Here is a 144,179-nt window from a genome sequence, read left to right on the forward strand (position 1 = left end):
CACACACCACACTACAAGAAGAGAAGGGAGGTGGGGAGAAATGGGTCCTTTTCGAGGCTGATCTTGTCCCAGATCTGAGTAACTCCAGCCTTTCCTTACAAGTCTGTCCAAAGAGTGCCCTTTGCTGTGTGCCTACCCTAAACCCATCGCCTCAATTAAACCTTCTCTAACTCTCCAACATACAGCAATCTCTCTGGCTCCCCTACCAACCACCATACCACTTACTGACCATACATGCATTGGTACTAAGTACTGACCACTTTGCCACAAACTGCTATGGCTGAGTTGCTATGCATTTTCCTATTTAACAATAGAAGCAAGCTTTCACTTTCCTCCCCAACCAGATTGAAAGGTCAGGGATTATATTGTGTACTTCTGTAATATGCCCTTTATACTTTTGCAGCATTAAGCACAGTGCTGTTTGTGATTAAGGTATCAAGAATCAGGGCCAGGCATGGCGGCTCCTGCCTGTAATCTCAATGTTTTGGGAGGCTGAGGTGGGCAAATTACTTGAGGTGAGGAGTTAGAGACCAGCCTGGGCAACATAGTGACACCCCATCTCTTTCAAAAAACTGTTTAAATCACTGGGTGTGGAGCCACACACCTGTAGTCCTATTTACTCAGGAGGCTGAGGCAGGAGGATCTCTGGAGCCCAGAAGTTCAAGGCTACAGGGAACTGTGATCGTGATCAAGGCTACATTCCAGAAGGGGTGACAGAGAGAGATCTTGTGTCAAAAAAAAAAAAAAAAGAAAATAGAGAATCAATCAACAGATGAATAAATAGATCAAGTCTGGCTCATTCATGGAAAGACTCAGTATAAAGGAATCTACTAAATAGACACAGGTAAGGCTTCCTACAGGAATCAACTTCTCTTGACCCGAAAACCCCAGAGTATCTGTGGCAGATCTTCACTTTACCCTCAACCAAATGACATTTGATAGACAGGATCAGATGCTGGAAAATATGAGCCTCCATGGTCCTGCATCATACGCTATCTATCTATGTCCTCTTATGTCTACACTTAGTTCATAATCTGCAATGCTATCCCCAGAGCTCCTAGGGTTATGTTTAGTACCACGGCTACTAGTCCCTATTAGGTTTAAATGGGATTGAGATGTAGGTTAAGTTGTAGTGAAGTGTCTGTTGTTTCAGAGAAAGAGTTTGGCCTCTGTGCATTTGACAAGTATGAGTGCATCCCCTTTCCTGTGATATTGGAATCAATGTAGAATATTCACAGCTACTACCACATTTAAGGAAAGATATTATAAGCCGTTAGGGCTTCCAGGACAATCAAGATATGTCTCGACTCTCAAAAGAGATTGCAGTCTAGAACGTGTATTCAGCAAAGTGTCAGTTCACCAAACAGTAGGAGTTCAGAAAAGGGAGTAAACATGTCAAAGGAAAAGGAACTTGAGTTGAGCACCAGTGTATCCATGGGATTTAGTCAGTGAAAGAGGTCAGTTAGTGTGAGGTCATTCTAGGCTAAGGAAACTAAGAAAGCCAAGTATAAAGGCAGAAATGTGCCAAACTCTTTAAAAAACAGTGTGAAAATCAATCATTTGCAAAAAGATAAGTAAATGGATGGTTATTCACATAACAAGACTCACAGTAGCAGTCTCTTTAACAAAATTTGAAACCTATTACTACAGTCGTTTTAGAGGGTTGTTGGAAATCTACAGTTGTTTTAGGGAATTATTGGAAATCGGCACTGCATCTTTTAGGATTGCAGTATGAAGCTGCTTGTGAGGCTGCATTCATTGCTGAGAGCTGGAACAGTGCTTCTCGAATCTTAATACAAATATGAGTCATCCGGGGATTGTGTTAACATGCAAATTCTGATTCAATAGATAAGGGAGGTAGGTCCTGAAATTCTATATTTCTAACTAGCTCCTGACTGACATGGATGCTACTGGCCCATGAACCACAGTTTTAGCAGCAAAGTGCTAGAACATCTTTCACTTTGTTGAAGAAATTCCTATCTACCATTACAGATATTTCATTAAACATTGTAGATGAGAGAATCCTTTGAAGAAAAGATTATATGTTGCAAAATGTATAAAAGAATAACTGTAATCAACTTTATCCCCTATATTAGTTCATACAGGGGCTGCTCACCATCAAATGTGTATTTCAGTCAGCACAACAATGTAGGACTTTTATGGCCTATAATAGGGATCAGCAATCTACTGCCTATGGGCTAAATCCAAGCCCCCAATTGTTTTTTTTTTTTGAGACGGAGTCTCGCTCTGTCGCCCAGGCTGGGGTGCAGTGGCGCAATCTCGGCTCACTGCAAGCTCCGCCTCCCAGGTTCACGCCATTCTCCTGCCTCAGCCTCTCCGAGTAGCTGGGACTACAGGCGCCCGCCACCACGCCCGGCTAATTTTTTTGTATTTTTTTAGTAGAGGCGGGGTTTCACCGTGGTCTCGATCTCCTGACCTCGTGATCCGCCCGCCTCGGCCTCCCAAAGTGCTGGGATTACAAGCGTGAGCCACCGCGCCCGGCCTGTTTTTATAAATAAAGCTTTATTGGAATACAGATACACCCATTCATTCACACATTGTCTATGGTAACCTTTATGCTACAATGTCAGAGTTAATTCATTGCCACAGAGAGCACATGGCCCTCAAAATCTAAATTATTTGCTATCTGGCCCTTTTTTCTGTAACGTTTGCTGACTCCTGGGCCTGTAAGATTGAGGACATGATTTCTGAATGTCTTACTAGCTATGAATTTACACACTTAGCTGCCCTTTAAGCTTTCTGCCCTGAAATCCAAATGTTCACTTTCTGCCCTGAAATCCAAATGTCTAGGACAGTGTTTAGAAGAAATATAAAGTCCCCCCAAATTATCTTGTCCAGAAAATCCCTACATCATCTGGCTAGTTGGAGAGATCATAGGAGATCTGAACCAAGAGGGCTTATATAAAACTCTTGGCAAATGCAAAACACTTTCAGCACATTTATATCCTTGGTGTTGGGTGTGATCTGTGAACGAATGGTGTGCTGGTTCAGAAGTAAATTCAAGCAAAGGCAACGTTAAACTGCAGGTATGTGGTTGTTTTCACCCATCCTGGAACCCAGATCAGAGTCTGGGGTCTGACCCATCTTACTTGATAAAAAGCTAATCCTTTTGAGAATCCTTGTTTCAGTGTCTATTCCAATCTTGTCATAGAATTATGAGAGCTTCAAAAACACAGGAAGTAAATCTCTGCTAACTACCTGGGGAATTTAAACTGTCCCAGAAAACAGGCATTTTCCTGGATACTCTTCTAACCTGTTCCATTGGCCTGGATTGGTAGATCATGAAGATCAAAAGGAAATTAGGAAGGATGCATGTGAAGGAGTGACAAGGGCAAAAGTAAGGTGCCCTTAAAAGTTTGGCATGAGGAAAGTAGAGGCCTCCTGAGAATTAAACTATAAAATCACCAGAAATGAATCATACTAAAAATATGAGAAGTCATGTTAAAGATTCAGAAAAGCACTTCCAGGCCTGTAAGACTTGACATTAATCCAGATGAAATTATTTGTGCATTTAAAGGGGGGAAAATGTGCCTGGCAACAGAAGAACTGCTCAGCAACAGAAGCCTAGAGTGGAGAGGAAGATTTGAGAGTTAATATTTGTGGTACCCTTCTTTGCCCAAACCAGAGAAGAGGATGCTCAGGACTTGCCCCTTTGGGGATTTTGTCCTTCCTTTCTCCCTAACCTCTCTCCTTCTCTTCCCTCTCCAAAACTCCTCTTTCCCTTTCACCCATTCCCCTCTCTCCACCCCCTTTTCTCTCTCTCATCTTCCCTTTTTCCTTTGCACAAATATGTATGTAATATATATTCTGCATTAGGCCCTGTGCTGTACGGTCTGGGAATATAATGTGGAAAAAAAATGGACATGATCTCCACTCTCAGGAAGCTCAGAAATCCAGTGGAGGAAGCAGGCATTAATCAAATAACGGTACATAGAAATGCATAATCGCTCTAAGTAATGCATGAGGTAAATGCTATAAAGCAGTAGCACAATGCAACCTTAGGGTCTTTGGCCTTGCTATTTCTCTTATCTAGAATCTGCTTTTCCTAGATACCCTTAAGGCTATCTCCTTACTTCCTTCAGGCCTCTGCTCAAACATCATTTATCAGTGGAACCTTCCCTGATAACCCTGTATGTAAAACAGCAACTTCCTCCTTCCTCACATCTCTTGTGCCATTTACATTTTCTCCATCATATTTATTACTTTCAGATATTACATATATGTATATATTTCATATTTTCTTTTGGTGGTTGTCCTTTTTTGTATGGCTCTGTTCATGGAAGGAAGGAATGTTAGCTTCATGAGAACACGGACTTTGCTCTGTTATATTACTAGTATCCACAGTAGACACAGATACATGTTTATAAAAAACATGAATAAAAATATATCTGATCTGAAAGTGTTATTACTCATTTGTTAAAAGAGTAATAGGAGTTAACTAGGATAAGGAAGAGGAAAGCCACTGTAGGAAGAGAGGAGCAGGTCAGACCTTGGAGACTAAAAGCAAACCATGAAGCTAGAGGGAAGATGAGGCAAAATCATGTCAGACTTTATGGAACAAGTTATTTTTTCCACTTTTATTTTAAGAGCAGTTCAAAACCATGGAAGGTCTTAAACTGAGAGATGACATGTTCAGATTTTCATTTTTTAAATGTCATCCTGGCTACCAATTGGATGGTGGATCAGAGGTATCAGAAAAACGCCATAAAGCATTTGAATCATACAGCAAACTTCCCTTTCTCTGATTCCATGCTCACTAAACTCTTAACTGATTTGAATTTGGCTTTCTGAAATTTGACAAAGAGAGACCATGACATGTGCTTTCGAATGTACATGAAGGATACGTGAGTCAATAGAAAGCAGTAAATGCATATTCTGTGTTTCCTGTCAGTCTCTTCAAACTCAGGTTCTGTGAGACTCTCCTGTGAGATAGATCCTGCCTCTGTGAGCTCACATGCCAGGTTTCTAAAGCAGTAAAGCTGAGGGTCAGCCCTTAGGTCTCACCCACAAGGCTAAATTAACTGTCCATCTTGCAGTGCCTCGGCAGCCCTCCAGAGAGCCCGCCCTGATAAATCCCCAAACTCAAACCTTGCTGTCCACTCAAGTCTTTGGGCTACTAAGCAGAAAATCACTGTTTAATTCTGAAACAGGCTTTTGAGGGCTTACGTGAAATTCTGAACCAATGCAAAACCCATCTTAGCTGGTGGCTGACCTCAAAGAATGAGCAGTTATGCACAAGGAAATGCAGTGGTTTGACAACTCTGAATTTTGGGGGAGCAACTCCAAATGGACATCTATAAAGATCATTATTTGAAGTGATAACAAGGTAATAAATAAGGCATTTGTTTGAAAGCAAATAAAACTACTCACTTTGAGGTTCTGCTGAACTCATTTGGAAAGAAATTTGCCTGCTGAAAATGTGAAACGCAGCCAATGAACCAACCATACCCATTAAAGGACTAAAAGGGACTTCCAAACAATGAAGTACAAATGAAACTTCTGAAAAGTCAACAGCTTGTTCCCTTAATACAACCCCATTCCACCAGGTTTTTTTCTACCTAGGCATCTGAAGAGCCCAGCCATCACACAGCTTCCCAGATGCCCCCACACCCACTCCAAATATCGCTCTAAAACCAAATTTTTCCAGGTTGGCAGTATAACCACATGTTCTCCTATACAAAGTAAATAAAACAACATTATTTCCACATATCATCCTTGACATTTACTTCTGTGCTTTTTTTTTTTTTTTTTTTTTTTGACTTCTAGTTTCTAAAGAAAACGTCATTTCCTCCAGGATTCAGTGTTAAGGACAAAAAACCAAATGCTACATGTTCTCACTCATAGGTGGGAATTGAACAATGAGAACACTTGGATACAGAAAGGGGAACATCACACACCGGGGCCTGTTGTGGGGTGGGGGTGGGGGGGAGGGATAGCATTAGGAGATATACCTAATGTAAATGACGAGTTAATGGGTGCAGCACACCAACATGGCACATGTATACATATGTAACAAACCTGCATGTTGTGCACATGTACCCTAGAACTTAAAGTATAAAAAATAAAAATAAAAAAAGACATTAATTCTACTCCCAGCTTTGTTACTAACTAGCTATGAGACCTTGAAAAGGATCTGAGCTATAGTACATGACATTTATTTGTTTATTCATTCAACAGCCTTTGATATTTTACACAATGCCAGGCCCCATGCTATGTTCTTAAGAAATAAGGTGAACAAGAGAAATCCTTTTATAAGCTGTTCCAAGTTCCTTGGGGACAAAAAAAGCATTGCAACAACAGCAACACGCTGTTGCAGAAATATGCACAGAGTATTAAGTGGGCTTAGAGGACAATGCAACTCTGCCCAAGGGAAGCTGGAAATCCATCCAAGAGGAAGTGACAGCTGAATTAAGATTTAAAAGAAGAGTTGGAGTTCACCAGGGAAGTGGGGCGGGCCTCCTCTGGGGATGGAGGATATTCCAAGCAAAGGCATAGCATGAGCAATGACACTGAAGTAAGAAAACAAACGTTTTTTTGAAGGAAACTGCAAATCTTCAAGAGAACCAAGGGTGCTATGAGTTGTGCAGGATAAGAATGAACAGAAGATAAGGGATAGGGCATTGCGCCTGATACTGCCAGGCCTCTGACCGTATCCACTCAGTACTCATTGTTCCCATACATGCTGACTGCGCTTTCTGCCAGCACCAGTGAATCTTTTCCAGAGTGCTTTCTCTGATCTCAGGAGCATCTTCTTCCTATTCACAAGGTGGACTGAAGTACTGAGGTGTTGGAGCCACACATCAATGATGAATGGTGGTTGATAAATACTCAACAGGCTCAGCCTCTGAGACAGTTTCTACATAGTGCCCTATAACTCCCAGTGTGCTCATAAGCACACATATTAGCTTTCTTCCCTTCCCTGTCTCACTTCTCCACTTGCCTAACATAGCTTCCTAGGGTCACTCCCTGATATGGTTTGGCTGTGTCTCCACCCAAATCTCATCTTGAATTCTAGTTCCCATAATCCCCATGTGTCATGGGAGGGACCCAGTGGGAGGTAATGGAATCATGGAGGCAGTTACCCTCATGCTGTTCTTATGATAGCAAGTGAGTTCTCGCGAGACCTGATGGTTTTAAAAGGGACTTTCCTCCCTTTTGCTTGGCACGTCTCCTTCCTGCCACCATGTGAAGAAGGATGTGTTTGCTTCCTCTTTCACCATGATTGTAAGCTTTCTGAGGCCTCCCCAGCCATGCTGAAGTATGAGTCAATTAAACCTTTTTCCTTTATAAATTACCCAGTCTTGGATATGTCTTTATCAGCAGTATGAGAATGGACTAATACACTCCCCAAATAAATAAATAACTTGCACTGAAATCTTTGTCTTACTTTGGAGTTTCCATTAAAGATTTCAGTACAAGTAATTTATCTGGCATGTGTACAGCATGTGCTGCATCACAATTACTAAGATGTTCATCTCCTGAGGGGTGGGATGAAATGCGGGTAGAAGGCTTAGGCATTAGCTCTAGGATTTTAAAGATAGGAATGCAATATTAAGCATAAAAATGGTGAAGTTGTTTGTGTTGTTTTAATGGCAACAGAACACTTGAAAGTACAATGACAGATCAGCCAACTACCAACTCAGGGCCTAATGTGAAAGGTGGCGCGACTGCATGGCAGCATGAAATGAGACTTAATTTCCTGCAGCCTGAAGGCCGACTATGGCTGAAAATAACACCCAAAGTCTGATTGTAAAAATGACAGAGTTAAAAAGGAGGCTAAATTCACAGCTCTGGCAAGACCCTTATGTGAGAGTTCAGGTCTTAAAGGGAAGGAGTGAGTTCTTGAGAACAGGAGTGAGAATATTTGGTGAATCTGCTTGAGAACATTCAAACCTCAGATTCCGCTCACCCTTCTGGGCTAGCAGAAGAGGCTGCTTCCACATGGATAAAGAAGAGCATCCCTCCATGGTCTGGAAACCATGCAAAGTCCTTCATTTGAGACAGATCCATTGTAAGATAATCTTGGCTTCTTCAGGATCTGCCCTTATCTTCCCTCATCGTTTTGAGAAGAGTGAAAAATACATTTGACTAATTAGAAAATTTATTGTTAATTAACTTTTAGCATATGTGTGGTTCTCACTGTATACATTTAAAAGAACTCATACTTTTAAGTGTTTTATGTGAACTCACTGAATTTTAAAATAGATTTCATTATAAAGATTTATGCCTCTGTGTTTTACTTATTTTGCAAAGGTAGAAAAGGGACAAAGATAAACACAGTCTTAATAAGTTTATTTTTCAAATAGGGTAGTGCAATTATGTCAAATATATAGAACTTTCAATCACTGCAGAAAATACTTTTGGATAGCAGTGGCTCTAGACATATAGGATATATAGGACCAAGTCACAGCATGGCCCAAGCAGAGACTTATTGAAATGGGAAACAAGACCAAAATGGCAACCATGATCCTTGAGCCACAGGAATCTAAGGTGACTGCTAATAGACCATGCATGTGCCAAAGGCAAGGTAGATGGGCAGCTAACAAGAATAAAGCTTAACTCATATAGCAAAAATATAAAGACAAAAATATGACTCTCAAAACTCAATAATAACTTTCAAAATAAACCAATAAAACAGTGTACAAAACATGTGAACAGATGCCTTGCCATGAAAGAAACCCAGATGGCAAATAAGCACTTGAAAAGATGATCAACATAATTAGTCATTAGGGAATGCAAATTAAAACCACAAAGAGATACCACCACACACTTACTAAAATAGCTAAAATTAAAAAGACTGATCATACAAAATGTTGGAGAGGATGTGATGGAACTGGAACTCTCATAGAACAACCACTTTAGAAAAAAACTGGTGGTTTTTTTTTCTTTTTTTATTATTATTATTATACTTTAAGTTTAGGGTACATGTGCACAATGTGCAGGTTTGTTACACATGTATCCATGTGCCATGTTGGTGTGCTGCACCCACTAACTCGTCATTTAGCATTAGGTGTATCTCCTAATGCTGTCCTCCCCCTTCCTTCCACCCCTCAACAGTCCCCAGAGTGTGATGTTCCCCTTCCTGTGTCCATGTGTTCTCATTGTTCAATTCCCACCTATGAGTGAGAACATGCGGTGCTTGGTTTTTTGTCCTTGCGATAGTTTACTGAGAATGATGGTTTCCAGTTTCATCCACGTCCCTACAAAGGACATGAACTCATCATTTTTTATGGCTGCATAGTATTCCATGGTGTATATGTGCCACATTTTCTTAATCCAGCCTATCATTGTTGGACATTTGGATTGGTTCCAAGTCTTTGCTATTGTGAATAGTGCCGCTATAAACATACGTGTGCATGTGACTTTATAGCAGCACGATTTATAGTCCTTTGGGTATATATCCTGTAATGGGATGGCTGGGTCAAATGGTATTTCTAGTTCTAGATCCCTGAGGAATCGCCACACTGACTTCCACAATGGTTGAACTAGTTTACTGTCCCACCAGCAGTGTAAAAGTGTTCCTATTTCTCCACATCCTCTCCAGCACCTGTTGTTTCCTGACTTTTTAATGATGGCCATTCTAACTGGTGTGAGATGGTATCTCATTGTGGTTTTGATTTGCATTTCTCTGATGGCCAGTGATGATGAGCATTTTTTCATGTGTTTTTTGGCTGCATAAGTGTCTTCTTTTGAGAAGTGTCTGTTCATGTCCTTCGCCCACTTTTTGACGGGGTTGTTTGGTTTTTTCTTGTAAATTTGTTTGAGTTCATTGTAGATTCTGGATATTAGCCCTTTGTCAGATGAGTAGGTTGCAAAAATTTTCTCCCTTCCTTACACCTTATACAAAAATTAATTCAAGATGGATTAAAGACTTACATGTTAGACCTAAAACCATAAAAACCCTAGAAGAAAACCTAGGCAATACCATTCAGGACATAGGCATGGGCAAGGACTTCATGTCTAAAACACCAAAAGCAATGGCAACAAAAGCCAAAATTGACAAATGGGATCTAATTAAACTAAAGAGCTTCTGCACAGCAAAAGAAACTACCATCAGAGTGAACAGGCAACCTACAAAAAAACCTGGTGGTTTTTTAAAAAGTTAAGACACACTTCTCATGTCATGCATCCATACACTCCTAGGTGCTTACTAAAGAGAAAAGAAAGTATATGTCTATAAAAAAAACTTGTATATGCATTTTTAAAGCAGCTTTATTCATGAAAGCCAAAAACTGGAAACAGTCTATATGTCCATCAACAGGTGAATGGATAAACAAAGCATAGTATATCCTTATAGTGAAATATACAGGCAAATGAATAAACAAAGCATGTTATATCCTTATAGTGAAATAGCAATGAAAAGGAGTACATTATAAGCAATACACAACATAGATGACTTTCAAAATGATTACACTGAGTAAAAGAAATGGGGCTATGTCTACCCTCACACAAAGAGCAGAATTGCTTTTGCTTGCTACAAAAGCAGTAACTCCCCAAGCTCAGTGTTCCTCAACCATGTTGCAAACCTATCGTGTGTGCAGCATCTACTCAGGCCTCTCCACATCATTCCTGTATGATTTTGACCAGTGGTAGTGGCAGGGATAGAGGCTATGCATGGACACAACAGCATGATTTCCCACTCACCAAGGCCAATGTAGTAATCTCCACTGTCAAATATTTAACTTGTTGGCTAATGCCAACAGGTTGGGATACCAAAACTGAGCCCTTGATATAGTACCATTCCTCAAGGAAACCAACCAGCCATTTGTTGGTAAGTCAATGATATCAGTCTCCACTCTAAAAGGGTAGTTAATCATCCTGAAATTGATAATGTATTCTGTTTATGAATTTTCCTTCTCTACCTGTAATATCTTGGTCAGCACCACTATTTAATGGTCCAGAGAATGTCTATTTACTGAGAACCCATATAATATCCCCTCAGACAAATGACTCACTTTAAGACAAAGGAGATGTGAAATGGGCATGTGATGATGAGACTAACTTTTCCTACCAATACTGCATTATCTGGAAGCTGCTGGCCTGATAGAATGTTGGAATGGCCTCTAGAGATGTAGTTAATACACCAGCTTAGGGATTAACCTTGCAGAATTGGAGTGCTGTTCTTCAAGATACAGTATATGGTTCTAACAAATGGTCATTATGTAGTGCTCTGTTTCTAACAGAATACCAAAATCTGGGAACTCAATGGTGAAACAACTACTTCCAGTGATCTGCTAAGGTAATTTGTGCTTCTCATTTCCACAACTTCAGATTCTACTGGTCTCCATGGGGAGGCACTTTTGCCAGCAGACAGTAAAGGTCCTTCTAATCCTAAAGCTATACCTGCTGCCTGATCATTTGGGGCTTTCTATTGACAGGAACAACTGGAAGTTTCTACATTGTCAGCAGTAGCTAATCCTAGGAAGCATGAGAAGGTTAATGCTATGGAGTTAGAGTAGTAGAGAGAATTGTATGGAACTTAGGGAATTCACTGGGGCATCTCTTGCTATTTCCAGACTGTTGATAAACGTGAACCATCAATTCCAGAAGCAACAGACTGACTAGGGCCAGTAATAAGGAAGCTGACCCTCTCAGGCATAAAAGTCTGCATTACTCAATAGCCCAAGCAACCTAGAAAAGCAGAAGTTTTGGCTGAGGATGAGGGAAATCTAGATGGATGGTAGAGGAAGGAGACGGTAAGTATCAATAGTGGCTTCAGGACCATCCACAGCAGTGGGTACTGTAACTTATGCCACTAAATCTCTTTTTATTTTTTCTTCCTAGAAATTGTAATAATCCACTATAATGAAGAACCAGTAAGGGAACCGAATAAACTTAATATGGGGCACTAGTAGATATCAGAGGGCAAAGGAAGAGTCCATCTGGTGGGCTAGTAGATATTAGAGGGGAAAGGAAGCAATTCCACCTGGTCTCCCAGGACCCCCCTCAGCCTTGAGCACAATTGCCTTGCAGCAGGAAGCTTCTCATTGATCAATCTTATGTTATCTTCCTTCCCCTCCTTCTCTCATTTTCCCACTAGATGAGGAATGCGAAAGAGTATATGAGGAAAGTTGAACTGGATGATTTCCACATTCACTTTTATTCTAAAGTTCTATACTTTGAAAACCAAATCTGAGACTCAACCCCTTTGAGATGTTTCCCTTCATGAGCCCCATATCAAATTGAGCACATCTTAGTTCTTCTGCTTCTCAGTACTGGCAGTTTGGATGACAACTTTAATTCAGATTTACTTCACTTTCCAGTTGTGGAGTCCCAGTGTGGTCTCCACAACTAGATGCCAAGTCAAACCATATCATCTAAAGTAGTTAGTTTCTAAGTATTTTACCCTCAAAGTAATAATAATAACTTCACCCAAGTACTCACAACAACCTTGTGAAGTAGGTTCTATTATTATTGTTCCTATTCTGTAGAAACATGAACTAAGACTTGGGGATATTAAGTTATTTCCCCAAGGGCACTCGGCTCGTAAGTGGAAGCATCAGGCTTTGAACTCAGACACTCTGCCTTCTTAACCATTATCCTCTGCCACTTCTCAAGGACTATTTTTAATCATGTTTTTCCTTTATGGAAATCTTTTTTGAAACATTTGTCTGTATAAACTAATTATATATGAATTACCAAATTTTATTAAATAATAAATTCATTTTCTTTTTTAATTAACCAAAGATGTATAGAATTTCCAACCATAAACTTGAACAAGCTAGTATAATAACTATAATATAATCTCTATAACAGCTATTTGTTGAATGAATGAATGAATGAATTAAAAAGCTTAGCTTATGTAATTCCAGCGAAAGTTAAATACACTTGATATTTAAGTTAGCCTCTGCAGCTTGGATGGGAGTATTTTCATGTTAAGTTACTCCAGATATAAAATATCAAAAACAAATTCAACAAACTTCATTGTCACCTGCTGGACTCTAAGTGGTCTAAGGATTCCAAATGTTTCCTTATCTGCTGAACTCTTTCTGAAGGGGTTTGGAGAAGAAGTGGCTGTTTTAGTTTTGTTTTGTTTTGTTTTGTGTTTTTGATCTTTTTTTTCTATTGGAAAGCCTCAAGACTCCTTTGCAAAACAAAAACCTGATTCCTCAGGAATGTTTGAGCTACAGTGGTAAAGAATAGAGCACTCAATCTCATTTGGACTACTCCTGATATACTGATTTCTCTGGTTTCACACTTGTCCCCATATGTCACAGTTATAATTATCACTTAAAAGTACAAATCAGATCCTAGCACTCTCCTACACAAAACCCTTATGGGGCTGCCAATGTTTACGTTAAATTAAATCTCAACTTTTTACCATGGCCTATAAGACTCCATAAGACCTATTTTCCAAGAAAAATACTATATGTTTCTTTTTTTCCCTTGGAAAACTGAACAATCCCCAGAAAATCTGTGAAATTTGGTGTATCTTCCTATTGAAATGTGTCGCTCAACATTCAATCATCTGATAGTAGTCCACCAATCCATTCTCAGACACAGAACTTTCAACTGGTCTCTTGGTGCCTCACACTTGAGTGGGAACTGACAGCTAAGGATCAGCAGGTGTGTTAGGAAGGCTTCCAACATGGAAGAAAAAGACTCAAACAGGCAAACAAACAGAAACAAATCCATACTTAATAGCCTCACAATTAACAAAGGATAATGAAATTTTTTTGCATCCAAATAAGAAGATTCCATGAAAATAAATAAACAAGTAGCAAAGAAGAAATCACTCCTGGTAATTTAAAGTAGCCAAACTAAAACACTCAATAGGAGGTTTAGAAGAAGGCATCAAGGAAATCTCTAGGAAAGTACACAAAAGGACCAAGAGAAAATAGGAAAGAAGAAAGAAAAACAGGAAAGGAGAAATAGAGGGTCAAACAGGAAGTTTAACATCTCTCTAGTGTGAGTAGCAGAGAGACTAAAAATACACAGAAGTGATAAATTTATCAGAGAAAGGATATAGCAAAATTCTCCAGAACCGAAAAGGAAATCTCCAGAAATAAATGGAAAGGAGGGCTATAAAAGAGGTAAATCTTTATCTACCTCAACACGGGCAGTTAATAACTAATGTCTAAAGTTAACAAGCCAAGAAACAGCAGTATAAGCATGTTATTTAGAAACTCGGAGGTAAATACCCAAATCATTAAGTATGAGGGTCGAAATGAATCCCTCTGAGAAGAGAATCTGGAGGATAAGGTAGAATAGGGAAGAGTAAGCAAAGGAGTGCTATTTATATGTATATATAAAAAATCATATGTACTCTTTGGTATCTTAAAATATGCACATGTATTACTTTGACTAAAATATAAAAATAAAGCTACAGTACATAAACTATGCAATAAATATTTTTTTCCAAGGCATGGTTTTTGTCCTGGAAATTTTGGCCTTTTGGCAGCACCTTTCAGGAATATTTTCCTCACCGTATTCCTTTCAAACTGATGTGCTTAACGTTATTTGTGATATCGTCCTGATGTGAGTTTTATGGAAGTGATCTGAGGACCATGCTTTGGGAAACTGGTCTATTCCAAAGGATTCCCTGCAATTGCAAGCATTACAGCTCAGCTAGGGGTACTGCAAGGCAATTTAAGGAAAAAACAAACAAAATAAAAAACAAAATAGTTAAGTGTGACTTTAGTCTTTTTCTTTGTCCTATATCTTCTATGTCAATTGTGGAATTCGTTGTGATTATCAGAAGTGCTGGCTGAGTTTTCAGGCCCCGGGGTACCCTCATTTCTCCTATCTATTCCTTATAGATATGGCTCACAGCATCCAACACAGTGGTTTGCCCAGTATTAATAACTAAGAAGGTACCTAATAGTTAGGGAAAGAAGAAAGAGACAGGAAGAATGGGATAGAAAAAAGATATGCAGGACAGAATCAATTTTTTATACCTGAAATGCTGTACAATGAACAATAATAATTCGTTAGTTGGTGGTTGGCTCCGCATATAGAATGTAATTTAATTGTTTTGGCTTTTATAATAAAAGACTTTCAATCTGTAGTTATTGTACATCTAAGCCAATGACCAGCACAAGATGTAGAAAGAAAAATATCATAAGCATTGACTAATGTCCATAAGTACTTTCAATTTTCCTCTGGGATACAAAGTTGACACACATGAAACAAACAAGCGTGTAGCTATTACGTGATGTGATTTGGGCAGGGAGTACAAAATAACTCATTGCCTCTCAAACAGACCAGAAATTATTACTTGAGTAATAAAACATGTATGCTACCTATATGGTAGCACTTTTCATGTATTCTTTTACATACTATGCATAACTGCTTCATAAGTAATTATTATTACTGCCTCCACATTAAGAAAGACTTAGAGGAATTACGTATGTCGGATTCACACAGCCAGGGTGGTGATGGAATTTTAACTGATTCCGGACTTAGGTCAGCTCACTTATTGTTCTAAAGAGCAGATAATACACGGAAGGTGCAGAAGAGAGGGAAAGCCATCAAAAGTGAGAAAAGAGAATCTGAGCTGGGATGGGTACAGGAAGATGCACCCCAGAGTCAGTGCTGAGAAACAACTGACTGGGAGGGAGCCTGGACTCAGGCATTTACAGGCTTTGGAGCCAGACAGAGTGAGATAAAAATGACAGCTCTGTATGTTACGGACTGTACGAAAGAGCAGGAAAGGTCTCCAGCCTCTGTTTCCTCGCCTATAAAATGGGATAACTGCTTCTAAGGTTTGTTGTGAGATTTCAACGACACAACTTCTATTTTTAAAGAGTATCTCTCATAAATTCTTATTTCTCTTTTTTTTTCTGATTGCAGCAGAGTATGATCGATGGTAGAAAATAGTGGTGGGTTGTTGGTCACAAACACTATCATTCAAAACAATCACCTGCACAAAAGCAGAGCTGTACATTCTTCACTGGATTTTGACAGGTTCCTCGGTTGTTTTATTTTGACCAGCTCAAGTCAGTCCAAACAGTTCGTGCAGTTCTAGGAAACAAGCTGAGTTTGGCCTGTGCATTTTGGCATCCTGAACCACAGGATCATTGGGGGGAGGGGGAGAGGAGGGAGGATGGAAAAGTACCCGGCAGTGCCTCCTGAATCCAACTTCCTGCTGGCGAAATCCACCTCTCGCTGACTCTGAGTCACCAACAGCATGCCTTCCCTCCCCTGCGGCCCATCCGCCCATTAGGCCCGGCAGCTCCCCTCCTATGCTGACTTCCCTCACTCGCTCCCACACGTGTGCTCAAGGTGGAGGCAACCCTAATGAGGAAACACGAGGCAGCTGCTGTGGCAGGCGTTTCTTCCTTGGCCAGCAAAAGGAGGCCTGCAGCAGCCTCCCCTGCAGGGCCTGCTGGCCCACTGCCTTGCAGGTCACCCCTCAAACCCAGTCTCCCCTCAGCCCTGTAACCTGGAGCTTGCCCCTAGGATGGGGAACCACAGGAATTCTAGGCTGGGATCATAGACCCCAAAGGCACCAGAGCAGCCTCCGTGGTGAGGAGAAACCCTTAGACACTTGCTCTTGGGACTTTTCTCATGTATTAACACACTGGGAGACCTGAATGCAGTGTGATATGATGAGCATCAGGAAGACGTTTCCTGCAAACTCTTCTTGAAGCTACTGTCCCTCAGCCTGATATCAACATTCTCTATAATCTGCCTTTTCAGTCCAGTTTCCAAAATGGCCCTCTGCTCTAGCACAGCATTCATTATGAACTTGACTAATCTATCATGACTGCCCTCCAGCACTTGATAGAAACACAGACAGCAAGATTCTGATTCAGTAGATTGGGGTGAGGCTCAGGGATTCTGTGTATAAGAAAGACCTTAGATGATTCTCCTGATCCAGCAATATGGGGAGACGGCACTGGCCCAATGGTTTTCAGTGTTCAGGATAGGCAGTCCTAAGGCTCAGTCGAGGTGCCTCGATGGTCACTTTAGAAGAGGGTAGCAGTTGAAGCAAGGGGAGCTCAGAATCTCAAAAATCCTCCCTGTCATGGGTTGAACTGACAGGTTGAATCAAAATATATGTTGAGTTCTAACCCCAGATTGCTGCGAATGTAATGTTATTTGGAAAGAGTTATTGCAGATGTTATTTGTTAAGATTAGGTCATATAGAATTAGAGTGTACTCTAAATTCAATATGACTGGTGTCCTAATAAAAGGAGGAAGTAGGAGATTTGGATGCAGATACACACAGAGGCACAAGAAAGAAGGCCATGTGAAGATGGAACAGAGATTGGAATCAGATTGCCACAAGCCAAGGAGCACCAAGAATTACTGGAAGTCACCAGAGACTGGGAGAAGTAAGGAAGCGTTCTTCTCCAGAGCCCTCAGAAGGAACATGGCCTGATTAACACCTTGATTTCATACACAGCCTCCAAAACTATGAGAGGACAAATTTATATTGTATTAAGCCACCAAGTTTGTGGTAATTTCTTATGGCAGCCCTAGGACATTAATACATTCCCTCTGGTTGTCTTCTATCACACACAAACACACACATGCACACACTCACACACAGATGTACATTTACCCCTCACACACCCTTTAATTAGAGCAGCTTTGTTATTTTGATTTATGTTATATTTTGGAGTTCAGCATAACCTTTCATTTGACGAAGGAAAAAAAGGCATTTTATTACTAATCAAAATTTGAAAATCTATCACTTTAGCCAGACTGAACCATGACCTATTCCCCAGGCATAACCTGAAGTTTTTTGATGCTATAATTGTACTCACAGCATTCTGTATATCTGGGCACTTTACCTACTTTTCTCCTGTTAAAATATCTAACCATGAAGCTCAGCTTCAACATGATCTCCTTCACTAAGTCACTCCTGATATCCCTGCAATTACATGTGACTTCTTTGACTTTTGAATTCCAACTGAATTTTGGATCTTCTCTCAGAGTATCTATCTTATTCAACATTGTACTCTAGCTGCATGGGAAATGTCTTGGTCTCCATCTTGACTGCATCTTGGGTTCTGTGTTTTATCCATTTTTGTATCCTGTTCCCCACTCTGACCCAGTGCTTTCTAGAGTATCTTTCACAGTGCAACTGTTATTCAGTGATCATTTAATCAATAGAAGCTTGTGGGAAAATTTCACAAAAGGCCCTATTCATTTGGATTACTTGTGTTGTGTAGGTGTGATTATAATCACATGATAAAATAAAACTTTTGCAATGTTTCTTAACTGGATATGAATTTCAAATTCCCAAGCACATTTTTCCCCCCAAAATATGCCTAGCCCTCAGAAAGTTTCCTTAGGCCATATTCTTTGCTAAGAGATGGCTTGTTTTATCTTACTTTAAAAATGTATATTTGATTTCATCCTAATAATCCAGGACAATGGGTTCTTACCACAGAAATCATGCAAGTAATAAAAAATGTTAATCCAAAAAATGATAAGATTGCAGTTGAATTTCATAATATGTTTATTATAGTTTGATATACACTAAACTCAACTTTCTTAGTCCACTTTCATACTGCTATAAAAAAATACTTGAAACTGAGTACTTTATTTAAAAAGAGGTTTAATTGACTCAGTTCTGCATGGCTGGGAAGGCCTCAGGAAACTTACAGTCATGGCAGAAGGCAAAGGGGAAGCAAGGCAAGTCTTACATGGTGGCAGGAGAGAGAGGGTGCAGGGGAAACTGCCACTTTAAAACCATCAAATCTTGTGAGAACTCCCTCAGAAAATCTGAGAACTCCCTCATTATGAGAACAGCATGGGAGAAATCACGCCCACCAGGTCCCTCCCTCAACACACTGAGATTACAATTTGAGATGAGATTTGGGTGGGGACCCAAAGCCAAACCATTTCATCAGTCAACCAGAATCTAGCTTACTAGAGTTTTTAATATGACATATTTGCTTCTTATATTTAGGAGACAAGAGTCTGATGATCATAAAAGATACTCTCTTAGGGTTCTTATGTTAGCTTCCAGAATGTGTTTCTGTTTCAACCTGCAGTCATCTCAATCTGTTTCAGGTTCAATGGCTATCTTTAATGTTCCTTGAATGTTACAAAGCAGGGTCCTCATCTTAATCATCTTTAAGATATCCACACCTACCATAAAACCTGCTATACTGCAATTGCTGAATGAAAATCTATTAAATGGATAAAGAAGGCTTATTAATCCAAAGAAATCTTGCAGCATAGCAAGATTTTCAAGCATCCATTAGAAAGGCAGAAAATGAAATTTGGACATTTGTGAAGCAAGATAAATAATTAAACAAATAATCAGACAATATAACTGTCCGGAATCCCACAAGCTTCAGATATCTGATTATTTCAGATTTTCTGTTACCTAAAGATAAAGAAGGAAACTCCAAAAGGCCTCCCTATGTGGAGAACACTGTTTTACACCAGCATGCTACATAAAGAAAAAGAGGTCTATTCTGGTCAGTTGGCTGACAGCACTATTTTTCAGGTATCAACAATATTCTGTATTTAGTCATCAAATGATCTCCATCAGGTTACCACGTCCTGGTGCTATTCTATTTTCATAAGTGTTCTTTCGTCACCAACACAGTTTCATCCTTCTTAATATTTCCAATGGCATCACTGCACTCCACTAACGTAAAAAAACAAGCAATCTAAAAATTACCCTCTGCTGTTTCCCACTCATCCACAGAGAGTGAAGTTGCCATTTATGGACACTTGCTGTTGCCATGTTTTTCAGAAAGTTTGCCATTCCACAAGCTGTTTTTAGCCCCCATACCCACGACACTTCTACAGGCATTTAGTATTTCTTTATCTGATGCTTTTCCAAGGCAATACCTCCGCCTCCTCATTGAATCATGCGGGCTGTCTCTTAATCAAATGATATTTTTTGAAGTGTTTCCTCACTGGAACCCACAAGGTTGTTTCTCATATTTTCCCCCACACCTGCTTTGTATACTAACCTAGGGAGAACTACTTACGTGGTTTATTGTCTTTTTTGGAACAGAAACACGATAGTTGTCATTTTCCTATTCTCCACAATCTGGCCCAACAGTTGAAAGTGTCTAAAAATATCAACTAATACTTCGTTATTTTCATGCTCTCCAGAAAATAATATATTTTCTCTGTTTGTATCTGGTGTTCTATAAAAGCTTGGCCAGATTCAAAACTCTGTGGTGCCATAAAAGCAGCTTGAAAATTAGTAGAAGAAAGATGGATTTAAATCCCGTTGATCAGAGATGTGACTTTGAGTACAAAGGCATATAAACCTCAATATTCTTGCCCACAAAATGGGGATACAAAGATTTAAATAACAAAGTTGGGTAAGAGTTAAATGAGATAATTGTTCTGCAGTTCACATATCTAACACACTGCCTGACACATATTAGGGAACCAACAGTGTCTCCAAATATAGAAATGTCATAACAGTGGCAAGATGGTAGAGCAGGTACCTGTGCAGAGGATGGCTGTTCACCACCCATGATATCTTAGTGTTAAGATAAAAAGAAATTACTAAAATTATTAATGGAATTCTTCTTAAGATGAAGTAGTTTTTGTTTAAGAAAAAAATATTGATACATCTATTAGAGAGTAGCAGTTGAAACCATTGTATGACAATACAATGGCAGAAAGCAATAAAAACATAGCTTAATGATTCAGCAAGATGAAGGAACTGAAATTTGGAGATGGGAGAAATCAGAGAAGTGAAAACAGAAAAGAGAAAAATGAAGACAGCAGAGCATCATGGTGAGAGGTTAGAGTCTAAGTTAGCCAATGTGTTCAAGGGAATTTTTAAAGAAGAAAAATGGGAAATGTCCAATGATCAACTTTAAGCTACTGTTTTAATGATATGTCATCCTCCTCCATATCCTCAAAGCCTAACTCTTACACAAAGTTCTGGAAGAACATTTCATCACTCAGGTTTTGTCCTGCAGTGGTTATGGACATCAAGCAGTGAAGATAGAATTCTCCTTCTGAGGTAAGATGACAGGGAGAACACGTGTGAGGTGGTGAAATAATCCATTTGTAAGTACAAGAACTTGGATTTGTAGAGAACCATGAGTATATAAGCCCCTGGAAGATTGCAGAAAACTTAGGGAAAGTAAGGTCCTTTCCATAGGACAGGAGAAGGGGGCTCCAGCACTGTTATCCAGACCAGGGTTGGCAAACTTGTCTTCTAAAGGGCCAGCTAGTAAATCACATAGGCTTGTGGGACATATAGTTTCTGTTGCATCTACTCAACTCTACATCATAGCAGGAAAGCAGCCATAGACAATGTGTAAACAATGGAGTGTGATTGTGTGTGAATAAAATTTTATTTACGAAGACAAGCACTTGGCTGGATTTGGTCCATGGACAGTAGTTTGCCATCTGCTGATCTTGACCAGGGTTCAGCAAACTACCTTCTAAAGACCAAGTGTAGTCCCCTGCCTATTTATGGCCCTGTGAGCTACAAAACGTATTTTACTTTTAAAAATGATTACATTAAAATGATTATATAAGTACCTACATAATATCTACTATTTCACTTCTTGCACCAAAAAGCCTAAAATGTTTACTGTCTTGCTCTTTAAGAAAAAGGTTATGCTACAGATTGAATAATTGTATCACCCCAAAATGAATATGTTGAAATCCTAACTCCCAATGTGATTGTGTTAGGAAGTGGGGGCCTTGGGGAGGTAATTAGCTCATAAAGGCTAACCCTCATCATGGGATTAATGCCATTACTGAAGAGGAAGAGGCATAAGATCTTGCTTCCTCTCTCTGTTCTCCATCATGTGAGGATGTGAGAAGACAGCCATCTGCAAACCAGGAAGAGTGGCTTCGCTAGACACATGATTTGCCAGTGCCTTGCTCTTAGACTGATCAACCTCTAGAACTATGAGACACAAATTTATGTTGTTTATAAGCCACCCATCTGTGGTATGGGTATAGTTTGGGCATAGTGTCCTGTACTAAGGCAATTTGCCAACACCTGTTCTTAACCATAAGAGCCAGTTGATACCTGTATTATACTGCTTTTCATACTGCTATAAAGAACTTCCTAAGACTGTAATTTATAAAGGAAAGAGGTTTAATTGACTCACAGTTCAGCATGGCTAAGGGAGCCTCAGGAAACTCACAATCATGGCTGAACGTGGAGGGGACGCAAGGCACCTTATTCACAAGGCAGCAGGAAGAAGTGCCGAGCAAAGGGGGAAGAGCCACTTATAAAACCATCAGATCTCTTGAGAACTCACTCACTATCACGAGAACATCATGGGGGATACAGCCCCATGATTCAGTTACCTCCACCTGGTCTCTCTCTTGACACGTGGGAATTATAGGGATTATAGGGACTACAATTAAGATGAGATTTTGGATGGAGACACAGCCAAACCATATCAACACCTGAGTTCCACGTACATTAGACAAGAATTTCTGTCCCTTTTGTTAAGGCCCAAAGTTGACATCTGAAGGAAAACATGAAGAAAAAATTCTTGTTAACTCTTAAATATTCTCCAAAAGCCATCCCTACATATCAGTAGAAGAGGCCAGTATATACACAGTTACAAAAGCACGTAACCTGGAAGTCTTCATTAACTGTCTCTAGAGCCCTCACTTAAGGATCCACAAAGAACTGTCAGTTACATTTTGAAAATATCTACCCTAATCCAAGTTACTAAAATTATCGTTGATATTATCCTAGTCCATGCTATCATCCACCCCTCACCCAGATAACTACCACAGCCTCCTTCCTATTCTCTTCCTGCTTTTCCTCTCACTCCCACCACCATATAGTCCATAACAGAAGTTGGAGAGGTATTTTTTTAAATTTAAGTTCCGTGTTACCCCTTTACATAAAGTCCTCCAATAATAGTTCCCCTATTTCATTTAGAATAAAAATCTAAACTCTTGAACATGGCCTGCAGCGTCCTGAAAGATCTGTCCCCTATCTGCCTCCCAAACATCAAATGATGTGATCTGAGCCCACTTCACTTGGTTCTTGTCTCCTTTACCTTCTCTCAGTCTCTAAGACTGGGCAAAGCTCTTTTTCAAAACAAGATCTTTGGGCTTTGCTTTTTCCTCTGCCTGAAATAATTTTCTCCTGGATTTTCGCATGGATGACATATTTTCATCATTCAGTTCTCAAATATCACCTCATCAGAGAAGGCTGTCATATCTCTCTAAAGTTGATCCTCTACCCCATTATTCTGCATCCCACACCTTGTTTAATCTCATATAATGAATTTACCTCATTAGTAAGCTCCATGCATACTAGGCATTGCACCTGGCAAAGTGCTCAGTACTCATTAGTAAGCACTCATAAATATGTGCTGAGAAAATGACAGAATGTAACAAAGTTCATATTAATAATCACAAAACAACCCAACATCTTATTGCAATTTGGCGATTCATGAAACCTTTTCAGATCCATTAACTCACTTAATCTCCATGGAACTCTGTGAGGTAGTAATTTTATGATTATTTTATAGATAAGGATAATGAAGCTCTCAGAGGTTGAGTAAATTTTATGAGATCACACGACAATTAAAGGAAGAATCCAGGCATGAAAAACATATTCTCTCACTGTACATTTGCTGCTCTTTCCAAGACAACCACAAGACATCTACTAAGAGTCAAGTACCACTAACATGCTGTGGCTTCAGATGTGGTTCTTTGCAGTTGCAGTTTTGCAAAGCCTAAGGGGTGAGACTCCTCAGGGGTACAAATCCTAGTAGGAGAGATGAAAGTAACTAAGCGCAGTAGAAAGTATTTTGTAAAGAGAGAAATAACTTCTGGGTTTAGGATCATTAGGAAAAATGTATTTGTTTCCTAAGGTTGCCATACCACAAACTAGGTGGTATAAAACAGCAGAAACTTATTCTCTTACACCTCTGGAAGCCAGAAGTCTGAAGTTAGGTGTCAGAAGGGCCATTTTCCCTTTAAGACTCCAGGTGGAGTCCTTCTTTGTGTCTTCCTAGCTTCTGGTAGTGCCCATTAATCCCTGGCCTTCCTTGGAAGGCAATTGTATTACACTGATGTAGGCCTCTGTTTCCACAGTGTTCTATATTTCTATGTTTCTCTTTTTCCTTCCTATAAGGACACCAATCATATTCAATTAGGGCCCATTCTTTTTTTTTTTTTTTTTTTTAATTTTTTTTGAGACGGAGTCTCGCTCTGTCTCCCAGGCTGGAGTGCAGTGGCGCAATCTCGGCTCACTGCAAGCTCCGCCTCCCGGGTTCACGCCATTCTCCTGCCTCAGCCTCTCCGAGTAGCTGGGACTACAGGCGCCCGCCACCACGCCCGGCTAATTTTTTTGTATTTTTTTAGTAGAGGCGGGGTTTCACCGTGGTCTTGATCTCCTGACCTCGTGATCCGCCCGCCTCGGCCTCCCAAAGTGCTGGGATTACAAGCGTGAGCCACCACGCTCGGCCTTAGGGCCCATTCTAATCAAGTATAACCTCATTTTAACCTGATTCCATCCATAAAGGTCCTATTTCCAAATAAGATCACATTCAAGGTACCAGAGGTTAGGACTATGTCTATCTTTTTTGGGAACGCGATTTAACCTGTAACAGAAAGCCTTCCAGGAGAAAGAATAAAGGCAATATTTTGATGGCAATCATTCTTAAAGTGGTATAAAAGAGGATTTTATCAGTTAGGTTTCTGTCAGGAAAAGCTGCATAGTAAACAACCCCCAAATCTCAGTAACATACAAGAAATGTTTTCTTGCTAATGAGGCTGAAGGCTGGCCAGGGTAGCTTTTCCCCAAGTGTCGGGTCAAATTCAAGCCTTCTTTAAGTCTTTCATTATAGAACCAGGGGTCATCTTCTCACAGCGGATGGCCAAAATGCAAGAAACCAAGCAATTCAGGCAAGAACACATAAAGCCTCTGCTTGCCACACCTCTGCTAATGTTCTACTGACCAAAGAAATTCACATGACTTAGCCCAACATTCAATGGAGCCAGGAAGGATACTTTGTCCACTCTAATGAGAGGCATATGGCAAAAGGAATGAAGAGTTGCGAACAATTATCCAATATTTTACAAGGTTTATTACCAACTATCTACTCACTGGGGCTCTGATATTTTCAAGGAGCTCAGACACAGAGACGGGGACTGGGACTTTCTTCTAAAAGCCCTTATGAAGGTCTTACATATGGAGATCTTTATTTATACTGTGTAACAATTACATGTATCAAATATTAATAAAAATGTCCCAGGAATTTATGTATCATGGAAAACTCTCTAGAATTAATGAGAAATTAGTTTCCCCAGGTACTCATGCTCTATGTTTTTGTTTTCACAAATGGCAAAAATGGGACCTGCTTGTATAAATACAAGAAGGCTATTACAGTGACAATGGTCCAAGAGGCCGAAATGAAGAGAAAGATATCTTATGTGAGGTCATTGGGAAGAGAGCAAGCCAAAGAAATAAGAGCCAGTCAAAGCACTTACAAGAATATCGAGAGTCAGAGCTGAGTGAAAATTACAAAAGAATCAAGTCTAAAACAGGGCATGAGGTCAAGTGGAGACTAGTCAGGAAGAGTAAGGGGAGCCCTGGAAATGCCAAAAGTATCGATCTCTCAAGCATCCTTGGCTTCCCCTCAGCGACTGGCACGTGTATGGCCTATTGGCGCATCAAATGAGGTGAAATATAGATGCAGGGTACATGTGTTACATCTGAATACCCAGACTGCAGAGTAACATGCAAAATTAATTTTGTTTTGTTTTGCTGCAAAAACCTGCTCCACTCAGGGAAAGAATGTACTATTGAAAGGTATTGACAGCATAGAGCTACAGTGGGGGAAAATGCCCCATCAGTATGAAGTGAGTCAAAGGGGCCTGAAATGGTTCAGTTAAGACTTTGTATTTAACTAAGTAGAAAGTTATCATGTCCCTATATTGACAGAGGTGCTTCCTAGAGCTAAATGAGTGGAAACCTCTAGGTTTTCTCAGAATATTTTCAGACGAATCAGGAGAATGAAAGTTCTTGAAACTGTGGCATCTGAGAAATGCTGAAGTCCTGGAAGATTTTTTAGCCTTGAGGACCCACAAATATTTAAAGTGTTTTCTGATAGACTGTTCCACATGTTTCCAAAAGGTAGCCCAATGTATGGATACTATATTATCAGTTCAACCTAAGGAATGAGAACTAGTGAGCTTCCAGTAAAGCTTAAAGTGGGGAGGGGCAGGAAAGATGGGGCTCAGGAAGATAATCTGGTCTTGGTCTCATGTTCAAAACTTTTGGCATTATTTCTATATGAGGTTTTGTGTTTAATTGTTGTGTTATCTTCCTAGTGTTTTCTCTGTATGTGTCAAAAAATTAACATAAACATGACAAATGTAAGATAACTCTGACTTGGCATTAAAAACATACTTTATGAACCTAAAACAGAGAAATTACTCAGATCTCTCTCAACCTGTAAGAAGTTTTGATTCCCTGCCACTTGCAGTGTTTGAAAGGGAGAGGACATCTATCTAAAGATGTGGGAATTTATGTACTGGACATAGTATTGTACTAAATGTCTAAGACTCCATTCAATATTGGCATTTTTTAATTCTAACTTATCTCGCCTATATTTTTCTTGTCTGTAAAGGTGGTTGAGAAATTCTTAGCATTTCTCAATGTGGAGTATGAAACAACATTATCTATTCCTGGAATGCTCTTTGTTCTCTCCCCATCTCCAGCCCCGCAACCGCCACTCCCCAACACCTCAGTAAAGTTTAGTAACTCATACTCCTCCTTCTGGTTTTAATTGGGATTTTAGTTCCTCACAGTAAACTAATTTATCGGTTTAGGTTAAGATTTTTGTTAGACACTCAGCTACCTCACTTAAACTCCTTGAGGGGCTGGAATCATTTATCATTTTGCCAATATCTAGTACACAGCATGGTGCCCTGTGAAAAACAGAGGCTCAACAAATAGTTATTAAATGAATAAATGAATTATTTGTAATATTAATAGGTGTCAAATGAGAAATGCTAAATTAACTATTTTTAACAAATAGTTAATTTCTTTTTTTTTTTTTTTTTGAGATAGAGTCTCGCTGTCACCCAGGCTGGAGTGCAGTGGTGTGATCTCAGCTCACTGCAACCTCTGCCTCCCAGGTTCAAGTGATTCTCCTGCCTCAGACTCCTCAGTAGCTGGGATTACAGGCATGTGCCACTACGCCCAGCTAATTTTTGTATTTTCAGTAGAGATGAGGTTTCACCATGTTGCTTGGGCTGGTCTCGAACTCCTGACCTCATCATCCGCCCTCCTCAGCCTCCCAAAGTGCTGGGATTACAGGTGTGAGCCACCTAGCCTGGCCTGTTACTAACCGTTAATAATTATTTCCTACATTAGTGGTATCATAGAATTAAGGAAATTCATTAGTGTACAATGCTTCTCTAATGTGGTTGACTGCAGATTTTTTTTTTTTTTTTTTTTTTTTGAGACGGAGTCTCGCTCTGTCACCAGGCTGGAGTGCAGTGGTGCAATCTCAGCTCACTGCAATCTCTGCCTCCTGGATTCAAGAGATTCTCCTGCCTCAGCCTCTCGAGCAGTTGAGATTACAGGCTTGTGCCACCAAACCCAGCTAATTTTTTTGTATTTTTATAGAGACGGGGTTTCACCACGTTGATTGTGGAATATTTTTAAAAGAGCTTATCCTGGGACTAGCGTTCTGTGGTGTACATTTCAGAAAACACTGGAATAGAACACCACTTCCAAATTTACTAACCTTTGAGTCTATTGGCAAGAATTGGGAAGCAATGTGCTATACATGGAAAGAACAACAAACTATAGCTACTGAGACTTGAATATTTCTCAGCCTGTTTAGTAACTCCAAACAAGTCCTTTAAGCTCTCTGAATCGTGAGTATTTTATCAATAATAGAGGGACAATGATATCTGCCCTGCTTACCTCATAGGACTATTATTAGAGGATAACAGGAAAGTAAAATGTAGAGAGGTCAGATTCTGGTTAAAGATATTAGAATGAACAAAGAGTTTATATTCCCCTCTTCCCAAAAATACACTGAAATGACAGTAAAGTGATCTTTTTAAAAGGGCTAAGCTCACAAAAATAAAAAAAGGAAGAGGAGAATACAGCAACATTTTGGAAGCTGGAAGGCAGATGGATGAGTGATAACTGATTCAACAGATCCTAAAATACTGAAACCTAAAGAGGAAAACAGATAAGTAACTTAATTTGCACTCCTCAGGCCCAGAATATAATTGTAGGAATGAAGTCTTTGAGAAGGCAAGACAGAGAAATCTAGAGCAAAAACAGGATGTGAAGGTCTTCCCACTTGAGGAGAAAACATAGAGGAGGACATTACCCCTCCCATAAAAAGAGAGAGAAAGCGAGAACAAAAAACAAATGTTCCAGAACTGACATATGTTTCCTCATTGAAAGTTCCTACTGGGTGCCCAACACAATGAATAAAAGAGAACTACCACCATGACACATCATCACAAAAGTTCAGAATTCAGCAGATGAAGATAACTGAAAAGCTTTCTGGGGTGGGGATGAGGAGACAGAATCAGAATGGAATTAAACTTCTCAATAGCAACAATTAAGTTAAGAGTTTGCCTCATGTGTTTGACCATATTGCTAATAGAGTTACACTTATGTAGAGGGTTTGATGATGAATTAGTGATTGATATATAGAAAGCAAATCAAAGAAAACCAATAGAATTATTTATCCTGGAAAATAAAATTTTTGAAATAAATGAAATGTAACTATAGAACACCATTATCATTCACCTGCAAAAATGTGTTCACAAATTATGACAGCATAAACATTGAACACAAATAAAACCATAATTTTTATATGCCTATATTCAAAGAATGGTTTATTTTTCTATTGTTTTTATGAAAAAATATCACAAACTTAGCATCTGAAAAAGGTGCACATTTATTCTGTCATATTTCTGTGGGTCAGAAGTTCAGGCAGAGCTTAACTGAGTCCTCTGCTCAGCATCTTACAGGCTGCAATCAAGGTGTCAGCTGGGCTGCATTCCCATCTGGCGACTTGACTGTGGAAGAAGCCACTTCCAAGCTCATTCATATTGTTGACACAATGCATTTGTATTGACTATAGGATTCAGGTTAGCTTTCTTCTTCAAAGCCAGGAAGGGCCTTTGAAGACAAAGAGATGAGTTTTCTAGTAAGACGAAACCTTATGTAATGTAACATAACCAAGGGAGTAACATCACCTCACCTTTGTCATAGTCTTTTGGTTAGAAGCAAGCCCACACTCAAAGGGAAGATATTAAACAAGAATGTAAATACCAAGAGGTGGAGATCATTGAGGCCTCCTTAAAGGCTAAAATACCAAACCCAGTACAATAGGCAACCTCTTCTTTTTCTGATACCCCATAGTTACATGGTCTGGTGGAATTAGAGATTTGGATAGAATCTTAGCTGTCCCATTAAAAAAAAAGCTTCAGTAAATTTACAGAGTTGTGTAACCATTCTCAAAACCCAGTTTTAGAACATTTCCATCATATCAAAAAGATCCCTCATGCCCATTTATAGTTAATTTCTTCTTATTCTCAGTCAACTACTAATGTGCTTTCTGTCTCTATAGATTTTTCCAAGCTCTTCCATTTTTTTGCCATCAAAATGAGCCAGTCCTTCTGCACGTCTTTACTTTTTCTGCTCTAAGTTGCAAGGAGCTAACTCCTGCTGCCTGCATTCTTGAGGTCCCTATATCACCAGCTTCTCAAGCAGCTCTTGAGGTTCTTCCATAAGTCTCCAACTTGCTCTTGACAAGCCCACTGGAGTTTCAGCTTTCCTCAAAGAGCCTTAATCCCTAGCCTCCAAGAACATAGCCTCCTCCCTTTCTGGCCCTGGGGGCAATGGTGTGCTGGAGTTGGCTCTTGCTAACTCATGAGAATCAATTGTGAAGTATTTGGGAATTTTGCAAGCCTGTTGTTAAACCACTGGTAGCTTAAAATTGAACACAGTAAGAGTATTTATATCATGAAAAACACCACAATCAGGATATTTTTGTTTTATTTTTCAGAGAGCTGGTTTATTAGCACACTACTGCTTGGCTTCCAAAACTTGCTAATCTCTGGATTACCTCCTGTTGTATCCAGCTTTCAAGATGTCTCCCAAATATCTTTGTACCCTAATATTCACACCTTTATTATGGGAGGGACTCCTTCCATAATAAATAGGGCTGATTTGTGTAACGATTAGATTATTGCAGAAATAATGACATGTGACTACCCAGGCTAGGTCACAAATAGCCTAATGGCTTCTGCCTTACTCTCACTTGAATCATGTTCTCTTGGGGAAGTTAGCTGATATGTTATGAGTAGATTCAAGCAGCAGTATGGAGAGGTACATGTAGGAAGGAACTGGGGCCTCCAGCAACAAGTCATTTAATTGAGCCAGCTTGGAAGCAGATCCTTTGGCCATGTTCAGCTTTCAAATAACCGCAGTCCAGACTGGCATCTTGACTATAACCTAATGGCAGACTCTGAGCCAGCACCAAACAGCAAAGCTGTCCCTGGATCCTGACCCACAGAAACTCTATGAGACAATGATTATTATTGCTTAAGCCATTAAGTTTTAGTGTAAATTGTTATGCAGCAACAGATAACTAATACAGATTTCAGTACAAAGAATTATGTGCTACCATAACATAAGCCTAAATTATGAAAGTGGCTTTGAAAATGGACAGTAGATGACAGCTGGAGAGAATGTGAGAAAAATGTCGTGAAATCCTGAAGCATCTTTAAGGGTCTACTACTCGAAGACTCTGTGGAGGCTGAAGGTGAGAGCTTATAGCGGAGTGAGGAAATTATTACTAGAACTTGGGGAAGGCGATCCTTGTTATATAATGTCAGGAAGTTTAGAAGCACTGTCCACTTTGATAACATGAGAAATGGGAAACATACCTAATGAATTGGGTGATGTAGCTGAGGAGGTTTCCAGGCAGAGTGTTGAAGGAGATACCTCGTTCTGCCTTTTATAGTAAAATGCAAGCAGAGAGTGAAAAGCTAAAGGAAGGACTGATTAGAAAAGGAGCCAAGAATTGTTGGATTTGAAAATTCTCAGCCTCTCCGGACAATTTATGATACTAAAATTAAGAAATAGCTTCTGGGCAAAGATCAAATCCAGGACACTTTCAGGAAAACAAAAGATGAAGTCAAAGATGTGACTTCAGAAAGATTCAAGCCAGTGCCTCAAAGAACCATTCAATCAACTGAGTTTCTAAGCAGCTGAAGGATGTTGACCCTCAGCAATCTCAGCAGCAGTCCAAGGAAGAGAAAGCCTCATCTCAAAGAAATTTGTGGATATACCTTGTCTCTGTTTAATACCTTAGAAATAATAAACAAACGACATCTTTGCTTCTTGGTCCTATAGCAGTACTTACATCAATTCTGACTCAGTACATTGGCCTAGAGGCTTTGCAATCTCTGAGAGATTTCCATCTCAAAGATAACTGAACATTGCATGCCCTGAGTGAATCCAGTGGGTATCTAGTCCAGAACAAGTCACTGTACCATAAATGTAAACTTTCTTCTCAGACATGCTTTTGGAAATGTGTTTTTAGCTTGTTATGATGGTCTAAATTCACTTGCAGATGAGCTTCAGTTCAACCACTGGCCATTCTTCCCTCAACGGCCCCATTTCCACATTGAAGGAAATGGATCCAGCTAGTATGGCAGAAGAGTCAGTTCCTGACTACCATATTTTTTAATGCACAAACACAAACTAGCATTCACAATTGTTCCCAGAAATGACAAGAATAATGGGATAAAGAGAGAGTGGAAGAGAGACTGCAGATTAGGGGTTCTTGAAAATTTAAAAATAAACTCTCTTCCCCCACATCCCAAATGTCCCTCCCATATACTAGGAGTCCTTGAAAGAATAAATCAGCTTTAATCTAAGAGGAATTAAGTAATTCAGGGCAGTTTGAATTTCAGTGGAATAAGGGAGTTTTCAGAGAATGTACAGTGAGTGTAGGGAGGCATTGTTTTGTCACAGCAAATCATTAGAAAGCATGGAAAATATGCCTCAAATACCAAGATAGAAGGCTATTGCATGCAGGGTCAGTAAATTACCTAAACTGAGTATCTACTGAAGAGCAGATGTCCAAACCTATTACTTCATTAAAATAGCAACTTAACCACCTAGCTATGTATGGAGGGCTCTCTTGTAGATAGTTAAATAAAAATGTCCCATGTGACTAACACAGCTTCTCTGAAAAGAGGGTACCTTGTCCACAGAATACAGAGTTTCACAAACAAAAAATAATTCATAATTATATAAATATATTATGCAGATCTTTAAATTGCCCAAGGATAGGCTCAAATAAGTATGGAGGTCCACAGGTAGTTCATGGAACAAAGGCCATAGTGTAAGACCATGAGAGAGGACACCCCTGTGCTGCTCAGATCATTTTCACAGTCATAAATAACAAATGATACACATTTGGGAAAGCATCCTTACAACATAATCTCATCAATTTTCTACAGATAGTAATAATAGCAATAGTTAACACTTAATGCTGCAATGAACTAAGGTCATGTACCAACTCATTAATTCTCACAACCACACAATAAACTAAGTGTTATAAGGATCCCCAGTTTGCATATAGGAAGAAACTTAGATGTTAAATAACTAGCCGAACATCACATGGCTAGTATTATAAACGGCCAAGCCAAGCAAGGAACTTAATATCATGCTATTAACCGCACCAGACAGGAACTTAAACAAAAGTAAACTCTGAGTAATTAAAAATAAAAATATGAAGCCATTTCTATAAATAAAATTCAGAGCTGTGGCTTGAGAAGGCAGAAACCAGTATGAATTATGAAGAAGAAGATGAGCACTCTATAGCTTTTGTTACTGCTGGATGTAAATTTTAGTTAAGTGCACTGTGTAACTACAAACATATAAATATTTCATTCCAACACACAGATTCATTTATGTATACACAGTTTGCTTTTTTGCCCTCATATATCCTGTGTTCAAAACCATGCCAGACATAAGCATCTTTATATCTGAAATGGATACAATAACTATTGCTTAACTATTACAGTAAAAATAATGCTGCCCAGAGAGGGCAAAACCAAGACAGCAGCTACTTCTTAACAGGATGTTGTTTCAACAAAATTTAGTTTTGTCTCAGAATGTAAAAGCAATGCAATCTAATCTGGTGTGACTGAAATAAAGTACTTAGTGCTCTAAGTTTATTTAACTGAATGTGCTTGGACAACTTACATGAAGCATCTATTCTATTTTTACTGATTATTTCCACTAGTGACACTTGCTAAAGCTGAGCAAGAAATCTAAAAAAGTCTAAGTAAATTCCAGAATGATCTGGTTTTTTGAGCTATCTTCAAAATTCATGACTCTATGATTCTAAGTTGTTGTATCTCTAAAGAAACCTTCTATAAAAGTGAGACTGTTCTTTTAAATATACCTGTCATAGTCTTCAAAATGTACTTTTGTACGTACCTTCCCTGACCCTGAAGATCACACCATTTCCCCTTATAATTGAATGGACAAGGGAGTAATACACATTCTCAAGGAATCACTCTCAAGAGTTTCATTTTACTTCCCAGACCTAACTGCTAGAGACTGGACGATTTGGAAAGTACCTGAAATAACAGTTGAGCATTTTGGAGAAAATTTTGCCATGTGGAAAAGAAACAAACTGCAAAAGTGATTTTTGCCCCATCCATTCTGTTTAAGAAAAATCAACAAAAAAAAAGGATTTGGGGTTGACCTTGTTCTGACAGAATGGTGTGAAAATTTCTTTGTTGGGGGGAGTAATACTGAATGCAGATTTTTGTGAAATATTAAACTTTCAAATAGGACACCCAGAGACTTAATAGACACAGGAAAGCAGGTTTCAATTCCTTTTCTGTAAAATACTATACATATGCTAATGCAAAACTTATACAAATCTAAACATCTAATTATTTTATTCTTTTTTCATAATATGCAACCATTTTTTTAATTTAAACAAGGATAGGCCTTAAAGAGCAGTATATCAGTAGCTGTGGTCCCTTCAAGAGTCACATATTTGTTGCTGTCTTTTGGAGTTAACTCATCCTATCAGAACTAACTGCATTCATGAGTGAATGAATAAAATGAGGAATGTAGAAATTTAGGCAAAACAAGCAAATTAGAAAGCAATGAGTATATTGTTCTCTGTAGCCAAGTTATGGAATCCTTAATTGTCCTTCTACTCTGAAAGTCTGTTGAATAAATACAACAATTTCCTGGCCAGAATTTGATTAGTGACACTGAGTGGTCAGTGTCACTTAGTGACCATTGTTTGGTTGCATATTATATGTCAGGTATTGAGCTAGGTGCTAATATCAACAACAACTGTGAGCTAGTGAACTCTTTAAGGGTAAAACTATAACTGATACAATTTTGTATCCCAAGTGTCTAATACGTTGCTCCAAAATGTTTAATGAAATAAATGAAATAAAAACTTTTCTAAGTTTTAAAACATCTGGTTATAATATTTTTATTGTTTTTTAAACACCAGATGGATGTAGCTTCTTTTACAGATAGGACTTCATAGGACCTTGAATCCTTTGACACAAGAAAGGATAATCTAAAAAGTTGACAAAATTGGCCTCAGTAAGATGTAAACCTCAAGGCATATTAAGATGGATCAAATTCTCTTTTATCTTTCTTAAAACACAAGTGCTTAAAAGAATGTGCCTTCGGAGATTGATAGTAAGATAAGAAAGTCCAGCTCAAGAGGTTGACTCTTGGCACTTCGGGATGCCAAGGCAGGCGGATTGTCTGAGCTCAGGAGTTCAAGACCATCTGGGCAACATGGCGAAACCCTGTCTTTACTAAAATACAAAAAATTAGCTGGGCGTGGTGGCTCACACTTGTAGTCCCAGCTACTCAGGAGGCTGAGGCATGAAAATTGCTTGAACCCAGGAGGCAGAGGCTGCAGTGAGCTGAGATTGCACCATTGCACTCCAGCCTTGGTGACAGAGCGAGACTGTCTCAAAAAAAAAAAAAAAAAAAAAAAAGGTTGACTCTTGGGAGGACATGTAGGATAAGCCCAGTCCTCTGTTGCCTCCCTCCTATGCTCGGGCTCCCATTGGCAGCCTAGATAACAGAGAAACCACTAAAGGAGCCAGGATGCAGTCAAGAGACCCCTGTCTAGAGATGAGGAGATATGGGAGGTATTAAGTGTGAATATTCTATAGACATAGAAAAGAAAAATCAAATGTTTGTGATTTTTAAAAGTGGAAGGAGTGGGGAGGAGCAATTGAAAGAGGTAAGAGGTCTCAACCATGACATTTCTTTGAAATGTGGATTTTTTTGGGGGGGTAGTAAAGCTTTATTGTATAACTACTCACTCTCACTATTGTAAATTACAGTGCAATTTTCTTTTCATCAGGTTGAGTCCCAAAGGGATATAGAATTGAATATACTCATTAAGACATGTGAAATCTGAATTATATAGCATCTTTGCCCTGACTATAGTTATTTATGTATTTAAGATTTACACTCCATTGAACCCAAAATGACTGAAAGCAACTTACTGGCTAATATACAATGTGACTTAAAGAAAACCAGGTATTCCCTTCACCAAGAGCAATTTCAAGGGAAAGATGTTCTTGTGTACTTAAATGAATAGATTGGACAGACGTTCCATTAAATTTCACAAAATTTAGCTCTAAACAGTCTAATAAATTTGACAAAAATGCAAAAAAAAGCCATGAAATCATAGCAGTCTTATTTCCTGTCATAAGGAAGGACTTAAATCCAGGTGCAGTCAAAACTTACCTTGGATTTAGAATCAAGAATTTATTTATCCTAGCAAAAAGGATGCTGTTTAACAACAGCATTATGGGTGCTATCTTTAGCCCCAGGTCTACAAAAAATAGAGAAAGGCTATATTAAGTGGATAATTTTAATATCAAATCTTTATAAAATCATAGAGTACCATAAACTAAAAGTCACCTAGGATATTTCTACAGAATAATATAAATAATATAGTTCAAATAATTTGCTTGACTTAATACAGGGATAGAATATAAAGCCTCCAGTTCCACAGATAATTGACATGTTTATTTAAATGTCAGCTGTCTTTGGAGAGCATTTGGCTGATGCTAAATTTATGATCAGATGCCCTAGTAATTGCCAATAGCATAAACGGTCTATGTTGCTAATTAATGACAATGGTAACTAGCAAAGTAGAACTTTTTTCAGTTTATCAAGCATTTTTTATATCCATTATCACATCTTTTTTATTATAATAACCCTGTAAGACGGGTTCTAGCATTGGTCTTCTTTTAGGGAAAAAAAAGGAAGGAAGGAAGGAAGGAAGGAAGGAAGGAAGGAAGGAAGGAAGGAAGGAAGGAAGGGAGGGAGGAAGGAAAGATCAGAATTGCTAAGGAGCAGGCCAAAATGGTGCACGCAGTAGGAGTAGTCAGAACTCAAACCCACATTTTCTGGCATAAAATTTCATGTCCCTTCCACTAAATATTTTGTCACTTCTAGTTAAATATCAACCCAAAGTAAAATTATCTTATGGAAGAGGTAGCTTTTGTTTGGGGCCTGATAAAAGTTTTATTTCAGCAAGCTTTAGTCAACAACATGAAGGAAGATGGGAAGAGGAAGGAAAGGTGACCTGAAAATACAATTTTCTCAGATGCAGGCCGGATCCTGCCAGCCTTGGTGGCTATTGTAAGAAAAAAAATTGGCCTCTTCACGACCATTTATACTAATTATTAAGAAGCCAGAGTTTGACATCATAGAATACATACCAAAATATTTTCTCAAAATGCCTAGGGGAGATTTAGAAACCATTTTTTTCCTTAAAAAATGTCATCATCATTTTCATAATTCTATAATGTTTTTTATTGCCGTCAAAACATCCCTTCCAAGCACAATTACGAGAAAGTCTGCTTGGGGAAGACATAATTTCCTAACTCTCTTCTATTGGTTGGGGACAAGAAGGTTCCGCCAGGTGAAGAAGTCTCCACTCAGTGTCACTAATCTAATTCTGGCCAGGAAACTGTTGTATTTATTCAGCAGACTTGCAGAGTAGAAGGGCAATTAGGGATTCCATAACTTGGGCTACAGAAAACAATAAACTCATTGCCTTCTAATTTGCTTTTTTGCCTAAATTTATACATTCCTCATTTTATTCATTCACTCATGTATGCTGCTAGTGCTGATAGGATGAGTTAACTCCAAAAGACAGCAACAAATACATGACTCTTGAAGGGACAACAGCTACTGATTTATTGCTCTTTAAGGCCTATCCTTGTTTAAATAAAAAAACCACTTTACTAGTGTCAAAGAACTTAGTCTTCTGAAAAGAGAATGTGCATGCTGGGCATATTAAGCCTATATATTTCAATACTATAAGTGCCAGGGACTTAAGGATTGATTTATTCCTGGGCACAGTGGCTCACACCTGTAATCTCAGTGCTCTGGGAGGCTGAGATGAAAGGATCACTTATTAAGCCCAGGTGTTCAAGACCTGCCTGACCAACATAGTGAGACCTCATCTCTACAAAAAATAAAAAATCAGTAAGTTTAAAATATGTATTTTATATATATTTAATATATATAAATCTATGAATATATATATTATAAAAATAATTTTAATTAATTTATATAAATATATAGAGGGATTTCATATAGATAGATATAAATATGGATTATATAAATATGGATATACCCCCAAAAGAAAGAAGGAAATACATTCTGCTGAGCAGTCCATGGAATAAATACCAAAAATTATAAATAAGTAAATAAATAAATGGATTGATTTATGCATGTTAAATAATGTTGTAATTCCTGAATTAAAGACCATTCTATAGACAAACTAAATTTTTTGACAAGGCAAATAGTAGAATGAGAAAGCCAAATGACCTAAGAAAATGTATAAAAAATGTTCTCCAATAAAATATTGTAGTCCTTGCATATTTCGAGAAAGCTTTAAATAAAGTCATTTAGGATGACTGAGGTTTTCTAGGTGCAAGCCAGTGATATTAACATTATTTTCTCACAGGTTGATGGTGGTGCTATATGAGGCATATGACTTTGGTATTTATCTGAAAGAGAAACCAGTTGATTATCTTGATACTACAGAGTGCCTTAACAATAGGTTAGAAAGAGATTTTATTAGAAGAGACCACTGTAATATTTACAGAACAATCATTTGTCAATCCAATAAATAACTATTGAATGGATGGCCATAATGGATGAGGACCAATGTTAAGTGCTAGGGATACAGCAGTAAATCAGAGGAGTTATTTGCCCTCACTGAGCCTATGGTCTAGAAGGAAAGAGAGACATACACGAATCACAGAGAAACTATATATTTAGAATTGCTCTGGGTATTTTAATGGAAACTTAGAAAGGGGATATTAGCAGATAAGACTTGGAAGACATAAGTCTGGAGGTCTGGGGAATTGAGTGGTCAACACAGGCTTCCTAAGTTCCTTTTAAGGAGAGGCCTGAAACAGTGAGTAGGAGTTAACACAGTAAAGACTACAGGGATGTGTGTGTGTGCCCATGTATGTCAGGGCATGCCTCATGCAGAGGAGGAGATGAGCATTCCAGAAAAGGGGGATAGCAATGTTTAATGACACAGTGGAAAAAAAGAGAGAAAGTCTATGGGGCTGGAGTATTAACTTGGTATCTGAGGGAAGAGAAGGTGGAGAACAGAATATAGAACAGATCCTGCCAGCCTTACAGACTGCTGTAAGAGTAATGGGTATCAACCTAAAAGCAGGAATAAACCTTTTAAGGAGAAAATGAATGTCATCAAATTTGTATTTAAAAACAATTACTCTAGTTGGAGACTGGATTGAGGAAAGCAACAGTGAATACAAAGAGACTAGTTGGATTCTATTGCTGGAACCTGTAAAAAGATTAGAGTTTGGACTGAAGATGTGGGAGTGCAGATGGAGAAAAGTGGATGGACTGTACAGGACCTGGAAACTGATTGCATATGAAGGTGGAAGACTTGTAGGTTTTGCACTAGTGACTCTTTGGAGCTAGGTGCCATTTACTGAGATGGGAAACCCAGCAAGAGACATTCAGGGCCTAAAACAAGTCTTGAAACTAAATTACACATACACACGCACACACACACAAATAAATTATAACTCTGGCAAAGTTATAGGAGGATTGTACGTAAAAACAAGCAATACTTAAATGTAAATCAATATATCAAATTTAAGGGTACTTCAACAACTAGTATTTATAAGCAATTTGCTTTTTAAAGTACTATTCTAATACAAATATTGTTTTAAATTTTCCTAGCACACTTTAGAATGCTCTCATAGTAAAAGAAAATAAGAAAGGGCTTTTAAATCTATATCTCAGACATTGGCTTTCCAGATAAAAGAGACTTGGTCTTGCCCATATTCAACAGGAATGGCAGATGCAATGTGAGAAAGTTCAGGCTGGTTTGTCCCAACGAATATTTTTAATTATCTTGTTACTTTCAGGGATGTAGATCCTAAGACCTTCCACCATTGAATGTAGCATTTAAATTTTAAAACAATGTTACATTAGTAGGTAGTTATCTGACAAAATGACTAGGATCTGGAAAATGGATGTTTGTTGGGGAAGACTCCTAGGTCTTGATCATGAGTAAAAATGACAGTAACTTTATAGAAATTTTACAGTTTCCAGAACACTTACATCTTCATAATCTCATTTGATTACAGTTGGTATATTTCTCACAGGGAAAACATGATGATAAGCTAAAATCCTACAAAATGCAATGAATTTTAGAGCTAAATAACTTATGTGCCCCCTTAAAGCTTAAGAAAAAAACAAGTAAGTTGAAGATAACTTAAAGACGTTCTGCTTGACGCAGTGGAGAGCAAACTTTGCCAAACCAAGAAACGCTTTCTTCCCCAAGAAATAGCCCAAGCCAACATTTATTTAAAAGATTGAAATAGATTAAAAGATGGCACATCTACAGTGACTTATTAAGGGAAACCCAGGATTTTGAGGGCATAGTCCCTAACATTTATGCTGGATGCCAAGGAAGATTAAAAACCTACTCTCCCACAACACAGCTGTTGATGACTCTGTCATCAATAGTTTAGGCTGGATGGACAAAAGGTCTGCTCCAAATTGGCAAGCCTTATGTTCTTATTATGTGTGTTTCATCACTGTGTTCTAGAAGAAGAAAGACCATCACCACCAACCAACATCCTCTCATTCTGGTGTCATCTAAAAATACCTGCAGACAGTATTACCCTGCAATTACCTCACACGCCTGCCCATCAGCCATAGCCACCTCCTACCTCCCGCTCACTAATAGCACAGTCCTGTATCACCTCCTACTCAGCCAAGCAACACTACTGTAGCTGCTTTAGATACACTCATATCTATATATATAGTCTCATATATAAATATATATTCAGACATATACTCATGTGCACGCAAAAAATGCTTTTACAAAAGAAAAAGGGAAAGCTAGTTATGTGAAAGTAGCTGCACTTTGGAAAGTTAGTGTGATACGCCATTTGGAAAATAGTTCCTGTTCTGTCTGGGTGTTCACCCAAATGCCTACAGAAAAACATTTAATTATCTCAGACATGAGCAGTATTTGCTTTTATTAACTCCCGACTCTTGAGCAATTGGAGCCCCCATTTTCTAAGTCCATTGTATCACACCTTATATTTCCCTCTTCCAATATTATATTATGAACTTAATATTTATAATATTATAGTACAATTTTTGAACCAGTCTGGTTCTATTTTAAGAATGTATTTATAGATACTATACTCATCATTCAACAAATATAGATTCTACTGCTACCCGTTTTTACTGTTTTTTCTTTATTATTATTATTTAGTAAATCCCTGAGGTAACGGTGTATCATTTTGAGACAGAAATTAGTGAGATGGAAAGGAATCAGGAGCAGGCACAGGGGAAGGGAAGCAGAAACAGGAATGGGAGAGATTTGTCGCTGATAGCAACAGCTGACAAAACCACTATTAGCATAATCAGAGCAACCATGGCTTACAGCAGGGAGCAGGGAGCCTGTGACTCTCAGCTCAGCTGCACCTAGCAACAAGCCCAAATGAGCACCATGGAGTAGCACCGAGGGCTGTGAGCAGGAACTGAGATCACAGCCAGAGAAGAACTTTGAGGGTGAAAATGGTATCAGCATGCAGGGGAACGTCTCTATGATGGTCCCATCATATAATTTGTAGTGATCATTTGTAGAATGGTGATTGAGCAGACAGTAAAATGGGCACTGTGCAGAGAGGACTAGGCTAATTGTCAGAAACCCGGGACTCAAATCCTGACTCTGACACTAATTAGCTCCGTGTTTTTGAGCAAATCTCTTCAAATAGCTGAGCCTCAGTTTTTCCCATCTGAGCAATAGCTACCTCTGCCATCTGCCCTACAAAGTTACTGTAAACACTTAATTAGAATTGTATGTGAAATGTTCTAGAAAGTATAGCACAGGATATGGCTGTACATTTATGACGGAAAGACTCTCTATTAATCCTGAAAGACTCTGTATTAGTCCATTTTCACGCTGCCTGGGACTGGGTAATTTATAAAGGAAACAGGTTTAATTGACTCACAGTTCAGCATGACTGAGGAGGCCTCCGGAAACTTACAATCATGGCGGAAGGAGAAGTAAACATGTCCTTCACCTGGTGGCAGGAACCAGAAATGTGGAGTGAAGTGGGGGCGAAAACCCCCTTATAAAACCATCAGATCTTGTGAGTACTCACTGTCACGAGGACAGCATGAGGGAACTGCCCCCATAATCTAATCACATCCTAAGTGGTCCCTCCCATGATTCGTGGGGATTATGGGAACTACAATTCAACAGGAGATTTGGGTGGGGGCACAGCCAAACCATATCAGACTCCATCTGGATACCATCCGTATCCCAGACTAAAATAAGTACCTTCCACTGCCCGCAGCTTTTCTCAGTTAATGACACCATGTTACTAGAATGTAAGCTCCACAGGGACAGGTATTTGGAACAATGCCAGGCATATAGGGGGTCCTCAATCAATATGCATTGTATGAATAAATGAATCAACTCAATTGCCCAATAAGGGCATGTTATCTGTGATGTATACTTGTTCTTCATTCTGACACATCTAATAAATCACCTCCAGGTGGCTATAACACCTGGCTTCCTCAGTGAAACACAGTGGTGTGCTAATAAATGCTTAACAACTGACTCTCAGGGAAATATTTCTGGCATTTGCCACTTTTCATGGTGTATATTCCCACTGTGGCTGATTTCAAGCTACCACCATGATTACATGTGGAGTTGGGAAGAGACGCCCCCCATCGACGCTCGTGGGCTGGTGTGAGTCAGCTCCAGCTCACCACAGCCTCCGCTGCTCTCATCCTAGTTAAGATGCTCACCTCTAGCAGCTTGGCTTGACTCCTGGATGTTCCTCATTATACCCACCATCCACACGGCCGTCAGCGTGGTCTTTCAAACACAAACGCCTGATCATGTTGTTTTCCTACTTAAAAAGCCTCTGGCTAACATAATAAATCTCAAATACATAGTATGACAGACAAGAGGCTTCTGAAGGCAGTTTACTGAGCCCCTTCAGTCCCAACCTGGGTGCTAGCCACACCGAACACAGTTCCTGCATTTTTATGTCTCTCTGCTATTGATCATGCTGTTCTCACTTCCAGGAAAGGTACCTCCCTTTCCTCTCCACCTGAGAGACCACCTACCTATTTTACAGGCCCAAATCAAGGAGCACTTCCATATCAAAGCTTTCTCTAATCATTGCAGGTGTTTCCTCTTTACCCCTCACCTATCAGCCCCAGGTAAGATAAATTTCTCCCTTACTTGCATCTTCATATCTTTGTAATCCTACTTCAATGATAACAAGTATCGACTTTTATTATAGTTACTTGCTTATTTCTCTCTCCCTTCTGCTGTTCTATGAGCTCCTCTTAAGCAGGACTTGGTCCTTTATGAACACTCAGCAGGTACTGAAGCACTTGGTTGAGGTCTTTCAATGCTTTGTGACTCAAAGTTCTCTGTAGTTCAGCAGCATCAAGTCCACCTGGGAACTTTTTCAATTCCATGTCTCAGGCCTCACCCAGACATACTAAGGCAGAATTTGCATTTTAAAAAGATAACTTTATGATTAATAGGTGCATTAAACTTTAAAAAGTTCTAGTTTGAAGAAAAATAACTAGGGCCAATTATTGATAAACTTGACAACTAGCCTAAGGTATTAACATCTTTGCAAAATAGAAATCTATTGACAGTCCTTGAAATGAATAAATATCATAGCAAAAATACCATTGATTGATAATCTCTCAGCTTGGTGAAATGATTTAAAACAATAATATTAGAGCAATGGTTCTCAACTGAGGACAATTTCCTCCTCCACCCACCAGAGCATTCAGAGTCAGAGATGGTAGACTAACTCTGTCATTCATTCAAAGGACCAGACAAAAGTGTTTTGAATTAAAATTATTATAATTCTAACAAGCAGTAAAATTTTTCCCTTTCATGTACAAAGATCATTAAATCTATAACCTATTTCTTCTTAGAAACCAATGAAAATGTACTCAAAAATGTGGCATTGAACACGTTATTAATGTCAACTAATATTGACATTACTAATATTCAAAAATTATTGTCATCGAGCATCCACAAGGCTCTACTTGTCTTTTTGTAAAAATAAAATCAAAATTATTCTCAGCTTATTTCAAAACTGTCGTGATAAAGTGTTATTACACTGGTGCAGAAGTGATTGCGGTTTTCCCATTGAAAGTAATGGCAAAATGGCAATCACTTTTGCACCGATGTAGTATCACTTTATGGGAACATAGATCGCCGATTGTGAGACCCATAGAGATCTGAGTCAGCATAAAGGAAGGGGAAGGTTAAAGTCATTTTCTTTTTCTACCCTTCCTTGCCCTAACACACTTGTGCCTCAGTTCCCCGCCTGACAATCCCTACTGAAAGTTTGGGACCAAACAAAAATGATACCTCCTTTCTGTATCTTTCCTTGATTTTTCCAGATAGAATTAGTTTTTCCCTCATCTGGGTCTCACAACACAGAATATATTGTTCTGCATAATACACTACGCATAGTAAACATGTTAGTTATTTATTGACATGTTTATATCTTTCCTAGGACATCATTTTGTTGAAATCAGGGCTGTTTTTTATTCAGTTTATAGCATTAGCACATAGAATAGTGCCTGACTCCCACTAGTACTCAATAAATGCTTGTTAAATTTAATTAGCATAAACTCAGTCCCAGATAATGAGTGTTTTAGGTTGTATTTTTTGCCGCATCTTTTGTTCCTTTCAAATGTATTTCATCTTCTTAAGCTGTTTGTGTTGATGTACACTGTTAAAATGGTTTGATGAGGTATAAATATTATGTTTTTAAACTTAGAATAATATTTTCTAGGTTCATCCACATTGTGGAATGTATCAGTATTTCATTCATTTTTATAGCTGAGGAACATTCCATTGTATGGATATATCACATTTTGTTTATTCAATTATCTGTTAATGGACATTGGGTCATTTCCAGCTTTTCCCTATTGTGAATAGAGTTGCCATGAATATGTACAAATTTTTTTGTTTGAACACCTGATTCCATTTATATGAAATATCCAGAATAGGCAAATCATAGAGACATAAAGCAGATTAGTGGTTTCCAGGGCCTGGGAGTAGGGGAAGGGAGAAATGGGGAGTGACTATTTAATGGGTACAGAGTTTCTATTTGGGATGACAAAGAAGTTCTGGAATAGACAGTGATGTTACTTGTACAACATTATTAATGCCACTGGTATTACACTTTAAAGTTATTAAAATGGTAAATTTAATGTTATATATATTTTACCACAATAAAAATATTTTAAATGATAGGTAGAAAGATAACATAATTGGGCCAGGAGTAAGATTCTTTTGTACATAAAAAACATTCCATCTGCTATTCTGCAATTCATCCAAGTTTGCATTGAGAAACTGAGATGCTGTTGCCAATACTGATCAAACCCTCATCTATTGCTGTGAGTGGTGTCAATGCAACCATCTTTGATAGTAATTTTATAATATATGTCAGCACACATAACAATGTTCATGCCATTTAAACTTGGAATACTTCTAGGGATTTATTTTAAGAAAATATTTCACAAGAACAACATAGCTGTGTGCATAAAAACGTTTATTACAAATATGCCTATATTAATTAAATGTTGGGAGGAAATCTTTGCCAACAGTATAGAGAACTGTTATTTAACACATGCAATATTAGCATAATAAAATACATATGGAAACTATTTAAAGATTTAATGTTAGGTGAAAAGAAGGGAATACTAAGTTGTAACTCAGTATGAATATGACTTATTTAAAATGTATGCAAGGGATTGATTAACATTAGAAAGTTGTATATTAAAATGAAAACTGTAATAGGACTTTTTTTCTTTTAAAAATTTCTTTCCTATTCACTCATTCAAAAAGTTACTCATTCATTCGAAAAAGGAGTTTTGAGCAGCTAGAGTAGGCCAGGCACTGTGATAGGAGTTGTGGCCACCAAGATGAACAAAACAGGTTTTCTGCTCTTATCAGGTTTCCATTCTAACACAGAAGACAGAAGCAAATAATTACAAAAGTAATTATTCAACTGCAATTGTGACAAGTGGTGGGAAGGAGATGTACAATAAGTCTTAAGAATATGCACGTTTTATTTGAAGTCTCTGCTGGGTATTCCGTGGAAATGGTTAGTAATGATTGAATATAAATATCTAGAGGTGAGAAGAGAGGTCAGGATTATCAATATAATTGTGGAATTTATTAGCCTTTTGATGGTAATTTAAGCCACAGGAATTGCCACAACTACCTGCAGAGGAAGTACAGATTGAGAAGGTAAGAAGGTTTAGGAATAAGAGTACAAGGAATTTCAATAAACGGAAGCAGTTTAGTGTAGTTGTCAAAAACAGGGATGCCATAATTATGTTTCCTAAGATCATATCCCCAGCTCTAAGGGTTACATAACTTTCTTGGGTCTCAATTTCATTATCTGTAAAGGTGGGATGACTTCTCATGGGCTGTTAGGAGGATTTGCTGAGATAATGTATATGGGGTGGTTTGACAAGTGCCTGATACATATTAAGCGCTACATAAGTGTTAGCTATGTGAAGGTCAGATATAAGATGAGAATAACCCAAAGGACCCTAGGAAAAAAATAGGCAAGGAAGTAGGAGGAAAGTAACAGGAGAGTAAGGTGAAAAGGAAGTGGAAAAGAGTGTCAAATGTTGTTGAAAGTTTACATAGAATGAGGATTGAAACATCTACATTTCATTATGTTACAGAGATGCTAGTGGAGCAGAGGATATGAGAGCAAGAGTTGTGTAGAATAAGAGAGGAACACTAGTTTGTTGTCTCCTTTTCCTAACAACATAATAATATTGTTGTGATGTTATGATTTTTTAAAGGAGATAGAGGGGAGAGCAAGGGAAAACCTACAGGCAGCCATTGCGGCATCCTACCCCAGTCTTACAGAGGCTCCCACAGCACGGGAGAAATTACTCTTCAGCATGTTCTTTGGGATCAAAACCTTTTTTTCTCTGCCACCAGACCCAAATGTAAAGGCTTAAATATTTCCAATATTGCCTTTAAAGGCCAGCCCCTTAATTGCTGTCCTGACTCTTCCCTGAAGCCCTTACCAATTCCCTTTGTTAGTGTCCAACTGATTGAGTTACAGAGGAGCTGGCCAGATTTATCATCACAATTGCTCTCACTGTAATCACATTTGGACCCAAATCTGACTGGAGTGAAAGTGTGAGTCTTGAGACCCTTTTGCTAATAATGAGGAATGCTTTGGGCATTTCAAGTTTGAAAAAGAAACGCTAACTGTTGACTACCAAAAAGTAAAAGAGGATCCATAACATGACAGTGGTAAAGGTGACTATGATGGTAACAGCAATGGGCAGCCCCCAGGACAATGGCTCTTGGGCCAAAAAGGCTGCTCAAGTGCCCTGGGATGGGCAGCTCAGTAGGGAGAGTCAGGAACTAGTAACAGGCATTTCTGGATCTAGCATTGCCATCAAGAGCACAGGTGATGGCAGGGAACAAAACACTTGCAGATCTGATTAATTAAAAGAGTGTAGCAAATATGGAGTCCAAAAAGGCACTGAGAAACAAAGTCTGATTCAAAGTCTTTAAAAAATGCAATGAAATGGAATGGAAAGGAAAAGGAAGGGGAGGGAAAAGAGGAAAAGGAGGAAAAGGAGAGGAGGGGAAGAAAAAAAGGAAAGGGAAGAAAGAAGAGAAAGAAAAAAGAAGAGAGATGGGGAAGGAAGAGCCGAAGCTAAAAAGGGCTTAGACTGGTAGCTTGAGCAGCAGAGTATTGTTTGTTTATTACTTAATCCGTTTCCTCCTCTGTAAAATAGGGGTGATGTTAATGATTGCTTCAGAGGATTGCTATGGGAGAATTAAATAATGTAGGAAAAGTACCTGGCCCATAGCAGTTGCTCATCAGATGTTGATTTTCTGCCTTCCTCAATGACAAGCATAGCTCCATAAGCTGCCTGGGGATTTTAATGTTGCTATTTTTATTGAGGCAGTCAGGCCTACCTGTTGGGTCAACCCAGAAAGCCAAAATTTTAGTCTTAGAAAAGCTTTAACCCAGATAAGGAATTGGCTCTCCTAGCTTCAAAAAGCCTAATGATCTTCTTGACTCTCTACCCCGAAGCACTCCATTCTTCTTAGCTAAGACTCCTCACCCCCACTCTCAGTTCCATTGTACCACACGCTGGGACCGGGGACAATTCTATCCCTACTTAAAGCCATCTTAAGGATCTCTGGATAAGTAGCTTAGAAGTTCAATGTTAAGTCCTCCTGCTAATGATCGTGCTTTAATTCTGCATCTAGTACTCTTCAACTGTATCCTGGTTTTGCTTATCTTAGCTTTGGTTTTATAAGGTCTTCAATGAACCAGAAGTTCTATTCATTTTCTCAACATCCATACTTTCTACTTAGAGAACCATACAGCCTACAGCCATGGACAACTGATATTCATACCATGTCATCTCTCTTCTTGATCATGGCAACTTGGACCAGAGGCAAACACTTGCCCAAGACCAACTACTCCTATTTCCTCTTCTATGCTTTTTGGTATCTCGACACTAAATGGTTATGACACTTTGAAGAAACCCAAGCAGAAACGTCATGGGCAGCAGAGTCTGCCAACTAGAACATATATGAACCATTTGCTATAACTGAGTAAATAGGAACAATCAATTTAAGAAAAAGGGATAAAAAAATTATCAAGAGAAGAAAAGATGAGCTCCCATATGCATCCAGAAACAGAGCAAGGACAGAGAAGAGAAGGCTGATGGTTTTCCGGGTTTCTTGAGGCTTGGCCGTAATTCCAGCATTTTATTTATGGGCAATTTTCCTATAATTACGCAATGCACTTCCTTGTTCTTATGTTATGTGAATTTATTTCTTTTTTCTGTTTTCCAACAAAGATGCCCAAGACACCAGGGCAAGAGTTCTATATTTGAATCAGTGTCTTGAGGTAGAGTGTTTCCTACCAGACTATCTTAACTCAACCCCCGCCTACCTATAACAGTTTCTGTCCAAAGACAGCCTCTGCTCTGCCGTGGAGATATTTGCATGTGCCCCTAGACCTTTTTGACACGAACTGCCTACTTTCTAAATTTACTACTGTTGTCTGCTGTTTCAGTCATTCTCTTAACAAGGCTATGGATGACACTGGACCACATTTTTTAAATAAAATGGAAACTTCTGAGAGTTTTCAGGATATGGAAAGAAATGATACACACACACACACACACACACACACACACACAGACACGTATTGTGGTTTTTCTGTTAAGGGGGAAATTTTGAGAATTGGAAGAGTGGCTTTTGTTATCATTCTAGCTCTGCTGCATCCAAAATAATGTGATCTTGGACAATCACAACCAGCAAAAATTCAGCCTCTTAAACTTAAAAATCAGGGATAATATTACCCATCCCATAATGTTACTCTAAGGATTAAATGAAAAAATGAATATGAAAGTATTCTGTAAACTATTCAGTGCTATGCAAAAATAAAGAACCACCATTTCCTTTACAGGAAATAAACTTTAAAGGCCTGGACTAAAAGAAGCATCTCAATTTATAATGCTAGTGAACTTAGAAGCTTACATTTGAGAATCCTTTTGTAGATACTTCAAGGGCAGCACATTTACTCTGCAAACAGCAGAGACAACCGTCCTTCCCCTCCCCCAAAATCGATATATTCTATGAACATACCAGCCACTATCTTGCTGTTTAGACAGAGATGAAGAGGAAGGAGAGAAACTGGGCTTTTGTGCTGGTATACCATATTCCTGCACTATACAAATTACATAAAATATGTATAAAGCTTCATTAGACAGCGATTTCTATGACCTATTCATTTATTCACACATTCATTCAATGAAGATATTTATAGGGGCTTAATGTGAGCTCAATACCATCATAGGCATAACAAGGGTAAAGAAGGAAATCCTCCAGTTCTAGCCTTCGGTGAGCTTCTGCTCAAAGTCAGAAAACAGACAAAGTTGCTTTAATTCAGTACTCATTCATCTACTCATCACTCATTCATTCAGTCATTCAATCAACTGGCATCCATTAAGATTCCAATGTGTGCTAAGCTAGGAACAAACTGATTCAGCTAAAGTGATTTTTTGAAGAACATCCCAGTCCCTATCCTTAAGCAGCCAATAATTCTGCCAGGGACACAGGTGAAGAAATAATTTTTTTTCTTTTTTTTCTCTGCTTCTTCCTTTCTTCTCTCCTTTCTTCTGTCTCTCTTCTTCCCCCACCCCCACCTCCTTCTTTATCTTTCTTCCTTTATCTTTTGGCTTCAGTCACTATTTATAGAACTTCTACTATTCAACAAGCACTGGGCTCCGTGTTTGTAATCAGCAAGACAGACAAAGGCAAGCATAGGCTGTGGTAGCCAGCCTCCAAAATGGCCTCCTGGTAGTCACACCCTTGTGTAGTCCCTCCCGGACTGAATAGGAATGATCTGTGCAGCCAATAGCATATTGTGGAAACAATGGTTTGCATCACTTCTATCTTGCTACCTTGAATCCCTCACTCCAGGGGAAGCCAGCTGCTGCTTCATGAGGACACTCAAATAGCCCTAAGGATAGAGCCATGTAGCAAGAAACTTAGGCCTTCATCCAATAACCAGCAATAATTGGCTGGGTATGTGAGTGAGATCCTCTGGAAGCAGATCTTTCAGACCCATGAAACCTTTACAAGAATATAGCCCCAGCTGATATCTTGACTTCAATCTCATGGAAGACTCTGAGCCAGATATACAGAGAAAATGCAGGCATTACATACATAATTGCAAGTACAAATAAGTAGACACATTATGAAAAATGTCATTGTGAAGATAGCAAGGTAGTGCACACATGCAAGTGGGTTACCCAACCTGGCGTAGCCAAATTGGAGACTGTTTCCTGGAATTAAAGAGTTAGTCAAGTAGTGTGACTAGTATATGTAAAGGCAAAGAGTTGTGAGAAAACTTGGAGGAATTCAGTTTATAAAAGTGATCAACATTGTTGAAAGAAAAGAAAATATAACTGTTCTCCAGTCATTAACCAATAAAATCCACACATTATGAACTGGAGTTAAGATATTCAAAACAAACCTTAAGAGAAAGAATGGCTCCTGTACCTGTAACCAGATTAAGAGTATGAACATAGATCAAGAAACAATCATAGGATATTCCCACAGATGAGTAAGCAGTAGTAGTAATAGATCAGTGCCCATCCAAGCCTTGTCTCTCAGAGTAGTAAGGGGAGGAGGCTGTTAGGCAAACGAAAGTACCCTGTCCACCTCAAAGGTGTATTCTAGTAGTGCAGATGGATGAAGTAGGCTATCAGAGCTTGAAGCATAAAGCATATGAGAATTATATACTTATTTATCCTCCTCTGATACTGCACTTACAAAAGGATGATGTGTTTCTATGATCTATCTAGTTCAACAGAGAGTTGTAGATCTCACTGTAACTTAGTAAATTGGCATTCTGGCTTCATAAATCAGGTCATTGTGAGTGTGGGCAGGAATAGCATTGAGATCAGATTTCTGGACCTGCAAGGATGTAGACCAGACTATGCCCTCCTTAGGCACCTGATTCGGTAGAGAGCTGGTCTTTCTTTAAATACATTCTCACTTCATCAGCATACCCTACTTGCTTTTCCAAGCATGTTGGCAAAGAGCATACACTCTGGAGCCAAGACTACTTGGATTTAAATCTAAGTTGTGTGAAATTGGGCAAGTTACTTAATCTTCTTTGCCTCAGTTTGTAAGCCACTTTGTGCCTTGTGTGTAAAATGGTAATTACAGTAGTATAGACCACATAGCGTTGTTCCAAAGATTGAATAGGTTCATAACATACATAAATACCTAATATACTACCAGGTTCCTTCATTATTATTATTTTTCTATCCATACTGCCTACAGTGGAAATTCTGGTAACTGCAAGTAATTCAATTCACTTATAAAGTAACAAATAGGGAAAGTAGGAGACAAAAGATGAGATGCCACATGATGGAGGACCCAAAACTAAGACTCAGATTCTAAGAGAAATTAGGACCATTGAAAGATGATAAACTAAAGATTAACAATAACTGCACACCCTAGAAAGGTCAATGTTTTAGCAGGTGGAGGATGACTTAGAAGGGGTGAAATATTAGAGACAAGGAAACCAATTAGGTGATTGTAGCAAAGTTCTAAGAAATGGCAATGGGAATTGAAAAAAAAAGGGTATGGATTAGAAAGCCATCTATAAAGTAGTGTAAGTAGGACATAGTGATCAATTAGAAATGGGGCTGAGGATAGCACTGTGGCCAAGCTGAGACCATATGCCAGTTACTTGTTCACTTTGTGCCTCAGTTTACTCATATCTAAAATAAGTACACACCTCACAGGATTGTGTATTAAAATTTAATTAAAATGTAGAATGTGAATTATAAGGATACAGACCCCATAAGGTTTTTATGATAAAGTGCTTAGGTTTTTAGATAAAGTGTGTGGCACCATAGTATTGCTATGGGAACAAGTTGTACCTAGGATGCATCTTAGGTTACTGGCTTGAGTGAGTGGGTGGGTGGTAATGTGAATAACTGAAATAGGGGAGAAAAGAATAGGAGTTGGTGTTTCAAGATGAGTTTGAAGTGCTTGGGCTGCCCAAGTACATAGTTTCAGCATACACACACACACACATATATATGTGTGTGTGTGTGTGTCTGTGTGTGTCTGTGGGAGGATGTCTCTGTGTGTCTGTGTATGCATACAGGCCCACATATGCATAATCACTCATGTAACACACGGTGACAAATTTTTTGCATATATCATCTTATTTACAGACAAGGTGGCTATTACTGAAATCGCAATTACTCTCTTCGTTTTACAGATGAATAAATTAAGACTTTGACAAAGCAATATAGCATCAACCTCATACAGTTGTTACAATGATTGAATAAGAGAGTATACATAAAATACTTGCACAATGGCCTGGCACACCATAAGAACTCAAGAAATGTTCATGATTAACACTGTTAGTGTGGTTGTGCTGTTGCTATTGTGATTTCTCAGGGTTAGACAGCTATCGAATCACACAGCTGGGATTCAAACCCAGGACAGACCAACTGCAAAGCAAATGCCCCTAATCACTATTAGTGTTTAAGGCTGTGACCTCTACCATGTAGATGCCTCAGAAATAGGTAGTATAAAGAATACAGGCTGGGTGTGGCAGCTCACACCTGTAATCCCAGCACTTTGGGAGGCCAAGGTGGGCGGATCACGAGGTCAGGAGAGCAAGACCATCCTGGCTAACATGGTGAAATCCCATCTCTACTAAAAATATACACACACACAGAAAAATTAGCCAGACATGGTGGTACTTGCCTGTAGTCCCAACTACTTGGGAGGCTGAGGCAGGAGAATTGCCTGAACCCAGGAGGTGGAGGTTGCAGTGAGCCGAGATCACGCCACTGTACTCCAGCCTGGGCAACAGAGCGAGACTCTGTCTCAAAAAAAAAAAAAAAATACAAAGAGACTCTGCCCTCAAAGACCTTACAGTCTTACAGTTGCAGCTCGATGATCTGGTTGAAAAGAAAGAATATAGTGTGGGATGAAGATTGCCTAGACTAGAACAATGAACTAGGTTTTAAAATTCAACTGGTTAAGGAGAGCTGGGAGAGCACCCCAGGCAGGAGAATGCGAGTGAGCAGAGTCTTGGAGAAGTGGACAAATGGAAGGAAAGATACAGATAATATGGAAAAACCATGCTAGAAAGTGTCAGTTTCCCAAACGCAGATTTGCAGACAGGCTGGGTGCGAATCTAACCATTCCAACTCTGAAATGCCTACAATTAAGCCTGAGCATTGCCTCTAGGTTTGATTTGGAATGAAACCTTAGTTGTCAAAAGGAAAGCAGCCAGAGCTGTGTTTGCTTGGTGCTGCCTGCAGGAGTTACACTCGTAAGAAATCGTGGGAGGTGCACATGGGACTCCCCACCCACTGGGGTTGATAATCCGTGCTAATTGTACACATTTCCAAAGCCTCCCGTGTGAGAAGGAAAAAATAAAAATGTTCTCTTAACATTTTTGAAGTTCATAAATGTGGCAAATGTTCAATAACTATATTTAACTCCTGTTGCATATTCCTTAGCTCTTAAAATACGTTAAACCAACAATTTCATGCACTTGACAGTAAAGGCATACTTTCCTGCTCTTTTCTCCCACCTATCTAGGTGAACACGCATATCGCATATCCACCACAGCTTTGAAGAGCTAGCTCAAGATTTGTTTTTTCCAAAGTTGTCCCTGGCTTCCCTGTCCCTTCCTTTGCTTAGCATTATACATTTGTGTTTGGTGTTGGATTCAAATGAGGTCCTGGGCAGCTAGCAGGGAGAGAGAAGAACCGGAAGAAAGGGTGCAAAGTGTTTAGCATCCACAAGGCAGAAACTCAAAGGTGAACACAGCAGAACTTGCTGCCCCTTTATTTGCTCTCCATGTACCTATATATCCATTGCTCTAGGTTCTTGCTCCTCAGAGTACTGTCTTTGGACCAGCATTCCTCATCAATACCTGGGTACTTGATAGAAATGAAGATTCTCAGCCTTCCCCTGCCATACCTACTGAATCAAAATCTTCTTCTCCGTTTTTTTCTTTTAATAGTTTTAACCTTTATTTTAGATTCCGGGGGGTGGTAGTGGGGGTTACATGTGCAGGTGTGTTACCTGGTATATTGCAGAATGCTGAGGTTTAGATTATGATTGATGCCGTCACTCAGAGACCAAGCATAGTAACCAAGGGTTAATTTTTCAACTCTTGCCACCATTTCTGCTTCCTCCCTTCTAGCAGCTCCCAGTGTCCATTGTTTTCATTTCATATCATGAGTAATCAGTGTTTAGCTCCCACCTATGAGTAAGAATATGCAGTATTTGGTTTTCCGTTCCTGTGTTAATTCACTTAGGATAATGGCCTCCTGCTGCATCCATGTTACTGCAAAGGACACAATTTTGTTCTTTTTTATGGCTGCATAGTATTCCATGTTGTATATGTACCATATTTTCTTTATCCAGTCCACCATTGATGGGCACTTAGGTTGATTCCATGTGTTTGCTATTGTGAATAGTGCTGCAATGAACATATGAGTGCATGTGTCTTTTTGGTAGAATGATTTATTTTCTTTTGGAATATATACTCAATAATGGGATTTCTGGGTCAAAATGGTAGTTATGTTTTAAGTCTTTGAGAAAGCTCTAAACTGCTTTCCATAGTGGCTGAACAAATTTACATTCCCACCAACAGTGGCCTTTCCATTTCTTCACAGCCTCAGCATCTGTTGTTTTTCAGCTTTTTAGTAATAGCCATTCTGACTGGTGTGAGATAGTATCTCATTGTAGTTTTGATTTGCATTTCCCTGATGATTAGTGATGTTGAGCATTTTTTCACATATTTGTTAACTGCTTGTATGTCTTCTTTTGAGAAGGGCCTGTTCACGTCTTTTGCCTACTCTTTAATGATTCTCTTTCTTTCTCTATAGCTTTTTTTTTTGCTTAATTAAGTTCCTTATAAAATCTTCATTTTCAAAAGATCCCCAGGTCATCCTAATGTACATTAAAATTTTAGAACCACTATGCTAATATAGACTTATCACCCCCACACTACAATTGTTTGTTTCCTTGTTTGCTTCTCCTTGCTCTGTGAGTTCCTTCAAGGAGGAATTGTGTCCTGTGTGCCCCAGTAGCCCAGCACCTAGCGCAGTGCTTAGTACATAGAAATCCAATAGCTGCCACTTATGTGCTTATTATATGCCAAGTGCCATATATACATTGTTATCATTTAACCTTTGCAACAATCCTTTGAGAAGGTCACTGTTATATCCATTGTGCAGATAAGGGGGCTCAGAGACTTTAAGTAACTCACCTAAAGTCACGCAAATAGCAACAGAACTGTCATTCAAATCCAGCTCTATCAGATGCCACAAGATGTGCTCTTGACCGCTATTTTATATTATACTACTTTCATAGTAAACGTTTAATAGATGTTTACGGAATTAAGCAGACTTTGTGCAGCAACGATTGAGTCTTTCCTTTTCTTCTTTCTGTCATGAAGTAAAAGGACAAGGGCTACCGTTTTAATCTGCCATGCAATTTCCAACGTGCAGAGGCATAATGTCTGCGTTCACGGAAATGGCCTGTAACTATACTAGGAATTCCGCATCCCCCACCCCTCTTCTCTTGGAAGATCTGCAAGTGTTAGTAAGCCCTGCAGACAAGCAATCCTGTCAGGCAGAAGGCAGCCCAGAGCCCTTAAATAAAACATTCTCGCAGCCTTCCGCGGAGAGCATGGAGACAAATACCGCGGATGTGAAAGGTGTCGCTGGGATTACCAATGACGTGCTAATGGCTGCTCAGGCAATCTCCGAGCCTCCTGCGCTCTGAGTCACCCGCTCCCTTTGGAGCCTGCGCTCACGTCATTAAGGGACCGAGAGCTATTCACAGATCACTGACTAATGGCAAGCTTGAGCCCAGCCTGCACTCCCCCCCCAGCCTTCTCCAAAGGACTAAGGTCATGGACAGGAGGCCCTGGAGCTTTTTATCACGGCCACAATGAAGAGAGAAGGAAAAGACAAAGTCTTCTGCCTGCCTTCTATCTATTCTGCTAGCTGTACTTTTGCAAATGAGGAACTTTCCTCGTGTTCCAGAATGTGTTGGAAACTCTTTGCGGGGAACAAGCAGAATTTTGAGTAGGGCGGTTTACTTTTGACAGTTTATTGTTCTAAAAAATCTTTCTGATGTTATTTTAATTCCACAGGCATTTCATTACTAATCAACCCTGGGGTTTTCAGTTTCTAGAGTACATACACATATTTCCTTTGTTTGGATTATTTGTGTGACTGCTTGCTTGAATTTATTGTAATTTTATTTGTTTGTTTGCAACTGTCATAATGGGAGCTTCTAAAAGGCTAGGAAGTAATAAATGTAATATTTTCTTTCAGACACTGCATTTTTTCCCTGGCCTGCCTAAATCCTTTGAAATATAACATCACTTGGTTTTCCTGCCAGGCACTTCTCCCTGAAATAAAGTCACAGGTCTGCTTTGGTCACTCTGTCAATATCTGTGACAGATATTTCCAAGTTAACTTTTAGGGAGTCACAACTTGGCAAGTCTAAGAAGCACTATATTTAGCTGCAATTTGGGAATGATGTGGGAAAGAAAATTGAATCTGAAAAAGCAAAGCAAGATGTGGTTGAGCATTTTGTGGAACAGGTAACAACCACAGAATTATTTTTTCCTGAATAAACCATGATCTGTTTGGTGGCCACTTCTATCCTTTTCCAAAAACAATCTATTTACTTACACAAGTTCGAATTCTTCAAGATTAACCCCAGGCTTTATCCTGGAAGACAATTTTATTGATTGGTAGAAGATAAAGCTATTCATATATAAGGCAAACTGGTTGGAGATACATTTGAGCTCACTTTGCTTTCTATGCTAACATCAAAACATGAAGTTTAAGCATTTGGTTAGTGAAGAAAATATCGCACGCTGGAATCGTTAAGATCAGTCATCAAAATGATAAAGACACAATTTTTTTTCCAGAATTCTGGAGCTCTGATACACAGTTTGAGAGTACATTTCTCAGCATGAATTGCATTGTTCAGTCAAAGACTGACCATGGAGCAAAAAATGCAACATGTTTCCCATTTCTGTTAAAAGTCAGCTTTAATATAGACACATTGCCCTTAGATGTGGTCCACAGAATATCTTCTTTGGGAGATATCATTTGGAGAAAGCAAGACTTATCTTTTTGAAGAAATAAAATTTTGATTGATAAAGGAGCTTTTGCAATGGCATGCTAGGGTCAACATTGGTTGTGATTGTGAAAATAATCAGACTGTTTAAGGAACTGGGAAAATCTGGTGTGTTGGAGAGCCATAAGACATTTCTTATTGCTTATATGCATCTCATACCTTGGTTCTTGAGTTTGTTTAAAAAATGCAAACACGTATACCTCTAAATTGTAAATGTTAATTGCTTCAGAGTTATATATGACTGTTACAGAAGGTCACCACAATTTATGTTCCATTCTGTTTTCCCAGGGATTGATAAATCCTGGGAATAAAGCCTTGTTAACAGGCAGATTTGGACTATTCAGGAGTCACCTTGAGGATGATATCCAAGTGGCTGAAGGGAAGATGAGAAAGCAATTTTGCACAACTCATTGATTGACAATGAACTAATTTCAAGAGGCTCCTTGAAATTCCACTAGGATGCTGGGAAAATGGAATATCAACAAAGTTATCTTAACATGTGACACCAAGGCAGTGCTAGTAGGACCCTAAGGTGCTCATCCTCTGTGAAGATCAGAGAGACAGAAATTACAAGAGAATACTTACAGTATGCAGACACTGTTCTAAACTCTTAACCACATCATGTTATCCAGTCCTTAACAATAACTTTGTGAGGCAGGAATTATTATTCCCATGTCACTCATTAGGTCAGAAATTTTAAGTAATTCGCAAGTCATAGATAGTGAGCATTTCAAACCTACTTTGAGAAATGTGTGCATGTATGTATTTGTGTGTGTGGATATGGATATGGATAATGGGAGGTTGTTTATAGAACTTTTTAGAAGGACCTTGTCCTGAAACCGAGCCTTTTGCAAGTGCTTCTCTTGAAAAGAAACCAGATTTATTACAGTAGTTGCCTAGAATATTTTTTAACGGATTTAAATATATTAGGAGAGGAAATTTCTTGCTGCTTTATTGAAAAAAAAAACTGAAACTTACCTTCAATCTATTTTACTGTTTACCATACTTTCTACATATTTTATGTCTATTCTTTTAGATATGGAAGAGGAAGTATCTGGGTAAAGGAACAACACTTGTAGCTAGCCAGAGGCCTAAATAAGTAAATATTAGATGGGGGAAAAAAATGAGGCCTTGAGATAAGACAGACCTGGGTTCTATGTAAACTCTGCCACTTATATCTGAGTGATCCTGGTGGAGGTTATTAACCTCTCTGAGTAACAGCCTCCTCGTCTATAAAACACACAAAGACATAATACATATTCATGTATTAGTTATGAGGATTAATTGAGAAAAAGGTATATTTTTAAGACCTGGCATCATGCTGTTTCTTGACAAATGTCAATTCTCTTTTCTCCTGCATGAGTTTTTTTTTTTTTTTTTAACTTTGTTTTTACCCAGTGACTGACAGAAGTCATAGGATCAGACCTAAGAGATAGCTTTCAAAGAAACCCTGACAGATTCACGTCCAACTATGCCCAAGTTGAGTTTTAAGACAAAATTCACCTATAACAGAGCAGAGTCCTGGAAATACAGAGATTCATAATATACATTTTAAATCCTAAAGACCTTATGACAGTATCTTGAACTTTATATACTCAAGTTCTTTTAGCTGTCTTGATAACATTTTAGATAATAAATAATTGGAAATAATTTTGTCAAAGACTCAACTCCACCACACAGACTGGGGAGATTGACCATCTTTTTTATGTTATTGTTGTTACTATTATTAATATAGCAAAAGTTAACTTGGCAATGAGAGAAAAATATGTCTTAAAATAATTTATCCTCACAACCAAAAATTGATGAGAACCCATACATGGCCTAAAGAGAAGGTCTTACATTTCCAGTGATGGAGATACTGTCATAGATCTTTCAGCCACCAGTTCTTCATTGTTTAATTCCACAATGAATATTGATATTTTGGGCCAAAGCAAGAGTATTTATTTACCTCTTCAACAGACTAGGAACTCCATCATTACTGGCTTTGTGTGGATGTCATGCTCATTGGTCAAACAAAGAGGCTATGAAGATAAAGTAAGAATCACTCCATTTCCTAAGCAATGTCATGAGTTGCTAAAATGCCATTGTTCATCCATTCTTCCATTCAATCATTTAAAAAATAATAAGCACTTAATATTTTCCAGGCATTGTGCTATGGACTCTAAGAAAATCAGATCCCTAACCTCAGTGAGCTAACATTCTAGAGCAACTCTCTAAATCAGAATTTCTCAAAAATTGTACTATTGACATTTGGGGCTGGATGACTGTACTGTAGGATGTGTCCTGTACAGTGCAGGGTGTTTAGAAGCATCCCTGGCCTCTACCCACTAGTGCTAGTGGCACCTCCCTTCCCAGTTTTGACAACCAAAAATGTCTCCCGATATTGACAATATCCCTTAGGAGAGGTTTAGGAACAAAATAGCCCCTGGTTGAGAACCAGTGGTCCAGGCCTACATGTCAATAAGTGACTGCAGTCAGTGGAAGCTTCCTGTACAATTCTTGATCTAGGCCACCAAAATTCAAAAATGAGTCCTAGGCTATTTTTGGCTTCTAGAAAAGTTGATGACATAACACCTTAATAGAATACAGATGAAGTCTCTCTCTTTCTCTCTCTCTCTCTCTCTCACACACACACACACACACACAAATTTGAGCTTTTCCTAAGCAATCTATCATTTTCAGAAAAAAAAAGTATTTGAGTCAATTGCCTAGGAGGCTTTGATATCTACCAGATCCAATAATGAATACAGTTTAGGCGGCATTGTTGCCTACAGCATGGCTTTTGTAGGAGGCATCACAGAAGAGCAGGTGTACTATGATCACTGGAGAAATTGCTTTACTCACCCATACAATTCTATAATGATGTATACATATCCCTTACTGGGGTCAGGAAGTTTTACATAACTTAAAATATGTTTTTAGTCACCTGAAACTAAAACAAACTAAAACAAAACAAAAACTAAAAGGCTTTGAGAAAATTCCTCCATAACTTAGAATCATTTAGATTTGAGATATACCATGTATGGCAACTGACAGTGGTATCTGGAGTGCTGGGTTAGGAAAAATTCTAAGATCACACCTGTTGGTGGGAAAGAATGTCAGGTTTGATGAATGATGTCTATTCTATCCAGTGAATGCAGAAATAGAAGTGCATGTACCTGGTATTTGCCATCCTTGATCCAGATACTATGTTCAGTGATGATGCCTATATTAGTCCGTTTTCATGCTGCTGATAAAGAAATATCCAAGACTGAGCAATTTATAAAGAAAAAGAGGTTTAATGAACTCACAGTTCCACATGGCTGGGGAGGCCTCACAGTCATGGTGGAAGGTGAAAGGCACCAACTTACATGGCAGCAGGCAAGAGAGAAGGAGAGAGCCAAGTGAAACGGGAAGCCACTTATAAAATTGTCAGATCTCGTGAGACTTATTCACTACCACGAGAACAGTATGGGGGAACCACCCCCACAATTCAATTATCTCCCACCGGGTCCCTCCCACAACACGTGGGAATTATGGGAGCTACAATTCAGAGATTTGGGTGGGAACACAGCCAAACCATATCAGTGCCCATTATTTATATGGACTGGATAACCCCATGAATGAAGTCTATAAATGGGTTTGCTATATTCAGTTCCATCCACCTCTTCAATATTATAAATGTGATCATCCTTGTTTCTATTCAACAATTTGTAGGACTATGTTTTTTCTAATATGTTATATGAGGAACAAGTAAAAACTAAAGTTCAGATGAATATACAAAACCATTTTGAACCCTGATTAATTTTATATCTCAAGAAAATGGTTAGGAGTGACATAAGGCTTGTCTCAGGATATATTGATAGTTCTTTCATTTTTGGTTTTATAGACAGATATAATCTGGGGTCATGGATATATTCCATCAATATGAATTCTAGGTTATTCCAGGTTAACAATATTTTATTAAAGTCTGTATATCTCTTCTTCCATTTAAATATTTACCTTTTCATTTATTCATTTAGCAAATGTTTATCTAAGGCCATCAATATACAGGTAAGATGCCAGATAATAATTGAGTCAGATATAAACCCCTCCCTTAAGGATCTTAAAATCTAGCAGAACATATAACAAATCTACATAGCAAATACATTATAAAGTTACAGAGGGTAAAATTACAAATGCCATTGCAGAAAATTAAAAAAAAAGAAAAAGAATTGCAGGAAGACCCAAGAGATAGAGATTTCTTTCCAAATGGGAGGTCAATAAGGAGATTGCCTTGAGTGGGCCTTGAAGTATTGGTGGAATAACAGCCATACTAGGCAACAAAGAAGGCATTAGTAAAAGCACAGAATGGGAAAATTTGGGATGTAGATAAAAAATAGCAAGCAGTTCTATGTGAAAGGAATGCAGTTAAAAAAAAAAGCAGCCAGTAATAAATTTGGAAAGACAGAGTCTAAAATCAGAGTAGGTAGACATGATCTTTTAACAGATGAAATTCCAATTATATTTAATAAAATAAGGATTTGGGTCATAACCTCCTTTTTTATTTATGCTTCATGAATATGATTCAGTTGTTAGAAGAATGGGCTGCTTGTTCACTTACCAAAAGAAACAGGCAGCATCCCTTATGCTAATGATAGTTTTATTTTTTTATATACTGGGAGTGTCCTTTAAAAAAGAAGAGATTCATTGGCTAGTTACCAGAAACTTCCTTTTAAAAAATACTAGAAATCATTTTATTTGGTATCCATTATTTCCTATTTAAATGCAGACTTAAATGTTGAGTTAAAGAGTTGTACATACAGGAAGGTTTTTCAGCTATTGGGGGGACATTTGCGATCTGCTCTTGCAAAACGTTGGAGCCACTAAGACAAAAGTGTACTCAAACTGGTATTCTTCAGGGAATAAACATGTGATTTTATGACTCAAGCAGCTAAAAGATAATAGTGGTAATAGCCACTATGATTGACAGCCTACTATGTGGAGAGGTTCTGTAAAGTCTTATTTGATTATTCATTCTGCAAATGTTAATGAAACATCCATGATGTAGAAGATGTGGTGCTAAGCACTGGAGATAGAGTCAGCAAAGGCAAACAGGTTTCTACTTTCATGGAACACAGAGTCCCCTAGAGGAATTAATCATATGACCACTGTAATGATGTACACAGTTGTCCCCTCTTATCCAAGAAGGATAAGTTCCAAAAACCCCAGTGGAGACCTGAAATAATAGATAGTAGCAAACTGTATACATATACTATTTTTTTCCTATTTCCTATTTTTTTCCATAGATATATACATATCTATGTTAAAGTTTAATTTATAAATTAGGCACAGTAAGAGATGAGCAACAGTAACTAAATGAAGTTATTATTGCTAAAGCATTATTACGTAAAATAAGAGTAACTTGAACACAAGCTCTGCAATATAACAGCCAGTTGATCTGATAACCCAGACACCTATGAAGAGACTCAAGTGCAGGGGGCATATATAGCATGGATACGCTGGACAAAAAGGGGGTTCGCATCCTGAGCAGGCTGAAGTGGGGTGGTGTGAGATTTCATCATGCTATGCCGAACAGCGGGCAAATGGGAAGCTTATGAATTGTTTATTTCTGGAATTTTTTTCATTTAATATTTTCAAACTGTGGTTGGCTGTGGATAACTGAGACTGCAGAAAGTGAAACCGCAGATAAGTGGGGAATGCTGTAATTACAAATTGATAACAGAGCTCTAAAGGGGTAACAAGGTACTGAGAAAACACATTAAAATAAACTGATGTAGGCTGTGAGATAAAGGCTGAATCATGCAGGTCCCTAAATGAAAATGGGGTGGGCGGAGGCAAAAGCATTCGATCAAAGGGAACACAAAAGCTCTGAAGCAGTAGGGAACATGGTGTGTTTGAAGAATTCAAAGAAAGCCAGTGAGTTGGAAAGCAGAAAGAGAGGGGTGGGGAAAGAATCCATGATGAGACAAGAGAGGTAAGGTGGGACAAGGTATAGACTTGTGTGTATATCTGTGATCAAAGAGAAAACAGTGAAAGGTTTAAAGCTGTGAGTTTAGAAGGGAACTTGATCATATTTTCATTGTGAGAATATTGTTTCAACTGCAATATGGAAATGAAGAGAAAGAGGACAAAGTACAGGAATGAATTCTCCTTTGAAGGTTATTACAGTAATCTAAGCAAGAGTTGAGAATCTGTACTAACGAGGGTAAAGGAGACCCAAGGAGAAAAGATGGAAAGACGTAGGTGGCTCTGATAGATACGTAGGTGGCAGCATTGGCAGAATCTAGGCATGGGAAAGACAGAGAAGGTGAGAGAAGTGCTAAGGATGTGGCATAGGTTCTAGAATACAAAATTGGATAAATGGTAGTTCCAGTCATTGCCTAAGACACAGGAAACAGTGGAATGGACCTAATTTCACAGGAAAAGAGCAATTATCTCATCAAAGTCCCCTCTGATATAACCCGGTTGTTAAGTCCATTTTTACAGGTGAAGAAACTGAGAATTGTATGAGGGAAATCCCCTTAGTTTGTCTTTTTTATAAATGACAGAGCCAGAATTGGAGCACAGGTCTATATGATTGTAAAGCCTGTACCCTTGAGGTTTTCTTTTCTTTTCCTTTTCTTTATATTCTTTTTCTTCTTAGATTAAAATAGCGAGTTCTGGTTTAAGGTGCAGAACTCTGGGAATTCAACCAATTACTTGTCTAAATTCTTGAGCAGACAAAAACTCCCTTTAGAAGAAAACATGTGTATGTATGTGTGGGCAGTTGGGGGGGAGTGTCTTTCCCATCCTTGGATTTACTTCTATGTGAAAGAAGAATAACTTGCCACTGTTTTTTACTCATATATAATGTTGCAATAACTGCCATTATGCATAGTTCTTTATTCATATTTAGGATTCTATATAGGTGCCATATCACAGTCAATTTCTGATCGAATATTCTGGTGTGTTCTCAAAAGACCTGTAATCTTTATCATATCTTTGCTGCTTTTCAAGGCGAAGACTGTCTTTTTATATTAACATGCAGCCAGTGGGATAAACCAACATTCAGTAGTAAAACTGTAATGGCAACTACCTACTAGCATTATTATAAGAATTAAATGACTTAAAAAGTGAAGCAGTACTTGGTACATATTAAGTACTCAATAAACACTGGAAATTATTAATAGTTATTTATAGGATCTGTGTCTTGCTCACTTCTAGCTTGTGTCTTTATTGGAATTAGCTCCCCTCCCAGAAATGCTTCATTTTTCTCCTCTATCAATCCAAGCTCATCTTTTCATTCAAAGCTTAGTGTAAGACTCACTACTTCAGAATGAAAGCCCTGCCAGAAAAATTTCATTGGGGGGGGGAATTTATTAATCCCTTTGATAAATACATTTCTATCCTTGTTCTAGGTACTGAGTGCTTCAGTCAACAAAACAAACCTCTTGATGTCACAGATTTTACTTACATTTTAGTGAGGAAGGACAGTCACTAGACCAATAAACATATAAATACATAACATGTCATTTGCCATGCAGGGTAAATGCTATTTAAAAATTAAACAAAGTAAGATCTCACTATTATTTAACATTTAAGTAGACAACCAAATGAAGCAACAGGGTAAGAAAAGAAGAGAAAAGGGTGATGGAGTGCACTTTGTCTGTTCAACGAAGAGCAAGGTAGTTGATGTGATTAAAGTAATATGAAAAAGTAGAAAAGATTGGAAATGAGGTCAAGGATTCAAGCAGAGCCAGATGGTATGCCAAGGGACGCACATTAAAAGTTATTCTGGGTAAGATGGGAAGCTGCTGGAGTATATAAAGAAAGGAGTGATATGATGTGACTTGTGTTTCACATTTAAAATGAAATCACTCTGGCTGGTGTGTGGATAATAGACAGTAGCAGGGTAAGAGTGTAGACAAGGGGTCCATTCAGGGGAAGACATGGTTTTGCATTATTCCAGGGTGATGGCATTGTGAGTAGTGAGAGATGACCAGATCCTGGAAGATCTAGCCCATGTGACTTGTTAATAGGTGAGATGTAGGGTGTGAAAGAAAGAAAAATATCAGGAGTGACACAAGGTTTTGGGTCTGAGCAGTTGAAAGAATGGGGCAGCCATTTACTGAGATGGAGAAGGTGAAAGAGCAGCAAGTTTGGGAAGAAAACAGAAAAGTCCAGTTTGGACACATTAGGATGGAGTTGGCTATTAGAAGTGGATGTGGAAATGTTCAAATGGCAGCTGGATAGAAATGACAAGAGTTCAGGGGAGAAGTCAGGGCTAAAAACATAAACTGTGGAGTCATCACTCTAGACACAGCATTTATAGCCAAGGGACTGAATGAGATCAACGAGAATTAATGTGGATCAGGAAGGAATTCCAAGGACTAGATCCTGGGGCACCTCAGCATGCAGAATTGGGAAGAGGAGGGGCAAAGGAGACTGAAGTAGGAATACAACCAAGAGAGTGGTGTTCCAGAGAACATGTTTCAAGGAAGAGGGAACAATTAATTTTAGCAAATGAGGTGATGACAAAAGAAATGAAGAGTTTTAGCACCAAGTGCCTCAAATTTTGTCATTTTTCTACCTTATTTTTTCACCAGTTTTTAAAGAACCTATCTCAAGGTTCACATCTGGCAGCCAATGGGCCAGATTTTACCCACAAGTATATTTTGTTTGGCCAGCGAAGACTTTGTTTTAAAAAAATTGCATTTGAAAGACTTTATGTTGGTCGTGTGCTCCATAGCTGACCAAAGCCCTCCCTGTTTTGTTTAAAACATGTATATATTGTTGGGTCTAATGGGCATTTATGATCATGATATCACACACATGCAACAACAGCAACAACAACGTAATTATTATTGTACTTAAACTTATCTCCTCAGCCATAATGTAAGAAATTCAAAGGGAGATCCTTTGGAATTTCCCATTTGTCTGGTTCTGTGTGTATGGCAGGGAGTATTACGACCCCCACTCCCACCCCCACCCCCAAGGATATTCCATGCCTTAATCTCAGTACTTGGAATATGTTATCACCTTACTTGGCAAAAGCAAATTTGCAGATGTGATGAAGGTTAATCACTTGAGCTTAAAATAGGGATTTATCCTGGATTATCTGCGTAGACCTGATATAACTCCATAAGCACCTAAAAACAGAAGAGAGAAGTTAGAGAGATTCAGAGAATGAGAAGAATTTGCTCTGGCTGGCTTGAAGATGAAGAAGGCCACATGTCAAGGAAATGGGGACCTCAGACCTACAACCACAATGAACTGAATTCTGCCAACAACCTGAATAAACTTGGCAGCAGATTCTTCCCTCAGAGCTTCAGAAAGAAAGCAGTTCCTCTAACACTTTGATTTTAGCCTGTGATACCCTGAGCAGAGAACACAGACACACTGTACTGCACTTTTGACCTAGAAATCTGTGGAATAACAAATGAACATTGTTTAAGCCACTAAATGTATAGTAAAAAAGCCACTAAATGTATAGCAAAAGATAACTAATGTAGTTAGTGTCCTTAATAAAGTATCATTATCAAAGTGTATCTATGGTTATCAAAAGTCTATATTTTTCCAGAAAAACTTCTTAGATTATTGACTCGCATCCCTTAAATTCAGAGCTTTTATCGGTACCATCTTATGGTCTATCTTTTCTATTTAATTTTTGTTATTTAACTTTTCATGTGTATATTTATGACTTCTATTAAACTACTGAGAGCTGCTTGAAGGCAGGGACTGGGTCTTCTATCCTCAAAATTAACTTCTGAAAATCTGATTTGATCAGGTCAATGTAGTACTTAAACTATTGTATGGCTTTCAAATGCCATTATCACAAATAGTGTTTTCTGGGCATGGCCAACACAGGTACAGAGCATGATTTGGCCCCTCTCACCTCCATAGTTTCATTTCATAAGGCATCATGGCACCCTCCTGCTGGAGCTCCAGCCACAGAGGCATCATCGCAGTTTCTCTGAATGGCCATGCTTGTTCCTGCTCCAAGACCTCTGCATATGCTCTTCTTTCTTTGTGGGACTCTCCTCCCTTCTGCATCTGGTAAATTCCAAATGCTCCTTTAGATGTCAACTAAATGGTCACCGCTTCCTGAGAGAAGCATTTCCTGGCCACTTTTACTAAGTCAAAAAATCTTTTTATAGTGTAGTAATTCATTTTGTGTTGCTATAAAGAAATGCCTGAGGCTGAGTAATTTAGAAAGAAGAGGTTTATTTGGCCCATGGTCCTGCAGGCTGTACAAGCATGGCACTACCATCAGCTTGGCTTCTGGTCAGAACCTCAGGAAAGTTTTCTTCATGGCAGAAAGTGAAAGGGGAGCAGGTGTGTAATATGACAAGAGAGGAGGTAAAATAAAAAGGGGGAGGTCCCAGACTCATTTTAACAATTAGCTGTCACATGAACTCATGGAGCGACAACTCATTCATTGCTGAGAGGACAGCACCAAGCCATTCAAGAGGGATCCACTCCCATGTCCCAAACATCTAGCACTAGGCCCACCTTAACATTGGGGGTCACATTTGAACATGAGGTTTGGAGGGGACACGCTTCTAAACCATATTAAATAGTGTATCATAATATCACTCCTTCCTTATTACAGTTGCAATTTAATGCTCATCTGTGACAATCTAACCCATGTCATATCACTTCTTTATAAATTTCAACATGTCAGAGCCTATTTCTATTTTTTTCTTCTAGTCCATTATCAGTACCTAACGGTGTTTGGCATATAATAGTTGCTTGTTTAAAAAAAAACTAGATAAATGCATATGTAACTGTCATAGGCAGAATAATGTCATCCCTTCAAAATATCCACATCCTTATTCCTGGAACTAGTAAATATGTTAGATTACATGGCAAAGTGGAATTAAGTTTGCAAATGCAATTAAGGTTGCTTATCAGTCAACCTTAAGATTATCCTGGATTATCTGGATGGCCTCGTATAATCACAAGGGTCTTTACATGTGAAAGAGGGAGATAGAAGAGAAGAATCAGTCAGGAAAATGTGAGGAGAAAAAGAGTCACAAACAGAGATGCAATGTTGCTGGCTTTGAGGATAGAAGAAAGGGGACATGAGCCAAGGAATGAGGCAGCTTCCAGAAGGTGGAAAAGACAAGGAGATGGATTCTCCCCTAGAGCCTCCAGAACTAGCACAGCCCTGCAAATGCCTTGACTTTATTCCAGTGAAACCTATAAAGGATTTCTAACCTACATAACTGTAAGACAATAAACTGGTGTTATTTAAGCCTCCAAGTTTGTGGTAACTTGTTACAGCAGCAATAGGAAACTAATGGAATAACCTACACCACTTCTTTGCCAAGAGAAATGCAATATACTTCTTGATTGACTTCAGCTCAAACAATGTTCATTGAGCAAAACCAAATTGTTAACAATGTAATGCATTGTGACAAAATATATATAATTTGGAGCTAGAAAAAAACTTTAAGACATAGCAAGCGCTTCTAACTTATCTCCCCCATTACAGATAAAAGCAAAATGAAGCTCAAAGATGTAAAATAACTAGCAAAAATGTACATATCTAGCTGGTGAGAAAACCCCAGGGAGACCACCTATGTTATAAGACAGTGGGAGAAAAAAATTAATGAGAAGAATTAGGGAAACAGCTTTGGATAATCTGTTCTACATATGGTGATTGCAAGGAGTGACAAGTAGTACAGCATTTTTCTGCCTTGCAGATTAAAAGGCTAGGAGGTCTCTACCCAATTTTTAAAAAGAATACTAAATAAAAAATACAATAACAAATAACAGATTGACTGCAAGAGGAGAAAAAGTACTCTTTGAGTAGGATTTGCCACATGGGATTAGTAGCTGTCTCATTATCTGTTGCTTGAGTTTTAAAAAATTGCTCACATTGTATAAATAGATTCCTTTACTCTTTGGAACAAAAATTATGTGTGTTTAGGTTGTAAAATGGAATACTGGCAAGCCAGAGAGCTAGCTACTATGTTAACAAATATCAGTGGTTTCTTTTGTGTCATAATATAGTAGGCCATTGGTTCATGGCACTAGTATGACTTGCTTTTTCCAACAGAATTTATTTTAAATTGTACTGTTTAATGCCTAAATGCGTGTCTTCTGTTATCTACTAGATCTGGAGCATTTTAAGTAGAAACTAGTGCAAAGCATCATCTTGCTCTGTGAATGAGGTAAAAGAATAATGAACACAAATAATTTGCACATCAGTGGCCTTTGATATTACCAGTGGACTTTAGTTGGAAATTGTCATGAGAAGGAAAAAGCACTGGGATTTCCAAACAGTACACCTTCTAAATGAAGACAACCAGTCACTGTGTGTAGAATGTGAATATTGTAGTCTTGGTTTTTCTGTTAAATTATTAGCTTTTTTTTCAACCTGTGACAAACTTTGATGAAAAAGTTTCTCGGCCGGGCGTGGTGGCTCACGCTTGTAATCCCAGCACTTTGGGAGGCCGAGGCGGGCGGATCACGAGGTCAGGAGATCGAGACCACGGTGAACCCCAGTATCGAGGCTGAGGCAGAATATGCGAACCGGAGGGGGATTGGAGTGAGATTGGCCATGACCCCACCTGGGTCAAAAAATTAAAAAAAAAAAAAAAAAAAAAAGTTTCTCAGGTTAATAATAATCCTGCCATAACACAGGTATTTTGCAAGTCTCATTAATGTTAGTAAAACCAACTCCAGTTAATAGAAAGTGCTATGCAAGTGCAAATGGTTATTAAAGACACTGTGTACAAATTAGAGAAAAATGACTAATAGTAACATATTGTTCTGGGATGTCTTCCCCCAGGCAAGGCAAAAAAAATCAGTCAACTAGTCAGCCAGCCTTTATTCAGTACCTAATCCGTTCTCAAAAGTACCCAAGCCTAAGGATGCAAGAGAAGCAGGTGGCCACCACATTAACAAGAACAACTAATTCTGATGGCTAATGTTTATTGAGAACTCACTATATGCCAGAAAATTTTACCTGGATTAGTCACAATCTTCATACCAACTCTGCAACGTGTAAATTTCCATTCGCATTTACAAATGAAGAGTCATGGAAAAGTTGTAAAGAAGTTAAGTGTCTTACCAAAGGCTACACAATGAGTATATGTGGAGTCCAGACTCACACCAAAGCAGGTCTTCCTTCCACTCTGTCATGTTTCTTTGGAAATGGTACAGTACATTGCCAAGAGTCATAGAAATAAGAAAATTATCAGAAAGTAAACTGTACACAAATGCTTGCACTTTTGGTCCCATCAGCAAACATGCATGCTGTCTTTAGAAACCAGAGCGTGGTGGTTAAATGCTCAGACTTGGGACCAAGATTGCCCAGGTTCAATCCCACTTCCCCCATTTAGGAAAGCTGCTTGATGTGACTCAGATTTTTATCCCTACTACCACTCTCATGCGGTTGTTAGGAGGAATCTCATATACAGCACCAGCTTCCTTAGAGGGTTGCAATGAGGGAACACATACATAGCACTTAGAACAGAACCTGGCCCAAAACTGACACCATGTGAATATTAGATATTCACAAATATCTAATACTCATGTGAATCAAAGCATGAGGGGGCACAACTGGCAAGGGTTTTGATAGGCAGCATTGGATGAATAAAGCAGAAAAAAATTAAAAGATTGATAAATCTGTTCTTTTGCTAGGCATTCATTGAGTGTGAGCCTAGAAATTAATGGGATAAATTGTTGGGCCTACCCTCGAGAAGCTTTCAAATCTTCATGCATTTATCATGGAAGCTAGACTAGGACAATGAGTTTGTGGTTTGGTCTCAGGTGACTCAATCACACCCAAATATCAATGCGATGCTTATTTTTACCTTCAGCCTACAGCCTGATTACCCTCTCCATTCTTCCTCACCTTCTTTCTGGAACATCCAGTTCTCTTCATCTATTCATATCTTCTAGTTATCAAAATTGCCACCTTGAAAATTATAAAATACTTTTCAGTCCATATATAGAAGTCTTTTCTGGTTATCTCCCAACCCAACTCTCTCATACTCAATAGGTCTAAGTGATCTAGTTTTCTAAATACATACTACTTTTTTATCTCCTGTGCTTTCCGATATCAGGGCTTTTATTTTTCCACATTGTTCTTTTGTCATATAATGACTACTCCTTCCAGACCCAGCTCAAACAGAACTTCTATGCAAAGCCATCTATTATCTGTTCAAGGCAATCTCTCACTCTTCTGTACTCCTTCTAGCTTATGTTTATAGCTATCCTTCCCTTACCAAGTTATAAAGAAGCTGATGTTGATTTCTTCTTACTTCTAACACCTTAAACATGAAGATTATCCCTGGTATCTGGAATTATCGTAGCTATTCAGACCATTTAATTAATTTCTACTGCACTCATATTCTACACCATAAAATTTAGCCCTTGGTTTTGTGTATACAACTTGATAGTATTATTGCAGGGCCAAGACTCATCACTTGAGCAAAATGATAATCAGTAAATCAACAAATAATTGATGGAGTCATTTCCAGCTTTCTGACTCAGTTCTCTAAAGCACACAAAGACAGTCTCCTAAAAACTTAGCATCTAATTGGAGGAAAACAATACTGATCTAGACGTAGGTGACTAAATTCTGAATTATAAATCTCTTTCATACATTTTTTCATCTCCTGATACATCATCCATAGTGATGGTGCTTGGGAGATAAGCCCTAAGAAGTTGATTTATATTTTATGTCCTCCAGTTGGTTTCATTGGAGATAAAATTTTTCTTTGCTTAGAAACCAGAATTACAGGATGGCATGCGTATGCACAGATGGGTGAGCAACTATCAGCAAAGGAAGACTTTGGGGAGCCATTTAAAAAAACAGGATGAATTCTGAATGGAAAAAGGAAATTACCCTAAAGGGTAAGTATAAAAAAGCAGCATGAGTGTTCCTTATATGAAATGAGAACATTTTATAAAAGGATTTAGGGAGTAATAAAATCTAATCTTACATTTTATTATTTTACAATCATCTTTTCTCTTTGATAATAATAGGAATATTATCTATAATCATGATTTAGCTCATTCATACAGAGTCTTCTAGAAAAGAGGGACAGAAGACATCTGAGCAAAAGTATTCAAGTTTATGCCTTATTCAGCCTTGAAGAAATTGTTAAGCTTTTTCTGCCACACCGGAGACTAGAAAATCCTTCTCTGATTTCTCCTCTGGCTCTCAAGAAATCAAGATAACTTGCTAATGAAAGCTATGCTCTCCTCTTTTAAAACTGTATGGTCCATAGTAAATTCCAGGGTGAAACTTCTAGATAATCAATGGTGGCCTTCACTCTCAACTCTTAAGAGTAAAGTAAAATATGATGGATATCAATGAGCATTTTATTATTCGTTGATTTATTCAACAATTATTATTATTATTATTATTATTATTATTTTTTTTTTTGAGACGGAGTCTCGCTCTGTCGCCCAGGCTGGAGTGCAGTGGCGCAATCTTGGCTCACTGCAAGCTCCGCCCCCCGGGTTCAGGCCATTCTCCTGCCTCAGCCTCTGGAGTAGCTGGGACTACAGGCGCCCACCACTGTGCCCGGCTAATTTTTTGTATTTTTAGTAGAGACGGGGTTTCACCGTGGTCTCGATCTCCTGACCTCGCGATCCACCCGCCTCGGCCTCCCAAAGTGCTGGGATTACAGGCGTGAGCCACCGCGCCCGGCCTCAACAATTATTAAACATTTCCTAAATGCAAGGCAGTATGCCAGTTGCTATAAATAAGAAATGGAAAACTTACAAAGATAAATAATACTAGTTAACTACTAAGTGCTAAGAGCTTTACATGAATTATGTTAAATCTTGTGACACTCCTTGAGGTATTAGTATTCTCCTCATTTTACAGGTAAAGGAACTAAACCTTAGAAAGACTGAATAAATTTTCCAATGTCTTATTACTCACAAAGTGGCAAATTTAGGATTCAAATCCAGTGATACCATATTATAGAAATAAGAGGTTTTGTAAAAGAAATGACATTGAATTGGGCTTTGAATTATAAACACGTGCATTAGTCAACTTATGCTATCATGTGCTGTGGTAACAAACAATCCCCAAATCTCAACAACAATTTCTTTTTTCCTCCTGTATTGCATGTCCATTGTGGTTCAGCTGCACATCTCTTTTATTCTGCAACTAACTTGACAGGATATGACCTATGTGGAAGACACATGTCTGATGGCAGAGGAAAAAGAATAATGACAGAACCATATAATATTTCATAAAGCTGCTGCTCAGAAGTGACTTAAGTAACTTTCATTCACATTTCATCAGTCAAAGTAATTTACAGGTCAAGTTTGCTGTCACTGGAGTATGGAGGTAAAATTCTCTTATGGGGAGAGATAGCAGTCCTTGGGAAATCTATTACAGCAAGGTTTAGACAAGTGGAAATGAGGGAGGAGATTCTAAACAGAGAAAATAACTTGACTTCAATCACCATAAAAAGTAACCATTTATGCATTTATGGCAAGTGGAGTTTCAAGTCAATATGGAACATTATTTAAGAGGTTCAGAAAAGGACAATGGTTTGGAAATATTTGTAGGCTGATCTGACAGAGATTGTTTAACAGGGAGGCAGTTGAATAAAAGGGGAAGAGGAAAGAGAGACTGACTCAGGCTTGCAAAAGAATAGAAAATTTTCCCTCTCCTACTGTGTGCCTAAATGTCTGGCAATAATATCTATACAATTTAGACAGTGACACCAAACACCCCCATCTAGTTTCTGATCTACTGTCATGACTTTGAGCTGGGCTGGGCATTGAAAGCCACCTGTCTATGCTCACAGCCCTCAGGTCTGAGTAAATTGGCCACTCACTGTCCACAGCATTGAAGTAAGAAAGGCAATTCTTCTATTAACACCCTTTTTTCTCTAAAGCAACCTACACAGCTGAAGTGATTTTTCCCTTGGAGAGCAACTGAGCCCCTGAAGGGTTGAGATTGCCTTAAGGTTACTTTCTGAGTTTGATCCAGGGATCAAGAATAAAACACAGCTGTTTTCTCTAATTTTACAGTGAGCTTTCATTTCCAAGGAGACTTAATCTAAGCTGTCTATACAATGCCAAAATATCCTGTGAATATAGTGGAAATGCTAGGGAAATAGAAGGTTGGTTTTGACATCAGGTAAATCTGTGTTATCTACTTGGTGACTGATGACCTGGGATGAACTTCAACTCACCTTACCATGTTAACAACTCCTTTAACAAAATCAAGACCATCTCACTTAGAGCTTTTCAAATCTCCTACAGTAGCTTAGGTATATTTTGACACATTAGAAACCAAAAAAAGCATAAAATTTGTCATTAGAAAATCACCTGGCCTCTTGGAGCTTCCATGGTCTTATTTGAAAGCAGCAAAATTGAGACTTAAGGCTATGTAACCTGGATACCATTTTTATCCTTTTTGGTTACGTGAGAGGGAAGACCCCAAAGTGTATGCCGCTTTGAGAAAGGTTAGCTAAAAATTAACTGTCCAGAATCTCAGTGATCAAGCAAAAGCAGAAACCGTTTCACATAAACTTCTAAAAAGAAGGAAGCAATATTAGAGAGAAAACCAAGTGCCTAGGACATTGATATGTCCACACCCTCTTCTTCAATCCAAGAGGAATTGTTTTGGATAAATGATGATTGTGACAGACCATTGGGGGAAACTTTTCCAACTCTAAGACTTCCCTCGACCTTACCAAATAAGCAAAGCATTTGGAAAAAAAAAAAAAAGTAACAACAACAATAACAAAAATGGCCTTTTCATCTGATGAGGCCCTCTGAGCCTTACTCACAGAACAGTGTTCAAATCACAGAATTTTTAGAAGTGTAGTTGAACTAGAAATTCTACACCCTTGACTTGAAGGAACCCTTGGAAATACCATTTCAAAGCATCTTCAAGGTTTCCCAGTGAGCTCCAAGCCAGTGGATTTCAAACATCTTCCCATGTGTCCGCAGATGGGGAGAGAAGGGAAAGCCAGGATTCTCAGAATCTGTTGTGTCTCTCCATCTCTTCCATCAGAGTGTGCTGCTTTTATATGTAGTATTATATACTGAACTTTCATGAACTATTTCTCTTGAAGAATGAACTCTAGTGCTTTGGGGAAAACAAAACAAAACAAAAAACTTTGAGAACCACTGCACCCAGCAGGAGAGATTAAAGAGAAAGCTTAACATGGCAACAGGGTCCATTGCCCCTGAGCTCCACCAGGCCTTTCAGTAGCAGGGAGGGTAAGAGAGTGGTAAAATAATCCTCAGGAACAAAGGCAGCAGGGAGGAGGAAAGAAAACAAATTCACCACCACGTTGCTCTTGCTGCACTCAAGCAGGCTCTGGCAGCAGCTTAGAAGGGTCCTGTTCTTTGCTAAACATTTGTAGGAACCCAGCTGGGCTTGTCATACCCACTTAATAGCAGCACTTTAAGAAAGTGTTGTCATTTTCTTGTCGTACTTATTTCTCTACCCTCGATTATCTTTTCAAAATCATATTACAAAATATTATGAGCTTCCTGTATCAGACACTCTGGGTCTTAGTCACTCAATTATTAAAATTGTATGATTTTTTAAATTGCCATTATGTGTGGGCTGTCTTTACTGAAGCGACAAAGCAATTGAGTTAACCCAAATGGTGCTATGATTGCAGGATCAGAACATGGAAAATTATAGCATTGGAGAGAAAAAAACAGCTATTTCACATCAGTGCCAATAAAATCCTGGGAAACTCACCATGACACCATTATGTTAGACAGTGCAGAGCAAATGCTCCCAACGTATTACCATGCTGGGTCACAGAAAAACAAAATCATTTAGGGTTGTTAGTTTTATACCAAGTTCCTCATCTGTAGTAAACGAGGCCCTCTGGTAATGTGATGTGCTCCACGTGACACAACAAGGGCAATTCCGACTGGCTGTCAGCGGTTTCTCATTTCACCTGTGCCTGTCACCACACAGTCTGCATACGCCTGCTGTCAGAGCTGCCTCTCTCAATGAACAACTGAGGGCAGAGCTCCACGCAGCCTGGGCTGTGCAGGAGTCTTCCATGGGCCAAGCTGGCTCTATGACATCCACTCTCCTGGCCTGATGAGCTACTGACAAAGCCAACTTGAAAAGGAGGTGGAATTTACAGGTGCTGCCCCAGGCTGATTTTTTTTCAAGCAGCCAAGCAACAATTCCATTTCCCATCATTCCACAGATAATGGTTAATATATGATCTGTAGAACGGGAACAAGGGTCCTGGCTCCCTTGTTTCTCCAATATAGACATCTGTGCTGGGCTCACCTAACATGAACTTGCACATTCAACCTAAACCCAAACTGTGGAGTCAGTCATGTTGCTTGTCAGAGAGGATGATCTACAACAGTTCAGTCTAGGAACTTAAACACCATAGGGGTACATGGGATATAAAATTGGAGAAAGGCTAGGCACAGTGGCTCCAACACTTTGGGAGGCCAAGGCAGGTAGAGTGTTTGAGCTCGGGAGTTTGAGACCAACTCGGACAACATGGTGAAACCCTGTCTCTACAAAAAATATAGAAATTAGCTGGGCATGGTGGCATGTGCCTATAGTCCCAGCTACTCAGGAGGCTAAGGGACTACTTGAGCTCAGAAGATGGGGGCTGCAGTGAATGAAATCATGCCACTATATTTCAGCCCGGGCAACGGAGCAAGACCCTGACTCAAAAAAAACACATACATAAATACATATGGAGACAGATGTCACAATAACCATGACAATAGGGTGTGATACAAACTCTGATGATATGGTTTAGATTTGTGTCCCCACCCAAATCTCATATCAAATTGTAATCCCAAGTTTTGGAGGAGGGGCCCGGTGGGAGGTGCTGTTTTCATGATAGTGATAACAAGATCTGGTTGTTTAAAAGTGTGTAGCACCTACCTCTTCTCTCTCGTCCTTCCTCTCAGGCCATGTAAGCTGTGTCTGCTTCCCCTTTGCCTTCTACCATGATTGTAAGCTTCCTGAGGCCTCCCCAGTTATGCTTCCTGTACAGCCTGTGGAACCATGAGCCAGTTAAATCTCTTCCCCAGGTAGTTCTTCATAGCAATCCAAGAATGGACTAATACATCTGAAGTCCATGCTCATCCAAAGGACACAGCACAGTGCAACCCAAATTACTCTTTCTAAGACAAACATAATACTAGCCTTGCCAGATGTTTTTAAGATGTCAGACACAGAGATTTTTATGTGAAGTGAAATTTGTTTAAGTTGCCAATGCTCTCTGTTTTTGAAAGCAAAACATGTTTGTTCATGACATTAATTTCCAATTGCTGCTGTAACAAATGATCACAAAATTAGTAGTTTAAAACAACAGAAATAGGTTATCTTAAATTCTATAGGTCAGAAATCCAAATTTTACTCCTGGGACTAAATCAAACTGTTGGCAGGGCTGTGTTCCTTCTGGAGGCTCTAGGAAGCAACTGGGCTTTTTTTGTTTTGTTTTGTTTGTTTTCCAATTTCTAGGGGCTATCTATGTTCCTTGGCTAATGGCCAATTCTCTCATCTTCAAATCTGGCAGCAAAGCATCTTCTCATCTCTCTCTGACTCTGACACTCTGGTTTCTGTCTTATAAGGACACTTGTGATAATAATGAGCCCAATTGGATAATCTAAAATAATCTCCACATCTCAAAAATCTTCAACTTAATCACATATGCAAAGTTCCTTTTGCCATGTAAGGTAACAAATTCACTAGCTTGGGGGATTAGGGTGTGGACATTGGGAGGCCATTGTTCTGCCTGCCACACCACCATGTTGCAATGTTCTAGAAATTTGAAAGAGCTCAGAGACTTGTCCTCAAGTCAGCCTTGAGCTGGTTCTCTTGCCTTTTATTTAATAACTAGATTCTAGTATCCATAATTATGTCTGTATTCTCTGCTCTCAATCTCCTTAACAACATTGCCTAGCTTTCAAGGTTCTACAGTGGTAATCTTGATCCATACTGCAGGGTTGAGGTCACACTGGTTAACGGGATCTCAGGATTCAAACTCTTAGTACTAAATTTGTCCACACTGCCTGGATTACCTCCAGAACCTGTCTTCTCCTCCCTCTACTAAATAAATCTCTATCCTAGGAATTGTAGCTTCATATTTTTGCATTCTGAAGTCAGTTACTCTCATCTTCAAAGCTTTGAAATTATGAATATTTTGTGAAGGATTAATACCTTTTCATTTTGCAGACACTCATTAACTATCACTTGAGAGCTAGAATAGAAACTAACATGGATGCCTGGGCCTGAGAAGTTGCCATGAAGATGGAAGAATGAGATATTCAGAGAGCTGCTCCAAAGATACAGATTTTACTGCCTTTATCACATTGACTAGGTGGGCCCAGATTTTGACGACAGTTTTCAGAATGAAAGTATTGCAACAATAGATTCCTAGGCATGTATATATCTCTTCAAAACTAATGCGGGAGCTCGCTTGGACCTCCCTGCTTATAGCAAAATCCTAGTCTCCTCTCAGGAAAATGGGGAAATGCAGAAGCTAAGCAAAGATCCGATCCCTGCAAGGGCAGAGAAAAGAGAGTAAACATTGCCGACGTGAGGTTTGATTTTCCCTTCCTAGTGGTGAAGAGTTTACTAAAAATTGAAGCCCAAGGCCATGGTATTTAATTTAAGAGTTCTGGATTTCCAGAGTGATTGAGGCCGTAGCAGAATTTAACTTTGCCTAGGGATGGACAGCATCCTTCCTCCCCAGTCAGAGCAGGAGACTGGACCCTAAGCAGAGGCAGCTCCATACCATTTTCTCACTTTCTCTCCCTTCCCTCTACCATTCTTCCTCCTTTCTCTTTCCTAAATTTTTTCCTTGGGAACTTCCTCCTGTCTACCTGTGGGGTAGGAGTGCCTAACTGACAGGAAACATTTGTATTTATATTGTCTCCATTTGAAAGTTGGTTTTGTTAGGTGGTCTTTGACCTGTAGCCTGTCACACAGAACATAGCTGTGCTTTCTTGGAAGAGCCTGTCGGACATCATGAATATTCTTTATCTCATTCAGGCTATGTGCACAAACAGCAAAGACTATACGCAGACCATCACAGAATGCTGGACTCTGTGCTGCATCTGCCCCAAAGACATGTTTCGCTGCACTGTTTTACTTAACTGTCAATGCTTTGAAAATCAAGGCATTCCACAAGAAAATTCGGACAACTACACTCTCTTAAAGCCATCAAAAGATCTGGCTTATCTGGGTCTGCAGTTTCACAGACAGAGCACATCTACAACTTAATAGCAGCTTACTCTTTAACAGGTGCACCTCCTCTAGCTTAGCCCAGCAACATGACTACCCCAGTAGGCATTTGAGTTTGTAACCCATGTGGTATCATGTAGTAAATAAATGTATGGAATCTGGCTGGCCTACATCTGATTCTTGACTCCATATGTAACAGCTTAGGCTATTCTTGACTCTGCATGTAACAGCTTAGGCTTCTGAAGGCACTACTAAAGCCACTGGTAAGGGATCAAAGCCCATTTCCACACCATAGGAGACTCTAAATTCTTTTACTGCATCTGAATATTCTTGCAGTGAGGATTTCTAAAAACAAGCTGGCCATCAATTGGTTCTTTGAGATCACTTTGTTGTCTACAGATTAGTGATTTGAAATTACTTCTATTTCCAATTATATTTATTACATCTGGCCCACCTCCAGTGTTCCATGATGTGGCACTGTGAGTGGGCTGTTGCTTTTTCTGTTTAATACTTGCAAACTCATAGCATGGCCAAGATGATCATTTAGTAGTGAAGGATACAATAACAGGGCCAGGTCACCTCACCCACACCACTCCTGGTGTCAGCTTCCTGGGGTATGGATTCCATTTCAGACACAGCATCTGTTCAATATCACTTTCAATACAGTCCTAAGATTCAGTAGAAACATTTTAGTGCCAGATAGATATTTAAAATTTAAAAAACAAATGTTCTCAAGAGACTGTTCATTGAGCCATTTTATTTTCAGGATGCACAGGGAATGTTTGTCTTACCAATTTGAAATAAATGTAATTGACCTTTTAAACACAGAATCTGAGTGATTTAGAGAAAAGAGAGAGAAACAGTTCAGCCTAATCTTATTAGAATGAATAACAATGGTGACTCTTCTATAAGACCTTCAGCTAATAAAAGCAGAATGTCCCTTCTAATGGTTGTTAAAAGACTGGATATATAGATATATGAAGATAGAAGAATTAGTAGCAGGAGTCCAGTTACCATATCCTAGAGAGAGACCATGAGAGGAGCATGACATTGCTAGGCAACGCTGTGCAGTTAAACAAGTTTTCACTGGCTCAGTGTGGTGTAGTAGGTAGGAAGCAAAATTCAAGAAAAGCACAGGGAAAAAAGAATGACATTGTTTATTTTAATAGGATAGGGATGGAGGGAACAAAGGCAGATATACAAGTTAGCCACAGCCAAATTTTCCAGGATATGAATGTGAATTCTAGAAAAAATAAGAATTCTAGAAAATTTTAAACATTTATTTCACCAAATTAAAAGGATTTCTTAAAAATAGGGTTGGAGACATTATGCTTTATATAAATTACACTATGGTAAGAGTAGTCATACTATTTAAAGATAAGGAATGAAGTTCAGAGAGGTAGGTTCAAGTACCCAGCATTCGATACTAGAAACATAAGAAGCCAGGATTTGAATACACTCCTATGTGATGTCAGAGCTCATGCTCTTTCCATTATTCCATCCTGGGGTTCTTTTATTGAAGAATAATTCCTTAGATTTCCTGAGTCTTCAGTTGTGGTTTCCAACAAAGTCACATATTTTTTCAAGGAAAACACATTGGTGCAAATAGGTATTTTTTACTCAATCATTCAACAAATACTACCTCTTCTCTCCCAAGCACTGTTCTAAATGCAGAAACTACAGTGGTGAAAAAATGAGTTCCCTGTCCTCTTGGGTTCAAGTGGAATTTGGAGAGACTAGCAATAAATGAGTGAAAAATAGATTATAATATTTTAGGTGGAGATGAGTGCTATAAAGAAAAATACAGTGTGATAGGGGAATAGGGTGGGGTAGGTTAGACAGATATACACAGCCTCTCTGAGACATTTTCAATCTACATTCACGTCTGAGGAAGACTGGCTTATAAGTTTGTTTGTTTGTTGTTTGTTTTGCTATTACTCTGTTGTATTTGTGTATGTATTTATTTATTCATTTTCTTGTTTTTGTATTTCTACTTCAAGGAATTACAGCAATGGGTTTCTTTTCTAATTTATTGATTTTGTCCTGCAAATGCATTACCCTTCCCAAATGAATATACTGAAACTAGGACTTTAAGTTCTTTGAGAGGACCTGCCTCACTTTAATCATTGCCTCCTAATTGGTGCCTTGCTTCCATTCTTACCAGTGCACTTTTGTTCTCCACACAGTAATCAGGGTCATGACATTCACAGCATTCCTCTGCATGAAACCATCCAATGTACCCCATGGAACTAAGAAGAAAATCTGCTCTCCTGAATTTTGTGCCATGATCTAGCTCCCACCACCCCTCTAGTCTCATCTTGTACTTTTTCCCTGTGTCTTCTACCCTATTATTAGGCACTGCTATGATTAGGGGTTTTATAGTAACAAGAGGATATCATTGAGCTCATATCTAAATCGGTCATCTCAAACATCTTTCCAAGCTATTTCTTCTTTACTCTTCTAGCAAAAAAAAAATCCTAGGGAGTAAAATTGGAATTCAGCATTCTATCTCTCCACCCTTACTTCTTACATCCCTCCTATCACATAACATTCTTGCCATCCAAACTAACATATAATATATGATCTATTCACACCTCCCAATTCCCCCTTCATTCTTTCATTTCTGCCTCTGAAACAGTTACCAACTCTCTGCCTCTCCCATTTCTAATTACCTGTGTCTTATCTAATTTAAAAATATATCTGGCTCAGTTATAAAATCCTCCAATAAAATCTTCTTTGATTACCTCAAAGGAACAGAAGCTCTCCCCATCTCTCACATGTTACATCTCACTTTCCAATTTGTACTGTAATTTTCTATATTTGTCTTGGTAGCTACTGTGCTAAATAACCCCATAATTTCAGTGGCTTAATAAAATAAAGATTTATTTGTGGCTCATATCATAATTCAGTGTGACTCAGTGGGGATGGCGCTGGGGGGAAGGAGACTCCAGGTTTCCCTGTTATTTAGGATTCCAGGTTTCCCCTCAAGTGGCTGTGCCATCTCCTTGGACTACTCCAAAGGACCCTCTGAATCTGAGTAGTAGCAAGAACAAAGGGCACAGAGAAGACTGTACCCACTCAGCAACCTTGGCCTAGGAGTGACACACATTTCTTCCCACATTCCATTCATGAGAAGTGGTCACATGTCCTTACCTCAGGAAGGGTGAGCTGGGAGGATAAACTAGCAGTGCACCCAGAAAGAAGAGAAAATGTGTTTGGTGAGTACCTAGCCAGTCTCTGTCACTGTCCTAACTACAGATTTCACCAAAATCTCCCCAAAACCCATTGTATTGTCTTGAATATAAAATATATTCAATATTTATTCCCAAAATAAAAAGATTATGATGGTGAAAGGACTATTGTGATGAACCTTTCATTTCCTATTCTCTAGTCCTACTGCTCTTGTAAGCCTCAGATTTCCTATCCTTCCACATGGAGAAAGTTTGATTTCTAGATTTCTAATTAATTATGCCCTTCCAGTATGGGCAATAGAGTCAGCAGCATATGCAGATTTCCCCTGAGATCTCTTTCCCCTTGTCCCCTGCTATGGTGCCTGAAATGTATATGTTAGAGTCAATCACTCAGTTATGATGGCTAGAACCAACATCACACAGATCATATTTCTGTGAATTACCAGCATGTAATAAAATTGAAAATTAATAACAAATGATTTTATATAAAAGATAAATATCACTAACTTATTCTTTGGTAAAGGAAAAATCATGACAGAAATTTTAAAACAATTTGAGCAGAACTCAATGAAAGCACTATATGCAAAAATCTGTGAAATGTAGCTAGAGCAGTACATAGAAGAAAATGTATAGCTCTGAATACATTAATTGGGAAACAAGAAATATGACCGAAAGAAAACAACCAGGATGTTGAAAGAGAAAGTCTGTGGTAATGATAGGGGGTAACAGTAAGTGAATAAGGTTGTATAATAGACATGTATGACTGTCCCATAAATCAAGTGAACAGTATGGAAAGTAGCTGAGTGTGAACCATCTTACTCAGAAGGCTTACCTGCCGAGTTAAAGTGTCCTCCGGCAAGAGGCTGTGGGGTGTATTTTGGAAAGCACAGCTGGGGAGGGTCAGATTATATCATAGCATAACAAATATCCCCAATCAAGAACTAGTGCAGTGAGAAGGACCTTGTAGAGCTTCTGAAGAACATAAATAAGCAATTGAGAAAGAAGAAATAAGTATAAAAATAACAGAGATTTTCTTAGCATCATGAAAAAAATATAAACCACTCAACAACCATATTGAATTATATTTTTAAAAATCTAGATGAAATTAATAAATTTATTGAAAAACATACAAAAAGTCAAAATAAGCATTAAAAGAAATAGAACCCATGAATATGCCAAATCATTAAAAAAAAAGATAGTAAAAACTTCCTTCTCTACCAACCCTCCCACTACCACCTAAGACATTTTAGGCCTGGATAGTTGCATGGGGTGAGTGTAACAAACAATATAAAAACAGATAACCACCATATGTTGTTCCAGAAAATGTAAAAGCAATAAAAGTTAGCTAACTCATTTTAAAAGCCAGTTTCACCTCTATATTAAAACCAGAGAAGTTCATAATAAGGACAAAAATGTAAGTCAATTTTACTTATATAATAGAAAAAAAAAACCCTGGGAAAACTAACAAAATTTAACAGCATATTTAAAAAATTATGACAAGATTTATTTTAGAAACTCCTGGATGGCTCAGTATCAAACAAACAATGTAATTTACTATATTAGCACTACAGAAGACAGTTCATATGGTCACTTTAAGAGATGCAGAAAAAGTACTTGATAAAATTAATACATTTTGTTTTTTTAAAAAATTCGTAGAAAGAAGAAATAGAAAGAAACTATTAATTTGATTTAAACAATAATAAGGATAATAATAGCCTACCAAGAACCTAGGGCAAAGCCCTAATGATAAATTCTTAAATGTATCTTTTTTAAAGTTAGGAAGAAGAAAAAGATGTGTGCTATCATTTCAGTTGTTTGACATGATACCAGAGGTCCTGATCAACACAATAAGATGACAGGGAGGGAGGGAGGGAGGGAGAGAGAGAGAGAAAGAGAGAGAGAGAGAGAGAAAGAGAAGGAGAGAAACAGAGATAGAGATGGAAGGAGAAAGAGAGAGAGAAAGATAAACATATTGGAAAGGAAGACACAGTGTTGTTACTATTTTTAATTTTTTATTTATTTTTATTTTTACTTACTTATTTTTTTGAGCCAGGGCTTCGCTCTGTCGCCCAAGCTGGAGTACAGTGGCACCATCTCTGCTCACTGCAACCTCTGCCTCCCCTGTTCAAACGATTCTACTGCCTTAGCCTCCCATGTAGCTGGGATTACAGGCATGCACCACCATGCTTGGCAGCTAATTTTTGTATTTTTAGTAGAGACAGGGTTTCACCATGTTGGCCAGGCTGGTCTCAAACTCCTGGCTTCAAGTGATCCACCTGCCTCTGTCTCCCAAAGTGCTGGGACTACAGGTGCAAGCCACCATGCCCAACCACATGAGCCACCGCACCCGATCTATTTGTAAAAACAGAACAAATAGTACATTACCCTGAGGGTCAGGGAGACAACAAGAAAATCCATAGTAAACCATTAGAATTTATAAGATTTGCAAAAAAAATTAGCCGGGCGTGGTGGCGGGTGCCTGTAGACCCAGCTACTCGGAGAGGCTGAGGCAGGAGAATGGCGTGAACCCGGGAGGCGGAGCTTGCAGTGAGCCGAGAGCGCGCCACTGCACTCCAGCCTGGGCAACAGAGCGAGACTCCATCTCAAAAAAAAAAAAAAAAAAAAAAAAAAAAAGATTTGACCAAAGTAGCCAGAGACAAGATCAGTTCCCCAAAATGAGTGGCATCTGTCTTATCAGTGATAACCAGTAAATAACATGGCAATGAAAAAACAAACACATGTAGGAATTAATCTAATAGAAGTGACCAAGACCTTTATGGAGAAAAATTTTAAATGTTTTAAAATGACTCATCTCTCTCCCCATAAAACTTAAATAAACAAAGAAATATACTTCATTCTTGGAGTAGATAACAGCACTGTAAACTTGTTAACTTTAAACCAAATGACGACATAAATTTAATGTAGTTCCCATCTAAACAACACTGAGGACTTCAACAAGTTAATCCTAAAATTTTTAAATAAAAAATAAACATCCATTAATAAAAAAATAATTAATAAATCACAGTAATCAACAGTGTGGTTGTGATATACAGTCAACAAGTAGATGAATGAAACATGGTAGAAAACTTAGAAACAGATTCATTTGTGTGAGACCCGACCCTATGGTAGAGATGGCATCAAAGATCACTGACTGATGCATGAATTATTTAGATAATGATGTCAATAAAAAATGCTATATTTCTCACTTCGTATTATACATCAAAATTCAACTCCAAATGGATTAAATGCCTAAATGGGAAAGGAAAAATTATAAAATGATAAAAACTGAGGTAGAAAATTATTTTTGTTACTTTGACGATAGGAAAAAGTTTCTTTAAAAAGACTCAAAAATCAAAAGCCATGAGCAGAAAAACTAATGAATTTTCATAAAAATTAAAGATCTCTGTTTAATGAACACCACTGTCAAAGTTAACAGATGAGTGGCAGACTGGGACAAGATATTTGCAATATCAAAATCTGACAAGAATTTAACATCTGAAGTATACGACGAACTCCCTAGAACCCACCAAAAAAAGAGGACAGAAAACACAATGCTTAAATGGTCAAAATTTAAACTTGCACAGTTTGTATGTGATTCAGAGTTAAGATAAGTGAACAGGTATTCAGTCTCTATAGCACTCAGAAGAATCCTGAACAAAGCAATAATTATATAGCAATTTATACCCACAAGATTGAAAACATTTGGAACGATGGATATGTAAAGTATTGCTGAGAATGTCGCAAATCAGAAGAATTGCTGATCCGCTACGGGGAGGGTAAACTGGTATATCCACTATGAAGAACAATGTGTACAGTCTAGCATTCCAGTTCCTGAGTATACAAGTGAAAGAAATTTGCACAAAGTTTCACAAAAGATCATGTCCAAATGGGATAGCAAACGTGATCCTATCCTATATCTAGAGTGAGGAAACTGACATTTTTGAACAGTCCTAATGACCATCATCATTCACCTTTGTGAACTATGGTCACAAATACTGGGTTAATTCTTCTTTCTATAAACAAAATGCCTTCCAATCTCCCTCAGACGGAGGAACTTGAAAGTCTTGTCTAATCATGACATCAGTTTCTATTCACAACAGGATAGGATTTGCTGCAGTAACAAGCACTTCCCAAATCTTATTGACTTCTATTAGCAAAGGTTTATTTCTCATGTATACTATTTGCACAACACTGTGTGACAGGGTGGCTTTGATCATAGGAATCACCTTGAACTCAGGACCCAGGCTAACAGAACAAGAATTATCTGGAACATTGTTGGTTCCAGGTGAAAAGCCATCTGCAGGTGCAAAAACAAAGTACATGCTACACATGCCTCCACCTAGAAGTGACATGTGTCACTTCTGTTCACTTTTAATCAACCAAAATAACTCATGTGACTAAGTCTAAGTCCAACATAGCAGAAAAATATTGTCCTCCCCAAGAAGACCCAATTAATATTGATGAACAGTGATAGTCTACCTCTGTGGATAATCACTGCAGCATTGTTTATAGTAGTAAAGAGTTCAACTTATCCCATGTGTCTACCAAGAAGGGGAACAAATGAATAACATGTCATGTACTCATCTGTTATTTAATATGGCCCATAGAAATAATGATACATTTTAACATATAAGCAAAAATATATCTAAGTTCAAATATAAGAAAGAAATAATCAGAATTAAATTTATAACAATACAATTTTTGTGTTTAAAAAATTCATTCACAAGGTAAGATATATTTTTCAAAGAGAAATATACAGTAGTGCCCCTTTATTCATGGTTTTATTCCCTGCAGTCTCAGTTACCCACAGTCAACCAGGAACTGAAAATATTAAATGGAAAATTCCAGAAATAAACAATTAATAAGTTTTAAATTGTGTGCCACTCTGAGTAGCATGATGAAATATTGCATTGTCTCACCTGGACATGAATCATCCCTTTTTCCAGCACATCCACGTTGTATGGGCTACCCGCTCATTGGTCATTGAGTAGTCATCTGGTTACTACAACAAAAAAACACTATATATAATATGTCTTGGTACTATCCATGGTTTCCAGCATCCACTGGGGGTCTTGGAAGGTATCTGCTTTAGATAACGGGGCATTACTTTATATCCAAATAAATATATGGAAGAATCTGTCTCAAAAGAAATGCCTTCCAATGATTGATGATAGTGTTCCATGTACTGAATATAATCAATTCTGTTCAACGGGTGTTTATTAACAAAAACTTCTAGGTCTCCTTTCAAATGAAAATATATGATTTGAGAGAGATAGTTTAAGAGATGTTAATATTTAACATCTCACACATATACCACATATGTACATCCTCCACAATAAATTACTAGATATGACCTTGGCTCCATCAGAATCTTAAGGAAATGAGACTTCGGGCAATACATGTTTTTTATATGGGAGAGGAGTGTCATGAAAATGCCTGGCACAGGATGGGTGTTTCATAAGTAGTATTAGTTTTTGTACAAATAGTGTTTTGCTATGTACACATTATCTTACTTAATCATCATAATAAAGTAGAGGATTTTAATTGCAATTTCATATATGAAGAAATGAATACAGGGGATGGTGAGTTGTTCCAAGTGTGCACTGACAGTAAGAAGTCAAGTGATAATAGAAACTCTTAACTTGTGAATTCTTGTTTAGTTTTCATTTGCCTCTTAACACTCAGTCTGACACAAGAAAAAAGAATTCTTTGCATCTAAGGAGAATATGGTTTGAGTCTGGTATCACAAGAGCCTCTAAATAGCCCTCAATCCTCTTTCTTATCAGCTCTTCCCACACTAATGTGTTAGATGGGCATAGAAACAACTTTCAGAACTTTTCCTTTCCATGCTCTGTTAAACATTGCCTGGAAATACAATTTATCCTGGTGCAACTTCCCACAGACACAGACAGTAAAGGCAACATGTGTAAGCAGCTCACGTAGTTCAAATACTGCCACACCCTAATGGGGAAAAAAGGTGTATACTGCAGACTGTTCAAAGTCATGCTACCAAACTTTTTCAATACATAAAAAGGTTTTTTTTAAACAGAGAATAAATGCTTTTAAGGCAAAGTCTATGACAAAATGCTAAGCTAATTGGGCCACATAATGTACTATAGGATGGCATATCATTTGCAAGGAATGAAAGAGAAAAGATATATATTGTCAAGCTGGGACCAAAGAAAGACTTGGTGTTTACTGGAGCATGAGAAAGCCTTGAATTGTAAATATGTAAGACACTAAGTTCAGGGCCGTAAACAAATTCTGCTCAGATAGCCACACTATGCTGAGGAGAAACCAAAAAACTGTAGGTTCAATTTAGCCCCTTGAAGTGTGCCACCCAAATCTCTAGTATTTAACACAAAAAAAGTTTTGAAACTACTCTTCTAGATCAGAGGTTACAGAACTATAGACTATGGCTTGTCTTACAATGTCTGAAAGCTGAGAAAGTACTTTATATTTTTAAAGAGTTGTAAGGAAGAAGATAGAGGAGAAGGAAAAGAAAAAGAAAAAGTGACAGAGACAATAGGAGGCTCACAAGTGATAAAACATTTAGTACCTAACCCTCTACTGAAGAAGTATGCTGACCTCTGTTCAAAATCAATGAACAAGTTGGCATGCTCCTACATTGGCAAGGAAAAATGAGACCCACCCCCCTACAAGAAAACACAGTTGTATAGTATCTTTTACCTAAAAAGCAGGACTCAACAACCTATAGCAAATTAATTAAGGTTTCCTGTGGCACAGGTATACTCACTTGTTTACATGTTGTCTGTGGCTGCCTTTGAGCTGTAACAGCAGAGTTGAGTAGGCAAAAGTATTTACTATTTGTCCATTTAATATAAAGTTTTCTTGCTCTGCCATAAAAGACAAGTGGAAAACTTGCCACTCATTATGTGATGTCGCTTTTAATACTGGTAGACTCTGACAGCTCAGAACTGAGGGACTTTTAAGCTTTTCCTAAAAGTTTTTTTGTCCATCATGGCTATATTTCTTTTAATGGTTTTGTGCTTCTGACTACTCCTGTTTTGTGCTCCATTATGCTGCTCTATTCTTTGATACTAGAAATACAATTAACTGTGAAGCCACAATCCTTGTTGACAGACACCAGGCTTGTTGATCACATGATTGGTAAAATTCAATCAGACTTAGATAATGTCTACCTCAGGCAATAATCAATTAAGATTCTTTAGTTGAAACATTATGTGAATAAGACTTCCATTGAATAATTTCATTGTAGATAAACTGGTATGAGCATATTGAGAAAGGTACTATAAGAAATATATATATATATACCTACACACACATATACATAAATACAATACAGTCATGTTTTCTACATGGATTTTGTTGAAGACAGTGTTATTTACATCACAATATTACATCACTGAATGTCTCCTTAAAGGGGTTTTTATGAAGACACTTGAGAAAAAATGTATTATAATTTTATACTTGGAATGCTTTTATTGTGTGCACAGTGTATACATTGTAAGTGATTGTTCTAGGTATCTATTTATTGCTTCAGCTCTAAATTCATCATTGCCTGTTCTGCAAACATGTATCTAGGCCTTTTAAATGTTTCCTTTGCGTGCCATTGTTAAGCTTTGTCAGTAGAAGGCATTGGAGGGGCATTGTGGGAAGAAGGGTTTTGCTTTCTAGTTCCTGATTTGGGTTTTCGGTTCCTGGTAAGGCTGCCTTGACTATGTACTTCTCCTCCATGTGAGCAGTTTTGTTTCCTGCAGGGGACCCCATCACTTAGACAGGAAAAGAAGTGGATTTCTCCAAGGATGCTGACAGGAAAATAACCACCAAGGAATAAAGTAAACCCTATTTTGTGGTATTGTTTCTCCCTGTAAGATATACTCTAGTTACAACAAAGGAGCTAGCTGTCAAAGCAACACTTATTCCCTTACCTTTCTTGCTGTTGGCTCTTCGGCAAAGGATGTGCCAAGCAACCTTTTAAGATCACCAAATTCAACAGCAGCGTAGCTGTAAGATCTGAATCCTGTGCCCGAGAGAAGACATCAGGAGATTGGAGCAGCCTTGAATACTTCTACCTCTAAGTCATAAATTTAAAACCAAGCACCAATTCATAATCAAGAACAAGGATATACATCTCATCATGTTTAAATAGTAAAAATGGGAAATACTGTGAATGTTCAACACAAGTTAATTAGTCAAATAAATCATGGTCTCTCCCCACCAGACACTGGCATACCATCACTAAGAATGAAATCACGGAGGAATATTGAAGGCAGGAAGAAATGATCTTTACATATTATTAGATTTAAACAAAAGCTTTTATGAAGCAATAAATACAAATTTTATTTTTTAAACATATTTATACCCACAGACATACATGTGTACTCACACCATGCATGCACACACAAATAGGAAATTTCCAAAATCAGGGAAAAAGCACAATCCCTGGTATAGCTATGGAATAAAAATGTTCACTTGCTTTGCTTTCTTGGTATTCATTTCTTAAAATATACACCTTGATCAAGACTGGTTGCTGATCTCATCAACATAGGGAACAAAAAGTGATCCACCAAAATCCAAGTGTTTAATCAATTAGTTTGAGTTAATCAGTAATTCAAAAATATAAGTCCCTGAAAGTTCAGACATCATGGGGATGGTTTTATCCAACAAATGGATGGATATAGATTACATAGCTGATGCTGATGATGATGGTAGGTAGTTAGATAGAGAAAGACATGCAACAATATAGTTGACATGGGCTATAAGAGCAAAAAATTAACGTTTTTCTAAAACAGCTTCATCTCCATGGAGGCAGTGCTGCATTTACCCAATGTGGTATTTTCATCTATGAAAGAAAGATAAGATAGCCATGGAAATAGGTAAATGAATGCTAATATACATAGACACAATATAAAACCATTTAGATTGCTTGATGTAAATTGGTTTTGGGGGGTTAAAAAGATATGCAGGATTCTCTGTGTCTATTGCTATTTGTTATTTGATTATCTGTTTACCTGGAAACTAATATTATGCAATACTGGAAGGAAGCTAAGCATTTCAATTATTACTAAATTTTAATTTAATAACAATTAATTGTGAAATATTACCACGACTACTACCATTTTTCAAGTGTTCACAATATGTCATGTATTTTAATAAGCATTTAATCAATACCATCTAACTTAGTGTACTCAACTTTACTGTGAGGTAGGCATTATTATTTTCAGAAAAGGAAACAGGATCAGAGAGATTCAGTGACTTGCTGAAAGTCACACAGAAAGTATCCGAAGCAATATTCAAATAAAGATATTCCTGATTCACAAATCTGTTCTCCTTTCACTGTCCTAAACTTCTGATTTTCACATGGCTCAGTGGTTTGGGGTGGTCTTAAAGATACTAAACCTAGGCACATGAGTTCCTTAAGTTCAAGGATATGAGGATGATTGGCAGAAATTAGAGCTATCAAGGATTTTATCAACATTGGTTGAACTAATAAAAGCATGATACAAAGGAAAAGATAGTGTAGAAAATATAATCATACCCTCCTCTTGTTTTCTAGGTTCATGGGAGATGGGATGGATGGTGGTTTTTGTCATCATTTTAGAATATAGCAGTGATAGCATCAGATTATATAGTAATCAATTGCTTTATAAAATCAGAAGTTTCTTGAAGAGATAGCTTCAGATAATCCTTTTCTGCTGAAAGCAAACACGACAGTTGAATGAAAAGTACAAATGCAGTTAGAAAGCAGCAATTTCAGTTGTGAATTTGCCATTTAGTATGTAAAACAGGGAAATAAACAGCTAAATAAAACTAGAATTACAGGACTAGTTCTATAAGTTGCTTAAACCCCCTTAGACTTCATATTCCTTCCCTGTCAAGAAGTAGTACAGATATCTATTTTATCTACGTTACAGAGTTTTTAAGAGAGACATAGTAAGTTTTGAAACATTGTGGACTGTATTAAACAATTTTTGTTAGAAATAATTTCTTCAGTTGGGGCCAACTTTTAAAATAACCTTTGAGTTTTCCTTTCATTATTACAAAAATAATATATCTTCATGGTCCAAACTGTGAAAGTTACAGAAAAAAAATTCTAAATCTCTTATTTAGTGGCATTCTAGAGCTGCCCTGTAGCAGTTTCTGAAAGTCAATTATGAGCATGTCTTTAGAATGATAAGTTCAGTGATGTTATGTTGGTAGCTTTAAATCAACCATGATGATATTATTTACACCATGGAAATTGGCAGATATTACCAAGCAGGGCTTTCTTGTTTGGAAACAGTTGTTATACATTTGTCAGCACACCGCTGCCCATAATTCTAGAGCTTTGCCAATTTGGTAATTTAAATCAGATTGCTATCCTTTTAGTAAGTCAAAAATTGAAGGAGATTTAAAATAACCAGATAGTCTGCATTCAGCCTTTAATATGTTATTCTCCAACAGAGAAGATAGAGTCTGAATAAATGGGAAAACATGCTTTATAAGCCTTTACTGCAAAGGCCTGCATTGTTTTATGTCTTTTGCATTGTTTGGGCATATAATCGGTTATACAACCTTTGTGGTTTCTCTCTCTCTCTTTGAGAATTTTAACCACCAAATGTCAACAGGCATAGATCTTTAGAGGCTTTGCCTGTGCTTATGTTGTTTCATTAATGTCTCCTTCTTAATGAGAGCATTTCTAATCTTTGCATAGATGGCCAAGAAGTAGAGTTATTGGCCTTCTCCTTAGACATTTGAGTTCCTCTTCAGCTTCCCAATTATGTATAGTTCCAAGACACTACTTTGGTAGCAAATAGGACCAGGAGTACCCACTCCAGCTTGCCTTTTATCCCCTTATTTTATGGAACTACTTTCTGCTGTCACAACCCTTGAACATCAGAAACTAATTTTTTATGGATTTCAGAAGTTCAATGAGGACATTTGAAACATAAGACTTATTTTCTCCATACTTACCCATGTTCAGTCAATATATACAAAAATTTAAATGACATTTTGTCCACCAGAGGGCACTCATATTGTTCCAAGTATAGAGCTAAGGATTATGGCAATTTGAGGAGTTGGAGAAATGAAAGAACCCCCAGGACTAATCAAGTCTTCACTAAACTCCAAACATAGCAATACAAATCAATTTTTTATTTCACTTTATTTCCACTCCTCCCATATTCCTAACCCCCCGACCCCCTGCTATATACACCAAAAGAATCTGGACAAGTGTATTCCTCAATTCACGAAAGAAGTGGGGGGAAAGGGAGAGATCAGGGTGAATTTCTGTGTTCCACATTTTCAAGTACCAGCTTTGCAAAAGGGCATATTTTTCTTTAAAAAGTGAGTGTATGGAGAGTATGGAAGAATAACAAGAAATTGATTTTCATAAAGTTACACCCTTTATGCTTTAAAATGATACATCTCAAGTTGTTTTCCAGTATGAAGCTGATGAACTGCATGCTTCAGATGACAGAGCTTCTGCCCTTCTCTTGGAACTTGACACTTCTTAAGCACTAGAAAAACCAGAGGCTGCCACAAGGCTGTGGTCTAGTGTGTTGACAGCCTCAGCCACAAGTTATTCTGACTTCTCACAAAAGCAAAATAAACTTGTGATTTCTGAGACATGTTGTATACCTCATTAGTGGTTTCAACTAAGTGCTGTTTATTGATTTTAAAGTCTTTCTCTTCTCAACATAAGCAGATTTCCACCTATGTCTTCATCCTTCCTGAACATTTTAGGATTATGAACCCACTCCATTCATGGACCCTAGAAATTGCTACATTTAAGCCATTACACCTGAGGTAAGGATTCTACCTCATTCCAGTTATATTACTAATACATGTCAAACATTTGCCTCATGCCATTTTGTTTCTCTACGGGGCATTTTTGTTCATACATTTCAAAATTAGACAGATTAAAAGATGCATCACAATATTTCTGCTTCAGAATGGCTCACCAATTAAAAGTCTCAGTATTTCCTCTATTTTAAAGAGTGTTCAGTTAAGCCAACATAGAATGATCTGAAATCTAGCTTTCAATATTTAGTATCTATGTAATACAAACACACATACCACAAATAAGGAAAAAATAAGGTTTTTGTCCATTTGGTAAATCGTGGTAAAGTAATTATCAGAGAATGACTAATAAACATTCATAAGCCTAATCTTCACAACATGGCCCAAAGTGCCAGGTACTGTAAAGCTTTGAAAAAAATTGGACCATTGGCACTGCAAAGACCAAAAGCAAAATCGGCCTGCCTTCCCCAGTTCACATCTGGGTTCAGTTTGTTCTTAGTAAGAAGAGCTTAACCAATCATGCTGACTTAGTCTTGGTTCAGATGGGAAAGCAGCAATGTTATATGAAAGGAGTAGGAAGAGGTGACTATTCCTTTAAGTCCTCCCCTGAGGGAGAAATGCTGTTTTATTATGTTTGGACAGTCCTTACATAATTGCTTAGTATTAGGGAATTGGCTGGTTTGTTGCTGAGTGGTGCCTACTGGGCTTAGATAGTCTCTTTTTGAAGTATGCAGTTTACTGGTCAGAAGCCTTCAAAAATAAAGTACATTATTACAGGGGCTTTGTACTGGGTAAGATTAAGCTGAAAAGAATTAACTTTCTTTCCAATACATGAGATAAGATGCAGAAAGAATTTCATAATTCAGGTTTAACATAGGAAATATAGTTGATATAAAAGTTATTATATAATATAGGCAGAGAATGGAAAATAGGTACAAAATTAAGAAAAATGTAAAATAATCATGATTTACACTGAGTCATTTTTTTACAAATTCTTCCCATGGATGCCACAGTTGGCAATTACTTTGAGAGTCAGAATTTTTGTGGGTATATCATCTTCAAGTTTGAAAAGATTTATTCCAGACAAGGAATTATGAAATAACGCCAGACCTGGAATTATCATAAGACAAAATGTCACTTCACTCATGAGATAAAAAGGCTAAGAAGGTCTCTATTAAATAACAGTAATGTTAGTAAGAAAATGGTAGCACATTTCCTATCTGTTGCCTTGTTTTTAATCCTCTCAGTCCTAGTTAGCACCTACTTCTTTTGTCAGATCTTCGTTCAATTATCACTTCCTTGGGGAGGCTTTCAAATACCTCCTTGATTAAGTCAAATCCCTGTATGATATGCTTTCAAAGCACCATGCCTCTTTCCTCTAGGAGATAGCAAAGTTGCAATTGTGTATTTATTTTTATAGCTCTTTGATAAATATCTATACTCTCACTGTATTAATGCTCCACAAGGATACTGACTGTGGCTGGTTTTGATGTCCATTGAGTCACCAGCATCTAGTACTGTGCCTGGCATGCAGGGGGTACTCAATGCCCATTTATTTATTAAATTATAAATGAGTGGTCAAGTGAGATAAAATTAATGTCATATTACAAAGTAGCTAACAAACACAGAAAAGCCAGTTAGCTAACCCAAGATAACAAAGCCATTTAGTAACAGGGCTGGGTGGGATTCAACTCCGTGCTACTTTCTTTACCCGATGTGCCTTATGAGAAAAACTATGAATCAAATCATAATGGTTCAAATCAACACAACAAAAGGTAACGTAACTAACTGAATTTGTTTTCCAACTAAGATAGTAAAATAAATCAAGTGTTCTTTGCTATTTGCACAAAACTTCAGCAATATTCTGGGTGAAGAGCTATTTGCAAAGCTGGATTAAAAATCATTCAACCAAGTGAAAATGTCTCCTCAGAAAAAGGTATGTATTTTTTAAAAGAGCTGAGAAAAGGATAGTATTTTATTTTGTTAAAAAAAAAATCTGCATCTGCTTAAACATCTCCTAAAAATAGGTAGATCCATTAAACAAAAACAAGGGTGTTGGTTTTCTTTGCTTGTCTTTAAACAATAATGTACACATTTACACATTTAATTTTCATCACTGATAATTACAGCTTATTACAGAGGAGAAAATCATGACTGAGAAAAGAGAATTAAATTGCATAAAGTCTGTGTCAGGGCTTGCATTAGTCTGCTTAGACTGTTGTCACCAATACCACAGACTGAATGGTTTAAATAACAGACATTTATTTTATCACCGTTCTGGAGGTTAGACCCCAAGATCAAGATATCAGCAGGCTTTGCTTCTTCTGAACCTCTCCCCTTAGCTACAAAAGGTCGTTGTCTCCATGTGTCTTCATGTAATTCTTCCTTTTTCTGGGCCTGTGTCAAAGACAGAGAATCTTGAAAATAGCAAAAGAAAAGTGACTCATGTAACAGGGACTCTCAGTAAGGCTAACAGCTGATTACTCATCAGAAGCTATGAAGGCCAAAGGCAGTGGGATGACATATTCAAACTGCTGAAAGAAAAATTAAAATAATTATAAAGAAATGCTATGAGCAATTGCATGCCAACAAATTAGGTTACCTGGATGAAATGAAGAAATTTCTAGAAAGAAACAAGCTACCCAAATTCTCTCTATAACAGAGGTGACAGCTTGCTGGCAGCCCTCGCAGCCCTCGCTCACTCTTGGCACCTCCTCCGCCTCGGCATCCACTCTGGCCATGCTTGGGGACCCCTTCAGCCTGCCACTGCGCTGTGGGGGCCCCTCTCTGGGCTGGTTGAGGCCGGAGCCGGCTCCCTCAGCTTGCCAGGAGGTGTGGAGGGAGAGGTGCAGGTGGGAACCAGGGCTGTGCATGGTGCTTGCGGGCCAGCTAGGGTTCCAGATGGGCGTGCACTTGGCAGGCCCTGCACTTGGAGCAGCCCCAGGCAGTGAGGGGCTTAGCACCCGGGCCAGCAGCTGCGGAGGGTGCGCCGGTTCCCCCAACAGTGCCAGCCCACCAGCGCTGTGCTTGATTTCTCACAGGGCCTTAGCTGCCTCCCCTTGGGGCAGGACTCAGGACCTGCAGCCCACCATGCCTGAACCTCCTCACCTCTCCACCATGGGCTCCTGCGTGGCCTGAGCCTCCCCGACGAGCACCGCCCCCTGCTCCACAGCGCCCTGTCCCATCCACCACCCAAGGGCTGAGGGGTGCAGGCACATGACGTGGGACTGGCAGGCAGCTCCACCTGTGGCCCCGGTGTAGGATCCACTGGATGAAGCCAGCTGGGCTCCTGAATCTAGTGGGGACTTGGAGAATCTTTATGTCTAGCTAAGGGATTGTGAATACAACAATCAGCACTCTGTATCTAGCTCAAGGTTTGTAAATGCACCAATCAGCACTCTGTGTCTAACTCAAGGTTTGTAAATGCACCAATCAGTGCTCTGTGTCTAGCTCATCTGGTATCTGGTGGGGACTTGGAGAACATTCATGTCTAGCTAAGGGATTGTGAATACACCAATCGGCACTCTGTTTCTAGCTGAAGGTTTGTAAATGCACCAATCAGCACTCTGTGTCTAGCTTAGGGTTTGTAAATACACCAATTAGCACTCTGTATCTAGCTAATCTAGCGGGGACATGGAGAACTTTTGTGTCTAGCTCAGGGATTGTAAACGCACCATTCAGCACCCTGTCAAAACAGACCAATCAGCTCTCTGTAAAACAGACCAATCGGATCTCTGTAAAATGGACCAATCAGCAGGATGTGGGTGGGGCCAGATAAGAGAATAAAAGCAGGCTGCCCGAGGCAGCAGTGGCAAGTGGCTGGGGTCCCCTTCCACACTGTGGAAGCTTTGTTCTTTCACTCTTTGCAATAAATCTTGCTCCTGCTCACTCTTTGGGTCCACACTGCCTTTATGAGCTGTAACACTCACAGCGAAGTTCTGAAGTTTCACTCCTGAAGCCAGCGAGACCACGAACCCACCAGGAGGAACAAACAACTCCAGACGCACCGCCGTAAGAGCTGTAACACTCACTGCGAAGGTCTGCGGCTTCACTTCTAAGCCAGCGAGACCATGAACCCACCAGAAGGAAGAAACTCCGAACACATCCGAACATCAGAAGGAACAAACTCCAGACACGCCACCTTTAAGAACTGTAACACTCACCGCGAGGGTCCGCGGCTTCATTCTTGAAGTCAGTGAGACCAAGAACCCACCAATTCTGGACACATAACCTTTAAGCCCTGTATGTTCTTGTCCTTACCTAACATCGTTATCTCTCATTAGGCTCCCTTCAATTTATTGTATCTCAAATATATTGGCTCTCATTCAGTTCCTAACTTCAGGAACTACACAATGTTTTACTCCTTTACCTTGCTGATTATTCCATTTTTGAGGACTCAGTTTAAATGCAATTTCCACAGACACTTTCTTAAACTCTTCACACTAAGTAATTACTCATCGAGGCAATACTAATGCTCTAACAAAGAAAATGTCTTTGACAATACCTTTCCCTCAAATACTTGTTGGGCTCCTTGGTAGGCTTTTAATCTAGTTACTAATCAGTTCCATGTTCTAGTGACTATGCCCAAGGTTATTTCCTAGATAAAATTCTCAAGCCCAATTTAGGTATTTGCTTTCTATCTTCCAAGGCAATCTCTTTCACATTAATAGATGGTATCTTGAGACCAGTTAAATCGTAGACTTGTGTGGGAAGGCCACATACCTTTAATCTAATCTGTACTTCCAGAGCTCTATCTACATGACTCACAGTTACTCAAAACCTCTTTAGATTTCATCTATTATGGTTCATGGTCTTGAAGTGGGACTTTTTAAAAAATCAAAAATTGGCTGGGTGCGGTGGCTCACGCTTGTAATCCCAGCACTTTGGGAGGCTGAGGCAGGCAGATCACGAGGTCAGGAGATCCAGACCACGGTGAAACCCCGTCTCTACTAAAAATACAAAAAAAAATTAGCCGGGCGTGGTGGCGGGCGCCTGTAGTCCCAGCTACTAGGAGAGGCTGAGGCAGGAGAATGGCGTGAACCCAGGAGGCGGAGCTTGCAGTGAGCCAAGATCGCGCCACTTCACTTCAGCCTGGGCGACAGAGCAAGACTCCGTCTCAAACAAAAACAAAAAATAAAAAATAAAAAAAATAAAAAATTTTCAGTATTCTCTGTCTGGCAACTATCCAGTTATTTCTGGATTTAGCTTTATTTTCCTAGTAACATCTTGGTAAAGGGTGGAAATGAAAACCAATTTGTGATTATTCTGAGTTTTTCTAACTGTATCCCCCAGAATATAATTTATCAACCCCAACACCATTGACATGTTAGATCAGATAATTACGCATTTTAGGGATCTATCCTGTGCATTGTGGGATGTTTGTGAGGATCCTTGGCCTCCACCCACTCTGTGCTTATAGCACCACCCCACCTTAGTCATGACAAACAAAAATATCTCCAGACATTGTCATATGTGTCCTGGGATACAAAATCACCCATCCATTAATAACTGAAACCACAGGCTCAATAGGCCCATTTTCTGCCTACAAGTTATCATAGTCAATAACTTTAGCAAATATTTGGTCAAATTCATAGAATGGGCCTTCATTTATCCAAACTTTAAGAGTTTTATGGCTGCCTAACTTACTACTGATAGGCCAATGTCACATATTTTAAATGTTTGTTATATGTAGATAGTACCTCATTTCAAGTTTATGTTGAATCATAACTTCAGAATTAGTTTCTATATTAATTATTGCAATTCTAGCTTCATAATGAGCAAATATCAGCATCACTGTGGCTAAAGCCAATATAAATTTATTTTCCACATGTAATAGTCCAATGCTGGTGTTTGGTAGGTGACTTCTGTGTGGTGTTTCAGAGAGCCAATCTGCTTCCAATATGTCGTTCTGCCATTTTTAACACATATATTCAAATGTCATCATGTTCATATGTTTCAAGTCAAAGCAAAAAGAATACAGAATATTGTATAAGGGAGAATTTTATAGGCTAGACTATGTAATGACATATTATTTTTGCTCACATTTTATTGATTATAATTCAATTATATTGTCATATCCAACTGAAAATGTGTTTGTATTTGGGATGGAAAATACAGATTACTTATGTGGTCCAAGAGCACAAGGGAATAGGTTTGATGATAGCTCTCAGTGCCTGCTATTTTAACTAGTTATATCCTCTCATTGTATTCAATGGATGTGGTTTGTATCCTTAGCAAAGTTGCTAGTTTTCTGAACCTTGCAAAGTTCTTGGCATTTGGTACTTTTTCAATAAAAATGTTTTAAATAAATGAATAAAATAATGTAAAAGTGGGTGAATAAACAAATGATGATTTGGTCCTTGATATAGACCTGGTCTAGCAAGTTATTCTTTGCCAGACACATATGTAGCTTTCCTCTTGATCCCATGGTCTCATGTTTACACTGCTTAATTCAAGTAGTGGCAATTGGTTCTGCCCTTGTAACCCATGGTGAAGAAGTGAGATGGTCATGTAGTCTCCAGAGCCCAGCGTTTCCTGATTGTGTTGGTTCCTGAGGCTCCTTCTGCCTTCTTGTGATGGTGAATTTTATGTGTCAACTTGATTGGGCCATAGTGTCCGGATATGTGGCACCCAGATATATTATTCTGGGATTTTTCTGTGAGGGTGTTTTTGGATGAGACTAATATTTAAATTGGTGGACTTCGAATAAAGTAAGTTACCCTCTGTGAGGCTGATGGGCTTCCTCTAATCAGCTGAAGGCCTGGATTGAACAAAAGACTAACCTCCCCCAAGCAAGAGGAAATGCTGCAGGAGACAACCTTTGGACTTGAACTGTAGAGTCGGCTCTTCTTCGGGTCTCCAGCCTGCTGGGCCATTTTGCAGATTTTGCACTTGTCAGCCTCCATAATTATGTCAATCAATTCCTTCAAATAAATCTTTCTATATACTGTATACATACATCCTACTGGATCGGTTTTTCTGGAGTATCCTGACTAATACACTGCTCATATACATATATCAATTTTAGACTTCACTCTAAGGTCAATATTTCTATTTAGAGTGAAGGGAGGGCTGGGCCCAGGGCCTAACGTCCCCCAGATTCTCCTGTTTATATTAAGGCCCAGAGCTTTCCTATTGTGTGTGCTCAGTTTCTGATCAAATTTTTAATGATACAGCATTCATTTCACTGCCTTATTACTACACACTTGTATTAGTCATGGTCCCAACAGAAAACAGATGGCACACTCAAATTGGAAAAATTAAGGCAAGTTTAGTAAAAGGATTCTTGCCAAAGTTGTGGACAGCATATAAGGAAACTACAAGGAACAGCACATTACCCCCAAGGTGAGTAACAGAGGATCACCTCCAGGACTGAAGAGGCAAAGAAGGGAGCCAGTGGGATCCTGGAGAGACAGCAAGAGTGGGGCAAAGAAAGATACTGAAGAGCTATGGCCTATACTTGAGAGAAACTCCCAGACTAGGACATGGAAGGAACCAGGATAATAATACCCTGACCCTACTCTGCTTTCTCCTACTAGTCTTCTAGCAATGCCTTAAGCAGACCCAACCAGAAGTGGAGCATGAGGGAGCCCAAGATCAGCTCTGGAGTTTACAGCAGGGAGGGGAAAAATAGAAAGTGAATCTGGAGAGGCCACAAACATCAAATATCCAGCACATGGCCCTACCTTCCTAAACCTCTGGCACTGCCCCAGAAGGAATAACTTCATATGATTTCTTCAAGATAAAGCCAACAGTCTGTCTTCTCTAATAGCCTCATCTACCTCTCAAACTTATACACTCAACTCTCCCATAAAGGAGAAATCCTTCTGCAGATGATATAATGCTCTTTTGGCTTTTCTTTTCCCAATTACCTTGTTTACTCATAGAAATAGTGCACTAGAGGGCCCATCCCTTCAGGCCTTTGGACAGGCCCTGACATGTCAGAACTGACTGGACATGTCCATGCCTGGACCTCCAAGACACAATAAAACCCAGTAAGGTATACTTGGCACTAAAGAAGGGCTGATTAGAATGGAATCTTCCATTGATGACTTAGCCACATCAGGATTGTACAGGACCTCAGGTTGTAGTTCTGAATATCAATAGTCATTATAAGAAACTGTATAAAATACAATTCTGGATTTTTTTAAAGGAGTTGATTATTTGCATCCTGGAACATGCATCACTGCATATTCCATGTTAACAGTTCCTGAAGTTAAAAAAAAAAAAAAAGAAGTTTGATAGTTTTGTAAACCAGCCTTGAAATTCTTAGTTCTTAAAACTGGCCAAGGCCCAAAATGGAAAGAGAGAACAAAGAAAATAAACTGTTTTCATAAGTCAGAATCCAGCAGCATCAGAAATCTTGAAAGAGGTTGGAAAATATTTTCAGACTGGTTTTACAACTCCTGTTAGCCTAGTTAATTGATATCACCACCCAAATTTATTTTAACTGGGCTTTGAAAACTTTTGAAATTCATCTTCCTAAATGAATACAGCTCTAAACTCTGTGAAGAATGGTGTATTTTCCTGCCCACTATTAAACTAACCTGAAATTTTATAGCATGCTAGAAGTTCTAGTCAAATCTGAAGAATCACCTTGAAGCCATTAATTACCAGATAATCCTGAGACCAAAGAAAAGACTCATATTTATAGATGAATAAAAGAACTCCCAGGGTGGCCTAACCATAAGTTATTTTCTTGGGACCTTCTTGAAGGTAATATCTCTTGGGTGGCAAGGCTGGCACCAGACAAAGTGATGAAGCTGTTTTCATTGCATGGTCCAGATGCCTTTCTTGTTTCTATCAGGCTCCCAGGGCAGCCTCACCCAGGTCTTCTTGATTACCCAGTTCCCTTCTAGTTTAAACATTCCTAGGCCCCTGACTCCTTTTTTTTCTTTTTCTATTTTAAGATGAGGTCTTACTCTGTTGCTCAGGCTGGAGTGCAGTGGCCTGATCACGGCTCACTGTAGCCTCGACCTCCCCAGGCTCAGGTGATCCTCCCACCTCAGCCTCCTGAGTAGCTGGGAATACAGGTATGCACCACTACTCCAGGCTCACTTTTCCTATTTGTGGAGACGAGGTCTCACCATGTTGCCCAGGCCAGTCATTAATTCCTGGGCTCAAGCAATCCACCTGCCTCAGCTTCCCAAATTGCTAGGATTATAGGCGTGACCTACCACATCTGGCCAGGAAGGCTTCTTTAGGTGACTGAGTAAAAAAGTTTAAATACTTCCTGTCTTCCTTCCCCAATGATATGCTAAAAACTGGTGCTTTAACTACAGTGTGTAGCTTTAAGGAGAATCAGCCATGTTGGAAAATGCCTGGACAAACACTCAGGGGCTTGGGTTCTTGTTTGTCCCCTACCACTAAAAGCTAATGTGACCTTGACAGTGTCACTTTACTTCTTTGGCCTCAGATTCCTCTTCTATAACAAGAAGGTGGTTGAATTATATCAGCGATGTCTATGCTATTTTTTTAGCCTTTCTGCAAAATAGAATATTACATGGGAGCTCAATATGTGAAGGAGAAAAAAAGTACAGCTGCTCTAGTTTGAAGATGATTTCTACCAACCCTGTGCACTTGACCATCACACTTCCCAGTATGTCTTAAGTTTACTCCCCTTTCACAGTAGGACCTTTGATTCATGCATGTGGCTCATGATCTCTGAGGTTCTTCTTTTTTTTTTTGAGAAGGAGCCTCGCTCTGTCGCCCAGGCTGGAGTGCAGTTGCATGATCTCAGCTCACTGCAAACTCTGCCTCCCGAGTTCACCCCATTCTCCTGCCTCAGCCTCCTGAGTAGCTAGGACTACAGGCATCCGCAACCACGCCTGGCTAATTTTTTGTATTTTTAGTAGAGACGGGGTTTCACCATGTTAGCCAGGATGGTCTCGATCTCCTGACCTCGTGATCCACCCGCCTCGGCCTCCCAAAGTGCTGGGATTACAGGCGTGAGCCACCACTCCCAGCCTCTTGAGGTTCTTTAAAAAGCAGAATTCTGGACCCCACTCCAAAATCTGCTAAATCAGCCTGTCTAGAGGTAGGGCTCAGGAAGGTGCATTTAAACAAGCATCTCAGGTGAATTTCATCCACACAAAAGTTTCAGCACAGCAAAGCAATTTGAAAAAGGACTGGGTCAAATATTTCTGATGTCCATCTCTACTCTAAAATTCAACTGTGGTTTTCAGTATTTAAGACTTAGAAAAATCCTTTAGGATCTGATAAAAGCAATGACTCTCCTCCCTGAGAAATATGCAAACAAACAAATATGCATACACATACATTCACAGATACATATATGAAATGTTCCCAGAATTTCAGCAAGCTTCTGTACTCAGTTATATATCCCTCTGATGTACATCCATGGACACCCCATAGCCTCATAGTTAAAACCCTTACAATATTCATTACTTAACAGTGATATTTCAGGGTGAGTGTGGTGATTCACAGGAGCCCTTCTGGGGGGCTTCTGATATTGCACTAAGCCAAAGGTTGCCTCTAACTTAGGACTTTTAAGACAATTTTCAAATTGTTCAAAATAATTGGTATGTCTTTTTTGTTTGTTTTTCTTAACTACCAGGATAGTGTTACCCTGAAATTTCCTTACTTACTTCACCACCAGTTTGAGGATGACATGGCTAACCCCTAGGCAAACAGCTGACACTTTCTGAAGACCCTTGCTGTAGGGGCTGTTCAGTTCCCAAACTGTTTCAATTATCAGATTATGCTTATAGACATTCCTGCCCATGGAACAAGAGGGTTATGTCTTCCAACAGGAATGACGCAGCCACCTTGCTGCTGGAAAGCCAGACATTCTTTTCAGAGGACCCGGGAGTGAGCTTGGAGCTGGTTTTCAATCTGCCAAACAATAAAAGTGTGTGGTGGCGCCAGGCACTCCTATTAAGGGCTGCTTCATAAATATTCACGGACCATGATAACAACCAGGATAGTTCCTTCCCAAAAGTCTTTCTTTCTCACAGTGCCACCCAGATGTGTCATGTGGAGGGGGGTCTCTAGCATCCAACAGAGATGAGGTCCTGTACTGCCTAGATAATTTCTTTATGCTTTTTTTTTTAAACCTTTCGCCTGAAATCTGAGTGATTTTGGCTTTCATTTTGCTATTGGCCTGCCAGCAGTAGCCCCTCTCCAAGTCAGTTCCCCAACTACTTCCTCCCAGTCAATAGGGAACCACTTAACGACATGAACATTAACTAATTTGAAGTTTGCTTTTCATCCCAGCACTAATAGGAGAGGAGGAATGTGTTTCTGTTTGCAAGTTTTCCATGTGGGTTAAGTAAAGATTGTTTGCTCAAGTTTGAAGCTTGGAAGAAAAAGGAAAAACAAGGCCCATGCCTCATCTTGTCGTTTGAAGGCAGAAGGGCCATTGTTCCCCGTGCAGCAGAAACTTGTGGGCTGAGAAACCACTGGAGTCTCCTCTCTGAGGTTTCTGAAAAATTCCCTACACACATCATTGTCAGTAACCGTGGCGGGCTGTTTTGTTTCGCCTTTCATTCCTTATTTATTGCCAAAGTAAATGGCAATGACAGTTGAGAATGGAAAGAGCGGCAAGGAGTGAAATATAGAAATAAGGCATTGATACAAACAAGAGAAGTTGCTAAAAAGGGAAAGGAGTCCCTTCTCTGAGAGCTCTAAATGTGCTTCAGCATCCAGAAAGGCTGGACAGAAAGCTGTTATTTTTAAAGGTAAACAGGTAAGAAGTGAAGCAGTGAGTCATCCAAAGCTCCAGGGTGGATGCCCACCCCTCTCACAATGAAAGGATTGCCTCTTAGTTCTTTACAGGTAAAACAGGACCCAGAACAATGGAAATAAATATGTTTGAAAGTAACAATTAGGACATATCATATTGAAGCCAAAGCTAGGTGGATTAAAAAATAAATAAATAAAAAAGAACCTACCATTCAAAATCTCAAGAAAAAAAAAAACACCCTTGGAGTGATTCCCTCTCCTTAGCTGTTCAACGGCCAAGCTAAGGATGCCACAATTGATTGGGGGTTTGTTGGAGATTCTAATTTCAAGCTTGGCTTCTTTGTTTCATGGAATATGCAGCATTTTTCATGCTTCTCCTTACATTGTAGTTTTCACAACAACTCAGCAGAACATTCTATTCTGAATGCCGTGAGTTTGTCCCATTTGCAAAGAAAGGGCAACAGAGAGATGAAATGTTTCAATGTTCCCATCACTGAAAGGATACAATCTGAGGTCTTCGACATGGTCTAACTGGATCTCTGTCATTTGACCCTTGCTTATTGTTCCAGCTTCAAGTTCTAATATTTTGCTCCTTGAACTTTATGATCCAACAATTTTAAAAACATTAATTTCCTCCAAATCACTGCACTGCTTCAGATGTCTATGGGCATTCTGATGACATTCTATCTCCCTGGGCAACCTTCGCTTGGTGCCTTCTCTTCTCTCTGCCTAATCCTTAGCTATTAAGGCATAACTCAGGTGTCATCACATCTATGAAGTTATTCTTAACACCCTAAACCAGTCCCTCGTATGGGATTAAGCACCTGGGCATGATATTCACAGGAGAATTACCATATTCATGAAACTATTTCTGTGTTTATCTCCTCCATTAAATCATACGTTCCTCAAGGGTATCTTATTTTCTCAGTATCCCCACTGCCAAGCAAAAAGTAGGCACTTAATTGAATTTCATCAAATAAAGAAAGAGTAGTATGGAGTAGAGGAAAAAGAACCGAATTTAAATTACAAAGACCTGATAGGCAAGTTTATCTTGACTCCTCAGCTCACCAGCTGGGCTAGTTTTATTGCTGACAACTTCAATCTTCCTTCATTGCCAGCACAGTTCTTTGGTGAGCTTCATGGCATTGCCCATGTAACCTGGATCTCCACGCCCACTGATGCCCAATTCTGACAGTCTCTGTCCCAAGTCTTTTAAGCAGAACAAAATCATTCTCCAATACCCCCCATCACCCACCTGGTAATAGCCAATAGCTAATATCTAGGGCAGCACTGAACCAAGAACCAGACTCCTTTCCCCAACCAGCCCATCATTCACTCCACAATCATTCTAGATGACTATCTTGAATTTGAATTTTCTGTAACAAGCATGAAATAAATCTATATATATATGGTTTCACTTACTCGATTGAGTCTTACGCACCTCTCTTTGTAATAATCCAACATGTTCAAAACATAGGGTACACTTGATGAGTATGAACTAATTAAGTATAACTTCTGTGCTTCCCTTTCAGCTTACGATTAGATGTTTTGTGACAGAAACAGATAGTTGTCTATCAAGATGTATGTCTCACCCTTTCTGATGCTGAGATATTTCTGAGAAAAGGCTTACCTAGAGACTGACTTAGAGACTTTCCAGCACTCCTTGCATCTATTGTGGCTATGTGTTTTTATTAATGAAATGGAAATAGGGGAAATATGTGTCTTGCCTGATCCAAGGCTTTAAAGAAGTGGTTGTAACTTCTTCATGCACTTCGATTCCTGCTGGTTCAATGTAGATGAAAAATGGGCCCTATAGTAAGCATTGACAAACTTTTTCTAGGTAATCAATACTTTATGCCTTATTGCCATATGATCTCTGTCATAACTGCTCAACAATGCCTTTATAGTGCAAAGTAGGCATGGCAATACATAAAGAAGTATTTGGAACTGTGTCTTAATAAAGTTTTATTTACAAAAAAAGAGGTGAAGGGCCATATGTAGCCCATAGGCTGTAAGTTACCAACTCCTGCCTTATAGGATAGCAGACCATGAGATAAAAGAAGGCTGAGTTCTTGAATCCCTCATGGAGAAAAATCAACAACACAGATCAGGATTGCCTGTCTTGGCTTGTTACATGAATATAATAGGAAAATTATATTGTATTAGGCCATTGAAATTTTGGTGCTTATTTGTTAAATAATAAAAATTACTAATACATGATACTAGTACAAGATTTATAAGTTGAGGATTAAATATGTAGAGTTAAAAGAGCTACCAAGATAAGCTTAAAGCAGAGCCACATGATGTGGTTCTCCTACTTACCAGTTCCCTGACCCTTGCTGCTCCTAGAATCATTTATTCTTTCTTATGCTTTTCCTCCTCTGCTACTTTCCTGACCTCTCTCTCATAGCTTATTAGGCAGTCAATTAAAAAGTGATATATTTTTTATTCCACAGGCCTGTTTTAAAATTTTACTAGCCATACTTAATGTACATAGATATCATTATTTCTTTAAATGTAGGTGTAAGATGTCACAGATAACTTGGCAAAGAAAAATAGCCACTATATGCTCTTCACAAATGCATTGTTATCTTCTATGGCCAAAGCTCTGTGGAGATCTGTGGGCATAGTAAAAGATCTAGCTCCTTCTTTTGCATTAATGTACATTAGATATTCTTGAAGCAATGCAGCTTGAACCCAATGTGCCTCAGAGTGTAGTAAAATTCTCATTTAACTTCTAGTTACAAAACTATCTCAGCCTAGGCATCAAATATGTGTCCAAAGTTTGGTGGTGGCAAGGTGAACGGGGCTGGGATATAGAAGGCGTCAGCACTTCAACAGGGAACAAGTTTAAGAGACGGGCACACTCTGAACTCATAAGCATTCCTGTCCTCTGACAACTAGAGGATTGTAAGTGTGGGGGATGGATTTCTTAGCATGCTTTTAGTTGCAGGTAATAGAAATTCAAAACCCAGATCAACTGATTTAAACCACAAAGTGAATTATCTTATTTGTGTGAAAAAAGCTAGCATGGAATTTAGAAATAGTTCGTTCAGGACTCTGCCTCCATTTCCTTAGCATTCTCTTTTCTCTATCCTCCTATACATGACCTCTATATCTTCAAGTGACTTCCCTTGTGGCTGCAGCAGTCTCATATCTTATAAACACATATCATATTATTCAAGGTAAGAAAGGGGTCCTATCCTTTCTCCAATCATAGATAAAATAGTCCCAGGTTCTGACTTGACTAACTTGGTCGGGTAGATGGCATATGTTGATTGGCTTAGACCTATGGTTTCTGCCTATCCCCAAAACAATTACTGTGTCAAAGGAGATGAAAGAATGCTGATTGGCTTTTGCTACTTAAGGCCCACCCAATCTGCACACTAACAGTGTAATGGGGGAGGGGTGGAATGGATCTGGGAAGACAATTACAATGTCTACCACATTAAGTGAAGGTCAACACATCATGTACCTTCCCTCGAGTTTCTCCAAGATCTTCATTGTTGGGAACAGGCCCCCCAAAATCTGGCCATAAACTGGCCCCAAAACTGGCCATAAGCAAAATCTCTGCAGCACTGTGACATGTTCATGATGGCCATAATGCCCATGCTAGAAGGTTGTGGGTTTACCGGAATGAGGGCAAAGAACACCTGGCCTGCCCAGGGTGGAAAACTGCTTAAAGGTGTTCTTAAACCACAAACAATAGCATGAGCGATCTGTGCCTTAAGAGCATGTTCCTGCTGCAGATAACTAGCCAGACCCATCCCTTTATTTCGGCCCATCCCTTTGTTTCCCATAAGGGATACTTTTAGTTAATCGAATATCTATAGAAACAACGCTAATGACTGGCTTGCTGTTAATAAATAGGTGGGTAAATCTCTGTTCGGGGCTCTCAGCTCTGGGCTGTGAGACCCCTGATTTCCCACTTTACACCTCTATATTTCTGTGTGTGTGTCTTTAATTCCTCTAGCGCTGCTGGGTTAGGGTCTCCCCAACCAAGCTGGTCTCGGCACCTCATGCAGGTAGATTTCATGCTACTCTACCAACTCACCAGAGTCCTGGCTTTGCTGCTTTGTAAGAAATCATCCCCATTTTGCTGCTGAGGGAACTGATAATCAGAGAGTTAAATCAGTTTCCTAAGACGTTGCAGCTGGTAAGTGGTACAGCAAAGGCATAAGCACAGCTCCACTGGACTCAGTCTCATTTTCTTATGCCCCACCCCGTGTCTCCCACCTAAAAAATAAACCAAAGTTAGAGGATGGCCTGCACATTAGGAGATGTCCCAGTCATATGCAAGCCCTATCTGAACAGTGGGCTCTGTTCTGCTCTCTGACATGCAATGTTTACTGCGAGTATAGAACCTACAGTTTGACTCTAGAAGAAAATGCACAGTGAGTCCTTGTAATCATCATTTCAGTGTCTAAGTACAGTGTCTAAGTACGGTTGACCCTTGAAAAACATGAGTTTGAATTATGCAAGTCCACTTACATGCAAATTTTCTTCCTCCTCTGCCACCCCTGAGAAAACAGGACCAATCCCTCCTCTTTCTCTTCCTCCTCAGCCTACTCAATATGAAGACAAGAACAAAGACCTTATGATGATCCACTTCTACTTAATACATAGTGAGAGGTGACAGCGTGCTGGCAGCCCTTGCAGCCCTCGCTTGCTCTCTGCACCTCCTCTGCCTGGGCTCCCACTTTGGCGCACTTGAGGAGCCCTTCAGCCCACTGCTGCACTGTGGGAGCCCCTTTCTGGGCTGGCCAAGGCTGGAGCTGGCTCCCTCAGCTTGCAGGGAGGTGTGGAGGGAGAGGTGCGAACGGGAACTGGAGCTGTGCGTGGCGCTTGCAGGCCAGCTGGAGTTCCGGGTGGGCGTGGGCTTGGTGGACCCTGCACTTGGAGCGGCCGCCTGGCTGGCCAGCCCTGCCAGCCCCAGGCAATGAGGGGCTTAGCACCCAGGCCAGCAGCTGCGGAGGGTGTACTGGGTCCCCCAGCAGTGCCGGCCCACCAGTGCTGTGCTCAATTTCTCACCGGGCCTTAGCTGCCTCCCCACAGGGCAGGGCTTGGGACCTGCAGCCTGCCATGCCTGAGCCTCTCCCCTCTGTGGGCTCCTGTGCAGTCCGAGCCTCCCCAACGAGCGCCGCCCCCTGCTCCATGGCGCCCAGTCCCATTGACCACCCAAGGGCTGAGGAGTGAGGGCGCATGGTGTGGGACTGGCAGGCAGCTCCATCTGCGGCCCCAGTGCGGGATCCACTGGGTGAAGCCAGCTTGGCTCCTGACTCTGGTGGGGACTTGGAGAACCTTTATGTTTAGCTAAGGGATTGTAAATGCACCAATCGACACTATATCTAGCTACTTTGGTGGGGACTTGGAGAACCTTTGTGTGGACACTCTGTATCTAGCTAATCTAGTGGGGACATGGAGAACTTTTGTGTCTAGCTCAGGGATTGTAAACGCACCAATCAGCACCCTGTGTCTAGCTCAGGGTTTGTGAATGCACCAATCGACACTCTGTATCTAGCTAATCTAGGGGGGACGTGGAGAACCTTTGTGTCTAGCTCAGGGATTGTAAACGCACCAATCAGCGCCCTGTCAAAACAGACCACTTCCCCTCTCTATAAAATGGACCAATCAGCAGGATGTGGGTGGGGCCAGATAAGAGAATAAAAGCAGAGTGCCAGAGCCAGCAGTGGCAACCCATTCGGGTCCCCTTCCACACTGCGGCAGCTTTGTTCTTTCGCTCTTTGCAATAAATCTTGCTGCTGCTCACTCTTTGGGTCCACACTGTCTTTATGAGCTGTAACACTCACCGCAAAGGTATGCAGCTTCACTCCTAAGGCCAGCGAGACCACGAACCCACCAGGAGGAACGAACAACTCCAGATGCGCCACCTTAAGAGCTGTAACACTCACCTCGAAGGTCCGCAGCTTCACTCCTGAGCCGGTGAGACCACCAACCCCACCAGAGGGAAGAAACTCCGAACACATCCGAACATCAGAAGGAACAAACTCCGGACACGCCGCCTTTAAGAACTGTAACACTTGGCCGGGCGCGGTGGCTCACGCTTGTAATCCCAGCACTTTGGGAGGCCGAGGCGGGTGGATCACGAGGTCAGGAGATCGAGACCACGGTGAAACCCCGTCTCTACTAAAAATACAAAAAAATTAGCCGGGCGTAGTGGCGGGCGCCTGTAGTCCCAGCTACTCGGAGAGGCTGAGGCAGGAGAATGGCGTGAACCCGGGAGGCGGAGCTTGCAGTGAGCTGAGACTGCGCCACTGCACTCCAGCCTGGGCGACAGAGCAAGACTCCGTCTCAAAAAAAAAAAAAAGAACTGTAACACTCACCGCGAGGGTCCACGGCTTCATCCTTGAAGTCAGTGAGACCAAGAACCCACCAATTCCGGACACAATAGTAAACTCATTTTCTCTTCCTTATGATTCTCTTAATAACATATTCTTTTATCTAGCTTACATTATTGTAAAAATACAGTATATATAATACATGTGACATACAAAATACATGTTAATAAACTGTTTATGTTATCAGTAAGACTTCAGGTCAACACCAGGCTATTAGTAGTTAAGTTTTGGGGACAGTCAAAATTTAAACACGGATTTTCTACTACGCAGGGGGTCAGCACCCCCAACACCGTGTTGGTCAAGGGTCAACTATACCATCCTCTCATTGAATAGAGAATGTGTGTATATGAGTGTGTGCATGTGTATATAGTTTATTTCCCAGTACTTTTAAAATATTAACAATAGGTGGCCTTCCTGGGTTCTCTTTAATTGTAAAAAAAACCTTGAGAAGTCCTATGATACATCACTAGCCTCCCTTCAGAAGCCCTCCAGTGTGTCTCATAAAATTATCCCAGGGTTGTAACATGCACTGACCCCAGCCTGTCCAACTTGTCATTTCCAAATTAGCGCCCAGACAGACCCACACTTAACACAGGCTTAGTACTTGAGGAAGGCTGAGATTATGCACCCTGAAACCTTCTCCAGCTTTTAATTGCATCATTTGCAATGATTTGGGCAGTAGTATGGTATGTTTAGAGTATGCAAGTATAGATTAAGTCTAAGTATAAGATGTGAGAATGAGATAATCCCAAATCGGCTACTCAGTTTGCATACTTAACATGATTTTGGGCAGGTCATCAACCTCTCTAAACCTCCATTTTTTTAACCTGTAAAACTGGAATAATAATAATAACATATACTTCATGTGGTAATTATAAACATAATGTCTGACACATAGCATTCAAAATTGTTCACTGATACTACTATTATAAATATTAATGTTTATTTTATTACTCTTATGATTATTAATCAGAATTGGTATTTTACTCAAATGACCAAACTCACTCCATTTTCTCACTATTGGACATTAGCTACATATAATTTCCATCTGCTTAATATACTGCCTTAGGGAATCTAATCTTTAATTTAGATAAAGGTCTATTTTCCTCTTTTACATCAAAGGAAAATAAACAAACAGATGCAAAACATTTTTTAATATCTTGGCTATTTACTTTCTGATTTATGGTATCTAGTACTGTGCTTAAAGTTTTTATTCCATTTCTTTTTTTGTTAGCTAAAGTAGCAGATCTTCTTATAATTTCCTTTAGTAATTTATTTTGATACTTATCAAGTCCAAACAACTAAGACACAGGCCCTGTAAGGAAAATGTCATCTCTACACAGTCAATAGACACAGGTTTCAATGGGCTTAACCTGAAGCTCTGGCCTGCATAGCACTTCAGTGTTATATCCCAAGGGCCTCAGAGCTAATGAAACATGTTGCAATCCTAATATCTACTTAAGCAAATTGAAGGTGGCCATCCAGGAAAATTACTCCGTTGTCATAGTAATTCTTTTACTACTTAGTTCAAGAAGAATAGAAAAAAAAAATAATACCTGGCAGCCAACTCTACAACCTAAAATAAAGTTGTGGGAGGTACAAAGCAGAGACAAATGAGGTATTTAATTCAATATGGAGGAAAACACCTGAAATGCAATGAGCTCCCCATAACACACTCTCCCTTAGCATGCTTAGACATAAGGTTGGGGGTGTCTAAGCAAGAAACTCACAGAATGTGAAACACGGAAGAGCTCTTAGGAGATCTAATTTGAGCCCTTCATTTTACAAATAAAGAAGCAAAAGCCCAGAGAGGTAAAACAACTTACACAAGTTCACAACTCAGTTATCAGCCCATACTGAAGCAGAAACAAGGTCTCCTGCTTTTCTGCCCAAGAATCTTCCATCTTATTATTCTATGTCTGGGATGTAAAGGCAAAAAAAGTTGCATCCAAAAGATAAGTCTTTGCTTTTTTTTTATTTTTTATTTTTATTTTTTTAAATAAAGGATTTACTCAGTGCAACAAGAGGAAAGCAGGTTAATATTAAACCCATTCCAGGACTGGGCAGTTGTTGAAAAAGTTAGAAAGACCTCACTCATCATACATCAATTACACATTGACTTTGTGCTAAGCACTATGCTGGCTTCCTGAGACCAAAGATGATTTTGTCAAAATGCTTCGGACATTCACAGTTCTTTCAAAAGTAGAATACTTTATGTTTACACTGAAAGCCAAGAGTTTGAAAATCTCCAGCTCCAAGGGATTTATTCTCCATTTCACAAACCTTAGAACATATGGTAAAGTTATGGTACTAACAAGCAACAGCTGCAGTCTGATTTTAACTCTATGATGCTTTCAACATCAAGAAAGCATAGAAATTGCAAACCTGTGCCACAGAGGCCTTTTAACATTATCATCGATGAAAAGGGGGACACTACCTAGTCAAAAAAAGGAGGCCAAGGAAATTTAGACAGAAGATATCATGGTCTAGAAACATGAAAACTGGCTCCCTTATGCACAATGTTGGTCAGTCTGTAGGTTAACATTACTATGCCATGCCCATCTTGGCCTCATGCCAACTCATTTGATTTACCAAATCAGGACCAGGTACTTTTGTCTTGTCCTTAAATGATGTCCATTGCCTTTTTGGTTTAACAATTTTTTTTGGCAAGAAATAATCCTTAAATACCAAATGATTGCAGACAAAAGAGGTATTGGTAGCCCATTCTTAAATCAGCATCCCTCAAAGCCAGAGCAACCTGATGATTATACAGAATTAAACCAAGTAGGCATTGCAAGAATTAAGAGAGAGCCTATTAGTTGGTGGCCATGAATAGAAGTGACTAAGGGACAAAAAGATCCCATAGAGATGTGGAAACATCAGTTTATACAAAGTGAAAATATGCTTCTGCCTGGTACTTGCTGGTAGATTTTGTTTCTCTAATTAGACTATCAATGGGGCACAAAATTGGTGCCAATAAATCTTCTTTGGGTGGATGGATAAGTAGGTAGTTGGATAAGAACAGAATTATAGTTAACAGTGATGATTCTAAAATAGAGATGATGGATAGACACATTCATGCAGTCATTCATTCACCTACTGAAAAGTATTTGTTAAGCAGCTATTATATAACAGATTCCGCTCTAGATGTTAGTTACAGCAATAAAATTGACAACAACCTGTCCCTCATATAAATTCCAGTAGGCTTTACATACTACTTACAGGAAGGAGAAAACAAAAACTGACCAAAAAACATTCCATGTGGTGATAAATGCTATGAAAAAAAAATAAGGACTGAAGAGGGACTGGCTGATAAGGATAGCGGCAGGGCTCTGAGCAGGAAATAAGTTTGAAGTGTTTTAAAAGCAGAAGAACAAGCATTTTACAACTGTAGTACAGGACAGGGGAAAAAATGATGTTAGAAATTAGGCAGACACAAGAGTACATGTCACTTTAGGGGACATGATGAGGATTTCAGATCTTTTATAATGGGCTGGGAAACCACTGGGAGGTTTTGAGATGGTAAGTTGGGTGACCTGATTTACATTTAAAAATATCACTCCAATTTCTTTATGAAAAATAGAATGAGGAGAATTGGAATGGGGTAAAGGCACAATGTGGTGAAGAGTTTATGATAATCCAGGAAAGGTGTGATGGTCTCAGGGACTTGAGAAGCAGCAGTTTGAGGGACAAGAAGTTGTTAGAGAAGAAAATAACAGGACCAATTGATTAGATATGAAGAAAACAGAGTAATTCCAAGATTATTTCCAGGACTGGGAACTAAGCACATCTGAAAAAATTATGGTCCCATTTCTGAGATGAGAAAGAGTAGAGGAGATTTTTTGAAAATGAAAATCGAGGTTTCTGTACTGGAAGCATTAAGTTTAAGAAGTCCGTTGAATCAAAGAAGGGAAGCCATGTAGATGGCTGGATATACGTCTGGAGTTGAGGGAAGTGGTAAGGTCTAAAGTGATGATATAGTTTGGATTTGTTACCCTGCCCAAATCTCAGGTCGAATTGTAATCCCCTGTGTTGGAGGAGGGGCCTGGTGGGAGGTGACGGGATTATGGGGGTTGGATTTTCCCTTTGCTGTTCTTGTGATAGTGAGTTCTTAGGAGATCTGGTTGTTTAAAAGTGTGTAGCACCACCCTCTTCACTCTCTCTTCCTCCTTTTCCAGTCATGTAAAACAGGCCTGCTTCACCTTGGCTTTCCATCATGATTGTTAAGTTTGCTGAGACCTCCCAGCCATGCTTCCTGTACAGCCTGCAGAACTTTGAATCAATTACGCCTCAGGTAGCTCTTCATAGCAATGCAAGAATGGACTATTACAAGTGGTAAGGTCTAATTAATGTAGAAATTTAGAAGTCAGCAATGCATGTGCTGACTGATTGGTAATGGCTGCTCAAACACTGTGTTAAGAAGACTGAGGGCCAGGCCCAGTGGCTCAGGCCTATAATTCCAGCACTTTGGGAGGCTGAGGTAGGCAGATCACTTGAGGTCAGGAGTTTGAGACCAGCCTGTCTAACATAGTGAAACCCCATCTCTATTAAAAATACAAAAATTAGCCAGGCATGGTGGCGCATGCCTGTAGTCTCAACTACTTGAGAGGCTAAGGTGGGAGGATCACTTGAGCCCAGGAGGCAGAGGTTGCAATGAGCCAAGATTGTGCCACTGCACTCCATCCTGGGCAACAGAGTGAGACTCTGTCTCAAAAAAAAAAAAAAAAAAGAGACTGAGATTGGTTAGCAATTCAGGTACCAATAAACCCCATGATTCTGACACTTTGAACACAGCAAAAGGGATACAGGTCACAGTTACAACTAGGAAGTCATACAGAATACATAATCTCAGGTAAGATGTTTTATATGTCAAGATATACCCTAAGACCAAAGTTTGGGTTGGGCATAAATATTGAACGAGGAATCTTTTATAGGAAAGAATATGTATAATAATAGTTACCACTCTTTGAGTGCTTATTTTATGCCATTTACATTATGGATTCATTTAATCTTTTTAATCAGTTTGAAAAAATAGGTATTATTTTAAAAGTTTGTTTTCCAAGTAATAAAATGAAGATTTCAGCAACCAAGTTCATAAGGCTAGTAAGCAATGACACTGAAATTCAAAATCGGGTTTGTCTAATTTCAAAGTCTATGATTATTCTGTTACATCACAGGAAATATCAAAATAGGGACTAAGTCATAGTAAAGACTGGGCCAATATGGTTAGTGGAAACAACTTCAAATCAAAAGCAATGCAGCCTCCCAGGGAGAGAGACCCTATGTCATTTGGATAACAGAGGCAAGGGGAGAGTACACGCTGATAACTCATTTTCATTTGTTTATTCCATTAACCTACTAAACTCCAAAAGGTAGTGGGGGAAGGAAGCCAGACCAAGACTGAGTTTATGATTTAGATGGGCTTGAGTATGAGGAAGCAAAATGAGGGCTCTCACAAACTTACAGGGCAAGAGGAGTCTACCAGAGTGAAAGAAAATCATTTCCTTAACTATACCTTGCCTTTACAGCTGGGAACTTGCAAAGGGTTAGGCACAGAAGTGTGCACTCTCTTTCCCAGTGTCCCTTCAAGGAAACCCTAGGAGCATACTAACACTCAATCCATCGTCATTACACAGTCACTCAACTTTTTATAGGCCAGGAACCGACAATAATTTACAGATCATATCAGCTGAGTTATGGATCCACCCAAACAGTGAAATTCAAGATGGCAGATACTAAATTAAGTATCCAACATGTACCAGCAACTACCAGTGATTTCCAGATGAAGAAGACATTTCTGCTACCCTCATCAAGTTTATTATTCTATTAAGAAATGATATAATACATATGCACACATATACAAACAATTACCAAGAGGCAGAATATAAATGTCTTCAGAGAGCAATGAAGAAAATGTTCTCAGAAAAACTAAAAACATCCTGTGAGGATCGGGAAATGGTTTATGGATTTGCTTGTTTGTTTTAACGGGGGGAGATAGTTAGCTACACAGAGCTGACCAGAAAGAACATTCCAGGTAAAGAAAAGCAGCAGGAAACTATGACCCATGTTTACACATCAGTGTCAGTAAATCCTCCTGCTTGGAATGCTTAGAAGATGGTCTGGAGATACTTCCACCAGCTACTTGATGAATTTCTAGCCTGAAAAGTTTGTTGGTGAGTATTTTGGAGGTGGCAAACCTATTTGAGAATTTCATGAAAGTGATAGATCTTCATTCAAGAAAAATATACCCGAATCTCTAGGTTAAAAAAACACACATACACACACACACCGAGTTACACTTTTTCCCAGTTCCTTCAAAAATTCCAGTTTTCACCTTTCCAAGAAAAGCCATGTCCTGCCAGCTTCCCACCAGGTCCAGTCCTGGCTCTTTATGCCAGAAGCCAATGCAACCAGCTTTAACTAAGACTGGGAATGGCCCTACGAGTTGTTCAGTTGTAATTAACGCATGTCAAACTACAAGGCTGCTTAGTCTGGTGGTGCAGCATAAACTGAACTGAAGGGCACTGAACCACTGCCTCCTAAGCAAGGCTCCCCAGTGAATAATGACAGCTGTATACTAGCCAGAGAAAGAAAGAATTGGTGCATGTTACGTGCCAGCAGCTTGCAAAGGAAAATTGCTCTGTGGCTGTTTAAACACTCGAATGAGTTCAAAATAAAAATGTGTGCATACAACCATGCCCTTAACATATGTGCATCACGATGACAATTATTTGAATTCAGTAATCTAGCTTTTGCCATGCTGGCTGTGCTGCTGTAGCCATGGGCATTACCTAATAATCTGAGTAGGTTTTTCTCAGTTTACTTGTTTCCCAACAAGCCGGTTAGACCCTACCAGAAGACTTAGTTAAGCGATTGCAAACGATTGGCCTTGTTTGCCCCATAGGTTTATTTTATTTAGCCCATATATTTTTTTAAAAATCTTGGATTTTCTTTAACATTTTGAAATTAGGAGATTATGCATGAAAATCCAGATTTCTAATGGCTTTTTAAAAATTCTGGAGACCTGACAATAATGGGCCCATTGGACATATTTCTTCATGTCAACAATTATCTTAAAATGAATTACAACTGCTCCTTTTAGGAATAGCATAGGCTATGTAGTTTGCCCCAATCCTACTAGCTCAAGTTGTATTATGTTCAACATGCTTCATGCATTTATATTACCTGCCTGGTCCCTGAACATTTAAGTATGCAATTTTTTTTTCTTTTCTCCCTCTCTCTCTCTTTTTTTTTGAGACAGAGTTTCACTCTTGTCGCCCAAGCTGGAGTGCAATGGAGTGACCTCGGCTCACTGCAACCTCTGCCTCCTGGGTTCAAGCGATTCTTCTACCTCAGCCTCCTAAGTAGCTGGGATTACAGGTGCCTGCCACCACGCCCAGCTAATTTTTTGTATTTTTTAGTAGAGACGATGTTTCACCATGTTGGCCAGGCTGGTTTTGAACTCCTGACCTCAGGCGATCCACCTGCCTTGGACTCCAAAAGTGCTGGGATTACAGGTGTGAGCCACCGCACCCAGCCTAAATTTGCAGTTCTTAATCTAGTTAATACATCATAAATTATCAGGACAGTATAATGTGATATTTATGAATATGAGCTATAGAATGTGGCCTACCCAGGTTTCAATCTTTTTTTTTCCCCCTTGAGATGGAGTCTTGCTCTGTCACCCAGGCTGGAGTGCAGTGGCATGATCTCGGCTCACTGCAACCTCCGCCTCCCGGGTTCAAGCAATTCTCCTGCCTCAGCCCTCAGAGTAGCTGGGATTACAGGCGCGTGCCACCACGCCTGGCTAATTTTTATATTTTTAGTAGAGACAGGGTTTTACCATGTTGGTCAGGCTGGTCTCAAACTCCTGACCTCGTGATCCACCTGCCTCGGCCTCCCAAAGTGCTGGGATTACAGGCGTGAGCCACCACACCCAGCCTGGGTTTGAATCTTTACTATCTGCTAGCTAGGTAAAATGAGGTACTCAATTTCCACAATCCTCAATTTTATCACCAGTAAAATGTTGAGAATAGTGTCTATCTTACACGGTTTCCGAGTAAGAATAAAGTTAGCTATGTTTAGCACAATGTTCATTATGTCCTTACCTGGAAATAGTGGTCAAAGTATATTGATTTACCTTTCACTAACAATTACTGTTCCTCCCTGGGGAAGGATCATACTTTTACACCCCACTGGGGTCAGGCTTAGTCGTATGACTACTATGGGCAAATAAAATGTGAGCACAAGTGAGGTGTGTCATTTCCACGGGAATCTTTAAAGGCAGTTTGTACTTTACCAATACTGTACACCACTGCAACTGATGCTGCTTCAGATAGTGACCCATCTAATGCCTGCGTTCTGGGAGACGTTCAAGGACAATGTGGAGGAGAGCCCCCAGCTGACTCTTGGCAGACATGGAGAGCGAGTGAGAAATAAACCATTTTTACTTGAAGCCATTGAGATTTCAGAGTCACTACAGCATAACTTGACCTGTTTTGACTGATATTATAGTGGTAATTATTATTTTATCATTATCATTATCATAATTATGACTACTATTCGAAGTGATTGCCCTCGCCAAACCCTACTTTCCTTTATTTCCAGAGCTCTTAGCAAAGAGAACAGAAGACGAATAAGTTCTGCTCTTTTTCACGTCCCCCAATTCCATCACATACCCGAGCTTACCTTGCAGGTATCCACTTCTCACAACCCTCAACATCCCAGTGGTCACAAGCCTTCAGAGAAAGGGAAAAAAAATTATTTCTTTTTACACTAAGATTGCTTCTCCCTTCTCAATGTGCAAATAACCAACATTGTATTCATATCTTATAAAAATATGCAAAGAAAATGTCAGTTTTTTCCACTTTTTATTTCATCTTTCTTCAAAGCTGCTACCCTTTTGGATAGTAGGAGAAAATTATCTTTAGTTGAATCCAGGAAATTTAGTCTGATTCAGTAATGTAAACCTGAAGGTGGCAAACTAGGACCTAAAAACCCACCATGGGTTTGTGTGTATAAAGTTTTGTTAGACCATATTCACCTGCTCATTTACATATTGTTTATGGCTTCTTCCATGCTACAAGGGTAGAATTGAATAGTTGCAGTAGAGTCCATACAGCTCATAAAGCCTACAATATTTGCTCTCTAGCTCTTTGTAGAAAAGGTTTGCTGGTCCCTGATTAAAAACATTTTTTAGTGAATTACCAGTCTCTATTTGGATAAAATTCTTAATCTTTCAAATTTCTCTCGCCTCATTTAACTTCTCTCCAAGAAGATAGCTGGACATAAGGGGGTGTATGGTTTCTGTGCCCTTGTGGAAGAGCTTTTTTTTTTTTTTTTTTTTGAGATGGAGTCTTGCTCTGTTCCCCAGGCTGAAGCGCAGTGGCGAGATCTCCGCTCCCTGCAAGCTCCACCTCCCGGATTCATGCCATTCTTCTGCCTCAGCCTCCCGAGTAGCTGGGACTACAGGCATCTGCCACCACGCCTGGCTAATTTTTTTGTATTTTTAATAGAGATGGGGTTTCACCACATAGCCAGGATAGTCTTGATCTCCTGACCTCGTGATCCGCCTGCCTCGGCCTCCCAAAATGCTGGGATTACAGGCGTGAGCCACCGTGCCCGGCCGAGCCTAGGTTCTTGAGTGCACATGGTACTCTCAGGGTTCTTGCTCATATCTACTGCACAGTGGGTGATATGGATTGCTCCCTGGACTAATGACCACTGACATGAGACTGGTCATACTCCTGAGAGTTCTGTTGACATTCCAGGCTGAAGTTTGCAGCTGGCAAAACTCATGTCTATTCTCTTTGTCTGTCATAATCTGGTATCTTCCCTGACAGTGTGACTGTAGATGATGGTGAAAGTGCCACCAAAAGCCAATTGTAACCTCCTTGCAGTCATCAACTACAGAACCACTTTTATTTAATGCCAGGAATCTTTTCTGGCAAACTCCTCAGATAAAATCTCAAGTAACCTCTGCATCCTGTCCCAAGAGCATATGATAAACTCTTCATGGGAGATAAGGGTGGTTCCGAAGGGCTACACTCATGCTTTCTTTCCACTTAACCATACTGGGATGCCATGTTTCGCATTGGGTAGATTACCTATAAGGAAATTATCTTCTAGAATCTTAAGCAGCAAAGAGGGAGCAGAAATCTCTCAGCCCTCAGCGTTTTCTTTAAATCACCAAACATTGTTCCTCTCTCTGATATGCAATTCTAAAGGTAGTAGGGCACATAGCTGCCCATCTACTGTTTCCACCCCAAATGTCTCTTGCTGATATGAGTATTACCACTCTGCTCTTGCTGTCTATTTAGGATGTCTATTACTGAAACTACACAATCAAGCCTGCCAGCCAAGGCTCTCAATGTATTAAAAGGCAGGATAGTGGGAATATGAGAATAAAAGATATTTAGTATATTAGTTCCTCTTAACAAACTTGGGCTTGAAGAACATAAAATTGTTGCAGCTTTTAAAAATCTTAATGGGGTGTCAGAACCTAAATGCTGTCTTTCTTTTCATTCCTGCTGAAATGCGATAGATACAGTATTTGGGCTTACTGAGGAAAAAGTCATATACACTGAAAATCAAAAGAGAAGAACACATTAAAAGCATTCAAAGCTGCGTGCGGTGGCTGACGCCTGTAATTCCAACACTTTGGGGGGCCAAGGAGAGTAAATCACTTGAGGTCAGGAGTTCAAGACCGGCCTGGCCAACATGGTGAAACCCCCTCTTTACTAAAAATATAAAAATTAGCTAGGCTTGGTGGTGAATGCCTACAGTCCCAGCTATTTGGGAGGCTGAGGCAGGAGAATTGCTTGAACCTGGGTTGCAGTGAGCCAAGATCACGCCACTGCACTCCAGCCTGGGTGGCAGAGCAAGATTCTGTCTCAAAAAAAAAAAAAAAAAAACAAAGAGATTGGAAAAATATTGCTCACATTGCATATGCACAGGATCAAACTCACTTGAAGAGAGCAGAATACAGGAGAAATTGTGAAAACCCTACCTGCCAATGCAGTGGAACCACCCTCAAGCCTGTTCTTAATCAAGGTTCACCTCAACAGATGTGGAATAGGCATTTTACGAAGTGAGATTTTCATTCATGTAAATGGGCATTTCTTGTGCAGGGTCTTCCCCCACTTTAAAATGAAGTGCTTGGATTGGAAGCTGATCGAAGTCACTCTCAACTCTGAAACCAAGATCAGAATAAGGCAATGCAGCACAGTAGTAAGAGGACAGTCTCCAGGTAGTACAGCCCTGGATGTGAATCCTGAGCCCACCATTTAGTCATTGTGTGTGTCCGTTCATGGCCACTATAGGAGTTTCTATGTCATGGGCCTCTATTCCTAAGGGATCAGGACTTCGTCTTGGTGTTTGATTATTTCCTTCCATCCAGACCCATATATTATGGATTTGCCACAGACAAAAAAAAAAAAAGCAATTCCAACCACCTGCCCTTTAAACAAACAACAGAAAAAGTTATTACTTTTAATTAAAAGGACAATTGCTCTACCCAGAATACCACATGCATCAGCAAAGTTAGATTCCAGTTTGGCAGGCTGTCAGAATCTGATTGAACACACCTCTCTTCTTATTTTTTCTTATATGACTGTTGAAGGTCTAACCCAGTCCCTGGGTTTGAGCCACCCAAGAAACTTGGACACTGAAATTTTTGAGAGTCCCTGTACTTACAGTTCCTGACCTCTGAAATGCCCAACAGTGTCTTTCTTTGTGATCATTTTATGATTTCTCCAGACTGAGAGGCCATAACTCAAAATGATCTCTGGTCACTTATTCAGCAGTCACTCTCAGAAATATTTTTGTTAAGTACTGACAAGTTGGGAAGAGATGATTAAGTTACCAAACTTCAAGCCATGGAAAGAATCTCAGATTGGCTAGAATTTTGATTGGTATTAGATCTTGGCACAGAAATTGAAATGACCAGTATCATCTAGGAATAAAGAGAACTAATGGAACAATATGTCTGTTTTATAGCTGTTTCTTAAGCATATCTAATATATTTATTTAGGTTAGAAACCATGCCATTTGCATAGTTACAAAGGACTTCTTATTCTTAGAGAAAAAGTGGATGGAAGTGTCATACCTGGATGTTATAATGACAATTATTGTATGAGTGTGTGTGCATGTATGTACACACATGCTAAATGTGTGAAACACCCCTCAAGCACCATTACCCTTTGTGATATTGGGAACACTCTATCTAAAAAACAGGTTGAGGAGAACATCAGTTATACTAGGCAAAGGTCCAAGGGGCAGGTCTGCTTGAGACCAGCAGACCCCTGAGGTAGACCCCTGAACCTGAGGCAAGGCAGAAAGCCAGAGGTAGATAAGGCAAGGCCTATCATAACTAGATTTCATTTACTCCTCACACCAACACTGTAAGACAGGAATAGACAAGTTCAATAGCTTGTCCATGATCATACAGCAGAGTTAAGATGTATTAATAAAACAAAGCAGTCAAGCTCTAGACCCTGCTTTTCTACCATTCTGAATATTCTCTTCTCCCTCCTACAATCTGGGATACAAAATCATAAGAAAAGGAATAAAAAGTAGGAAACGCCAGACAAAAGTTGAGAAATACAGTAAAAACTTTAAGGCAAGATGTGCCATGAACAATATCTAGGTATTAACGAGTGTCCTTTGCTTGTAGGGACCTTACTGTATCATGAAAAATCTGAAATAATTAATAATTGGATGATAACTATTTCATAGACATTAGTCCAGGAACTATTGCCTTTAATCAAAGGACACTGGGAAGTAGGCAGTGCTTACATAAAGCGATGAATCTCTAAATAAGGGGAATTTTAGTCAGGTCAGTGCAAAAGGAAAGGACAAATAGGGGTAGGAAGGAGATTTGAGGAATTGTTTCTTTTACAATTACAAAGATAGTTGCTTAGTTTTTCTGGATATATAAATAATTCAGAACATGCTATTGAGCTTCTCTGTTAGATCCCTGAGTATAAGAATTTGGAGGCTGGGCACGGTGGCTCATGCCTGTAATCCCAGCACTTTGGGAGGCCGAGGTGGGTGGATCACGAGGTCAGGAGATTGAGGCCATCCTGGCTAACACAGTGAAACCCCGTCTCTACTAAAAATACAAAAAATTAGCCGGGCGCGGTGGTGGGTGCCTGTAGTCCTACCTACTCAGGAGGCTGAGGCAGGAGAATGGCGTGAAACCAGGAGGCGGAGCTTGCAGTGAGCCCAGATTGCACCACTGCACTCCAGTTACAATCTGAAATGTCCCCCAGAATTCACGTGTTGAAATGTAATCCCCATTGTGGTGGTATTAAGAGATGGGAACTTTGGGGGAAGTGATTAAGTCACGACAGCTACGCCTTCCTGAATGAGTTCGCATCCACCCCTCCTATTTTTTTTTTTTTGAAAGAGTCTCACTCTGTTGTCCAGGCTGGAGTACAGTGGTGCAATTTTGGCTCACTGCAACCTCCGCCTCCCAGGTTCAAGTGATTCTCATGCCTCAGCCTCCCAAGTAGCTGGAATTAAAGTCATGCACCATCACACCTGGCTACTTTTTGTATTTTTTGTAGAGATGGGATTTCACCATATTGGCTGGTCTTGATCTCCTGGCCTCAAGAGATCTGCCTGCCTCAGCCTCCCAAAGTGCTGGGATTACAGGTGTGAGTCACCGCATCCAGCCTTAATACCCCTATAAGAGAGGTTTCAGAGAGAGAGACTTTGCCTCTCTTGCTCTTCTGCCATGTGAGGACACATTGTCTGTCTGCTCTGGAGGATGCCATCTTGGAAGCAAGCACCAAGCCCTCATTAGGCACAAAGCCTGCAGTGACTTGATATGGACTTCCCAGCCTCTAGAGTTGTGAGAAATAAATTTCTGTGGTTTATTAGTTACCCAGTCTGTGGTATTCTGTTATAGCAGCATAAACAGAATAAGACACTCCTGCATTCAAAAGACTTATAAGCCAAGGAGACACATACAACCACAGAAAAAGCCTCTGAATTTATTCTTTTACATTAAAAAGGAATATATATAGAAGAGTATTCAAAGTGTGTAGAATGTCATTCTTTCCCATTTTGGAGCACCGATGGAAATTAAGCTCCTTTTGCCTCAACACATAGGCTTGTATTACAGTTTCCATGCAGATTGAGAATTTATGTTGTGGCACTACGTCATTAGATTTAAGAATATTTGTGCATGAAGCAAACACTAGTATTTGCAAGCACTGGAGTCAACAGGAGAAGGTTTCTTGTAGATACAAAGCTAAAGAAAAAGTGAGTAACATTTCACTCCATTCCATGACAATTTGTCCTTTCTCTGAACTCTGAAACATGATTTAGCCCTTTATCATAGTGCCTGCTAACTATTCCCCAGTTGTTAAGTCAGTCTCCTTTATCCCTAAACCAGGTTACAAAATCCTGAAAGGCAGAGATGGAGTCTTCAGCTTCCTTTGTACTAGCCTCAATGTCCAGCTCAATGCCAAACCTGAATGCGGTGCCTGGCACTGGCTCCCTTGAGTTGACATAAAGAAAAAGAATTTCAGTCAAGAAAGAGAAGGGGAAGGTTCAACGGTATTTGGCTAGGAAAGACTGGAAAAGGTTTTGCAGTTTTAGTGATGCAGGCTGATATTTTGGAAAGACTTGAATTTTCTGAAAGGACCGTACAGATTGCATATATCACAGACAAAGTTAAAGACTGCCTAGAGTCAGGGGACTGGCTGAGCCTCAAGTTCATACTTACATTGTTATTTACTGGCACACATAGAGTCTATTGGGTTTCCTTTAGTGCTGTTTTTCTGTAGAAACTATTAAGCTAGAAAGGAAACAAATCAAGACATTGAAATATTCACTGAGTCCCACAGATCCCCAGCAGGGCACTGATCATGTGTCCATAAAACCTCTGTGGTGGCCCCAAATGGCAGCAGAAGCCACAACCTCTGTCCTTGCAAAACCTGTAAACTTTATGGTGGTTCAAATAGCTTTTAAGATATTCACCTGTGTTTCCCTCCATCTTTCACTCACTCATTGATATAGTTTGTCTGTGTCCGCACCCAAATCTCACCTTGAATTGTAATAATCCCCAGGTGTCCAGGACGGGGCCACATGGAAGTAATCATGGGGGTGGTTCCCACATACTGTTCTCATGGTAGTCAATAAGTCTCATGGAATCTGATGGTTTTAAAAATGGGAGTTCCCCTGCACAAGCTTTCTTGCCTGCCACCATGTAAGACATAACTTTGCTTCTAATTCGCCTTCTGCCATGATTGTGAGGCCTCTCCAGCTACGTGGAAATGTGAGTCCATTAAACCTTTTTCTTTTATAAATTACCCAGTCTCAGGTATGTCTTTATTAGCAGTGTGATAACAGATTAATACACTCATTAATCATTTATTTTTGCAGCATATTATTGACAGTCTATTTGTGCCAGGATCAATGATTATGCCGCATCACTAGATAACACTAAAAAAAAGTTTGAAACGGACCCCCATGCATTCAGGGTATCTGAAGAATTCGGTTAGCCATGAAGAAAGACAAGCAGGGTCCAAAGGAAAGAAAGTGCTGCTGTATTTGGGTTCATTTCTCAACATGGATCTTTTCATCCCTAAATTTATTTTTCCTTTTCTCTGAGCTTTCCAGCATAGTCTCTTCTTTAGGCCTGAATTTTGCCTGAGTTTTTTTTCTATCAAAAAACAGCAGAGATTCTGGTTTGACGGCTTCACTTGACTTTCAGAAAGATGGCTTATTTGGGTTTAAATGTTATTAGGAAAGACTATGGGTCTTTTTGCTTTTCTTCCACCCTCTCATTTTTCCCATGGATTTGTTTGGAAAATGTCTGAAATCTCAGAGTTATATGAATAACTGAAACATATAAGCAAACATAAACTTTCAAGCCCTGGCTTGGCAAGAGGAAGTACATTATAATTCCTCACAGTTGGATAGGAAAGCCAAGCACGATGTAAGGGAGGGGCCGAGATGGTAGTGGACACCCCCCTTACAAGCATGCTCAGCATCTTTAATAGGGGAGAGCTTGCAAATTAGCTGGATTCTCATTATTGAAGATCAAACCTTTTCTTGATCTGTCAAGGTCTGTCCTTTTCTTTCTTTTTCCCTTTTTGTCATCCTCTGGCCCGTCCTCCAGCCCTTCTAACCTACCAAGAGATTCTCAAAGACCTTTCATGAGTTGTTGCCTCTTTTGCATCAGCTCATCCCTCTGCCTGTATTTTCACCTCCCTCAGAACTTAAGCACAAGTTACCATATGGCTTTACAAGCACTGTTACTTGGCTGTCTCTATGGTTTATATTTCCTATTAGCCTCTGATGTTCATGAGGGTTGAACAATGTTGTTTTCACTTTGAGTCTCTGAAATTTAACACAATAACTGGTGTAATAGATGCACAATAGATATTTGATGAATAAATGAACTTAAAATAATAACTGATAATAACTGACTCTGTGCCAGGTACTGCATGAAGTGTTTTATACATATGAATTCGTTTAGTTATCACAAAACTGTATGAAGCAAGAACCATTATTTTCTCTGTATTAGTCTGTCCTCATGCTGCTAATGAAGACATACCTGAGACTAGGTAATTTATAAAGGAAAGAGGCTTAATTGACTCCCAGTTCCACATGGCTGGGGAGGCCTCACAATCACTGAAGGTGAATGAGGAGCAAAGTCACATCTTACATGCAGGCAACAGGGCATGTGCAGGGGAACTGCCCTTTATAAAACTATCAGATCTCATAAGACATACTCATTACCATGAGAACAGAATGGGAAAGACCCACCCCCATGATACAATTACCTCTCACTGGGTCCCTCCCATGAACCATGGGGATTATGGGAGTTACAACGAAGATGAGATTTGGGTGGGGCACAGCCAAACCATACCATTCTCCATCTCAGAGAGATGTTATCTTCTGAGATAAGATGATAAAGCACAGAGAGGTAAAGCGACTTGCTCAAGATACACAGTAAGGGCTTGAGGCAGGATTTGAACTTGAGCCATATGACCCCAGCACCTACACTCCTACTTACCATACTACACTGAATGGGGATAGAATTGTAGAACCAAAAGAACGATTGAAAAGTATATTGTCCAGTGGTTTTGAAACTTTCTTAGCAGTCAGACTTTTCTTTCTTGGGAAAAATCTTTAACAGCTCAAGAGGTAATACAAATGACAGTAGATAATTAAAGTGGGGGTGGTGGAGAGATCGACCCCTGTTGCATGGCCTTCTCTCCCTGCTCTGTGGGTGCCCTGAAGCATCTCAATGAGTGCGGAGAACTGAGTTTGAACATTACTGCTCTCGCCCAGTTTCCTTCAATTAAAAAATGAGACATCTTTCATCCTAATTTGTTTGCTAAATGTTGTGTATTTGCTAAATATACTAAATCATTTGTCCAAGGACACACAGCTAGTAAGTGGCAGAAACCGGGTCTTCTGGCTCCAAGGCCAGTGTTCTTTCCACTATATCATGCCAATGTAATTGATTTCTAATCCTAGTTTCATGCCAACGAGGCTGTCCTAGTTCTCTCATATTGCAAAATATGTAGCAAAATTATCAAAGCAAAAGCAGTCATTTATTTTAAGAAAATTTATTGCCATATTTTTGTTGTTGATGAGCAGAGAATGGGACAAACTTATAGAATCAAATGATAACAAGATAATGTCACTGCTAAGATATTGCAAATCTAAAAAGGTTGAAGTCTGGAGTAATATTCAACCATGCAAACTAAATCCATACATTCAGATTCTGACCTTGAACAACTAATCCTTAGAAAATCCACAATCTATTAGTTTTATGCAGTTGTATTTGGAGGGAACAGCAAGCGAATTGATGTTTTTCAAAACAAGGTAATGAAAGCCCAGTGTTTACTGTACTAACATGGGATCCTCTCTGCCCAGAATTTTCAGAATTTTAATAATAACCAGCATCGATGTTTAATTTAAAGCTAGAGCACACTGGTTAAGAAACTGCTAAAAATAGTCTGCTTCATATTGATGGCTTTGGCTTTGTTGACTCATAAAATGTCAGGGTTGGAGAAAAATAACTAACGGAAGCTTCAGCTATGATTGTACCTTTAATTATTGATGCTCCATTCTTAGTCTTCAGGCCCAACAGTTAAGATGAGACATGACAGAACAGAGGCCATATGATGAACTAAGCACAGGGAGGCTCACTCCTGATTCTGTCCTTAAGACTCCCAAACTTAACAATAAAAACCCTGGGGTCCAGGACCAGCTGATTTCCTGGCTTTCCTTTGCATTGGATGTTAAGAAAAAGAGAGCGATGGGCGTGATTTGTCAGATCTGGAATGCAGAGGAGAATGAGGAGATGCCTGTGTCCTGAGCACTACCACACCTGAAGGTCTGTGCTTGTGAATTTACAAGAATGATTTTTGAACAAATTCCTCTTGTTTACAACAAAGACTCCAGAATCACCCAGGATATTCATGATCTACCACTGTTGACATGGGACCCTTATGGGATTAAAAATCAGGATAACTGAGTTCTAGTCCTGGTTTTGCCTTACACCAACTATGTATGTCTGAGCTACTCAACCAAATAGTATTCCTACTTCATTATGTACCTGATTTATCTGAAAAATCCTTACTGATCTTCAGCTATCATTTCCTGAGGCTAGACACCATGCTAGGTGCTTCACATACCTTAAATTATTCCAGTGTATACTTACATAAGATACTAGCATTTTGTTATATTTTTCTGCAGATAATGCTAGTCAACTCTACAAACGCTGTACTTTCACTCATAAAGTGAAAAGTTGGAATTGATTTCCAAAAATTACAAATAGAGACATGACATAGGCTTTCCAGGAGGTATCAACATGCAGGCGAATCACGAATTGCTCATGACAATAGGAATAAGTCAGCATTCAATGTTGTTTGTGCGTGTGTATGTGTGTGTGTGTGGCTCCAGTTGCCTTTTCTAAAATTTATCAATTTCTGACATTTCCACACAGCAAGAATACAAAGTCAAAGGAAACCTATGCACTCACCACCCCCCACGGGACCTGATTCAATGGTTTTCAGCTTTGAAGTACAGCAGGCAGATAGAAACTTTGGACATTTCAACAGCAGTAAAAGAAGCACCTGCCACAAGATGTGCCTGTCAACTCTGCTGGTGTAACAATCCAATCCCAGACCCTCCATGGGGCAGGAAGACACCACAAACTGCTTCACTTTGCTTCTAGAAAGCTAGAATGGAGAGGGTGGTTCTCAATTACAAAGCTTAGACTAGCACTAGAAATGTTTTCATGTAACACCAGTGTCAGCTGCATATAGAATTGCTTCTCTAATAGCAAAAAAATCTTGTTCTAAACTAGCCACACTTTTGTGCTCAGACATATTTGTTGCCGTCGTCATTCCACTCAATTAACTTTTCCTGACAGCTTACTTGTGCCAGGCTCCTAAAGGCCTGTACCTTATACTAGGCAAAGGGGGTAGGGAAAGTTTTAATAGCTAATAGTGATACCAGGTGCTAAGTCCCATGTGAACACAGAAGAAAGGAAACTAAGGTAGATTATGGGGGAAAGGGAGTTCAGGGAGTTTAAAAAATTAAAATAGAAGGCATCCAGTTAAATTTGAATTTCAATAACATAGTAAATACTTTTCTCTAATATAACTATTTTGGGCCAAAATAGGACACATTTATAATTTAAAAGGTATTTGTTGTCTATCTGAAATTCACATTTAATTGATGTTCTGTATTATATCTGGTAATCTTTCCAGAGGAGGTTACCTGGCTATGTCTTACTTTGGGAAAAGGTTGGAGATGTTTTACCCATGGATTTGATTTCATTAAGGATGAGTCAGAAGTACTTCCTGACTATACACAAGAGTGACCTGCCATATTCTGCCCCTCTATTGTTGCAACTGCTAGTGCTGAATCCCATCCCTGTTTATCAGCAGAGTCGATAGCCCAGGTGACCTAGCATCACCAGTTTTGCTATTGGCTCTGCCTAGACCATACACCTGACATGACCAATAAAAGCTCTGTGGGATGTAAGAATGAGTGAGGGTCCTAGTTACTACCTGGATTTTTTCTCTATTTCTTGTGCTCAAGCTCCTACCCTGTCCCTCAGTTTCAATAAGGGGGCTCCTTCTAGAATCAAGAATGAAATGGGCATTCAATAAGCATTAAATATTTAATTCAGCAATATGAATAAATGGACTAGTTGGTCAAAGCTGGACTGCAGCTTTGTACTCTTATGCAACTCCTTCCACTCTATGTCCTTGGTAAAATTATAGGGTCCAAACAGATAGCCAATCTGCTTTCCCAGCTCCTTTTAAGGCAAGTCTCAGCTGTCTTGCCTATGGGTATATCCAGGGCCAGTCCTATATATTAAAAAGTCCACAAAGCTCTTCAATTTCCCTTTTAGGGATGCCAAGATTTAATGTGTAAAGATAATATTGAGCAATAACTCATTGGGAAATTACTTTTGCTAAACTTAGACAGTGTTTTTATTTCATAATTCAACACAAAATCCTTCCAAATTTCTAATCTTGGGACCAGTTTCAAACCCTTGGAGTGTCTCTATCTTTATACAATGCCCCAAATAATCAGCCAAACCTTTTGACAAAAATGTCTATTTATGCATAGTCTTGTCATGAATGTTGCCTTTTTAGCCTAGCTATTTTAAAAGGCTAACATTTGTCTCCAACAGATAAGGACTATTTTTTCTCCTTTAATTTTCTTCAATGTTTCTCTTTTTTTATATATTACAGTTAATAGGCAAATTAAGACTGAGGTTTTCCTCTCAAAATGTATTCAATTAAATTAGTGGTGCTCGACCCTAACTGCACATTAAGAATCACCTGGGGAGCTTTAAAAATGACTGAGGCCAAGATGTCACCCTAGATAAATTCAATCAAAATCTCAGGGGGAGGAGACCCTGCTTTGCCAGTGATTTTAATTTGCAGCCAAAATTGTGATCTACTGAATTAAGCCACCAAACGTGTTTCCATGGCATTGGAGCTTTATATTATTCTTGCAAAATATGTGAGGCCAACAGTAGGTCATCCAGTCTGAGAGCATTATTAAGAGATGGATTTGGGGAAAAATCAACGTAAGAATGAATCTGAGGGTCTACAGCTACAAGGAACATTTAGCTATCATGATCATTGGGTGCAGATGAATGTTCACTGAGAGGCTTCTTGGGGTTTAGGATGAGAACAATTCTACCATCATCCCTGGCAATGCCAGGTGAGAATGCAAGAGAAGTTAACATCTCTTTCCATGGACCAGATTGCAGAACCCCTTTCAAAAATCTTTCTCAGCTATGACACCTCAACTACTGAAAAGATAAGTAAAGTTCTTCAAGAAAACTGATCTGATCTTCCTCACTCCTTATCCATTGTAACTTTCTTCTGCTTCCTCCCCTTCTTCCCTCTCCTTCTATTCCTCTTCTACCCCTACCACCAGCACCACTGTAAATGCTTCTGAAGGGAGACCATGCAGTGATGGAGGAAGACGCAGGAACAGGGTCAGCTGCACAGGGTGACCAGTAAAGAGAAGTTTACTTTTCTTTCTTCTCATGGTCTAAGTCCGGGGGCGCTCACAGAATTAGCATTTATTGAACACTTACAGTGTGCCAGCTTGAATTTCTCTTCATTTTCTTCATCTAATCCTTGCTGAAATTCTTTTCAAAGTGACTAATATTATTCTCACATTATAATTGATGAACCTGAGGCTTAGAGAGGTGAAATAACATGTCCAAGGTTACATATCTAGTAGAAGAGCCAGTGTGCACCTTAATTGCTACCTTTCTCATGAGAAACTTCTCCAACAATGAGTGGAAAATGATTCTCTCTCTCTCTCTCTCTCTCTCTGAGCTTCCATAGCGCTCAGTCTCCCTTTCTAAGGCACATGGCTTGTTCTGCTTCATATTGTGATAAGTTTTAGATTCCCTCCTATGGATTTATACTCTTTGAAGATAGTAACTATGTCCTGTTTATGTGTGTTCCCCATTATGCCAGCACTGTATTTGGTTGACATGTCCTGTCGATAACAGGTGAATGCTGAATGGATTTGGGAGTGAAGGAGTGCATCCTACAACAGCTGACAATTTTATTTAACAAGTCATGCTCTGAAGTACCAAGGAAGCTTTTGAAGAAAGACTTGTTGAATAAAGAATCTCTTGTTTTAGAATCACAAGTTCAATTAATCAAAGATATCCCCTGCATAGGAAGGGGCTGGGGCACCAAACATGTGGCCTGTGCTGGACTGGTCTCTAAAGGCTTTAGAGAGGATATTATACCAGCAGCTGTCCAAAGCAAGAGGAGCTAGGAGCATCAGCCCAGAAATGGCAAGTAGATTTTGTCACACACATCTCACCCATTGAATTGGTAGTGATTGCTTGAAGAGCTCCATTGAGAGACTGCATTAAGGCTCAGAAGGAAAAGTGCCATGATGATTAGTAATGTCTACTGTGGGTAAGGTAAAAGAAGAGAGGGTTGCAGCCATAACACATAGTTGCTACCTCTAAACTTATTAACATTAACATCTCTTAGTGAAGGTCTGCTTGGTGTTTGATCCACCACCAACTATAAATGCTAAGACCTAAGATCCAGAGGATTAGAGTTGGGATTCAGAAGCAAGAGATGGAATAAAGAGGAAGTAGGAACAGCAGGTCTAGGAATGTTCACAAAAAAAAGTATTGTGGGGTCAGACTCATTTAGAATCAGTTGAGGTATCTGGGTGTATCTGACTGATTTAAAGGACCAGAAACAGAAGGGACAGGAATTATTCAATACAAATTACAGTTACGTCACAACACAAAATCCAGCCAAGCTGGGCAGAGCAGAGCTACATCTTCAATTTGCACATCCCAGAGACCATCTCAGAATTGAGAATTCAACTTTTCACTAGGATAAGCAATGTAGTGTCAATGATGACATAATGAAATTAGTCCAGTTAACTTTAGTGGGTGGTAAATAGATTAGATCCTATGGAGCACTAAGCTGATATTCATTTAAGTTAATTCCAGATGAGAAAGTAGAAGTGATAGGAAACAGCACAACACTCTTATTATAAAACTGAGTTGTGTTATTCTTTAGAAACACAGAAATGGTTTTAAATAAATATAAGAATAGAAAAAAACCAGCAACAGGATTTTAAGAATTTGTTATTCCTTGGTTTGAGATCACAATACTGTAAGTTAGCTCATGAAGTGTGCTTAATTTTAAACTTCTATTCTCAAAGCCAAAATTTTAAAATAGAGTAATTTTGCTTTAATTGGTCTTGTTACTGCAAAATATTTTCAGACTTGTTCCAGCAGGGAAATATAATTCATTTCAAAAATATGAGTTAAATAAGCATATTTTCATTGCTGAGTTGGAAACTGTTGTATAAATAAACAATAATTATGGAACTACTAGTCAAAGTAGAAATCTAATTTATAGAATTTCTTATTGTCCTGTCCTCAGTGGAGACACTAGCTAGAGTTCTGATGCTAGCTATAATTCTCTATTGTACCCAAAGAAGTTACAAATTTTGGCTTTTTGTGATACAAATAAAAAAAGTTTTTCTGTTTTGTGGTTCCCTCCATTTAGTAAATGTTTGCTCCTTCTTACTTCCAAACTATAGATTCATGAAAACATTTCTAATACTTCATGCAATTCAACATTGTAGCACCACAGATGGCCAAGGAAAGGAGCTAGTGTCTGAGAGAAGAAATACGAGCTAAGACAGAGGTAGATGGTGATAAGGCAGTAGATTGGGCTAGATTCTGTATCTACATCTGTGGTCCTTTATACCCTCTAAGCAATTGTTTCTTTTTACAGTTTAAAATAAAACTTTTTAAAAAGTTTAAAATAAGCACTTTTTATTAGAAAAATGAGACTTTAAATGGGTGCAGCGCACCAACATGGCACATGTATACATATGTAACAAACCTGCACATTGTGCACATGTACCCAAAACTTAAAGTATAATAATTATAAAATAAAAAAAAGAAAAATGAGACTTTATTATGGGAGAAATGTAATAGAAATATAGGAAGGCAATGAAAAACTGTGATCATATGCCTATATACCATTGAACAACTGAAGTATATAACTTTCTGGACTTTAAATATCTAATACATATAGTATGTACAATAAATCACAGTGTATATGCTAACTTGTAACCTGTTTTTTAATTTAAAATATATCATAAGTATCTTTCTAGGTCAACAATTACTTAATATGTCAGATTCTTTATGTCTAGATATTATTTCATGGTATTAATGAACCATAAATTACTTAACTATGCTATTATTAGCTTTTAGTTATTTTAATTTTCAGAATTATAAAGGCTGAGATGAATGTCCTCATAGCAAAATATTTGTGAAGATGCATGATTCTCTTAGAATACATTTCTAAAAGTGGATGTGCTCCTTTCAGAAGGTATGTGCCTTTTAAAGATTTTTGAAACATGATGCCAAATTGCCCCCCAGAAAGGCTGTGCAAATAAATGTAATGAGATTTCACTGCAACCTCACCAAAGCTGAATATTTGAACATCTTAAAAAAAAAAAAACCTTTGCCAATCTAATAAAGAGAAAATGGCACTGTATTTTTTTTTCTTAATTTGCATTTTATGTGTACCTTTTTAAAGGTCGATTTGCAGGAGATCTATTCTTAGTTTTCATGCCTGCCTATCCACACCTAGCACTGAAACAATGTGGCCATGGCTGACCTCACCTGGTGCTTTCTTTTCTTCCTTTTCTAATGGAAGAACTGATTCTTCCTGACAAGGTGAACAGTGTCCACATGCATTCTTCCAGGCTGAATGGATAAAGAAGTTATCAGCTACAATATCCTGGCATGGAGAAATGACACTCTGAAGATACATTAGGAAGAAGACAGTTGAGGAGGTAAAAGTCCTTTCTGTCAGACAGGCTCTCAGCTTGGATTTATTGCCACAGACAATGAGAGGTTACTTCTGGGCAACTACATAGATGGCCTAAAGGGCAGATGGCCACCACTGCCACTAGAGAGGCGCAGGTTTTATTAACACTCCTGGCAGCATCAGGCTAAACAGAAACATTGAAAGGCTCAGTCTCATTGGCACAGACAGTAGAAAATCATAGAAGTCCACTCAGTATCTCCAGGGCCTGCCAATTTCTCTAGAAATGGACAGAACATCTGCTTTACCCAATCATCTAAGAGAGGCAGAGAGAAAAAAAAAAAAAGGAAAAAACACATTCTTTTTTCCTGTGTCCAGCCGGGAAAGATTAACATAAGAGCCTGACCCAAGAGGTCTCACTTGGTCCCCAGGACTACCGAAGGCTCCCACAGACTTTCCGGTACCATCCCCCGATGAGTGAAGTGGCCTAAGATGGAGGAAAGCCCAGGAATCACAGCTTCTCGGTTTGAACCTGGCTTTCCCATCCATATCCTAGATTTGCAGCCGTGGACAAGTTTATTACCACCTCTAAGTGTTAACTTTCTCATCTATCAACTAAAATTGATACTCCCCTTCTCATAGTGCTAGCTATGGACTAAATTGTGTCTCCCCAGAATTCATGTGTTGAAGCCCTAACCCCAATGTGTCTATATTTGGAGGCAGGACTTTTAGAGGACATTTAAGGTTAAATGAATTCATAAGAGTCGGGTCCTAATTGGTAGTTTTAGTGGCCTTATAAAAAGAAGAGGAGGACAGATCTCTCTCTACATGCACATGCATGGAAGAAAGGCCATCTGAGGACATAAGCAAGAAAGCAGCCATGTGCAAGCCAGAAAGAGCCCTCTCTGGGAACTGAATCAGCCTGCACTGTGATCTTGGACTGTCCTCCAGAATTATGAGAAATAAGTACCTGTTGTTTAAACCACCCAGTACGTATTTTGTTATGGCAACCTGAGATGGTTAAGACACTGTTGTAAGGGGTGAATTAAATGAAATTTTGTATAGGAAATGCATATCACATATTAAGTTCTCAGTAACGTTTTATCTTTTCTACTCTCTACTCTCTCTCCTCCCCATAACCTGCTCACCCCAATACTTGCCCAGGATGTATCTGATCTTCCAACAATATGATTTATTATGTCCCTGCCTCTTCTCTCTCTGCCCCTCACTTTAATGTTTCCATACTCATCCCAGTAACTAGCTTGAATTTCTGAATGTTCCCTCTTCTTAGCCATTTGGTTTTTATGTTCTTAATGCTGAGTCGCACTTGATCTTGACTAATGAATTTGTCATTAGTAAGAAAAGACTTTCAGTACCTTAGAACTGTGACTTAGAACAGTGCCTGGCACATAGTGAACTTTGTAAATATAGTTATTATCATTATTATTATCCAGCATCCTGACATTATAATTAAGCTATTTTTCTTTTCTTTTCTTGCATTCAATAAGTTAGACACAGTTAGTCTTACTTTTCTTCAAATGAACAGCTGAAACAAGAATGCCTATGCCGGCTAAGGCTCTGTGGGGGGGTGTGTGTGTGTGTGTGTGTGGAAAACTTAATTTTGGATTGTGGGATGTCACAGATCAGGAAAAACTTCATTACCAGGAACTTAGCATCATAGCAAGGGAGAATCTGAAAATAATTCAAGAATAATTCCTCTCCAGGCCTCAGTTTAGCCCTTTATTTGTCTGGAAGAGATAGAGAAGCCATCAGATATACCTGACTCATGAGCAGGCACAGCTCTAAGCTGAGGCATGTGACCAACAGCAATAGAAAGTAGGCCATTAAACCCCGGTGTGGGACAGCCAGACTGTTTAGAAACCCTTTGCCAGTTATCTTCGGGAAATTGTAGTTGATGTCCTGGAGTCGAGTCTCACCTTCTGCGTCTCCCACAGCTCTACTCAAAACGATCGCATTCCCAATAAGAAGAGCAGGTGAAAAAGAAATGAATGAGTTGGTAGGAGCCAGCATAAAGGTTGTCAAGATCATTACCAGAGCACCTAGGATGTTTTGAAACCAAGGGAGATAGATCTAGGATGTTGGGGAGATAGAGCTATGATGCAGAGCCAAAAGCAGATCCCCCAGAGGAACATCAGACTAGATGGCCTATATAGAGACTGCAATGGAGAAAAGGAGGGGCAAGGCAACAAAGGACATGGAAATCCCAAACAACAGCATACCATAGGCAGTCCAAGGTTGAAAGCCATGTAGGCTGGGCATCCACTGGAGCATTTCTTCTCCACAGGACTCATCGGGTGTCATCAGGGCAGTGTTGCATTTAGGGAGGCACTGTCACCCAGTGGTTAGGAGAGTTCGCTCTGAAACCAGACTGCCTATGCCCCTATTCCAGTCCTGCAATTTAGAGCTGTGTTATCTTGGGCAAATTACTCAACTTCTATGCCTTGATTTCTTTGTAATAAAAGTAAGCTGAAAATAGTACAGACCTTAACAGGATTGTTTGTGAGAACTGAATAAGGAATAAAAGTAAAGAACCTAGAATAATTCCAGATTTAGAGAAGTACTTAATATGTGCTATTGTTGTTATTATTATCATCACCATCACTGTTATTATACGATTTTTGCTTTGTTCTAAATGCATATATATCTTCTAGCTCCTAATATGGAGGAATAGGTCATTAAAAACAAGATGTAGAATCTTGTTTTTACTCAAGTTGTCAGTCCTACCATCTCACTCTCTATTTTTAAATATATATTAATATGCCATTTGGATACAGCTTATAAAAATAATACCAATTGTTTAATAACTACTTTACACTAAGTACTAGGTGTACACATTATGTTATCACATTAATCTTCATAATAAATCTAAAAAGAAACACTATTAGCACCTCCTCTTAGGGCAGGGTTTCAGTACCTTAGAACTGTGAAAACTACCTTAGAAAACTACCAGTTGCAGTGCAAATCCAGCCCACTGCCTGTTTTTATAAGTAACATTTTATTAGCACACAGCCATACCATTTATTGACATATTGCCCATGGCTATGCTCATGCTACAATGGCAGAGTTGATTAGTTGAGACACAGGCTATATGGCCCACAAAGACAAAAATATTTACAATCTGGAACTTCACAGAGAAAGTTTGCAGATCCCTCCTTTAAAGAGATGAAGACATTGAGACTCAAAAATAAACCCTGGGTCCAGGATCATGTAGCTAGCTGCAAAGAAAAAAAAAGATTCAAATCCAAGTCTGCCTGGCTTACAGCTCAGGCTCTTGATCAGTATTACAAACCTCCAAAGTTATTGGTCTTAATGTCGAGGCCAAAGGAAGTCTCTGAGGTTTGATGAAATAAGCAGATGGAGCTATGAACATCAATTAGTCATCTAAATATCCGACAACAGGTCCATGAGTCAACAGTGTTTCCCGCCATTGCCACCCACCAGATATGCTGGCTGTCTTCTGTCATCTTGTCAAATGCCAGGCAACATGTAGTGAGCTCAAAGTGCATACCTCCCATTATGCCCAATGCATTGCCGCAGCATGTCTCTCTTTTGTGGTGTTAAATCAAGCAAAGAAATTCCTATTAGTGCTTTTTTCTATTAAAAAATACAGTTCCTGGTTTGGGACTGGTTAGCAGCATTTTTTTTCATGTTCACTGGAGTATGGTTATGTGGGGGCAGGAAAAACGGAACAAGAGGAGAGAGGCTGATCCAGATTGTGTCCCACAGTGGTCAGCCTTATCCTATCGTCCGGAGGATGCCTTAGTTTGAAGTTGGGGCTGAGATGGCAGCATGGTACATTGATGAGAGCTCTCTGAATCATAGTTCAAACAGTGCTACTTGAAGTTTGGTGTGCCCACAAATTACCTGGAGAACTTGCTACAGCAGATTCCTGGGTTTCATCCTGAGAGATGCTGACTCCGTAGGTAGGCCCAGGAAATTTGCATTTCTAGCAAGCTCCCAGGTGATGCTGAGCCACACTTTGCATGTAGCCCTGAGCCAGACAAACTGGCTCTGGTCAGTGGCACATTATCTACTAACCAAGTCACTAAAACATCTGAGCTTTACCTTCCTCATCTGGTAAGTGGAGCTAAAAAGCTAATACACAATGGAAGAAGAAACTGTAAATACAGAACTTGTTTTAATATTTACTAATAACGAGAATTAGGATTTCCTGAGCAACTACTCAGTTCTGTGCCAAGTACTGTGCTAAGCACTTTACATCACACACCATCTGTGATTTTCAGAAGAACCCTACAAGGAAGATATCACCCCCATATAACAGATAAGGATTCGGAGGCTCCTAAGAGATATCTTGCCTAAGATCTACAGCTAAGTAAACGAACTGCAATTCCAAACATGATATGAATGTTACCAAAATATGCTTTTCAATCCCCAAATAGGCATAATGAGTTGGCTATAAATTGCTTAAGTGGTAACTCCTATCCAGTATGCAGGAAAAGGCTAGGGCTCCTGATTACAAGTAGTAGCTACAGCCTCCAGCCATTAGAGAAGTGAAGACAGCTTCCCCACTTGCCTTCTGTTGATGATGCTATTTGACAGAGTGCTTGAGACCAGTGATTACCCACCCTTGAAAGCAATCATTTTATTCTTCATCCTTCAATGGCCTGCAGCAGGGGTGCCTAGGGCTAAGAGAGTTTGCAGACAAGGGTGGGGAAAAAAAAAGTTCAAAATTCAGGGAGCTCAAATGAACGCCTCTTGAGAAAATATATTTCAGAATTAAACATTTAATGCTGGGTTTTCATTTTGTAACAGCAATGGGCTGTGGAAACAAGTGCCAAAAATCATGAGGAAACTTGCAGCAACCCTCGCCAATAACAGAAAATTATTTGTTGCTTCCCAAAGTGGTATTTGAGCCCAGCGGGCTGCACTTAGGATGTGACTGGATAATGGCTGTGTGACACACCCCTCTACTGGAACTGTCACACAGGCAGCACTGAGCAGCCTGAGCTGCAGCTTTGAAGAAACTCCCTCCACTGTCAGGCTTTTGCTCAGGTACCTCTGGGCCAGGATGGGATGTGATCCTGCTGGCCGCTTCAGTGACTTGGGGGGATACTATGCCTAGCTGCCAAGAAAAGCTACCCCTCCCATTGGATGGGTGGGAAATCAGAGAGGAAAAGTCAGCTGAAGTCACCAAACCCAGAGATGGAGACTGAATCCCTTTGCAGGGACATTGAGTGTGCCCCCACAATTGGAACGATTGGGAAATGGCCCCATCGACAGACTCTTGCCGGCTTTTGTGTTCATGGGAAGCCTACACATAAAGTCCCTGCAGAAGGACAAGAAGATGTATTTGTTTCCTATGGGCTGTAACAAACTACCACAAATTCAGCGGCTTAAAACACTTTTATTGTCCTGTAGTTCTGGAGGTCAGAAGTCCAAAATGGGTTTCACTGGGTTAACATCAAAGTGTCAACAAGACTGCATTCCTTCTGGAGCAATTTTCCACATGCATATGAGTTAGGGAGACTAAATAAATTTTTCTGAAGTTCAGAGTGGGAGGTAACTTTAGTGACATCAGGGTTACAATTGTATCAATAATGTGACACTTCCTCCTCAGAACTACCTGATTATTAGTGCATTCCTTAGTCATGCATTTTCAAGTAGATTGAAATTACGAAAACATAACATTTCTAATATTAGAAACTAATACCTTATTCTTTCTCTCTCTTCTTCCTGCCTAAACATTACCTTCTTGATCAGGTAAACCTTGCTCTCCCCATATGCTATGACTCCTTTTCCGTCCCATTAAAGGGACAAGGCTTCAAAGATCTCCTCAGGAGCCAAGATCTATGCAGCAAGGGGGTAGGAGTGTGCAAATTGAATCCAGTGTCTTTTCCTTCTGTCTGAAACTGTTGCAAGGTGAAAAGCTTACTACCAAGAAGGCACATTCAAAGTCTCTCTACATAGCCTTCAAATTAGAATCACGAATAGCTTACAAATTGGAATTCTAAAACCTTAATATCTCAATAGAGGAATGAAGATATGAAACAGTAATATATGATTGCAAGGCCTTACCCCTGACTGTAGTTCTCTAATTCATTCTGCTCACCAGGATTAAGAGCCAGGAGCACCGCTAAAACCAAAGGGCAACTTGAAGTAGTCAGCTAGAGCCAGCTTGTACTGCTTATGAGAGCTGTCATTACATTTCCAGGTATTGGTGAGCCGGTTGTTAAACACAGCCATTAACAAAAATTTTATTATATAGATTTATAGTTTAACAAGAAACATTAAAACCAACATCAATAAATACTCTTCAATAAATACATGCTCTTAAGGTTATTTATATCTATTGTATCTGTAAGATGGAAATACTATATAATGGTACACTAAGGCACATCCCTTTCCAATTTTGCATTCAGTAACATTGTGTTGGTAGCTTAAAATCAGTCACAGTGGGAGTATTTACAACATAGAAAATGGCAAATGCTACAAATCAGTGTTTGCTGTATTGCTTTGTTGAGTATACATACTTAAGAATACGATGAAGAAAATGTTAATAATGCAGATTATACTTTAAAAACATGTCATGTCTGTAACTGTTTGAGGAAATAATCTTCCAGTATTCTGAAATTTTTATCTAATTCAGCAAACAAGCTACATACAACACTGACAAATGAGTAAAATTCCAGCATCTTTTCATTTTTTCACTTTCATCTTAATAGTTAATGTAGATGAAAATACCAAGCAATATTCATGTTGGAACTACACTCATTCATCAATAACAATAGGTAAGGTGAGGATAAAAGGGTTCAGCAAAAATCAACGAAAGCACTTTGTTAGATTTAATCCACTAAATGTCATTTACAATAAAGAGTATTGCATATCCTGTGTAGTGCACATACTTTATGTTAGTAAAATGT

This window comes from Hylobates moloch, unplaced genomic scaffold, assembly GCF_009828535.3.
Source record: "Hylobates moloch isolate HMO894 unplaced genomic scaffold, HMol_V3 SCAFFOLD_11, whole genome shotgun sequence".
Classification (NCBI taxonomy): domain Eukaryota; kingdom Metazoa; phylum Chordata; class Mammalia; order Primates; family Hylobatidae; genus Hylobates; species Hylobates moloch.